General features: G+C 46.3%; 1 protein-coding gene across 1 annotated transcript; it reads right to left on the bottom strand.

Annotated features, from left to right (window-relative positions):
* Positions 1 to 5,305: 5,305 nt before the first annotated feature.
* On the bottom strand, positions 5,306 to 105,590 carry LEPR (leptin receptor). Its single transcript, XM_088442373.1, has 19 exons — positions 105,519 to 105,590; positions 81,714 to 81,774; positions 73,887 to 74,174; positions 73,147 to 73,270; positions 65,008 to 65,183; positions 58,116 to 58,261; positions 56,920 to 57,064; positions 53,942 to 54,235; positions 42,261 to 42,378; positions 35,551 to 35,747; positions 32,970 to 33,118; positions 24,157 to 24,310; positions 23,989 to 24,071; positions 22,894 to 23,110; positions 18,002 to 18,181; positions 14,307 to 14,402; positions 11,096 to 11,198; positions 7,512 to 7,587; positions 5,306 to 7,228 (listed from the first exon to the last, which is right to left on the bottom strand). The coding sequence occupies exons 2-19, from the start codon at positions 81,751 to 81,753 to the stop codon at positions 6,428 to 6,430; spliced, it is 3,387 nt and encodes a 1,128-aa protein (XP_088298499.1). The 5' UTR covers positions 81,754 to 81,774; positions 105,519 to 105,590; the 3' UTR covers positions 5,306 to 6,427.
* Positions 105,591 to 115,931: the final 10,341 nt, after the last annotated feature.

The raw sequence follows: 115,931 nt of genomic DNA, 5'->3' as shown, positions 1-115,931 counted from the left end.
TTGGTTGTTCTGGCACGATAATTATCCTTTTCTCTTCCTCGTTCTGCAGGCTGCTGAGACGGTATTAGCAGCAATTAACTTGTCAGCTGTTGGCTTCTTAAAGAGGAAAATTAAAGAGTAAATAATTTTTCATTTGTTAGGTGCAGAGTTGCACACAACTTACTTACCAAAATGGCTAATAAATTCGGAGTGTGAAAAAGGGTCCCAAGGCAGTCTTCCATTTGTGTAATAGAGGTCTACTCATCGTCTAATAGTAGTAAAGCATTTTATATATGTATTTAAAGCATGGGGCTAGATTCAGACCCTCTCGCTAGATGAGTACGCTCGTTCCCATCTTATGCAAATTCGGCTAAGTGACGGCATGGCAGGCGATCGCATGGCAAGGCATAAGCACGCCCACAATGTCCTGGCGTGCGATCGCTTTGTGTATGTAGACACCCACCAGCCTGTTTTAAGATGTCCCACTTGCGCACGTCATCTTCAGGAAATGTATGCAACCATCGGTACATCGGGTACCATCGGAAGCGAAGGCAGCGCTTGAGGTTGACTATACCCTACCTCAAGCACTGCGAGCACTTCAGTGTAAAATACAACCAGGTGACATGTACTATGACGCTGCCTCTTAATTATGCACGCCTCTGAAACGGCGTTAAGGCGCTCAGGCACACCTGCGTTCGCACCTCCACTCCCCCGTTTCTAGTGGCCTGCCCCTGTTACCACCCACAAACGGCCTCTCCTGTCACTCACTCTGCTGTGCTGCCTATGCGCAGTGAGCGAACGCTTCTTAATCTTTCGCACTAGTTTGCGCACGCGCACTTCGATGCACACGCATGAGCAGAATGAGAAAATTGGCCAGCTATGAGCGACTACTTCTTAGTGACCGGGTCTGAATCAGGTCCAATCAGGGACCCCCAACAGCAGAAGCGAAATATTGAGAAACGTTGCAGTTATTCTGTTGTTTCTAAGGGTCAAACCGTTTCCAGGTGATCTCTCACTCTCTACCGATGACTTGTGGTCAAATAGGGAGAAGTAGAATCTAGAGAAACGGCATCTTTACCTTGACTATTCTGATATTTCACATTAATGAGAGCACTATAGATACAAACTGGTATTTTTTCTAATGATGCCATAGAGGCAATATATATGTATTATTTTTATTCTTTATTTCGCCATTATCTTTGATGTTTCGATATATCTCTAATTGTGTCATGTGATATTTTTTTGATATTTTAGCTACATTTAGTGTGCATCTGGCCTTAGATGCATTAACAATCAGGACTTTATAACCTTTTATTTTATTTTCATTTTGAATAAACTCTCTCCTTTGTTATGTCTTTATACCTTTTGGTTATTCATATTTTTTCATATACTCTTTATGTGAGACATACCATATTTTGAATCGTGTTATTATACACAGCTGCCGGTAATAATATATTATATTTTATTGAACAGTTTTTCCAATAAAAGTTATGTATTAATTTATTCATATTTTCTAAAAACAAGAGTGCTCACCAAATAGAGTTTTTCCTTTTTTCTTGTTTTGTCAATGATTTTAAACAGAAAATAGACAGGTCCAAGCAGCGCCCCCTGCCTTGCGGTGCCCTGTGCCATGGCACATGTAGCACCACCCTAGTTACGACCCTGCCCCAGATTACCCTAATTTAGGCATACATTCCAAGCTCTCAAGCCGCTATCAAGTGGGTATGTCATAGGCCACATTATACTGTAGTCTGAACCAATTCAATTTATATTCAATTAAAATATAATTTGAGGTGGACAAACCCTTTAATATGCCACTTAGGGTTGCCAGCAACTGAACTCTAAACACGGATTATCGCCCATACGCGTGCATCTATGTGACTATGCATCTGTGTGACTGTACCTATAGGCTTGGTCAAATAGCCGTTACCGTTATCAGTGCACACTTGCCTGGTGAAAGAGATCAGTGGGAAACCCAGATGGATAAGCACTGCTCAACACGGAGCGCAATTTCAGCTACACGTCCTTCACATGCCCTAACTAAACTTAGCCTACATGCGAACATCCCTAAGTGCCCGGTTATGCGTATTCAGCCGCAAGGGGAGTTGCAACTGAGATGCGTCTGACTCTGAATCTCCCCAAAGATGATACGCTCACATACAGAGCATGATCACTGGCAAAACAATCGCAATATCCGTACTTGCATGCACCGTAAGCTGGCGAGCAGGGTCCTCTTGCCTCTCTGTCTGTCTCTTATTAGAAGTTCTTGTTTTATGACTATTTTGTTCCCCATCGTAAAGCGCAATATGCTGGCGTTGTATAGGTAACTCTTAATAAATAGGTAATAACGCTGAATTGGCCCCTTAATTGTTATCTGTAGGCTACATACGTGGGTGAAGTGTATCAGCAGATTTCAATGAAAGAAGCAGAGAGGTCAGAGATCAGAGTTGGGACCTGGGGGCCTGATTCAGACCCGCTCGCAAGCGCCATGCGGTCGCAAGCATGTCGATGGCCAGGCAGTGCGCACGTGCGAGCTACACGTGCGCGAGCCCCGGAGCGAGCGAGAAATCACTCGCTCCGGCGCTCGCATCCAAAAGGGGCAGCTGTCGATGTCGACAGCTCGCCCCGTTTGGTAGGCGGGCCGGGGGGGGGGGGTGGCTGGCCAAACGGAGGCCTGCCGTTTGGGGGCATCCCCATTGACATCACGAGTGTCATAGAACCGGAAGCTCACTGGGGCTTGCGACGGATGAGACCCTACCACAAGGGTCTCGTCGCAAGCCCGATGGTCGCGACCATCATCTGGCCACTCGCTAAAGTTGTGGGTGGTCACCCACAGCTGAGCGAGCGGCCAGGAGGCCGAACAAAAAAAAACATGTGGCTGCCCTGATTCAGAGCGAGCCCTCGCTTTTTGCGAGCGCCTCTGAATCAGGGCCTGGGTACGCAGTCTGGAAGGTGTGGTCAGCGTTACCTGTTTTGAATTTGTAGCATTGGGAACTATAAAAATAACTGTAATAAAACAGCACCATGTTAAGAGGGCCCCAGTATGCACAACCCATGCATTTGTTCACACTCCCTTTACCGCCAAAAATCTTTAAAAAAAACCAAAAGTTTTACTGTGTATTCTACACACATTTTTAGTAGTTCTAGTTTGTGTAAGAACTAGTATAGTATAAAAGCCTGTTTCTGGTGCCGATTTGTCTGCCACCCTTGATGAGGTCACATCAGCATTGTCTATGTTGGGACAAAACGTGTTTAGTACTTTGGGCCTGATTCAGCAGTGTGGGCACGGCCGGCACTCCCGTTTTCTAGGAGTGGTAAGGCCAGGATCTGCGTCGACGCAGAGTCCTGGGCTCGTAAGCCGGCCAGCCTGACTAAGCTGTGGCTTACTCAGCTGGCCAGAGGCAACCGATGGTCGTGATGGTGATCCCAGCCTGCGACTTTCGTCGCAGTGCTAGGATCACAAATGCAGCCGGGGGTGTCATACACCTCCTGCTGCATTTGCATTATTGCAAGGATGTAATTGCAAAGCTGCCTGCGTGCATACATCATAAAGCCTGCGTGCAACTTTGCTATTGCGTTCCTTGCTGAATCAGGCCCTGTGTTTATCCAATTACCTGCAGTACTGGTGGAACCTTGACTTTGGATGAATTCTACCAGATTAACTCCTTTATTTTATTTTTTTTGTATTTGCACCACTTTGTTTTAATATTAAACTGTGATAGAACGTGTTACACTATGGTTGCTCCATTTTATTTTTACTAATCTACGAACAGATTCATAGGATAATCAGTTCTGAAGCTGGATCATTTGGGCGATTCTGGTCTGGAAGGATTTCCCAAGTTACATTAGATAGGCCTGAAAACATATGCTTGCAGTACTTTACTAATATAATTTATAATATTAAAATTGGTAATAATAAATAGTACTTACTATAGCACTAGATACACTATTTTCTCATATATCTATATATCTATATATACATGCAACTGTTGTCCCCACCTATATTTATTCTACAAGGTATAGGTATAGACACAAAACAATAACTCTACAAGATATAGGTATAGACACAAAATAATAATGCTACAAAATATAAGTATAGAGAAAAAAAATTATAAATCTACAAGATATAGGTATAGACAAAAAAAATATAAAACTACAAGATATAGATATAAACACAAAATAATTAATCTACAAGAAATAGGTAAAGACAAAATAATAAATCTAATAAATCTACAAGATATAGGTAAAGACACAAAATAAATCTACAAGATATAGATAAAGAAACAAAATAATGATTATAAAAGATATAAGTAAAGACATGAAATAATAAATCTACAAGATATAAGTATAAACACAACTTAATCTAATAAATCTATAAGATATAGGTAAAGACAGAAAAGAATACATCTACAAGATGTAGGTATAGACACAACAATAAATCTAATAACTACAAAATATAGGTAAAGACACAAAATAATAAATCTAACAAATATACAAGATATAGGTAAAGTCACAAAATAATAAATCTACAAGATATAGGTATAGACACAAAATAATAAATCAACTAAATATACAAGATATAGGTAAATACACAAAATAATAAATCAACAGGACATAGGTAAATACACAAAATAATAAATCTAATAAATATACATGATACAAAGACACAATATAATACATTTAATAAATCTACAAGATATAGGTAAAAACACAAAATAATAAATATAAAATATATAAGACATGAAATATTAAATCTACAAGATATAGGTAAAGACACAAAATAATAAATATAAAATATATAAGACATGAAATATAAATCTACAAGATATAGGTATAGACAAAATAATAAATCTAATAAATCTACAAGATACAGGTATAGACACAAAATAATAAATTTACTAAATATACAAAATATAGGTAAATACAAAAAATAATAAATCTAATAAATATACATGATATAGTTAAGGCACAATATAATACATCTAATAAATCTACAACATATAGGTAAATACACAAAATAATAACTATATAATATATAAGACATGAAATAATCTACAAAATATAGGTAAAGACACAAATTAATATAAAATATATAAGACATGAAATAATAAATATACAAGAAATACAGTAGGTATAGACACAACATAATCTAATAAATGGTATAGACAGAAAATAATAAATCTACAAGATATAGGTATAGACACAAAATAATAAATCCACTAAATATCCAAGATATAGGAATAGACACAAAATAATGAATATACTAAATATAGGTAAAGACAGAAAATAATAAATCTACAATATATAGGTAAAGACACAAAATAATAAATATAAAATATATAGGTATAGACACAACACAATCTTATAAATATACAAGATATAGGTATAGACACAAAATAATAAAACCAGCATAACAACACACTGAATGATTTTCATAAATGTATTTATCATAACTTTGCAATTGTCATGTCACAAAAATATAATATTTATCTAAATGGTATGAATGGCACATGTTCAAAAATAGTTTCACACTTTGGGCCTGATTCAGCAGGGAATGCATGGGTGCAGACGCACGCACCCGGCTGCTGCGAGAATATGCTAATGAATGCATACGCATGACAAGACAGCGGAAAGATTGGTAACATGGAGAACCATCGGACCCATACGCACTATAGTGGTTGACCTGACCCTCCAGCACACATAGCGATACTTCCTGTGTGCAACTAGACCTCAGGCTGCGCCCACCGCCATAAGGGCTTAATTATGCACGCCCCTGAAACGCCGTCCAAACGCACAGGCATGCTTGCGTTTGCTCGACCACTCCCCCGTCACCACCCACAAATGGCACTTCCTGTCAATCACTTGTCCCTGGGACTGCGAACTCCCTGCATATGCATACTCCATCGCACTGGCCGGTACGCACACGCACACTACGATGCATACGCATGCACAGAGTAAAACCATCGTCTGAATGCGTGCGTCTGCATTCGTGAGTTCCTTGCTGAATCAGTCCCTTTATACAATACTATATTTTCTACTCATATCAGTCCGTGCTCTGCCACAGTATAATCACAGCTGTAGAGTTGCGGATGTACTTGTTATATCAGCTTACATGGTATATCTTCATGGCTATATCTGAATCATACCGACTGGCCAGTTGCTGTCGTTGTTGTGGAGATCTGTATTTTAAGCAACTTCATATGTTTTTGTGAGTGCTTATCCCAGGACAGTATGATGCTCGGAAGGTGCAAATTATTCCATATTAACATGTATGTAAGTGTGCTTTTTATCACAATAAGAAACATACCAAGCAGCTAATCATGTCCCAACCCCTGGTTATGGTACTTATTCCATATTCCTTATTCATTTTACATTTTAGGTCCTTTCACATTCATCTTATGCTCATACATTGCATGATAAATATGGAAACTTCATCACAGGAAATGTATCAAGAGCAAATATCAAACATCTCTGCATCATTTGTAGATTGTATCTGGAACTGCGGCATATAAGAGAGTAAGGACTTTTTCGCCAAACATCGATGGACGTAATCAACATCTATGAATTCGGAAGACTTGTCATTTCTAAAGTCCACCTCTTGGTATGATATATTTTCCTGAAAGTGGTAGGTCACCAAGGGAGTTTCAGAGAAATAGCTGTCCTGCCCGCTATTTTGGATAGCATCCAGCCCCACGTAGTAGACATTCCTCTCCAAGATGTCCCCTTCAAAACTTTCCTCTTGGTCCGACGGTTCGGAAAAACCCTCGGAAGACACAACAGAGTTCGAAGACTTTTTGCCGGGTTCCTTTGTCTGTAATCCCGCCATTATAAGAAACGTCTGTTTTTCATCATCTAGATTCCCAATGACGATTGAACTATTTCTCAAGAAACATCCGTCACAGGAGCTGACACTCATTTTCCTCTTACTCATACACTGCTTGGTTGGCTGAGGGTTACTTATGATTGTTGCATATTTGACCATGGATGGGGAGGTGGTCCCTCTGTACATGGAACCCTCGGATTCAACTGCATAGGTGCAACTGCTGCTAAAATGGCTGGTAGCACAGGCCAAGACGTGATCGTTCGTCAGCCGGTCAACTATTGAGATGTTGTCTACGTCTTCCTTCTCCTTCTCCCAGCCTTTGCCAGTATTCAGATTTTCAAAGGTGTCTTCAGGTTCTAAGATTAATGGAAAATTGTGCGCCAGGTGTTCACGATGCTTCTTAAAAAGGTTTTCTAATGTATCTGGCTGGACAAAAAAAGCAATTACTTACTCCTATGTAAGCCCAGTAATGCTAGGAAACTGATAGCTGGTCTTATACCTAGTGTGATAACTAGATTAGAGAAATGTTGCACAGAATGCCGATGATGGATGATTTATCTTATGTTTAATGCCATAATCTGATTTTGGTAAGCATTTAGACTATGAGATGTGACTGCGGATGTGATAAATTGTGGCCTGTCCGCTGTCTGTCATTAGAATCGTACCCAAACACACACAGATTGGACTTCATTTACCTGAACACACTAACCTTTTCAAAGTTGACTCCCTGGGCCCAAGAACAGTATTTGGGGTTTGGCACGTCTTTCCAGAACATTTTTTTCATTCTGTAACACACGCAACAGACCGTGTTGAAAATAATAATGGACAAATATATAATTTCTGTAATAAATAATTTTTTATATAAAATACACAATAATGAACTGTTGACTTAGGGCCTGATTCAGACCCACTCGCGAGCGGCTGTACGCTCGCAAGTGGGTCGATGGTCTGCACTGAGCATGCGCACGACGGAGGGAGCTCCGTCGTGCGCATGCGCCAGACACGAAGGACTTTCCTTCGCTCGTTGTGTCCGATCAAAGGGGGCGTGCTGTCAATGTTGATTGACAGCACGCCCCCTTTGGTGGGCGTGCCGGGGGCGTGCCTCCCTGACGGGGGCGTTCCCACGGGAACGCCTCCCGTCAGAAGCCGGCCCACTGACATCACTAGTGATGTCAGTGGGAGTGATTTTGGCTCTGATAGAGCCAAAATCACTCCGGAGCTTGCGGTTGAAAACCTCAACCGCAGGCTCCGGCTCGCAATTTCGATGGTCGCGATGGTCACGACCATCGCGGCCATCAAAATGCACGCTCGTATAGCCTGTGGGTGGTGACCCACAGCTATACGAGCGTCCAGGAGGACGCTCCATGAAAAAGGAGCCCGGCCCTCATGCAGAGCGTGCGCTCTGCTCAGAGCGTACGGCTCTGAATGAGGGCCTTAATTTGTTTTTTATCCCCCCCCATATATTCTTGTACAAGCCCTGCTACTTGCATACTTGCAGCCAACAGGAGGATCCCTTGGTCATTTAATAGCCAGCCTGAGCCTAGTGGGACTGCCAAACCGGTTACCATATTACATAGATCAAGAAACGTTTTTATTTCACTGCTTCTGGCATATGAAACACAAATTGTGCCACCGTAATTGTTAGATCTACTGGTACTGGCAGGGTTGTAAAAGAGAATTTTTTCAGTTCTTTCTTGGTATTTTGCTGCCCCCCATGGTCTGCTGTCTGATACTGCTGTCTCCCTTGGTCCTATTATATTACAGCTGCAAATAAACTCTAATGGCGCGTATCCACTAATAGACATAGAAACGAGTACACGATTACGACATTGTGATCGTGCCATCGTTTCACAGTCCGTGATGTGCCTACACTGAACGTTCAGTCGTTCAGTGTAGGCTCATCGATCATCCCCGAACATGGGCAACCTGACGGCGTCGTCAGGTTGACCAGCATGTTCGGGCAATGATAGATGTCAAAAACGGCCAGCGGGCGATCACATTGCTGGTCGTTTTCGACATTTACATGGCCGATCTGCGAGCGATTAACAAATGATTGAATAATAACTATGTCGTTATCGTGCAATCGGCCTGTTTAATCGCTAAGTGGATACGTACCTTAATTCCCGCAGATGCTCCTTTGAAATAATTATTACCCAATTAAGTATAATGGGCCCCATTTACAAACGAAGGGAAATACCAGCGGGAATTTTCGTTTAGGATCACTGTGATACAAACGAAAATTCCACTGGTATTTAGTAATACTTACCCCTCCGGCGAGGTCCAGCAGAATCCTCGCCCTCGACAAGGTCCTCGGCTGGGCTGCTGGCAGCCTAACGCTGCCAGCGACGGGCTCCAGGGTCATGCGCATGCGCGACGGTCCGTCTGCGCATGTTCATGACAGGGAGACCTGGCAGTGCTTGGAAGGCTTCGTTGAAGCTGGAAAGGCACCGCCGGGTCTCCATTGCCGGCAATGGGGCCCGCATCGCTCTCGCCATCTTTTAGATGGCGAGAGCGACGCTGTACAAACAGCGGTAATCTAAGATTACCGCTGTTTACTAAATACAGCAAGATGGTATAACCCCTTTAGCGAGTGCTAAAGGGGTTATATTTCGTTTGTAAATGGGGCCCAATATTTCCTATTAAAAGCAAATTTCACTTTATGGGCCCCATTTACAAACGAAATATAACCCCTTTAGCGCTCGCTAAAGGGGTTATACCATCTTGCTGTATTTAGTAAACAGCGGTAATCTTAGATTACCGCTGTTTGTACAGCATCGATCTCGCCATCTAAAAGATGGAGAGAGCGATGCGGGCCCCACTGCCGGCAATGGAGACCCGGCGGTGCCTTTCCAGCTTCGACGAAGCCTTCCAGGCACTGCCGGGTCTCCCTGTCATGAACATGCGCAGACGGACCGTCGCGCATACGCATGACCCTGGATCCCTGTCACTGGCAGCGTTAGGTTGCCAGCAGCCCAGCAGAGGACCTCCCTGAGGATTTCGACTTCGCGGGACCTCGCCAGAGGGGTAAGTATTACTAAATACCAGTGGAATTCGTTTGTATCACAGTGATACTAAATGAAAATTCCCGCTGGTATTTCCCTTAGTTTGTAAATGGGGCCCTAAATTTCTTTTCGTTAAACTTTACAGCTTATTAAGCTATCCAAGCAGACAATTAAGCTAATTCTCAGTTGGGAGCAAAGCAAAAAAAAACAAAAAACATTTTGCAATGCAGGGGGAGGGGGGGGGATAAATTTATTATGCAGGGTGAATACTGGCTGCTTTTGCATGCAGGGCCTGATTCAGACCCGCTCGCGAGCGCTGAGCGTTCCAAGCAGGTCGATGTTAGCCAAGTGCGCATGCGCACGACAGAGGCGGCTCCGTCGTGCGCATGCGCGAGACCTGAATAACGACGGCCAAGCCGTCGCTATGTGTCTCGCACCAAAGGGGGCGTGCTGTCGATGGTGATTGACAGCACGTCCCCTTTGGTGGGCGTGCCGGGTGCGTGGCTGCCCAGACAGAGGCGTTCCCATGGGAACGCCTACCGTCTGGGGCCGGCCCCACTGACATCACTAGTGATGTCAGTGGGAGTGCTTTTGGCTCTGATAGAGCCAAAAGCACTCCAGGGCTTGCAGCAATGAGACCCTACCGCAAGGGTCTCATCGCAAGCCTGATGGTCGCGATGGTCTTAACCATTGCGACCATCATTTTGGCCGCTCGCTATAGCTGTGGGTGGTAACCCACAGCTAAGCGAGCGGCCAGGAGGCCGCTCTAAAATGTAATCAGAACGGCCCTGATTCAGAGCGAGCGCTCTGTCAGAGCGTCCGGCTCTGAATCAGGGCCGTAGTCCACAAATGTTGGCTTTGTTTTTCCACTGCTGTTTACATTTGAGTTTGCACACATGCTTCCCAAATCTAAATCCCTCTGCCCATATTATATCTGCCCCACTTTGTAAGGGCGGTCATTTTTTTTTCAGGTGTGGCCTAATGTCAGTAGGCGTGGCCACGTCTCCTTTAAAAAATAAATAAAAAAGGTAACGGATGTCAAACAGTAAACAGCTATTTAATTACGGCAGCAGAATAATAATTTATATTTCCCGGTTCCGTTGGCATTAGGTAGGACAATTCTGTGATGATCCCATGTGTGATAAGCAGTCTATGGGGATACGCAAGTATGTGGAAATGGGTTCGGCTATTGACCAACTAAATACCTGTGGTCATTGATGGGTTAAGACGATACAGTTCACCATATGAGATTATTACATTTCATTTTATTTTAAATTTAAAAAAAAATTACCTTTGATGGGATATTGCGAGCGTTATTGCCAGCAGAAACGATGTTGCAGTAATCACAGGTAATATAACATAAAAACCTGCATTATTCCGCATTTCCCCTGTAACTAAAGCAAACGGAAAATGAGCAAATGGCCCATCCAGGAAATCTAAACAGTGATGTAACATTTATTATCGCACTGGGGGAGATGTACCGAGCCTTGGAGAGAGATGAAGTGGACAAGGTGCCCCAACCAATCAGCTTCTGTCACTTCAAGCACTGTGCTAGATAAATGACATTTAGATGCTGATTGGTTGCCTTTGGCAACTTCTGCACTTTATCTCTCTCCAAGACTTGGTACACTTCCCCCTGGATTTCTTTGCTAAAGGCGGGTACATACTAGACGATATCTCGCACCATCTGGTGGATCGGGCTGACGTGTTGTCCACATCGATAAGTGTGTAACCACTAGGAGCGACCATGCTCGCTACCGCTGGGGTCATTCATCGCATCGACAGATCGAGCCTACATGCTGCTCGATCTGTCAGTTTGATGAACGATGCCATGCATTTGGATGCGGTTGGTGAACGTCATATTGTGCGGTCGTTCACCAGATTGTGCGATGTCTGTACTCTACTAGTGTCAAAGAGTAATTGTGTTAAATTGTTTAATAGGCTTTATTTTTGTGCTACGCATTTGCGACTTTACATGTATACAAGTGACTGTCTATTTTATTTTGCGATACATGGCTGTTAATGCGAATGTTTCCCTGATTTTTTGGCAACGAGAAATGTGCACTGGGGGCCTCATACTGATACTGAATGGCACGAAACGCAGACGCAATCCTGTCCGTCTTTTGCGATCAGAAATCCTATGCGGATATCCGCCCCCGGTCTAGCAGGTGCGGGAAGAAGCCGTCGTCACTACCAACAGCATTTACATCTACCCCTTGGTGCAGAAGATCCGACTGCAATCGGCGTGACCTCTGTATAGGCTCATCTCAGAATAGGTCACAACACACTTCCCCTACATGTGTACGCCCCGCTGCCACCAAGTTGCTACCAAAAACACCTATCAAAACCATCAGTGAAAAGCATATGGAGGCTGCAATGCATGCTCAGTTTGCTATAAATCGCAAGATGGAGGCTCTGACCATCTCCTAGTATCCCGTCCGAAGAGCTCGGGAAAAGCCCGATTCTGGTGTCGAAGAGGCAACATAAGGCTCAATATCATACTCTCCAATCAATTTCTAGATACCAAGGCAACTCCATTTCATTCACTTTGGATTACCGCACTAGCTCAGGTCTTTCTACCGGCTCTACTGGGTTCCAGTGCCGCTGGCAATTTTATTTGTCATGTTTGTATCCAAATTGGCTATTCCCAATCCAGTTGTTCCATCATCCATAGTTCTGACGTCTGTTGACGAAAGTAGGATCCCTAAAGGCACAATTCGGCTCTAGACTCCTTCCGTACGGCTGAGGCTTGGAAGCTTAAGGACATCATCTGTCTCATCATTCCTAAAGTCTCTAGTCAGCTTATACTACTGTAGGCTCACCCTTGTTGCAGCTGCAATCTCCCCACCTGGACTGGTGCATCCCATAAATCCTTTTGTGAGGGACTTATTGTTATGGACAATGTCCCCCTCCTCTCTCCCCGGTGGCCGGCAGCCGACTGACGCAGTTGGCCAGCCACCAGAGCATTAGTAGACTCCGGGCACTAATGTGTGCCCGGAGTCTACTGTGCATGCGCAGAGCGACGGAAAAATGGCCGCGGTGGCCATTTTCCGGCGTTCTGAGCAGCGCTGACACTGACACAGGGCGACGGACAGGTGAGTTTAAAATAATATATGGGTGCAGGGTGTAGGGTACGGGGCCCCCCTGGACCCCAGGGCCCGTGTGTCCCGCACACACTGCTCCCATTATAGATACGCCACTGGTCCTTGTTTTGTAGGTGTGCCGAGCCCAGGGTGTGCTTCCTGGACACAGCTGATTAGAGAGCCTGATGAAGAACCGCACCCGGTGCTGGTGGTCTCGGAGTTGAGCGATTATGTGATACTTTGCATGCGTGTAAATCACTAAAAACTCGTACGGTGCATGCGGGTGACGCTGCGATTGAGACGCACAGTATTAGAAATGTATTGGAAATGTGCCGGTCGTTCCTGGGCGGTGGTTGGGAGGTGGATGATCAGATGCACTAAGTTATGGGAGTGTCGCGGGCGTGTCATAGAACTGGTTGCGATCTTAGGGCCTGATTCAGTGAGGATCGCAGTTGCTAATACGCAGGCAATCGGCCGATTGAGTACTCCACTGCGATCGGAACTACGGAGACCCATCGTAGAGTGATTGACAGGAAGTGCCGTTTGTGGGTGGTGACAGGGGGGTCGGTGAAACGCAGGCGTTCCAGCGCGTTTCAATGCCATTGCAGGGGCGTGCATAAATTAGCCACTGCGATTCCCTACGCAGCCTGAGCCTCATAGCGTGTGCTGAAGTTAGCAATTTCTGAGTAAGGTCAGACCTTGTGCAAGTGTGCGTGAGGCTGCGATGGTGCTCTATTATACCGATGGTTTTGCAGTCTTGCTAAACATTACGGATGTATGTAAGGTAAAGTGGGCATCCCTATGTAGTGCTGCGGGGGCATAGCGATCGCAATGGATTAGCATATCATCGCAGTTGAACTGCGTGCGTAATCGCAGCTGCGATTGTAATAGCGATCCACAGTGAATCAGGTCCTTAGACGCTTGATCGCTCACATGGGAGGCCATACTATGACGGAGAATCTGCGCCTAGCATTGGGGCTGGGCAAGTTTCAATGGTGCGTTGACTGTGTCTAAAGAGGCGCCAAGCGGTAAGACAGCGTCTAAAGACGCTGACAATGGGCGGCTCAGCCCTTGCACTTGCAGACGCACGGCTATATAACAGGGAGGGGCTTGTAGTGGTATTTGCATAGAGTCGCAGAAGCTATGTCGGCAAAAGACGCAGCGTCCGATTCAGGATCAGGCCTAGGGTGTCTCTGGGAGAGTAATCAAATACAGTCATACGTGATAATTCTCCTTTAGTTTTCTAAGAGCTCAGTGACTGGATAACGGTGAGGGCTCATGCCTGTTACCGCCATCTATCAGGTGTCCCCAGGATAAAATGTACATACAGTGACACGACACCAAGTAAACTTTTACTTATGGAAAATAAAATTGCAACAGAATTTACTTCTCAGATGAGAGTAGATTTCCGTTTGTTACCTTTAGAAAATTCATAAGTGATCTGTGGGCAGCTGACGCCTTCCGGAAACACCGCGGTCAGACTGAACTGGTATTTCTCAATGGCAAAAAACTGGTCTGTAAAACAAAGATGGAGGCTTATAAATATTAGAATATGGTTTCCTGCAGTATCGCTCATAGGGATCTCTGATTATTCTCTACACAAGGACAAATTAATAAAACCACTTCTGCTGTTTTGTGCGCCTGGTACAATTCTTCGGGGTAAATTTACTAAGATGGGAGTTCTATTAAGAAGTGATGTTGCACTTAGCAACCAATCAGATTCCAGGTATTATCTTCTGGAACGTGCTAGATAAATGAGAAGTAGAATATGACTGGTTGCTATGGGCAACATCACTTCTTAATAGAACTCCCATCTTAGTAAATTTACCCCTAAGTGTCTATTTATGTAGCCGTGAAGAACCTATTTTCCAGCAAATAAGGCTCCTTGACTGCATTATGCCATTAATCAAAGGGAAAAACCCAGAGAAATCCGAGACTTCTCCCGTGGTAACCAGGTTACTGGCGCTCATCGCCATCCCCATTGACGTCTAATGGGATGCCAGAACCAGGCAAAGCTTTTTGGAAATGGGGGATCTCTGCGGCGTTGATGGTTCCGTGCTTGGTTAAATAACTATGTGCATGTACAGATGGCTGACATGTATGTACAGATGAGACGACTACACGCATGCGCGTTTCACATTAACCCTAACCCTAACAGAAGAGGAGAGAGATACTTCTGCATGTAGCCAGACAGCTAGGAATTGGGGAGCAGCCCTGTTACCCCGATATGTATCACTGCGAGAAGCAACAGCACTAAATGAATGGCACTGCCGGATGTGGCCATACTGATAGATAGATCCCTTGTTAACTGTTCATGTATTTTAATCAGTATATTTTGTAATAGTCTCAATATTTAATTTACTGCGTGTTTATGCCCAACTACAAATGATACCAGAAATTCACTCTTCCCAGACTATAAGGGCAATTTACTTTGGGGTCTATGGGGCAAATCCAGAACACACCCAGCAAGGCAGGTGATCGCACGGCAAGTCATAAGCATGCCCGCTATGTCTTGGCGTGCGATCGCTTTGTGTATGCAGACGCCCACCAGCCTGTTATAAGACGCCCACTTGCACACGTCATCTCTAGGAAGTGTGTAAAACCATCGGTACATCGGGTACCATCGGATGCGATCGCAGCGCTTGTGGTTGACTCTACCCTGCCGCAAGCACTGCGATCACTTCAGTGTGAAATACAACCAGGTGACGTGTACTATGATGCTGCCTGTTAATTATGCACACCTTTTAAACGGCGTTAAGACGCTCAGGTACGCCTGCGTTCGCACCTCCGTTATTAATGGCCAGCCCCTGTTACCACCTACAAACGGCTTCTCCTGTCACTCACTCTACTTGCTGTCTATGCGCAGCGAGCAAACGCTTCCCGATCTCTTGCAATTGGTTCGCGCACACGCACTGCAATGCACACGCATGCGCAGATTGCAAAAATTGGCCAGCAACGAGCGAACGCATCATAGCGAGCGGGTCTGAATCAGCTCCTATGTACTAAGCCTTGGGTAGAGATCAAGTGGACGGATAAAGTATCAACCAATCAGCTCCTAACCGTCACATAACAGGCTGTGTTTGAAAAATGTCAGGAGCTGATTGGTTGGTACTTTATCTCCATCCACTTTATCTCTCTCCAAGGTCTATGTACTACGCCTTGGAGAGAGATAAAGTAGACAAGGGATAAAGGGCCTGATTCAGACCCGCTCGCAAGCGGGTTGATGGTGGCCCAGTGCGCACGCGCGGCATGAGCCCCAGAGCGAGCGCAAAAAGCACTCGCTCCGTGGCTCACTACAAAAGGGGCGGCTGTCGATGTTGATCGACAGCTCGCCCCATTTTGTAGACGTGCCGGGGGGGTGGCTTCACAAACGGAGGCGGTCCCATGCGAACAGCTGCCGTTTGTGGGCGGCCCCACTGACATCACCATTGATGTCAGTGGGAGAGCTTCCGGCTCTATTAGAGCCAGAAGCTCTCTGGGGCTTGCAGCCACGAGACCCTATCACAAGGGTCTTGTCGCAAGCCCGATGGTCGCGATGGTCTTGACCATCGCGACCATCATCCTGGCCGCTCGCCAGGAAGCCGCTCCAAAAAAAACAAAAACGCCCTGATTCAGCGCGAGCGCTCTTTCAGAGCGTCCGTCTCTGAATCAGGCCCAAAGTACCAACCAATCAGCTCCTGACATTTTTCAAACACACCCTATAAAGTGACATTTAGGAGCTGATTGGTTGGTACTTTATATCCGTCCACTTTCTCTCTCTCCAAGGCTTAATACATAGCTTCCCTGTTATCCTTTATTGCTGCTGCAAAGTAACAGCAATTGGCCACGAGGGTGCGGAGTGTTACACCGGCTAATGGATACATTTGGAAGCTTGAAGAGTTCCTTTCAGAAAATAAACATTTATGCAGGTAAAAAAATTAAGGGCTTCATTCAGAGGCGGCCGTACGGTCTACGACCGCACAGCCGCCTTGATGTTTGTCCAGTGCGCACGCGCACGAGGGAGCCGGCTCCTTCGTGCGCATGCGTGAGACCCGCTACGACCGACAGCGCCGGTCGTAGCGGGTCTCTTTCCAAAGGGGGCGAGCTGTCGATGTTGATTGACAGCTCGCCCCGTTTGGAGGGCGGGCCGGGGTGGCAGCCCAAACGGAGGCGTTCCCATGGGAACGCCTGCCGTTTGGGGGAGGCCCCATTGACATCACTAGTGATGTCAGTGGAGAGCTTCCGGCTCTGACAGAGCCAGAAGCTCTCTGTGGCTTACGACGAGTGAGACCCTACCCTAGGGTCTCGTCGTAAGCCCCGATGGTCGCGATGGTCTATGACCATCGCGACCATCACCCTAGCGGTCGTTAGAGCTGTGGGTGTAAAACCCACAGCCTAACGACTGAAACAGGCAGCCGGTCAGGATGCAAGTGGCCGCCCAGTTTCTGAGTGACCGTTTGCATCCTTCGACCGCCTCTAATGAGGGCCTAAATCCCCGCCCTGATCTGTTCAAACCACGCCCCACTCTACATACATTATATTTGCCAAACACACCCACTTTCTGGCCAACCGTGATCACTTTCTGGTAAAACTCCTCCTCTTCTGTGTCCCACCACTTTCTGAGTCGTTAAATACAGTAGGACAGTTAGTTGCGGGACAGGTGTGCAAACATGAAATAGAAGAAAACAGGGGTGGAGACTGCACTTTTAGGAGGTGTTTTTGGTTTGAAGGCTGGTGGCACTGGGGATCGAGTGTCAGTGTCATCCGCATACGCTTTCTATGGAAGACTGTATTTACACCTGCACAAAGGAGGTCGATGATGACCATTAGTCATCCCAATGTCCCCTTACTCTAATTACTTTTTTTATATGTTGTCCCTGTGAGGAGGATTTTACCAGAGAAGTATAAAAAGTTGTAGCTAATTAAGGGGACACAACCCACAAACATCCAATTGCGCCTCTCGCTTCAATATTTTTTAACCTCTATAATGTTAAATAACCCATTTATATCTCTATCAATGTATATTGTTATATATATATATATATATACAATGAATCTAGAAATGTTCATCATTATGTTGCATTGGCAAAATAACATTTGAACTGTGACAACGATGGTGGACTGTTCATACGCACCTTCAATGTAATATTTGCTGGCGTTAGGGGAAATAAATGCCCAGATCACTTGTTCTTTTTCGCGAAGGTTCCTCCACTCCAGAACGAGCTCCAGAGGATCATACGCAGCAGAAAACAAGTTCCATACTACCACTGCACTGCTGTTTAGTAGGTACACATCCAGCGACTCAACTGCCTTCACTTGGAGGGGGAATAACACATCTGATTACAGGCTGGACATTTGGGCAATAAATCACATATAACAGCGTTAATTCCCACACCTATGCCTGTCATCTCATTGGCGGCTGTATCGTTTAGCGCATTCATTCACTTACAAATATAGCGCACATTGGCAGGAATAGGGGAGCGACTATGCAAATTAGATAAAGCCTATAATATTAGGTATAATTCTTTGCCCACATTAAGCCAAATAATCATTGCATTTAGGTGCAACTTTTTCGCGAAACCAGAGCAACCAATCAGCCATTTGCTTTCACTCTCTAAGATACCGTAAACAAATATAAGATACTTTCTGGTTGGCTGCTGTGGGTTAATGCAAATTTATCATCTACAGCAATTGCCAGATTAGTAAACCCCCAAAAGACAGCAAATATATATATATATATATATATATATATATATATAATTATATATATTCGTATATACAGGGCTATTTTTCTGGGAAAATAGGTTCTGGAACTGTGGGAGGAGCCATTAGGGGTAGAGCTATAGAAAAACAATTATATATACATTATATATACTTATATATCTATTATTTATACATATATGTAGTATTTAGGAAAGAAGGAACTCAAAAGAGCCTTTATAATAAAATGTATCTTATGAAACATAAACTTTGGCCCAGGACAGCTAATGAGAGGTTCAAGAACTCTGGGTTTGATTCAGACCCGCTAGCTAGGAAGCGTTCGCATGCAGACAGCCGATGTTTGCATCCTGCGTGCGCGAACCAGAGCAAGCGATCAGGAAGCGTTCGCTCACCGCGCATAGACTGCCCGGCTGAATGAGTGACAGGAGAAGCCGTTTGTGGGTGGTGACAGGGGCTGTCCGCTAGAAATGGGGGAGTGGAGGTGCGAACGCAGGCGTGCCCGAGCGTCTTAACGCCGTTTCAGAGATGTGCATAATTAAGAGGCAGCGTCATAGTACACGTCATCTGGCCGAATTTTGCTCGCAGTGCGTGTGGTAGGGTATGGTCAACCACAAGTGCTGCGTATTTATCTGATGGTGCTCGATGTTACCGATGGTTGCAAACACTTCCTGGAGATGACGTGCTTTAGTGGGCGTCTTAAGACAGGCTGGTGGGCGTCTGCATACACAAAGCGATCGCACGGCAAGACATAGTGGGCGTGCTAATGTCTTGCCGTTAGTTCGCCTGCCTTGCCAAATTTGCATACGCATCTAGCAAGCGGGTCGGAATCAGGCCCTGAGTTCCAAGTTTTGATTTGCTTATTCAGGAAATAAAGTAATGAACATTTCAGCTTTTTTTTGTACAACTACTGAACCTAACATTATATAACTTTACACAAAATAAGTCTCATTCTATAAATCATACTATAATGACTTATTTATATGCCAAAAGAAATTTAGCAACTGAATTAAAAAAATAAAATAAAAATAAAATATATCTGTGGATGTTTACTCCCCACATGAATACAATAACAGTCCGTGCTGCCAAATACGTAAAGTTAGCAGCTGGGACCCCCCCCACCTCCCCTCCCCCTGCGCGCTGAGTGATGAATTATTCTCCTGTGGGGAAATCTACAATACGGCTGCCTGTAGGGACTATTACAGGCCGGAAAACAGCTGTACGGCTACATAGAGTCTATGCACAGTGCAAGACTGAAGGACGTATTGCCCATGCCAGAAGACCCACACTCTCTGCCATCTGCGTCCCTGGGGCAAATGACCCTGCAGGCCCCTTGTCAGCTCTCCTATGTAATTGGAACCAGTGCTTATAATATATTATTGTAATACATAAGAATAAGATTTGTTGTGCAGAAAACATCCAGTGTTGGATGATAAATATTACCCAGGCCTGTATGGAAGGTTCAGAGGCTGGGAAGACAAGACAGACAGACGAAGAGACAGCACTGAGGTCCTAGCTATGATGTGTGTACTAGACCTACCAACAGTCCCGTTTATGGCAGAACCAACAGTCCCGTTTATGGCAGGACAGCCACAATTGTTAAAAGGGCAATGTTATGTTCTGGGTTGTTTGTGGACCCGGGGTGGTAGCAGGAGCAATCACAGAAGTAGATTTGTAAATAAAACTAGGATTTTTAATAAGTGCTTGAGTAGACATATAATGTGGCAGTAAATAAAAGTCCAGGAAAATATAAATGTGCACAAGAGTTCTGTGGTGGGAGCAAAAGGGTTAATGTCCAAGTAGAAACAATTAGAGCTGTCCAGGTGTGCAGGTAGTGAAACTGAAAATAATCAAGCCAGGTATGCAGGTAGTGAGCTGAAGCGCAGGATGTCAGCAGGCTCAGGCACTCAGGTATGGGCAAGGGTGGTGGAGGTAACGGGGTAGTCCAGTGGGAACTAGGAGCTGACAGGCAGACTGGCAGACAGCAAATTCACAGGAACAGGAAAGCACAGAGAACTCCCTCTCAGCTAGGCTGAGATACACGTTGCACTGGCAAAGAAGGAAGGCACTGACCCTTCCTAAATACCCCATGCTGTGCTGTTACTGGCCGGAGGGAACATGTGACTCACCAGGATTGGCCAGCCGCATCACATGGCCAGAAGGCAAGATGGCGGTGCCCATGCCAAACGGAATGGAGACGCCGCCAGGCCTCACCAGCGCAGAGTGACAACAGGGCCGCACAACAACGCACGCAGCCAAAGCCCCCCGCCAGACACCAGCTCCGCCACCAGACAGCCCGCGCCACAACGACCTCACAGGTAACACCGCCTAGCGCCATGCTGAAATACCCTGGCCGTGACAGGCAAGGCCTGTTGTTGTAGGGCATGGATTCAGCAATAAGGGGGACATAGTTAAATATATCAGCAGGGGTGCCAAGAGGACGGGGGGTACAGATTACTCGGGCCCAACGGGGGCCTGGATCAGATGATGAGTTTTTTCTGAAGGGGGCATGTCCACACCTACCAGATTTAGCCACACCCCCCATACCCGAGCAGACCTGCAGCATATCAGAGCGGTGACCCTACGGACCTGGGACAATTTGTTACAATTCTTCCTTGTCATATGCTAGAGGGTATATATACACTAAATAGGAATGTCACTATAAAGGTTTAGGGAAGAATGCCACCAAGAATTGTAAACTCAGGTTTGGGGTGAAATCCAATATTTGAAAGATTAATGCTCAACATTACTTAACAGGGGGTCTGGTGATCCCCCTGACTTCCCCAATATATGCCACAGTCCTGCAAGGCTATCCTTGCTCCTGCCGGTAGAGTGTTGTTGGTGGACAGTCCAGGACTTTGGAAGACTCTACTCGATCCTACCCAAGGCAGCTCATCAGAAGTCCCCAAATGTAAGGGGAAGCACCAGATCAGGGCCGGATTAAGGTTTGTGGAGGCCCCAAGGCAACTAACTTGTGTGGGAACAGTACCAATAAAATTGTGAAGATGATATGCTGGCGATGGTATTAGAAAGTGTCATGTGTCAAACACACTGTAGTGCCCCCAGTCCCCATTATACCACATAAAAACCCCAGTTCACATTCAGGGGTGCTGAGAGGGGTTGGGAACATGTACTAATTACCCGAGCTTGTTGGAGACTGCTGGTACTGAGCAGCAGGAGCATTCTCCTCTGCCTGGTGGGGGGGTATGACCACGCCCCCCTCGATTAGGCCATGCCCTGAAAAGTACCGTGGCCCCGGACTAGCTCTCTACGGGTCTGTTCACATTATGCCCCTTGTTCATCTGTTGTTAATGTGGCACTGCATCAGATTAAGAGGCACACCGGTACGCATCTAATAATGTCCTGCAATAGTATTTAACTTATGCTATTCCGCAGAAACCCAAAGTTTCAGTTATGATTGGAGCTATCCTTTATGGAGTAACTCCTGCAAACACTGTATGAGGGCATCAAAGTTGTAATTTTAAGATTTTTTTTTGGCTTTTTTTCACTTAGGACTTGATTCAGACGCGCTCACTAGTATGCATTCGCTCGTAGCCGGACGATTTTCGCATTGTGCGCAAATGCGTACGCATCGCAGTGCACATGCGCGAACCAGTGCGAGAGATCGGAAAGCGTTCGCTTGCTGCGCATAGACAGCCCAGCAAAGTGAGTGACAGGAGAAGCCGTTTGTGGGTGGTGACAGGGGCTGGCCATTAATAACGGGGGAGTGGAGGTGCGAACGCAGGCGTGCCTGAGCGTCTCCTCAACGCCGTTTCAGAGGCGTGCATAATTTAGAGGCAGGGTCATAGATAGTACATGTCACCTGGCTGGTTTTTACACTGAAGTGCTCGCAGTGTTTGTGGTAGGGTATGGTCAGCCACAAGTGCTGCGATCACATTTGATGTTACCCGATGTACCGATGGTTGCATACACTTCCTGGAGATGACGTGCGCAAGTGGGCATCTTAAGACAGGCTGGTGGGTATCTGCATGCACAAAGCGATCGCATGCCAAGACATAGTGGGCGAGCTAATGCCTTGGCGTGCGATCGCCTGCCTTCCCAAATTTGCATACGCATCGAGCGAGCGGGTCTGAATCAGGTCCTTAGTGTTTTGTAGCCCTGCAGCATCCACACGTTACTCTAGGCGTCTCCATAAGCAGCGTGCGCTGGATGCAATATACGAAAATGGAGTTTTAAAGTGATTTGAGAATTCTATACTTGTAACCATCATATTTTCACACAATGTCAATTGTTTTGCTCTCCTAATTTCACAATGGCCACAAATGCCGCAGTCCATCCCACGTATTACCTGCGCTCATTTTCTCGGACAGCGTTAAGTTGCGGTTCACTTTGGAATGGCCGAGAGAGTTGAGGGCCCGGACGGTCACCGTAACCGAGCTGTGCTGCAAAGTGAAGGTGTAATTTGTGGTGGTCCCAATGTACTGAGACCAGATGAGCGTCTTAGACACTTCAAGCAGAACTTCGTATCCTCTGACGCTGCACAGTAACTGTTCCCTCTGCAGCGGCTGGAAACATAACAACATAACTATATTTTACAGGTATTATACAAGTGACAAGTGTCGTATTTATTTGCATTGCTTGCTGTATTTATTTGTGCTTTTTGCCTATATATAGTCTTCACTGGGGTAAATTTACTAAAGTGAGAGTGTTTAGAAGTGGAGATGTTGCCCATAGCAACCAATCAGATTCTAGCTATTATCTTAGAAGGTCCTATTTAAATGTTAAGTAGAATCTGATTGGTTGCTATAGCCAACATCTCCACTTCTAAAAACTCTCACTTTAGTAAATTTACCCCACTGAGTTTAAGTAGTTAGCAGTACAGACGTGTCCAAATAAACCTAGCTACTTGTGCGCTAAACAGTCCTTCTAGTCGCGCCAAGCCGTGGCATGACTCAATAGCGCCGAGCTTCTTTCCATGCAACTTTTTCCCTTAAAATGCATCGTACACCTCATTCAAATAGCAACACGAATAGGATACACAAGCAGCTTCTGCTGATTAAAATGATATGCGGCATGCCTATATTCTGTGTGCTAGTGCGGGTGTATCTGCATGAGAAATGCTACGTTACAGTGAGACAGCCGCTGACGCTGTAACGTAGCATTTCGCATGTAGATGCAACCGCACACAGAATACAGGCATGCCGCATATCATTTTAATCAGCATAAGCTGCGTGTGCATCCTATTCGCATCGCTTTGGGAATAAGATGCATTATAAGGAAAAAAGACACTTGGTGCTACCGAGTTATACGGGATGTGTAATGTGACTTGTAGCTCACGGAGAATAGATGTATGTGGCACATCTGTATGTTGTCATATTTTATTTAAATACAGTACAATATATGCTTTAGTCATTATGCACAAAATCAAATATAAATGTATTACCTGCCAAACTAATGTAATATTGTCTCCTTTTTGTATAACATTTTTCTGGATAATTCTCCAAAAGTCTGGTCCTTTTAAAGGTGCTGAAAAATAATAAAAAAAATAAAAAATATGACTTGCGAATTTATTCACATTTCTTTCATATAAAACTGTATTAAGGGAACTAACCTCTGAAATCTTTAATCACTGTGTTGATGGGATTGCTCCAGTCACTCCAGTATACGGAGACGTTAATAGTTCTACAGCGGATCTGCACAGTGTAAGGTTCACAGCCATCGACTTCACGGATATAGGCGAATGTTTTCTTGTAAATATCTATAACCTGGAAAATACAAGTGTTTGAATGTGGCTTCCATGTATTACTTACAAAGACTATCGCTAAAGATCTGTAGCTCATCCACAGGTGGCGATCTGCATGCCCAGTCTGACCCAGGGCCGCAACTAGGGGGGGGCTAGAGGTGCACGTGCACCGGGTGCCGGAATGCAGGGGGTGAAAAAGGGCTGACTCCCGAAAGCTGCATCTTCTCCCGTGAACCCCCTGGCAATGAGCATGAAACCCCCTGGCAATGAGCATGAAACCCCCTGGCAATGAGCATGAAACCCCCTGGCAATGAGCATGAAACCCCCGACAACAAGCATGGAACCTCTGGTAATGACCTGAAACCCCCTGGCAACGAGCATGAAACCCCCGACAACAAGCATGGAACCTCTGGTAATGAGCATAAAACCCCTGACAACGAGCAGGCAATTTTAAAGTAATTAGAAGCCTTACTGTGGTGCATAAAATGGTGTTGAGAAAATATGTAAGTGACAAATTGGTAAAAGGCATTACAGTGGGTGGCATAATGTGCAATGGGCATTATGGTGTGTGGAATAATGTAAGTCATTATACCAGGGACGTCTGACTAGTGCACTGCCTTATGGAGGAGCAAGGACAAAATCTAGGTATGGGAAGGGAGGGGGGCGCAAAATTACTGCACCGGGTGACAGATATCCTAGTTTCGGCCCTGGTCTGGCCTATTGGGGTACCGAGGGATCACAGAAAAGGAACACTAGTGGGCACTTTACCTTGGTCCAGGAATCACTTCGGAAAAAGAAACAGCCCATGCCAGTGACTTCCGTGGGACAGTGTCCATGTGCCAAGGGAGCTCAGTGGGCACAATGTCACATACATTCGTATAGGCATATTTGCGGCACGTAAAATCCCACCCAGTTCTTTTGCACATATGACATGCTGTATACTTATAAACTTTTTATTCTTTAAGGTGCATACTCTCTGTGCAGATAATTTGCCCTCATCTTTATGTGTAGCCCACAACCCTCTGCACTAGTTCTGGGATGGTAGCATAATGAAAATGTTATAATGCATTGAGGAGACTGGACAGGACAGACCTTCTGAAACTATTATATAGATAATATACATAGACAGTATCCGGATGGAAGATCACCAGTCGATAGGTCGACACCAGATGGTGGACATGCAATAGGTCAACACCAGATGATTGACAGGCAATAGGTCGACCTATTGACACGTGTGTGTATCCCTCAGAAGTTTTACACTCCATCGGTTGATTTCGCCACCATCGGAAGTCACCTGCAGCAGGATTCATTGAGTAAGGATTCGCTCCTACAGCAATTTGCGCTTAGGGAGTTGGAAGAGATCGGAGGTCACATGTTAGTTTGGGCAAGGCACAGCCAGGGTGTGCAAATACTATTACTATAAGTGGCTGCTGCAATCTGTTTGCTTTATAGCAGTGATATTAGCATTCAGTCCACATCAGGAAGCAGATTCCCATTTGATCTTTACAAGTGTAAGTCATAGAACGTTTGCATTTATTTGAGCTTAGTCATTACTGTCATTATGTATTTACCTTTTACATGGGAAGCACAATTGTGTTTTTTATTACTACACTGACCAGACATAGACAGACTGTATTGGGTATGAATTGTGGCCCTGATTCAGAGCCCGACGCTCTGACAGAGCCACCAACAGCTATTGCGAGTGGCCAGGATGATGGTCGCGATGGTCTTGACCATCGCGACAATCGGGCTTGCGACGAGACCCTTGTGGTAGGGTCTCGTGGCCGCAAGCCCCAGAGAGCTTTCGGCTCAAACAGAGCCGAAAGCTCTCCCACTGACATCACTTGTGATGTCAGTGGGGCCGCCCCCAAACGGTAGGCGTTCCCATGTGAACGCCTCCGTCTGGGCAGCCACCCCCCCTGACCCACCCACCAAAGGGGGGGTGCTGTCACTCAACATCGACAGCACGCCCTCTTTGGTGCGAGACGTCTCCACCGTGCGCATGCGCTCTGGGCCACCATCAACCCGGTTGCGAGCACTCAGCGTTTGCGACTGGGTCTGAATCAGGCTCTGTGTTCTGTTACTTTAGCATTTACTACTAACACTGTCACCCACACCTCTTGGAGTAAACCAAGCGCAGATCCTACATCTGCCGAGGCGCGGACATCTTGTGAAACGGTCGCTCTGCAAGCTGGTGCCCTTGTATGCCTTGTCCTGACCAACCTGATGATGCAAATGGCATCATTATACCAATGCCCAACTATTCTTTTCATACCTATCCCCGGCAGAGCTGGATTAAGTTTGGTGGGACCCTGGGGCACCTGACTTGTGGGGGTTCCTACCAATAAAATTGTCAGTGGTGATGTTATTAAAACTGTTTTATGTGTAGATGCTGCCAGCACCACTAATGTGCCCCCAGTTCATATTATGCCACACAGATCAGATCCCCCAGTTAGTATTATGCCACAGTGCTCCCACAAGCTGGTGACGTAGCTATGTGTTGGAGGGCACCCATGTGTGGGGGACCCTGGGCAACCGCCCCGGCTGTCCTGTTAATCTGGCACTGCCCCCCACCATACTCCCCATAGCGTATAGCACATATATTGCGCTTTTTGGGACAATGTGCGCCTAATTTTGCAGGATGCTGGTGCACATGAAAAGTTCATTATCTTTAAGGTCCATCGTGATAGCATTTTAGCACCACAACATTGCTTATACAGTATTTTGTGCATTTACATGCTTCTCTTAAAATACTGCTCATTGAAGTATTCTTTACCTCCTAAAGTACTCATGATAGAGGGGGCACTGGGGGCATCCTACTTCAGGGCGGCCATCGGGGGGGGGACTGCTGGCACTGGAGTCCCGGGCCCGGACAGACAGAGGCTCCTTCTGCCAGGGGCAGATTCCCACTGGGCCGGGCCCCGCTTCCTGTCAGTCGCATGCCACAGCCCCTGGTTCCCCCTGTGCCAGGCCGATTCTCAGGCAGCCACATGTACGGGGTCCTGGGAGCCCTGTCACTTGCTCCCTCTCTTAAGTTCCGGCGAGCCACGGTTCAATAAAGTTTTTTTCCTTTAATGTGGTGTAGCGCGTGACGTCATTACGTCACGCCGCGCCACTTACAGGAGCAGAGCCGCTGAGTGAAGAACAGCCGGAAGATAGGATAAGGAAAGTAAATGATAGTGGTCTGGAGTTGGAGAGGCAGAAGGCCTAGAAAAACACGCTAGGGCACAGAGCCAGGAGGGGGCCTGAGAGTGATGCTGGGGCTATAGAGACAGAAGGGGGCTGGAGAGACACGCTGGGCAGGGGCAGAACTATGGGAGACAATGGAGGTGCCTGCCGCCGGGCTCCGGCTCTATAGGGGCACCTCTTCCATTGTCCACAACATATTCACCCCACTTAGGGCTGTAACTATGTACCTGGAGTGTACCGCCACGGCCGCCCAATACACGGCACCCCTTCCCGGCACCGGAGGAGTCACCATACACTAGTGGCGATCTCCATGTCGGACCATCAGCTGCTGCCCTCATCTATCTACAGCCTGACTGCACGCAAATTGCTACATTACAGTGTCAGTGGCTGTGACAGGGGAGGGCACCAAATTATAACTTGCCTCTGGGCGTCTGGGATGAAGTTATGCCACTGACGCTGGAGCTATGAAGACAGAAGACACTGGCAAAGCAGAAGGGGGCTGTAGAGAGACATGCTGGTTCTATAGAGACAGAAGGGGGCCTGAGAGACATGCTGGGGCTGTAGAAACAGAAGGGGGCTGGAGAGACAGAAGGGAACTGGACAGACACTGTGGAGCTGCGTTGGAGACAAAGAAAGTGGCTGGAGAGACAAAAGAGGGCTAGAGAGATGCTGGGGCTGGAAACACACAAGGGGACTGGAGAGACAGGCTGGTGCTGGAGGGGGGGACCTGCCGATTATGTCAGTCCTGGGCCCCACAATTTCTGATGGCAGCCCTGTCCTTACATGTGTCTCATTTGTATGTTTACATTTTACTATCACATTGGTACTTGCACACATATACACTATGTAGACAAAAGTGATTGGACATCCCCGCATTTCAGCTGGTTTGGCCTGGGTCCACTAGTTGTAATGCATGATCACTTTAACTCTGAGAAGTATAGAGATGTTCTCGATAACGCTTTGCTCCCTACACTGTGGCGGTTCTATGGTAACAGCAAATGTTTTTTTTATCAGGACGATAATGCCACCTGTCATGTTGCCAGGGCAACGCTGGACTGGTGTACAGAAAATTCGGTACCCCGGATGGACTGGCCAGCTCAGAGTTCAGATCTTAACCCCACTGAGAACCTCTGGGACAAATTGGAGTGACGGGTGCGTTCTAGAGCTTCTAGGCCGACTCGACTGTCTTCAGTGTCACAGTTGGTCACTGTACTTAAGGCAAATGGCAAAACATACTGCCTGCTGGTGTCCATGAATTTGTGGACATTTTGCCAAGAAGGGCGTCAGCAGTAATCACTGCACATGATGGACCTACAAAGTACTGTGAGTGTGTCTGGAGCCGATATTTATCGAAGACTTTGTGCTCAGTATGGAGAAAGTGTTTTGTAGCGAAGAAGTGTGTATGAATGGATAGAGAAGTTCAAAGAAGGTCGCACAAGTGTCCACGATGAAGGAAGAGCCGGACGCCCGTCCACGTCCACGACTGATAAGAACATTGAGCGTGCACGTGAACTGATTCTGTTGGATAGATGAGTGACAGTGGATTATGTTGGTCCCCTGAAAGAAGTCTTAAGAGGACGAAGATTCACGTCTGATGAAGAGGTGAAGACAGCGGTGCATTCGTGGCTCACAGCTCAGCCTAAAACATTTTTTAAAGAGGGAATACGAAAGTTTGTTGACAGATATACAAAGTCAGGGCTGCAACTATGGAGGGATAATGGGGCACGTTTCCCGAGCGCCGAGATGAGTTGTCATGTGACCGGTGATGTCAGCTCACCTCCAGCCGATAGTAGTGCTCTCTTCTCTCCCGCATTGCAACCGGGTCCAGGGTGGAAAGGCAAACCAGGTTGCCATAGCAACCACAGCCATCCCACTGTCATTCCCCTGCTCTGACACCTCCCCGGGGCAGGGTCTGCTGACTGCACACCCGGACGCAGAGGCCTCTGGGAAGTGTAGTTTCCAGCGGGAAGCTCTGAGTGACTGCTGGAGCCGTGTGTTTACTTCCTGTTATGAGGCTGCAGGCAGGTGCGGGACCCACATGAGCTGGGGAGTTGGAAAGTGCCTGGGCGCCTGCTTTGTGTATAATATACAGCTGGGACACTTATGTATAAAGCTGAAACCCACCTATACCGCTGAGCCCCCTCTATGTGTACAGCTGAGCCACTCCCCCCCATGTATACAGCTGACGCTGACCCACCCCTATATATTCAGATGATCCCCCACCCCCTATGTATACAACTCCAGGACCAGATTAAGGAGGTGGCACAGCGGGCAAGTACATGTAGTTATGGCAGGGGGGGGCACCGAATTGCTGCTTGCCCCTGGTGACAACAATCCTGGTTGCGGCCCTGACAAAGTATATTGAAAAGCAGGGAGATTATGGGGGGTATTCAATTAGGCTGTGAAAAGTCGGAAACGGCGATAAATTATCGCCGATGATGTCATTTTCACCTATTTGAATTATTCCCGTATTCAAATTCAAAGACTTTTTTAACATAGCGAAAATAATGCAGAATTGGGGTTTAGGGGTGCAGGCTTAAAAAAATTTGCCTGCACCCCTGGTACTATCATTTAAAAAAAATCTGTGTCATAAAAAGTTTTAAAAAAAATCGGGACACCACAAAAATTTAACTTTAAATTTGGGGGTGAAAAAAACAAAAATAGGGGAACAAAGTGCCAAACTAGATAAATTAATTCTGTATGCGGCAGGTGTTTTCTTCCTTGCGCAGAGTAGTGGCAGGTAAATTTTTGCAGAATGTTTAAAATTAACTTTAGGGACTTAAAAATATGCTTACCCCCATTTTCATGTACCCCAAATTTGAAAGATATTTTTTTACCAAAAAAAAGTGCTATTCTTCACCACTTCTTCATAGCCGCAAAAAAGCACCCGCCGCGGCTATTTAAAAACCCTAATTACAATCAGCAGAGGAAATCGGGGGTACCCACAGTGATCCCCCATGTCTGGACATCATTAGGGGGGTCCCAGGATGAATTCACGAAAAATCCCCTATTTTCCCCGATACTTACCTTTCCGCAGGCTCCCGTTTTTCGCCGGCTCCAAATTGAATACGGGGATAAAGCGGGCGCGCGCCCCATACTTTATCCCCGGAAAAAAAGTCCAGCACGGACTTTTCGCTCCCTAATTGAATACGGCCCTTTGTCAAAAAATAATGCATTTGTCTTTTCTGAAAGTTGATTAAAAGAAATTCTACAGCCAGAGGGCCTGATTCAGACCCGCTCGCGAGCACTATGCACTCGCAAGCGGGTCGATGGTGGCCCAGTGCGCATGTGCACGACGGAGCCGGCTCCGTCGTGCGCATGCGCGAGACCCGGATAGTGACGGGCAAACCGTCACTCCGGGTCTCGCACCAAAGGGGGCGTGCTGTCGATGTTGAGTGACATCATGCCCCCTTTGGTGGGCGGACCGGGGGTGCGGCTGCCCAGACGGAGGCGTTCCCATGGGAACGCCTACCGTCTGGGGCCGGCCCCACTGACATCACAAGTGATGTCAGTGGGAGTGCTTTTGGCTCTTTTAGAGCCGAAAGCACTCTAGGGCTTGCGGCAACGAGACGAGTCAAGGGTCTCGTCGCAAGCCCGATGGTCTTGACCATCGCGACCATCTTCCTGGCCGCTCGCTATAGCTGTAGGTGATCACCCACAGCTATGCGAGCGGCCAGGAGGCCACTCTGAAAAACAAGAGGGACGGCCCTGATTCAGAGCGTGCGCTTTGTCAGAGCGTCCAGCTCTGAATCAGGCCCAAAGTGCGGATAATTTTTCACTCACCCTTGTAGAAGCAAACCCAGCACCCGTGTCTGTTATCCTGCTCCACCAGGTAACTAACCCTCTAATAGAGTAACGACAATGTATAATGCTAGTGCACAGTCTGAAACCTGACCCCTAGAGAAGGAGGCGGGGCCCTCTTCTGGGGGTCAGGAAACCCAGCAGGTATTTCCCTGGCACCTCAGTGGGCCTGTCCAACCCTGCACAGATCCATTCTGTGTGCTTATAAACATGCACATTTGTGCAAGAATATCTGTCTAGCTTCCTCTGTGCTTTTGAGCTCTAGATTTATATCATCAGATACAGTTGTTTATTTCCGTTGCCCTAGGATATGACACAGAACTGCTCTGCCTTCTTAATTGGATACATTGTATGTGAGAGAGCATCTTTGTGTTGTTACCCACCACAACGCGAATAATCAACTCCACCTGATGATCACTATGTAGACAAAAGTGATTATACAACCTCGTGCAAGCGAAATGCATACCACTGCACACGGGTTCCAACTGGCCACTAATGTGGCGGTTTCGACAAGAACACTTTATAGAGAGGCCCATGCACTTGCATTACTACGGAAACAACAAATGTTTGTTATCAGGACGACAATGTCACCGGTCATGTTTCCAGGGCGACGCTGGGCTGGTATATAGAAAATTTGGTAACCCGGATGCACTGGCCAGCTCAGAGTCCAGATCTTAACACCATTGAGAACCTCTGGGGCGCACTGGAGTGACGGGTGCGTTCTAGGCCGACTCGTCCTCCTTCAGTGTCACAGTTGGTCACTGTACTTAGGGCCTGATTCAGCATGGATCGCTATTGCAATAGCCTACGCAGCCGGCCGATTGCTGCGTAATGCGCACGCATCGCAATGCTCGTTGGTGAGTTCGCATTGTGATTGCTCTGCGATCACTAGTGGTGACACAAAGCCATCGCAGAGTGAGCGACGTCAGGTCAGCGTTTAGGGGTGGTGACGAGGGTTGTGGTTGGAGAAATGCAGGCGTGCCTGTCCGTGTGAACGCTGCTACATGGGCGTGCATAAATTAGCCATTGCAACGGTATACGCAGCTTGAGTACTCACTGTGCGCGACGAGGTTAGCAAATCTCTGAGTAAGGTCAGACCTGCTGTAATTGGTGCGTGAGGGGCCGATGTTGCTTGATGTCCCCGATGTATACACAGGACGGCCATGTATTATGGATGTGAGATAACAGTTGTGGGGCTTTCTATGCTGGATGTGCGGCGGCATTGCGATTGCAGTCATTAGCATATTTCCGCAGCAGATCTGCGTGAGTAATCGCAACCGCAATAGCGATCCGTACTGAATCAGGTCCTTAAGGCGGAATGGCAAAACATACCGCCTGCTGTTCTCCAGGAACTTGTGGGCAGTTTGCCAAGAAGGGCGTCTGCAGTAATCACTGCACGTGGTGGCCCTACACAGTACTGACGTCACTAATATCTCGTTGGTCTATTTGCTGCCAGTGTCCAATCACTTTTGTCTAGATGGTGTATAACTTCTGAAAGCTGGAGCACTAAAGCAATGCATAGCATAAAATATGTAGGTAAACAAGTACAATAAATTAAACTAATATGAATGCGTCATAACCCTTTAGAGAAAAAAATAAAAATAGGTATTAAAATAAAAATTGGTGAAAAAAAAATAAAAATCAAATTTTTGTGTTTCAAAGTAAAAAAAAAAAAAAAAAAAAATCAGTACCTGCCATTCGGTTTCTTGGCCTTGCACCCGATAACGAAGTTGGTACATCAAATCGAAGTGGGCGAATTTCGGTTTTTCCCAGGTCACATGTAAATGTTCAGTTCCTGCTGTCATCTCGACTCTATCTATTAATGGAGTGTAGGGCTTCACTATGTACAAAGCAGGGAGAGGTCACGTTGTAGTTTGATTTCCTTATTAGGACTCTCCTTGCCATATACTGGCCAAACACAGTATACAGAAACAATTTTATACCCGATGAATAAAGTAATAACTGTAGTGTAACAGTGAGTTCTGCGGCTAATAAACAATAAATCACAAGTCCTAAAATTGCTTTTTAGGTGCTAATCAGTGACAGACACAGGGCACCCGTCTCCTAAATTAACCTGCTATATGCCAATGTCGACATGTTACCATGCCGCGTCATGCCCCACGGTGTGCCGACTGGGCTGCCCCCTCCCAGAGGGGTCATCCAGAAAGTTGTCAATTATGCCAAATCCTGTTTTTATTGAACTTTCACTGATCACCAGCAGGTGGCGCCAAATGGACATACGTACATACATATCTTTGAACACAGTGGACCAGGGGCCTGATTCAGAGCCGGACGCAAGTGGCTGCTCGTTCGCTCCGAGCGATGTTTGCCCAACTGCGCATGCATACGGATCGTAATACGCATGCGTGAACCAGTCAGTGCGGCCGAAAATTGTGTGCTCACAAAATAGCGAATGCCTGCTATTTTGAGTGACAGAAAGAGGCGTATGTGGGTGTTAACAGGGGAGGGTGCTTGAAAACGGGGAGTGGAGATCCGAACGCAGGCGTGCTTAAAGGTCAAAACGGGCGTTTTATGGGTGTGCATAATTAAAACAGCAGCGTCATTGACCACGTCACTGGGTTATTTTATAGCCAGAACTGCTCGCAAGATTGCGGTAGGAAAAACCAGCCACAAGAATAGCGAGCAGTTCATACGCTGTTCGATGTACTCGATTAATCTAATAAATAGCAGACATGACGTAGGATGCGAGCGGCCAGGGGGCGTAGTTATCCAAAAAACGACCACAAGTTTTGTTCGCTCGTTCAGACCTAGAGGCGTGAACAGACCGCAAAGAGCGAACGGTTCATTTGAATAGTCACCCCTATTTTCTGAACGAACGACTGCAAATAGCGTCCGGCTCTGAATCAGGCCCCAGATTCTATGTTACACGCTAGTGCCTAGTTCGAATGCGACCTCATCTACCGATTTTTGATGAACTGCGCATGCGCGGCGGGCTGAACTTTGCATCTTTGCAAACTTAAGCGCGATTCAGAGTATTTCCCATCTCAGCCGTTTCCCTGCAGCTCCTGAATGGGCATTTATGGGATTGGTGGAACTGCGGATATTGGTGATGACGGCTGCTCTCAGAAATGGTGGACTGTGGCGATGCGTAATACACTCCCACGCACAGATCTCTTGCGTGCGACCACAATATTGCTGCCCAGTTGCCGTCCTGAATCGTCCATTTCACACAAGGGGCGGGATTACCGCGGTATGTACCTAGAATATCGCAAAGGACTGCTCTCCCGGTAAGAGCTGTCCTTTGCAATGCCCTCGGATAGAGGGACGTCCGAGTTTAACACCCAGAAGTCCCTCTGGCGTCCTGCTGAAGGCCTCGGGCTGCGGGGGGTGATGGGCGGGATTTGATTGGCTCCTTCTCAGGGGGAGCTTCCCAAAAAGAAGCCCTTAGGCTGCTATTGGGTAAAGCCACCTGAAGATTGCCTTACTCGCCGGGATGCATTCTAGTGCTTTGTACACACGGGGTACGCAGTAAAACCCTTACCGCATTTTCCCCTTTAGTTCATCCCGCCCAAGAAGAGGTCCGGCCAACATTTGTCCGGCTCGCCCCTAGATACATAAATTTACTTCTGCGTATGCGCAATATGCTAAAACTCGCTATTTACGGCCACATACGGAGCTGTGTATGACTCGCCACAATCCCCCAACCCATCCCTGCAAAGCAACATTAGCTTCCTAATAAGCTCCACCCCTTTCTAGGTCTGATAACCCGGACTATTGGAAGGTAATGTATGATATGAACATGACAAGGTGACACGGATGGTGCTAGAGAAGAACAGGAGGGAGGAGGGCCCTGCCTGCAAGAGCTTACATGCTAAGGGGATGGGGTGAACAGAAGGATGAACCGGGAATGATACATGGTGGAAGGGTAGAGATGACAGGCAGGTTATGAGGAACGCTGGTAAGCTTTCGCATAAAGGTGCGTCATTAGGGTACGTCTAAAGCTGGGTAGACTGGCAGAGAATCTGACTAAGCGAGGGAGGGAGTGCCAGAGTAGGAGAGATCGCAAATTCACAAGTTTAGGCTGTGTATGAAGTGTGTGATGTGTAGATGCCATAGCTGTGACCCTGAGGGTAATGTGCCAACAGCAAGACTTGTCTCACTCATTGTTTTATACAGTGCAGACGACCATTTTGAGGGATGAGAATGCATACTATAAATTTACAAGGACATTGCTAAAGCACGAGACAAAATGGCTGCCTCATTTGTGGGCAGAAGACTAGCACCCTGTCGACTAATGAGGACTTTACTTACCGACATTGATAGGCCTAACGCACACAGGGGGGGTTTGCAATGTGCCCACCGGATGCTGTATTTCTACCCACATGTAGTAACTTGAAAATGATTTAATAGTATTAAAAATGCATTTGTAGAATCCATCCTCCAATACGCAGTTTTTCGATATGGAAGCGTTGTAATTTATATCCTTCTGAAAACAATAATTGATGTCCCTGCAAGACACAAAAACAACATAATATTATACCCAGAAGCTCAATTATCTACCTATATGTACATTCTATAATTGAAATTAAGCACAAGAAAAGGAAAATGTATCAACTGACCAACTTTAAAATAATAATACATTGTTAAATTGCATCCGCCACCTGCGCATGGAGGAGACGAGTACTTTGTGGAATGCGTCGAGGTTACCCCGAATATACCTGTAGACTAGTGTTTATATGATCCACTATCTCCATCCTAATCTGAGTTGCTCCGAACTCGGTCATATTTGTCTCTTCATGAAATTGGGCATTTTAGGGCAACAAATACGAGCGCACAGAACCACCCTGCTGTGTGGGCGTGTCTCAGGCATTTAACAAAAGCTATATGCGATTCTGAGGCTGAGTGCGTACGAGGAAGGGAAGCATATTTCTCACGCATTTCGTTCACCTAGCATAGAGCTGGTGTAAGTGCAGAAACTAATAATTAAATATTCATCTGGGTTTGGATCCTCGCATATTCATTGGTACTAAGGAGCAAATCTATCTGTTTATATTGGAAATTAACGGAAATGCCACCAATACTGAATACATTTATGATTTGCGTTTGAGGCTAAAAAACACCTACTGTATGTTAAAACTCGGCAAAGCAAAAGACAAGCTGGCATGATCCATGACTATAAAAGTCCTGTGCTATGCAGTGAGTTTCATTCTACACTTTCTTAGTTGTATGGGAGGAGAATGTACAATGGCTCTAGAGATGACCGTTGATGGCTTCAAACATTGATGGCTTGAAACAATCAACAGGGAACCATCAATAGGTTGCACCCATCGATAGCCATCCTTGCTGAGGGGAGTGGAAGCACATTTAGGGATCAGACAGGGTTTAGATGGCCACCAAGCCAATCAGGGAAGGGTTAGGGCTTAGTTACAATCAGGGGTGGAGCTTAGTTCTGTGCGCCCAGCATTTTTTTGAGGAAAAAAAAACATTGCGGCCTCTAAGCCATCGAAGGAGGAGAACCATTGGATATCACCTTTGACCGTCACAGGCAAATCATCGATGGTTGATGAGCATTCATGATACCTTCTATGCTCACAGAGGGCCCGATTCAGAGGTGGATGCAGTGGCGATGTCGGACGCAAGCGGCCTATGTTTTTTGTGAGCGCATGCATCCTAGTGGCACTGCGCATGCATCCCGATGGATTTTCCTCTAATGCGTGCTCCTGCCTCTGATTAGCACAGAGTCGCAGTTGCTAATGATACGCACAGTCTCAAATGTTTTGAAACTGTATTGGGCATTTATTGGGCGCACGGAGATAATACATCTCATGGACGTGTTATGGGCGTGTCACAGAACTGGTTGTCAGCTCAGGCGCATAATCGCTCACGTTGGAGGCCATACCCTGAGGGAGGTTCTGCGCCTAGCATGGGGCTGGTGCAAGTTTCGTTGGTTGTGTCTAAAGTCCCATAAAGCGGCATTACAGTGTCTAAAGTCCCAGAAAGCGGCATCCCAGTGTCTAAAGTCCCAGAAAGCGGCATTACAGTGTCTAAAGTCCCAAAAAGCGGCATTACAGTGTCTAAAGTCCCAGAAAGTGGCATTACAGTGTCTAAAGTCCCAGAAAGCGGCATTACAGTGTCTAAAGTTCCAGAAAGTGGCATTACAGTGTCTAAAGTCCCAGAAGGCGGCATTACAGTGTCTAAAGTTCCAGAAAGTGGCATTACAGTGTCTAAAATCGCAGAAAGCGGCATTACAGTGTCTAAAGTCCCAGAAAGCATCAATATAGTGTCTAAAGTCCCAGAAAGCGGCTTTACAGTGTCTAAAGGACCAGAAAGCGGCATTACAGTGTCTAAAGTTCCAGAAAGTGATATTACAGTGTCTAAAGTCCCAGAAGGCGTCATTACAGTGTCTAAAGTTCCAGAAAGTGGCATTACCGTGTCTAAAGTCCCAGAAAGCGGCATTACAGTGTCTAAAGTCACAGAAAGCAGCAATATAGTGTTGAAAGTCCCAGAAAGTGGCATCCCAGTGTCTAAAGTCCCAGAAAGCGGCATCCCAGTGTCTAAAGTCCCAGAAAGCGGCATTACAGTGTCTAAAGTCCCAAAAAGCGGCATTACAGTGTCTAAAGTCCCAGAAAGTGGCATTACAGTGTCTAAAGTCCCAGAAAGCGGCATTACAGTGTCTAAAGTTCCAGAAAGTGGCATTACAGTGTCTAAAGTCCCAGAAGGCGGCATTACAGTGTCTAAAGTTCCAGAAAGTGGCATTACAGTGTCTAAAATCGCAGAAAGCGGCATTACAGTGTCTAAAGTCCCAGAAAGCATCAATATAGTGTCTAAAGTCCCAGAAAGCGGCTTTACAGTGTCTAAAGGACCAGAAAGCGGCATTACAGTGTCTAAAGTTCCAGAAAGTGATATTACAGTGTCTAAAGTCCCAGAAGGCGTCATTACAGTGTCTAAAGTTCCAGAAAGTGGCATTACCGTGTCTAAAGTCCCAGAAAGCGGCATTACAGTGTCTAAAGTCACAGAAAGCAGCAATATAGTGTTGAAAGTCCCAGAAAGCGGCTTTACAGTGTCTAAAGGACCAGAAAGCGGCTTTACAGTGTCTAAAGACGCTCAAAGTTGGCCTCTTAGTCCTTGCACATACAGACGCATGGCTCTACACCAGGGAAGAGCTTGTTGTAGCGGCATTTGTATAATGTTGCAGACGTGCGACCAGCACAAGACATATACGCCGCTGTGCCCATCTAAGAATCAGGCCCTAAATCTGTCTATTCATTTTAAATTTGCCCGTCTGCAGTGCGAGATGGTTTTACCAAGGTGCAAATTTGCTCCTTTTTTTGCTTTACCCTGACTCAACGGAATACAAACGGGAGATCGGCCGTCAGCATGCTGGTGGTCAGCAGACAGACAGCAGCAGCCCGATGCTCAGAATCCCGACAGGGGCATTAAGTATCCTAACCTTCCCCCCCTTCAGCCCCCTAACCCTCTCTTACTGCATCCTATTCCTTACCCCCTCCCTGCAGCCTAACCCTCCCCTTAGTGCCTAAACCTAACCCTCCCCCCTTAGTGTCTAGCCCTAATCCCCCCCCCGGTGCCTAAATTTAGCCCCCCCTGCCCCCAGCCTAACTGCTATACTCACGTTCAGGATACCGGCTGTTGGGATTCCAGCATCGGCATCTCAAGTAATATTCGGATTCCGGCGCCGGTATTCTGGACATGGTTCGGTAACGCGGTTCCAGGATTTCAACTGCCGGCATCTTACCTGCATCCCGACTCCCTTGTTTATTTATTTATTACCAGTTATTTATATAGTGCACACATATTACACCGCGATTTGCAGATGATATTTAACCTACCAGTATGCTTTTGTGAGGAAACCCGAGCGCCAGGAGGAGACTCACGCAAAAACTGGGAAAACAAACAAACTCCACACAGAAAGGGCCATGACTGGAAACGTAACTCTGCGGTTTCCACTTAAACAAATACGGCAATAGGTGATTCATATTCTTAAAATATTCTTTGATACACTGTGAAATTTGTAATAAAAACAATCACAACACAGCAACAAACCCCCCTTCCCCACTAAAATAAGGCTAATTAATACCCTACCTAGCTCTCATTTACATCAATCACACAGGAGAGACAGCGAGAGAGTAACCCCGGATCGATGCACCAATTTGCAGCTTGATCCATTTTATAGCCACATTCATCTCATTCAGGCCAAAACGTGACGACCGCCGCTGTGCCAGGTCCTCTATAATATATGTGTTGACCTAATTCAGTTTTACAATCTTTCTTCTGTTAACTGGGGGCTTTGTGACAGTGGGTGGTTTAGTGCAAAAATTAGCATTTTCTACCACCACAAAATATGTTTTTCTCAACTAGAGATGTGCAGCATAAAATCTGGGGTTATCAGTAACCATGCCGACTGAGGTGCCATTTTGTACTTACGACTCCTTGTACTAAGGGGAGCAGGATGGGGATGGTGTAACCCAGGCACATATACTACTGTTCTCTCCTGGTGTAACCCAGGCACATATACTACTGTTCTCTCCTGGTGTAACCCAGGCACATATACTACTGTTCTCTCCTGGTGTAACCCAGGCACATATACTACTGTTCTCTCCTGGTGTAACCCAGGCACATATACTACTGTCCTCTCCTGGTGTAACCCAGGCACATATACTACTGTCCTCTCCTGGTGTAACCCAAACACATATACTACTGTCCTCTCCTGGTGTAACCCAGGCACATATACTACTGTTCTCTCCTGGTGTAACCCAGGCACATATACTACTGTCCTCTCCTGGTGTAACCCAGGCACATATACTACTGTCCTCTCCTGGTGTAACCCAGGCACATATACTACTGTCCTCTCCTGGTGTAACCCAAACACATATACTACTGTTCTCTCCTGGTGTAACCCAGGCACATATACTACTGTCCTCTCCTGGTGTAACCCAGGCACATATACTACTGTTCTCTCCTGGTGTAACCCAGGCACATATACTGCTATTCTCTCCTGGTGTAACCCAGGCACATATACTACTGCTCTCTCCTGGTGTAACCCAGGCACATATACTACTGTTCTCTCCTGGTGTAACCCAGGCACATATTCTACTGTTCTCTCCTGGTGTAACCCAGGCACATATACTACTGTTCTCTCCTGGTGTAACCCAGGCACATATACTACTGTTCTCTCCTGGTGTAACCCAGGCACATATACTACTGTTCTCTCCTGGTGTAACCCAGGCACATATACTACTGTTCTCTCCTGGTGTAACCCAGGCACATATACTACTGTTCTCTCCTGGTGTAACCCAGGCACATATACTACTGACCTCTCCTGGTGTAACCCAGGCACATATACTACTGCTCTCTCCTGGTGTAACCCAGGCACATATACTACTGTTCTCTCCCGGTGTAACCCACGTGTAACCCAGGCACATATACTACTGTTCTCTCCTGGTGTAACCCAGGCACATATTCTACTGTTCTCTCCTGGTGTAACCCAGGCACATATACTACTGTTCTCTCCTGGTGTAACCCAGACACATATACTACTGTTCTCTCCTGGTGTAACCCAGGCACATATACTACTGTCCTCTCCTGGTGTAACCCAGGCACATATACTACTGTTCTCTCCTGGTGTAACCCAGGCACATATACTACTGTCCTCTCCTGGTGTAACCCAGGCACATATACTACTGTTCTCTCCTGGTGTAACCCAGGCACATATACTACTGTTCTCTCCTGGTGTAACCCAGGCACATATACTACTGTTCTCTCCTGGTGTAACCCAGGCACATATACTACTGTTCTCTCCTGGTGTAACCCAGGCACATATACTACTGTTCTCTCCTGGTGTAACCCAGGCACATATACTACTGTTCTCTCCCGGTGTAACCCAGGCACATATACTACTGTTCTCTCCCGGTGTAACCCAGGCACATATACTACTGTTCTCTCCCGGTGTAACCCAGACACATATACTACTGTTCTCTCCTGGTGTAACCCAGGCACATATACTACTGTTCTCTCCTGGTGTAACCCAGGCACATATACTACTGTTCTCTCCCGGTGTAACCCACGTGTAACCCAGGCACATACACTACTGTTCTCTCCTGGTGTAACCCAGGCATATATACTACTGTTCTCTCCTGGTATAACCCAGGCACATATACTACTGTTCTCTCCTGGTGTAACCCAGGCACATATAGTACTGTTCTCTCCTGGTGTAACCCAGGCACATATACTACTGTTCTCTCCTGGTGTAACCCAGGCATATATACTACTGTTCTCTCCTGGTGTAACCCAGGCACATATACTACTGTTCTCTCCTGGTGTAACCCAGGCACATATACTACTGTTCTCTCCTGGTGTAACCCAGGCACATATACTACTGTCCTCTACTGGTGTAACCCAGGCACATATACTACTGTTCTCTCCTGGTGTAACCCAGGCACATATACTACTGTTCTCTCCTGTAGTACTAATAGGTGCGTATATTACCCTTGCAGAGCTGAGCAAGCGATTTAAATGCAAAATATGTTTAACTACTCAGTGAGCCCCATAATGCCATCAGGAAATAATTAGGAAAAACAGCACCAGTATATTGTATAGAAGAGACATGGGCTACAGTACAGTATGTAGGAAGCTTCTGTATACTTTATATCAGAATCTTAAGCATGTCGGAATACGCTGGCACTATATAAAGGCTAATAAAAAGTATTTTCATAAATAACTAACTGAAAATTTAAGTTAATACAGAATTTCACAGTATTTCACAGGTAAGCTCATCAGGAAGAACAGGGTGGCTATAAAGTTTGCATTATGGCGGCTGTAAAGTTTGCATTATGGTGGCTATAAAGTTTGCATTATGGCGGCTGTAAAGTTTGCATTATGGCGGCTGTAAAGTTTGCATTATGGCGGCTGTAAAGTTTGCATTATGGTGGCTGTAAAGTTTGCATTATGGCGGCTGTAAAGTTTGCATTTCTTGTAAATAAAATTAATACATGTAATGCACTCACTGGTAGTATCGAAGCGTTAAGGTGCTCTCTTTAAGCAATGTGACCTGTTTAGTGCTCCATCTGCAGATCATGACCGTCATATCTCCATTCGTTTCACACGTGCTGCTGATATTAACGTCTATCAAATAATCCGAGAAAAATGTATCAGTAAAACAGAAACAATACTTTGGTTCATTAAAATTAGAAGACACAACTAACAGCAATCTCTACTAATAGAGATTTACTAAAATCCACTCTTCCCATCCCTGCCCCTGCTCTCCTGTTCTGACCCCCCGCTCCGTCACCGCTCCATCCACCCCACTCCATCCCAGCACTGTTCCAAACCTCCCCCCCTCCCATCGCTCTGTCTGTCCTGTCAACCTTGCAGTGGGGACCATTGGGGCGTACCCAGGCTTCCCCTGTGCGTGCAGTGAGGAAGCGGGACAGACCTTACACAATTATTTTATAAAGTTTGGTTTAGCTAATTATACGTAGCATATAAAAGAGAAGCTTAGAGGGGTAAATAAATCTATGCATCAATGTAATAAGAGTAGGTTTCCGGGCTGCTTATGTACCATAAAAAGTGAAACGCGTTGGTGGCAGAAATGTGTGTGTTTTCCAATGATGGAGAAGAGAAGGTATAACATATTTGTGCTAGTAGTTAAAAGCTAACCAAAAATAGAAAAATACTTCAGTGCAAATTTTCAGGTCTTGTTTTCTTTTCATCATCGTTTCCTAGAGCGGAGAGTAAGGAGTGGAGAGTAAGGAGTGGAGACTAAGGAGTGGAGGGTAAGGAGCGGAGGGTAAGGAGTGGAGAGTAAGGAGTGGAGAGTAAGGAGTGGAGAGTAAGGCGTGCAGACTAAGGAGTGGAGGGTAAGGAGTGGAGGGTAAGGAGTGGAGGATAAGGAGTGGAGAGCAAGGAGTGGAGAGCAAGGAGTGGAGGGTAAGGAGTGGAGAGCAAGGAGTGGAGGGTAAGGAGTGGAGAGTAAGGAGTGGAGAGTAAGGCGTGGAGAGTAAGGAGTGGAGGGTAAGGAGTGTAGGGTAAGAAGTGAAGAGTAAGGAGTGGAGGGTAAGAAGTGGAGGGTAAGGAGTGGAGAGTAAGGAGTGGAGAGCAAGGAGTGGAGTGTAAGGAGTGGAGTGTAAGGAGTGGAGAGTAAGGAGTGGAGGGTAAGCAGTGGAGGGAAAGGAGTGGAGAGTAAGGCGTGGAGACTAAGGAGTGGAGGGTGAGGAGTGGAGGGTAAGGAGTGGAGGGTAAGGAGTGGAGAGTAAGGAGTGGAGAGTAAGGAGTGGAGAGCAAGGAGTGGAGGGTAAGGAGTGGAGGGTAAGGAGTGGAGAGTAAGGAGTGGAGAGTAAGGAGTGAAGAGTAATGAGTGGAGAGTAAGGAGTGGAGGGTAAGGAGTGGAGAGTAAGGAGTGGAGAGTAAGGAGTGAAGAGTAATGAGTGGAAGGTAAGGAGTGGAGGGTGAGGAGTGGAGAGTAAGAAGTGGAGGGTAAGGAGTGGAGAGTAAGGAGTGGAGAGCAAGGAGTGGAGAGTAAGGAGTGGAGAGCAAGGAGTGGAGGGTGAGGAGTGGAGGGTGAGGAGTGGAGGGTAAGGAGTGGAGAGTAAGAAGTGGAGGGTAAGTAGTGGAGGGTAAGGAGTGGAGAGTAAGGAGTGGAGAGCAAGGAGAGGAGAGTAAGGAGTGGAGGGTAAGGAGTGGAGAGTAAGGAGTGGAGAGTAAGGAGTGGAGGGTAAGGAGTGTAGGGTAAGAAGTGAAGAGTAAGGAGTGGAGGGTAAGAAGTGGAGGGTAAGGAGTGGAGAGTAAGGAGTGGAGAGCAAGGAGTGGAGTGTAAGGAGTGGAGAGTAAGGAGTGGAGGGTAAGCAGTGGAGGGTAAGGAGTGGAGAGTAAGGCGTGGAGACTAAGGAGTGGAGGGTGAGGAGTGGAGGGTAAGGAGTGGAGGGTAAGGAGTGGAGAGTAGAGAGTGGAGAGTAAGGAGTGGAGAGCAAGGAGTGGAGGGTAAGGAGTGGAGGGTAAGGAGTGGAGAGTAAGGAGTGGAGAGTGAGGAGTGAAGAGTAATGAGTGGAGAGTAAGGAGTGGAGGGTAAGGAGTGGAGAGTAAGGAGTGGAGAGTAAGGAGTGAAGAGTAATGAGTGGAAGGTAAGGAGTGGAGGGTGAGGAGTGGAGAGTAAGAAGTGGAGGGTAAGGAGTGGAGAGTAAGGAGTGGAGAGCAAGGAGTGGAGAGTAAGGAGTGGTAAATAAATCTATGCATCAATGTAATAAGAGTAGGTTTCCGGGCTGCTTATGTACCATAAAAAGTGAAACGCGTTGGTGGCAGAAATGTGTGTGTTTTCCAATGATGGAGAAGAGAAGGTATAACATATTTGTGCTAGTAGTTAAAAGCTAACCAAAAATAGAAAAATACTTCAGTGCAAATTTTCAGGTCTTGTTTTCTTTTCATCATCGTTTCCTAGAGCGGAGAGTAAGGAGTGGAGAGTAAGGAGGGGAGGGTAAGGAGTGGAGAGTAAGGAGTGGAGACTAAGGAGTGGAGGGTAAGGAGCAGAGGGTAAGGAGCGGAGGGTAAGGAGTGGAGAGTAAGGAGTGGAGAGTAAGGCGTGCAGACTAAGGAGTGGGGGGTAAGGAGTGGAGGGTAAGGAGTGGAGGATAAGGAGTGGAGGGTAAGGAGTGGAGGGTAAGGAGTGGAGAGCAAGGAGTGGAGAGCAAGGAGTGGAGGGTAAGGAGTGGAGAGCAAGGAGTGGAGGGTAAGGAGTGGAGAGTAAGGAGTGGAGAGTAAGGCGTGGAGAGTAAGGAGTGGAGGGTAAGGAGTGTAGGGTAAGAAGTGAAGAGTAAGGAGTGGAGGGTAAGAAGTGGAGGGTAAGGAGTGGAGAGTAAGGAGTGGAGAGCAAGGAGTGGAGTGTAAGGAGTGGAGTGTAAGGAGTGGAGAGTAAGGAGTGGAGGGTAAGCAGTGGAGGGTAAGGAGTGGAGAGTAAGCAGTGGAGGGTAAGGAGTGGAGAGTAAGGCGTGGAGGGTGAGGAGTGGAGGGTGAGGAGTGGAGGGTAAGGAGTGGAGGGTAAGGAGTGGAGAGTAAGGAGTGTAGAGTAAGGAGTGGAGAGCAAGGAGTGGAGGGTAAGGAGTGGAAGGTAAGGAGTGGAGAGTAAGGAGTGGAGAGTAAGGAGTGAAGGGTAATGAGTGGAGAGTAAGGAGTGGAGGGTAAGGAGTGGAGAGTAAGGAGTGGAGAGTAAGGAGTGAAGAGTAATGAGTGGAAGGTAAGGAGTGGAGGGTGAGGAGTGGAGAGTAAGAAGTGGAGGGTAAGGAGTGGAGAGTAAGGAGTGGAGAGCAAGGAGTGGAGAGTAAGGAGTGGAGAGCAAGGAGTGGAGGGTGAGGAGTGGAGGGTGAGGAGTGGAGGGTAAGGAGTGGAGAGTAAGGAGTGGAGAGTAATGAGTGGAGAGTAAGGAGTGGAGGGTAAGGAGTGGAGAGTAAGGAGTGGAGATTAAGGAGTGAAGAGTAATGAGTGGAGAGTAAGGAGTGGAGAGTAAGGAGTGGAGGGTAAGGAGTGGAGAGTAAGGAGTGAAGAGTAATGAGTGGAAGGTAAGGAGTGGAGGGTGAGGAGTGGAGAGTAAGAAGTGGAGGGTAAGGAGTGGAAAGTAAGGAGTGGAGAGCAAGGAGTGGAGAGTAAGGAGTGGAGAGCAAGGAGTGGAGGGTGAGGAGTGGAGGGTGAGGAGTGGAGGGTAAGTAGTGGAGAGTAAGAAGTGGAGGGTAAGTAGTGGAGGGTAAGGAGTGGAGAGTAAGGAGTGGAGAGCAAGGAGAGGAGAGTAAGGAGTGGAGGGTAAGGAGTGGAGAGTAAGGAGTGGAGAGTAAGGAGTGGAGGGTAAGGAGTGTAGGGTAAGAAGTGAAGAGTAAGGAGTGGAGGGTAAGAAGTGGAGGGTAAGGAGTGGAGAGTAAGGAGTGGAGAGCAAGGAGTGGAGTGTAAGGAGTGGAGAGTAAGGAGTGGAGGGTAAGCAGTGGAGGGTAAGGAGTGGAGAGTAAGGCGTGGAGACTAAGGAGTGGAGGGTGAGGAGTGGAGGGTAAGGAGTGGAGGGTAAGGAGTGGAGAGTAGAGAGTGGAGAGTAAGGAGTGGAGAGCAAGGAGTGGAGGGTAAGGAGTGGAGAGTAAGGAGTGGAGAGTAAGGAGTGAAGAGTAATGAGTGGAGAGTAAGGAGTGGAGGGTAAGGAGTGGAGAGTAAGGAGTGGAGAGTAAGGAGTGAAGAGTAATGAGTGGAAGGTAAGGAGTGGAGGGTGAGGAGTGGAGAGTAAGAAGTGGAGGGTAAGGAGTGGAGAGTAAGGAGTGGAGAGCAAGGAGTGGAGAGTAAGGAGTGGTAAATAAATCTATGCATCAATGTAATAAGAGTAGGTTTCCGGGCTGCTTATGTACCATAAAAAGTGAAACGCGTTGGTGGCAGAAATGTGTGTGTTTTCCAATGATGGAGAAGAGAAGGTATAACATATTTGTGCTAGTAGTTAAAAGCTAACCAAAAATAGAAAAATACTTCAGTGCAAATTTTCAGGTCTTGTTTTCTTTTCATCATCGTTTCCTAGAGCGGAGAGTAAGGAGTGGAGAGTAAGGAGGGGAGGGTAAGGAGTGGAGAGTAAGGAGTGGAGACTAAGGAGTGGAGGGTAAGGAGCAGAGGGTAAGGAGCGGAGGGTAAGGAGTGGAGAGTAAGGAGTGGAGAGTAAGGCGTGCAGACTAAGGAGTGGGGGGTAAGGAGTGGAGGGTAAGGAGTGGAGGATAAGGAGTGGAGGGTAAGGAGTGGAGGGTAAGGAGTGGAGAGCAAGGAGTGGAGAGCAAGGAGTGGAGGGTAAGGAGTGGAGAGCAAGGAGTGGAGGGTAAGGAGTGGAGAGTAAGGAGTGGAGAGTAAGGCGTGGAGAGTAAGGAGTGGAGGGTAAGGAGTGTAGGGTAAGAAGTGAAGAGTAAGGAGTGGAGGGTAAGAAGTGGAGGGTAAGGAGTGGAGAGTAAGGAGTGGAGAGCAAGGAGTGGAGTGTAAGGAGTGGAGTGTAAGGAGTGGAGAGTAAGGAGTGGAGGGTAAGCAGTGGAGGGTAAGGAGTGGAGAGTAAGCAGTGGAGGGTAAGGAGTGGAGAGTAAGGCGTGGAGGGTGAGGAGTGGAGGGTGAGGAGTGGAGGGTAAGGAGTGGAGGGTAAGGAGTGGAGAGTAAGGAGTGTAGAGTAAGGAGTGGAGAGCAAGGAGTGGAGGGTAAGGAGTGGAAGGTAAGGAGTGGAGAGTAAGGAGTGGAGAGTAAGGAGTGAAGGGTAATGAGTGGAGAGTAAGGAGTGGAGGGTAAGGAGTGGAGAGTAAGGAGTGGAGAGTAAGGAGTGAAGAGTAATGAGTGGAAGGTAAGGAGTGGAGGGTGAGGAGTGGAGAGTAAGAAGTGGAGGGTAAGGAGTGGAGAGTAAGGAGTGGAGAGCAAGGAGTGGAGAGTAAGGAGTGGAGAGCAAGGAGTGGAGGGTGAGGAGTGGAGGGTGAGGAGTGGAGGGTAAGGAGTGGAGAGTAAGGAGTGGAGAGTAATGAGTGGAGAGTAAGGAGTGGAGGGTAAGGAGTGGAGAGTAAGGAGTGGAGATTAAGGAGTGAAGAGTAATGAGTGGAGAGTAAGGAGTGGAGAGTAAGGAGTGGAGGGTAAGGAGTGGAGAGTAAGGAGTGGAGAGTAAGGAGTGAAGAGTAATGAGTGGAAGGTAAGGAGTGGAGGGTGAGGAGTGGAGAGTAAGAAGTGGAGGGTAAGGAGTGGAAAGTAAGGAGTGGAGAGCAAGGAGTGGAGAGTAAGGAGTGGAGAGCAAGGAGTGGAGGGTGAGGAGTGGAGGGTGAGGAGTGGAGGGTAAGTAGTGGAGAGTAAGAAGTGGAGGGTAAGTAGTGGAGGGTAAGGAGTGGAGAGTAAGGAGTGGAGAGCAAGGAGAGGAGAGTAAGGAGTGGAGGGTAAGGAGTGGAGAGTAAGGAGTGGAGAGTAAGGAGTGGAGGGTAAGGAGTGTAGGGTAAGAAGTGAAGAGTAAGGAGTGGAGGGTAAGAAGTGGAGGGTAAGGAGTGGAGAGTAAGGAGTGGAGAGCAAGGAGTGGAGTGTAAGGAGTGGAGAGTAAGGAGTGGAGGGTAAGCAGTGGAGGGTAAGGAGTGGAGAGTAAGGCGTGGAGACTAAGGAGTGGAGGGTGAGGAGTGGAGGGTAAGGAGTGGAGGGTAAGGAGTGGAGAGTAGAGAGTGGAGAGTAAGGAGTGGAGAGCAAGGAGTGGAGGGTAAGGAGTGGAGAGTAAGGAGTGGAGAGTAAGGAGTGAAGAGTAATGAGTGGAGAGTAAGGAGTGGAGGGTAAGGAGTGGAGAGTAAGGAGTGGAGAGTAAGGAGTGAAGAGTAATGAGTGGAAGGTAAGGAGTGGAGGGTGAGGAGTGGAGAGTAAGAAGTGGAGGGTAAGGAGTGGAGAGTAAGGAGTGGAGAGCAAGGAGTGGAGAGTAAGGAGTGGTAAATAAATCTATGCATCAATGTAATAAGAGTAGGTTTCCGGGCTGCTTATGTACCATAAAAAGTGAAACGCGTTGGTGGCAGAAATGTGTGTGTTTTCCAATGATGGAGAAGAGAAGGTATAACATATTTGTGCTAGTAGTTAAAAGCTAACCAAAAATAGAAAAATACTTCAGTGCAAATTTTCAGGTCTTGTTTTCTTTTCATCATCGTTTCCTAGAGCGGAAAGTAAGGAGTGGAGAGTAAGGAGGGGAGGGTAAGGAGTGGAGAGTAAGGAGTGGAGACTAAGGAGTGGAGGGTAAGGAGCAGAGGGTAAGGAGCGGAGGGTAAGGAGTGGAGAGTAAGGAGTGGAGAGTAAGGCGTGCAGACTAAGGAGTGGGGGGTAAGGAGTGGAGGGTAAGGAGTGGAGGATAAGGAGTGGAGGGTAAGGAGTGGAGGGTAAGGAGTGGAGAGCAAGGAGTGGAGGGTAAGGAGTGGAGAGCAAGGAGTGGAGGGTAAGGAGTGGAGAGTAAGGAGTGGAGAGTAAGGCGTGGAGAGTAAGGAGTGGAGGGTAAGGAGTGTAGGGTAAGAAGTGAAGAGTAAGGAGTGGAGGGTAAGAAGTGGAGGGTAAGGAGTGGAGAGTAAGGAGTGGAGAGCAAGGAGTGGAGTGTAAGGAGTGGAGTGTAAGGAGTGGAGAGTAAGGAGTGGAGGGTAAGGAGTGGAGAGTAAGCAGTGGAGGGTAAGGAGTGGAGAGTAAGGCGTGGAGGGTGAGGAGTGGAGGGTGAGGAGTGGAGGGTAAGGAGTGGAGGGTAAGGAGTGGAGAGTAAGGAGTGGAGAGTAAGGAGTGGAGAGCAAGGAGTGGAGGGTAAGGAGTGGAAGGTAAGGAGTGGAGAGTAAGGAGTGGAGAGTAAGGAGTGAAGGGTAATGAGTGGAGAGTAAGGAGTGGAGGGTAAGGAGTGGAGAGTAAGAAGTGGAGGGTAAGGAGTGGAGAGTAAGGAGTGGAGAGCAAGGAGTGGAGAGTAAGGAGTGGAGAGCAAGGAGTGGAGGGTGAGGAGTGGAGGATGAGGAGTGGAGGGTAAGGAGTGGAGAGTAAGGAGTGGAGAGTAATGAGTGGAGAGTAAGGAGTGGAGGGTAAGGAGTGGAGAGTAAGGAGTGGAGAGTAAGGAGTGAAGAGTAATGAGTGGAGAGAAAGGAGTGGAGAGTAAGGAGTGGAGGGTGAGGAGTGGAGGGTAAAGAGTGGAGACTAGGGAGTGGAGGGTAAGGAGCGGAGGGTAAGGAGCGGAGGGTAAGGAGCGGAGAGTAAGGAGTGGAGAGTAAGGAGTGGAGGGTAAGGAGTGGAGGGTAAGGAGTGAAGGATAAGGAGTGGAGGTTAAGGAGCAAGGAGTGGAGGGTAAGGAGTGGAGAGTAAGGAGTGGAGAGTAAGGAGTGGAGGGTAAGGAGTGTAGGGTAAGAAGTGAAGAGTAAGGAGTGGAGGGTAAGAAGTGGAGGGTAAGGAGTGGAGGGTAAGGAGTGGAGAGCAAGGAGTGGAGGGTAAGGAGTGGAGGGTAAGGAGTGGAGTGTAAGTAGTGGAGAGTAAGGAGTAGAGGGTAAGGAGTAGAGGGTAAGCAGTGGAGGGTAAGGAGTGGAGAGTAAGGAGTGGACTAAGGAGTGGAGAGTAAGGAGTGGAGGGTAAGGAGTGGAGAGTAAGGAATGGAGAGTAAAGAATGGAGAGTAAGGAGTGGAGAGCAAGGAGTGGAGAGCAAGGAGTGGAGGGTAAGGAGTGGAGAGTAAGGAGTGGAGAGTAAGGAGTGAAGAGTAATGAGTGGAAGGTAAGGAGTGGAGGGTGAGGAGTGGAGAGTAAGAAGTGGAGGGTAAGGAGTGGAGGGTAAGGAATGGAGAGTAAGGAGTGAAGAGCAAGGAGTGGAGAGTACGGAGTGGAGAGCAAGGAGTGGAGAGTAAGGAGTGGAGAGTAAGGAGTGGAGAGTAAGGAGTGGAGGGTGAGGAGTGGAGAGTAAGGAGTGGAGGGTAAGGAGTGGAGGGTAAGGAGTGGAGGGTAAGGAGTGGAGAGTAAGGAGTGGAGAGTAAGGAGTGGAGAGTAAGGAGTGGAGGGTAAGGAGTGGAGAGTAAGGAGTGGAGAGTAAGGAGTGGAGAGTAAGGAATGGAGAGTAAGGAGTGGAGAGCAAGGAGTGGAGGGTAAGGAGTGGAGAGTAAGGAGTGGAGAGTAATGAGTGGAGAGTAAGGAGTGGAGGGTAAGGAGTGGAGGGTAAGGAGTGGAGAGTAAGGAGTGGAGGGTAAGGAGTGGAGGGTAAGGAGTGGAGTGTAAGTAGTGGAGAGTAAGGAGTAGAGGGTAAGCAGTGGAGGGTAAGGAGTGGAGAGTAAGGAGTGGAGAGTAAGGAGTGGAGGGTGAGGAGTGGAGGGTAAGGAGTGGAGGGTAAGGAGTGGAGAGTAAGGAATGGAGAGTAAGGAATGGAGAGTAAGGAGTGGAGAGCAAGGAGTGGAGAGCAAGGAGTGGAGGGCAAGGAGTGGAGGGTAAGGAGTGGAGAGTAAAGAGTGAAGAGTAATGAGTGGAGAGTAAGGAGTGGAGAGTAAGGAGTGGAGAGTAATGAGTGGAAGGTAAGGAGTGGAGGGTGAGGAATGGAGAGTAAGAAGTGGAGGGTAAGGAGTGGAGGGTAAGGAATGGAGAGTAAGGAGTGAAGAGCAAGGAGTGGAGAGTAAGGAGTGGAGAGCAAGGAGTGGAGAGTAAGGAGTGGAGAGTAAGGAGTGGAGGGTGAGGAGTGGAGAGTAAGGAGTGGAGGGTAAGGAGTGGAGAGTAAGGAGTGGAGGGTGAGGAGTGGAGAGTAAGGAGTGGAGAGTAAGGAGTGGAGGGTAAGGAGTGGAGAGTAAGGAGTGGAGAGTAAGGAGTGGAGGGTAAGGAGTGGAGAGTAAGTAGTGGAGAGTAAGGAGTGGAGAGTAAGGAGTGGAGGGTGAGGAGTGGAGGGTGAGGAGTGGAGGGTAAGGAGTGGAGAGTAAGGAATGGAGAGTAAGGAGTGGAGAGCAAGGAGTGGAGGGTAAGGAGTGGAGGGTAAGAAGTGAAGAGTAAGGAGTGGAGGGTAAGAAGTGGAGGGTAAGGGGTGGAGAGTAAGGAGTGGAGAGCAAGGAGTGGAGGGTAAGGAGTGGAGTGTAAGTAGTGGAGAGTAAGGAGTGGAGGGTAAGGAGTGGAGGGTAAGGAGTGGAGAGTAAGGAGTGGAGAGTAAGGAGTGGAGGGTAAGGAGTGGAGAGTAAGGAATGGAGAGTAAGGAGTGGAGAGTAAGGAATGGAGCGTAAGGAGTGGAGAGCAAGGAGTGGAGGGTAAGGAGTGGAGGGTAAGGAGTGGAGAGTAAGGAGTGGAGAGTAAGGAGTGAAGAGTAATGAGTGGAGGGTAAGGAGTGGAGGGTAAGGAGTGGAGAGTAAGGAGTGGAGAGTAAGGAGTGAAGAGTAAGGAGTGGAAGGTAAGGAGTGGAGGGTGAGGAGTGGAGAGTAAGGAGTGGAGAGTAAGGAGTGAAGAGTAAGGAGTGAAGAGTAAGGAGTGGAAGGTAAGGAGTGGAGGGTGAGGAGTGGAGAGTAAGAAGTGGAGGGTAAGTAGTGGAGGGTAAGGAGTGGAGAGTAAGGAGTGGAGAGCAAGGAGTGGAGAGTAAGGAGTGGAGAGTAAGGAGTGGAGAGCAAGGAGTGGAGAGTAAGGAGTGGAGAGCAAGGAGTGGAGAGTAAGGAGTGGAGGGTGAGGAGTGGAGAGTAAGGAGTGGAGGGTGAGGAGTGGAGAGTAAGGAGTGGAGGGTAAGGAGTGGAGGGTAAGGAGTGGAGAGTGAGGAGTGGAGGGTGAGGAGTGGAGAATAAGGAGTGGAGGGTAAGGAGTGGAGGGTAAGGAGTGGAGGGTAAGTAGTGGAGGGTAAGGAGTGGAGAGTAAGGAGTGGAGAGCAAGGAGTGGAGAGTAAGGAGTGGAGAGCAAGGAGTGGAGAGTAAGGAGTGGAGAGTAAGGAGTGGAGGGTGAGCAGTGGAGAGTAAGGAGTGGAGGGTAAGGAGTGGAGGGTAAGGAGTGGAGAGTGAGGAGTGGAGGGTGAGGAGTGGAGAATAAGGAGTGGAGGGTAAGGAGTGGAGGGTAAGGAGTGGAGAGTAAGGAGTGGAGAGTAAGGAGTGGAGAGTAAGGAGTGGAGGGTAAGGAGTGGAGAGTAAGGAGTGGAGAGTAAGGAGTGGAGGGTAAGGAGTGGAGAGTAAGGAGTGGAGAGTAAGGAGTGAAGAGTAATGAGTGGAGAGTAAGGAGTGGGGGGTAAGGAGTGGAGGGTAAGGAGTGGAGAGTAAGGAGTGGAGAGTAAGGAGTGAAGAGTAAGGAGTGGAAGGTAAGGAGTGGAGGGTGAGGAGTGGAGAGTAAGGAGTGGAGAGTAAGGAGTGAAGAGTAAGGAGTGGAAGGTAAGGAGTGGAAGGTGAGGAGTGGAGAGTAAGAAGTGGAGGGTAAGTAGTGGAGGGTAAGGAGTGGAGAGTAAGGAGTGGAGAGCAAGGAGTGGAGAGTAAGGAGTGGAGAGTAAGGAGTGGAGAGCAAGGAGTGGAGAGTAAGGAGTGGAGAGTAAGGAGTGGAGGGTGAGGAGTGGAGAGTAAGGAGTGGAGGGTGAGGAGTGGAGAGTAAGGAGTGGAGGGTAAGGAGTGGAGGGTAAGGAGTGGAGAGTGAGGAGTGGAGGGTGAGGAGTGGAGAATAAGGAGTGGAGGGTAAGGAGTGGAGGGTAAGTAGTGGAGGGTAAGGAGTGGAGAGTAAGGAGTGGAGAGCAAGGAGTGGAGAGTAAGGAGTGGAGAGCAAGGAGTGGAGAGTAAGGAGTGGAGAGTAAGGAGTGGAGGGTGAGCAGTGGAGAGTAAGGAGTGGAGGGTAAGGAGTGGAGGGTAAGGAGTGGAGAGTGAGGAGTGGAGGGTGAGGAGTGGAGAATAAGGAGTGGAGGGTAAGGAGTGGAGGGTAAGGAGTGGAGAGTAAGGAGTGGAGGGTAAGGAGTGGAGAGTAAGGAGTGGAGGGTAAGGAGTGGAGGGTAAGGAGTGGAGAGTAAGGAGTGGAGGGTAAGGAGTGGAGAGTAAGGAGTGGAGAGTAAGAAGTGGAGAGTAAGGAGTGGAGAGTAAGGAGTGGAGGGTAAGGAGTGGACCGTTATTGGACCCTATACATGCACTCATTTAAAAACCAAGATGTTTTACATATCCTATGGGCATTGCAAATGACTTCCCCTACAAGGAACCATTGACATGTATAGTGAATATATAAAAAGTTGAAATAGCTGCTTACAGAACACACCAGAACCAGTAATGAAGAATCTTACCCATGACGTAAATTTCAGCATATCGGGGTTGGCATACGGTGCCCGGAACGCAGCAGTAGAGCGCGTCGTACTTGAATTTCCCCTTTGGTGTTGTTGTCATGAGATTTGTAAATGTGACTTTGCCAATGTAATCGCTGATTGCTGTGTACTGCTGTGAGGGGATTTCCTTTACTATATTGAGACCCCATATGATATCCTTTGACGGAACCTTCCTGTTATTGTTGCAGTACATACAGTATATGGAGATGCTGGATCCGCTCCAGGCCAGAACTTTCTGCGGAAAATAAAAACCACCTGCAGAGAGGACGCAGAATAATTGTGCGAATCAGGGCAGAAAAATTCACAGGATACAATTCAGGCAAAACAGTTCAAAATGTACATTGTCATTCATAGGGTACAGCCTTCTCTTCATTGTCTGCCTATTGCAAAATAGAACTAACAAGTGGCTGGTTTTGAACTACTAGTCCCAGTATGCCTGGCCAGCTTAACAAGCGGAGAGCCACAGGTTTTTATATTTCCTGTATTGACCGACTGGAGTGAATGTGGTCCGCCAAGGCTGTTTTTGGCGCTGACAACTTCCCTGTTTCTCCTATATGGCGCCCCGTTTTTAATAGTAGGTGGACTGAGAGCAAATAGTTGTGAGGTATGCTTAGTGCTGATAATAATTAGACACCACTATTATACAGTATAGCAGTCCTGCCAGTAGCCTCACTACATCCAATAACATTGGACCTCATTCAGACCCGCTCGCAAGCACTGAGGGGGTCATTCAGACCCGGTCGTTAGCGCCGATGCGCTCGGACCGGGTCGATGGCCCCCCACAGAGCATGCGCATGTTGGTGCCGGCGTGCGCATGCGTGAGACCCGCTACGACCGACAGCGCCAGTCGTAGCGGGTCTCGATCCAAAGGGGGCGAGCTGTCGATGTTGATTGACAGCTCGCCCCATTTGGAAGGCGGGCCGGGGGGGTGGCAGCCCAAATGGGGGCGGCCCCACTGACATCACTAGTGATGTCAGTGGAGAGCTTCCGGCTCAGACAGAGCCGAAAGCTCTCCAGGGCTTACGACAAGGGAGACCCTACCCTAGGGTCTCGTCGTAAGCCCCAATGGTCACGATGGTCTTGACCATCGCGACCATCACCTTAGGCGGTCGTAAGGCTGTGGGTGTTAACCCACAGCCTTACCACCGCAAAGGAGGACGTCTTGAAAATTCAAGACGTCCTCCCCTCATTCAGGCCGACCGCACGCTCTGTGCGACCGGCTCTGAATGAGGTCCTGAGCGCTCACTACAAAAGGGGCGGCTGTCGATGGTGATCGACGGCTCGCCCCGTTTTGTAGGCGTGGCGGGGGGGTGGTTTCACAAACAGAGGCGTTCCTTAAGGAACATCAGCAGTGATGTCAGTGGGGAGCTTCCTGCTCGATCAGAGCAGGAAGCTCCCTGGGGCTTGCGGTTACCAAGACCCAACCTTAGGGTCTCGTCGCAAGCCCCGATGGTCGTGATGGTCTTGACCATCGCGACCATCAACCTGGTCGGTCGCTAAAGCTGTGGGTGGTAACCCACAGCTTAGCTAGCGACCAGGAGGCTGCACTTCAAAAGAGAAGTGGCCGCCCTCATTCAGAGTGACCGCTCGCATTTTGCGAGTGCCTCTGAATGAGGGCCATAGTCTTTTTTTGGACTTGTCATACAGTGAAGACGAATTGGCATTTGGAGAACCAATACGCTGCATTTATTACCAAGTCTTCTTTGCAGAGACGACACAAAATAGGACAATTATAAAACAAAACAGTGAACATTAAGAATAAACATACCTTTTTTACACTGACATGAAAATCCCGTGTTTTTGCACGTGAACACCGGGATTGTGTTCAATGGAAAAGGCTCAACCTGGGTCCAGTACCCAGGGATCCTACCCAGGTAGCTTGTGGGGTTGGACACGGGTCGTTGCTGTGTTACCCTGCTGTGTAAACAGCGCAACTTGGGTCACAATGACCCGGGTGGTGCCGCATACTACCTGATTGGCCGGCTTACATCATCTCCAAGCTTCCATTGCAACGACGAAAGACCCGGGTCACTGCAGACCCAGGTCCGGTGTGAATGGCGCGGACTCGGGAATATTCTGGGTCAGAGCTGCAGTATGACAGGGGTCTGTTCCGGGTTAGAACCATGGGCCTGCTTCAGACCCGGTGCACGTGCGCGAACCAGTCCCTGCGATCGGGAAGTGTTCACTGCCAGTACACAGATGGTCCGCAAGCATGAGTGACAGGACGAGCCATTTGTGGGTGGTGACAGGGGGTGGTCGATGGTAACGGGGTTTGGTGGTGCAAACGCAGGCGTGTCTGTGCGTCTGAACGCCATTTCAGGGGCATACATAATTAAGACGCATCGTCAGCGTACACGTCACATGGCTGAATTACGCACAGCAGCACTCGCAGTGCTTGCGGTAGTGTATGGTCAACCACAAGTGCTGCGTATGGGTCCGATGACAGCCGATGTTACCGATTGTTTACTACACTTCCTGGAGATGACATCTGTTACTAGGGGAAAGTGGGCGTCCAGTGTCAGGCTGGTGGGCATCTAATTTCATACCGCGATCGCACGGCAAAACATAGTGGGCGTGCTGTCTTGCTAGCGATTGCCGGATTTGCATACTTTGACTGCCGACGGCTGCGTGCGAACGCCTGCTAGCTAACGGATCTGAATCAGGCCCCGTAGTCCAACAATCAGACCCTAAATGTGGCGCTGAAATTATCACTTTCAAATACAATCTTTAGTCAGTGAGTTTCTCAGCTGGTGTGTACAGTGGTAATTGTCTTATTTTCTATTATAATCAGAATAATAGAAGCAAAATTTCATAGAACACTTTGCCCGACTGCAGATTATAAAAACAACCCCAACATTTAATTATTATTAAATAAAATAAAAAAAAAAATACATAAACAATATATACAAAGTATGTAAGTAAATAGTCTTTCCACGAACCTTGTGAATTAAGGACTGTGGGATTACTCCAGTTACTCCAAACACTCGGTGTGGGGAACCTTCTGCAGCGCACCACAAATACCAGTGGGGAACATGACGCAGTGACATTGAGGATGACGTACGGTTCCTCCGCAAAGAGGTAAAACTGTTGAGAAATGTACAGTTAGATTCTAGCAACAACAGGGACTAGGGGCCCAATGTATAACAAAATCGCAGAAGTGCCACGTTTCTGTTCAGTTCTGACGTGTAATAATGTCTTTAATATATTTTTCCCAGCTATGTACTAATGGGGTATAGCAGGAACAGGGGTTGCGAGAACCGCTGTCCCTGCAAGTTACATCCCGGGTACATCGGAGGGCTGAACATGTACAACTAAGAGAAGTTACATAATATCAAGAATCAAATATATCAAAAGTTAAAACCATTATAAAATAAAGCGGAATTGTAGAGCATATGTTACTGTCTGTAGTACTGCGTTACAGTTTATGGGCCTGCTGGTGGACGCAGTGCGAATATTTCTTTATACTAATGCCACAGGTGACGGCCTTTCGACTGAGATGTGCACCGGCTGTGCCGCTAATCCTCCGCTTTGCGTATTAATTTAAGACGCACCATTGGAATCACCATTTGAGATAACAGCTACTCTGTGGCAGGTGCAATTTTTCTGCCTAAACTTGCCTGCCGGGGTCAATGCAACTGCACCTACGGACGCAATCAATGACCGCGACACACCCGCGTCTGGCTTGCCACCCCCGCTAGCTCCCTGAAACGCCAACTAAAATTGCATCTCTGCGCACAATTTCGATCTGAGTCTTTCAGCGTTAACCATCGGGACGCATGCGCAGTCATATGCAGACTGAAAGCCCTGGCCGTTCGCGTGCAGCATCGATATTATGTGCGACTTTCAAACAACCCCTATATGTCCTTTTACCCGGCACTGTACATTATGTGATATTTATAGTTCACTAGTAATAATTTATATTGCATAAAAATGTACATTTTAATGAGTTTCTAGTTCATCACAACTTAATACAACACATGCAATAACCTTTATCATTACCGGCGAGAGCTATAATAATGAGCGCGGTGATTAGTCATCGCATTTAGTAACATTCTCAATTACATTCACCAATAATATCTTAATTGAACAACATTGAAGCGTGAAATATTTTATTTTATATTTTTTTTAAATTTACCTGCGAGTTGTCCTCAGTTGTGTTCAAATAATATTTGACTTGATATTGAAGCCTGTGGGTTAGGGCTGCCGGCCTGGACCAGAGAATCTTTAATTTCCCTTCTTCCGTTATCTCTATTCGCAGATCGCTCGGAGAGTCGGGTTTTACTGCGGGCGACAAGAATGTGTTTGATGAAGCGATGCTGATCTGTGTGGTCTCTCGGGGGCACCTTACATCACATGTGTAATTACAATGTACTATATAGATAAACCAGAGGGTCATTGATCTGTCTTTGGGGGGGGGGGTTGTTATGGATACATTACGCTCATTAAATGAAATTCATTACGATTCCAGAGAAACGTCAGACCAAGAGGCTGAGCGATATAAAGACACCAGGTGATTAACACTAATGGGAATATTCATCAACGTCTCTGGTTGAGCTGATTGTGAACGGAATGTAATGAAGGCAACTGTGCAATTATAGGAAATTTCATTTAAACAGCATCGAGGGGGCAAAAAGTCACGGAATTACGTGTCATGTGGCTCGTGGTTTTGTCCCCAGTTTTCTTTGTGTAAATGCTAAATATTTTCTCCATAATAGGAACATACTAGAATATATATATTTTTAGCAGCGGTGTCTCTCCCTGCGGTGTCACCCGGTGCGAGGAGGGACGCTGTGTGCGTGCCGCCAAAAAGGGGGCGTGGACATGCGGGAAGGGCCGAGGCATCACGGCCCGAACCCTTGTGTCTATTACTTGGGGGGGGGAAGGGGGGGAGAACCCTGTTTGGAGGGTTCCTCAGTGTCAGGAGCCGAGTTCTGCACTCAATGCTACAGTACAGTAACCCGGCTCCTGTCAGTGAGGGGGAGTCTGCACCTTGGTGTCATCCCTCGGCGGGTGACATCACTGATTACTAGAAAACAACAGCATTCCAAAGCGTGGATATTCTCAAAGTAACCTGAAGGTGAAAGGGAGATGCGGATAACTCTTTGCATAATAGTGATTTGACTCTAATGGGTCCATTTACTAAGCAGTGTTAGGAGACAGAGTGAAAAGTGATAAAGAAGTGATAAGGTGCCAGCCAATCAGCTCCCAACTGTCATTTTTCAAACACAGGCTGTGAGTTGGCAGGTGGGAGCTGATTGGCTGGCACCTTATCACTTTTCACTCTGTCTCCTAACACTGCTTAGTAAATAGACCCCTAAGGGATCTATGTACTACTAATCCTGGGAGATAAAGATAAAGTGGATGGATATAAAGTACCAACCAATCAGCTCCTAACTGTCATTTTTTAAAACACAGCTTGTAATATTACAGTTAGGAGCTGATTGGTTGGTACTTTACCTTCGTCCACTTTATTTTTCTCCAAGGCTCTGTACAACCCCTGTGTTTGAAAAATGACAGTTAGGAGCTGATTGGTTGTTAACTTTACCTCCATCCACTTTATCTCTCTCCTAGGCTTGGTACATAGGCCCCCCTGCACGCTACTTGTGTGACAGCAAATGCACAATGGCTCTCCCGGCCACCCAGAAAGGTGGACAAGTCTCCCAGGGGCTGGGGTCTCCTGCCCTCGGCCTCCCACTTCCCCCAGTGAAGTGGGAGGCACAGGCGGCCAATGACACATTTTGTGTTAAATCGCATCATAGTGGCTCCATCCCCCACTCCAAATGCAATCTCTGCATTGCATAGCAGGGGCGGAGCTACAATGACATGATCGCGTTGCCACGCTCCCATACCCGCCCACCTCCACCGAGCCCCACCCATCGCTCCCCCCAAGACCTGACCACCTCTGCCGAATCCCACCCCCAGCAGTGCTGACAAGGCAGCCAAATGGTCGAAAAGTATGGTTCAACGATATATCAAAATATCACTATATTGTGTCCTGCAACTAACCTATATGTAATACCGGTTACACTATTATTTATGATCAGTTATTTATATAGCACACCCATGTTCTTAAGCGCTTTACAGAGAATATTTGGCCATTCACATCAGTCCCTGCCCCAGAGGAGCTTACAACTGGAAACCAACACAATATAGTCCACACAGTTAAGGCTGGTGTGGGAATCGAACCCAAGACCTCAATGCTGTGATGCTGCTATGCTAACCATTACACAATCCGTGTTGCCCCATGTTACACTATGAAATGATAAATGCCTCATTTCTGGCACATATGCGCATAAGAGAAATTTCTTTACCATTTCTGCTCAGAGAGGACCCAGGATTCTTCCTTATCTCTATAAGCCAGAAAAACTCACCGGAACTCATTATTCTCCCCGTCACCCCAATTAGCAGAGAGGCACAGATTCCCCTCTCCAACAATCCTACAGTATGAGATATATTAGTATGAGCTATTGCTGCAACATTCACAAAGAGACGTACTGCTTTTCCACGTGTTGCGTTACACAATCTATTGAACACACTAGTATCTTTGCAGCAATAAGCAGGTGCCCACTGTTTTGTTTCAGTCATTATTTTACATCAGATAATAAGCTCGCCCGTAGATATTGTTATTCATCTTTATTCTGTGAACAAGCCCGTCAAGCAGACCATGGCCTCCATAAACGCTGTGTGTTTCGGCCACGCTGACAGCATACTGATAGCAGAATCACTGATTCCTATGTCAGCACACGTCTCCTGCTCGTACTGTGATATTTGACATTTTGTAGCATGCAAGATTTACCAGAGTAATCTGTACTTGTGTTTAGGCACATCAATGATGGATCTAGGGAGCAAGGAATACGAGTGACCATGCGGGATATGAACTTTTATGATAAGGAAGACAAGCTGGTGAACCTCATTCCAGATAGTAGATCCCTTCTGACCACAGTGTCTTCAGCAGAGATACAAGGACAATGGAAGATTTTAGCAAAAGAGCTTCAGCATCGAATTACATAGTGGAATGGGGTGATGGCTTCCACAATTGGTTGGATCCGGCCAGGGCCATAGCTAGGGTGGTGCGGCTGGTGTCATCGCACAGGGCACCACAGGTCAGGGGGCGCTGTTTGGTCCTGTCAAATTTCTGTTTATTATCATTCTTGCTTATAGCTTCCTCTTATTTCATCCCCAGCATCTCCTGGCCTCTCCTATCTCTTCCCTGGCCCTTCCCCATGAAGCCATGGCCCTTTTTTGGGTGTATTATGGGCCTGATTCAGAGCCGGACGCTATTTGCGCTCGTTCGTTCTGAAAAAAGGGGTGGCTATTCAAATGAACCGTTCGCTCTTTGCGGTCTGTTCACGCCTCTAGGTCTGAACGAGCGAACAAAACTTGCGGTCTTTTTTTTGGAAACTACGCCCCCTGGACGCTCGCATCCTACATCATGTCCGCTATTTATTAGATTAATCGAGTACATCGACCAGCGTATGAACTGCTCGCTATTCTTGTGGTTGGTTTTTCCTACCGCAATCATGCGAGCAGTTCTGACTATAAAATAACCCAGTGACGTGGTCAATGACGCTGCTGTATTAATTATGCACACCCATAAAACGCCCGTTTTGACCTTTAAGCACGCCTGCGTTCGGATCTCCACTCCCCGTTTTCAAGCACCTTCCCCTGTTACCACCCACATACGCCTCCTCCTGTCACTCAAAATAGCAGGCATTCGCTATTTAGCGAACAAACAATTTTCGGCCGCACTGACTGGTTCGCGCATGCGTATTACGATCCGTACGCATGCGCAGTTGGGCAAACATCGCTCGGAACGAACGAGCGGCCGCTTACGAGCGGCTCTGAATCAGGCCCTATGTCCCTTTGAAAAATGAGGGGGCGCCAATGCTCTTTCTGGTACAGGGCACCAAAAAGTCTAGCTACGGCTCTGGATCCTGCCCCCGTTTGGGGATCACAACAACCTCTGTCCTGGTGGTGGCACAAATTTTATACTTTTTAAGATGGTGGTTTTTAGTTACAAAAAGTTGCACGTAACGAGCAATAGGGTTTTTTGAGAAGTTTCATAATAAAAGGCTGGGGGGGGTCCGTCAGTGATTTGATGGCCTCAGTGATCCCCCCGAGGAAATTTAGGGCCTGATTCAGAGCCGGACGCAATTAGCGCTCGCTCGTCCAGAAAATAGGGGTGGCTATTCAAATGAACCGTTCGCTGTTTGCGGTCTGTTCACGCCTCTAGGTCTGAACGAGCGTACAAAACTTGCGGTCGTTTTTTGGGAAACTACGCCCCCTGGCCGCTCGCATCCTACGTCATGTCCGCTATTTATTAGATTAATCGAGTACATCGACCAGCGTATGAACTGCTCGCTATTCTTGTGGTTGGTTTTTGCTACCACAATTTTGCGAGCAGTTCTGGCTATAAAATATCCCAGTGACGTGGTCAATGACGCTGCTGTTTTAAATATGCACACCCATAAAACGCCCGTTTTGACCTTTAAGCACGCCTGCGATCGGATCTCCACTCCCCGTTTTCAAGCACCTTCCCCTGTTACCACCCACATACGCCTCTTTCTGTCACTCAAATTAGCAGGCATTCGCTATTTTGCGAGCACATGAATTTCGGCCGCACTGACTGGTTCGCGCATGCGTATAACAATCCGTACGCATGCGCAGTTGGGCAAACATCGCTCAGAGCGAACGAGCTGCCGCTTACGAGTGGCTCTGAATCAGGCCCTTAGTTTGTTGATTTTGGAGCGTTGGGTGGTGTAGAGTTTAGGTGAAGACCTAAATTTCAGCAGTTAGTAAAGCTTGGGCTCCATATTTGAAGGAGTATAATCAGAGGTGGGAAGATTGTATAATTCTGATTACAAATTTCAAAAGCATTTCACTCTAAATTCAGGGCTGAAATACAATAGCAGCAATATCCCCGACTCCCTGAAGTATCTAGTAATCTCCCTGATTGCACCTTACTCCCATTATGTTGCTGTTATATACTTGGGGAAAAAAATTAAATCAGATATATATACATTCAAATTGTATAGTCAGTGCCATTTCCCTGCCTTGGTTATATAATAAGGCACCATGATCCCTATACTACATGCATTTTCATGTACGTTTTTTTGTGGCCACTTATATGGAACCCCTTGTAAAACACAATACATGAGCAAGCCCTGAAATGTATCAGTGTGTTTTCATCAACATGCACTGGCTTCACAAAGGGGGGTGCAGTCACCCCCCGAGGGGTGACACCAAAGTGCCGACTCCCCCTCAGTGACAGGAGCCAGGTGTTGCACTATAGCATTACACACAGCACTCAGCTCCTGACACAGAGTGGTCCTCGGGGGGAGAAGTCCGCACCCCCAGGACCAACCGCAGTGACTAAAACGGGGGGTTCGGACAGCGGGGCCACACCCCCTGCCAACAAGGCCACGCCCTGCCACCGATGGTCACGCCCCCTTTGCAGTGCGCATTACAACCCTCCCTGCACTAGGGTGTCCAAGCGGGGAGGGATGCCACTGTCAACATGTAGATCTTACTAACTGCGCTGGTGCCTGTTTACATTTGAATGCATGTAAGCAATTTTATGACACGCCCCTCAGGTGTAGCAGGACACGCCCACTTTACCGCTGCGCTTATAGATGCTGCTTTCACAATCTCCCTGAAAGGCTTTTTCAACAGTATGGTTATCTGTTATATCAGGGAGATATAGATCTTTTTGCAAAACAATAATAAGAAAAAAGTAAATAACATAAAAGCAAATGTGGAAGTAGATGGATCGGATGTGAGAGCTCAGACCAGGAGTGAAACAGATGCATTGACGCCCCCACTTCTCTGGTCCCCTGTAGTTCCACCACTGGCAACATGCAGTTAATTTACCCAAGGCTCCGTGGTACTATGTGTCCCAACCACTTACACCTCCCCGCACTGGAGCCATTTAAAATGACAAACAAGGTATGGTTATACTGCAGTATTAGGCCGTTGGGGTGATTAATCCAATGAATTTATCTGGGCAGCACAGACGGTGTAGTGGTTAGCATTACTACCTCACAGCACTGAGGTCGTGGTTTGATTCTCTCCATGGTCCTAACTGTGTGGAGTTTGTATGTTCTCCAAGTGCTTGCGTGGGTTTCCTCTGGGTACTCTGGTTTTCTCCCACACTCCAAAAATATACTGGTAGGCCATTGGGCTCCCAACAAAAATTAACCCTTGTGTGTGTGAGCATGTGATAAGGAATATAGGGTCTCATTCAGACCCAGTCGCAAGCACTGATGTGCTCGCAACCGGGTCGATAGTTAGCCCTGCGCGTGCACAAGCCCCGGAGCGAGAGAGAAACTCTCTCGCTCCGGAGCTCTCTACAAAAGGGGCGGCTGTCGATGTTGATCGACAGCTCGCCCCGTTTTGTAGGCGGGCCGGGGGGGGTTTCCAACGGAGGTCTACCGTTTTGTGGGCGGCCGCACTGACATCATCTTTCAGAGAAGGAAGCTCACTGGGGCTTGCGGATTCCGAGACCCAACCTTAGGGTCTCGTCGCAAGCCCCGATGGTGTTCACCATCGCGACCATCAACCTGGTCGGTCGTTAAGCTGTGGGTGGTGACCCACAGCTTACCTAACGACCAGGAGGCCGCACTTCAAAAATGAAGCGGCCGCCCTCATTCAGAACGAGCGCTAGCTTTTTGCGAGTGCCTCTGAATGAGGGCCATAGTTTGTAAGCTCCACTGGGGCAGGGACTGATGTGAATGGCCAAATATTCTCTGTGAAGCGCTGCGGAATATGTGTGCGCTATATACATAACTGGTAATAATAATAATAATAATCTGATTGCCCTGTATGGGGTAAATTAAGCTCTTTTTGGGGGGGCTATTTTACCTATTTACATCTTACTATAACATGTTTATTTATGTCAGGTCTGCAATTCTACAGAATATGAGACAACTATAACGTCACTCTACAAGCACTCCCAATAAATCAGAGCATTGCGCGCACACCCAGGATATTCGGAGTAGGCGATACATTAGTGGAGCTGTGACACTTACTGATTGCAGCAGCGCTGATAGACATCGCAGGGGACAGCAGTGCTGGGACAGGATCAGAAATTTCCATCCACAAGATGTAGGAATCATTGTAGGTGACGGATGGGATGAAACACTCACACTGCCTGTATCCCCGGCAGCTGCAATCCGTTGCTATCTTGTGATCGTACCTGTCGTTCCTAGATAAAGCACAGGAGAAGTCAGCGCAGGCTGTACGCACAGAGCCCCATCCGTCAGCCATGATGTGGGATTAGGGCGACATTTCACCTATAAATGGAATTTAATGGAACTTAATAGTACAAAGCCCAGATCGGCCCTATTAACAAAGGGGACAGCTCTATGAATCTCCCCCTGGCTGAGTGACCTCTGAAATAAAACACGGGATCACCTCTACAAATAACGCACGTTCAATAAGATGATTAGGAAGGTTGTGACTCCTAGGCGATGTGAGACTACAAGTCCCAGCATCACTGCCTAGACTTGGGAAGAGAAAGGGGGTCTCCACATGAGGAAACTAACCCCCCCCTCCCCAAGAATTAAGTGCTATATAAGTCTCAGGTAGGCTGTGGCTTGCCAGCTGTTGTTGAACTACAAGTCTCAGCATGCACAGTCAGCCACAGTCGACACCCTAATAATTCTACCTGAAATATTAAATATAGTTGATGTATTTTAGTGCATAGATATAGAGGTGCTATATATTCCGTGTCCTCCCATCAGTCAGTGCAAACATTTGCTCCACCAGCAGATGTGGTAATTTCTCACCTCACAAATCTATGTTTCCTCTTAAAACAGAGGGCCTGATTCAGTCTTGCTCGCCACGCTGCGTTCGCACGTAGAATGCAGATGTTTGCAATCTGCGCATGCGTGCAAGACGCAGTGCGCGAACTGGTCCATGCGATCGGGAAGCGTACACAGACGCTCCGCTAGAATGAGTGACAGGACGAGCTGTTTGTGGGTGGTGACAGTGGTTGGTCGATTGTAATGGGGGTGTGGTTGTGCGAACGCAGGCGTGTCTGTGCATCTTTTTAACCACCATGTACTAAATTACATTTTTGTTGATCTGCTGAGCTTCAGCTGCCTGTAGAGAAGAGGTGCAGCGGATAAGGGGCCTGATTCAGAGCCGGACGCTATTTGCGCTCGCTCGTTCAGAAAAAGGGTCCGGCTATTTAAATTGAGTGCTCGCTCTTTGCGGTCTGTTGACGCCTCTATGTCTGAGCGAGCGAACGAAACGCGCTCGCTATTTTGTAAAGACGCCCCCTGGCCGCTCGCATCATACGTCATCTCCGCTATTTATTAGATTAATCGAGTACATCGAAAGGCGTCTGAACTGCTCGCAGTGCTTGTGGTTGGATATTCCGACCGCAATCATGCGAACAGTTCAGGCTAAGAAACAACCAAGTGACGTGGTCGATGACGCTGCTTTGTTAATTATGCACACCCTTAAAACGCCCGTTTTGACCTTTTGGCACGCCTGCGTTCTGATCTCCACTCCCCGTTTTCAAGCACCTTCCCCTGTTACCACCCACAAACGCCTCATCCTGTCACTCAAATTAGCAGGCACTCTCTATTTTGCGAACACACTATTTCCGACCGCACTGACTGGTTGGCGCATGCGCATTACGACCCATACGCATGCGCAGATGTGCGGACATCGCTCGGAGCGAACGAGCGGCTCTGAATCAGGCCCAAGGTGCATTTTATCAGAGCTGCAGTGAAATGTCAGGCTGCATACACAGGCAAAGATTTTCTGTCCTACCATCCAACTAGTTGATTGGTTGGAATGAATATCTGGTAAGGTATGGGAGTAAGGGTGCCCACACACATAGCGAGTTTTTTCCCGATCTGGCCGATTCCGACACATTGGAACGACAGATTGGGTAAAAAATGCCCAAATCGTGAGTCCCCAGACATGATCATGATGCGATGCGCGCCCCAGCAGGTCGCACATCGCATCTTCAGATCTGCCGTGACAATCTAGACACAAACGTACTGTTAAAAGCTCTGGCTGCAGGAGAACGGATGAAGATTGGACAGCATATCGTATGCATATCGTATGCATATCGTGTTCAGTGCTGCCGGGGAGAGTTTCAAGACAAATTGGACACATTGTCGGATCGTGAGTACATCGGTTTGTGTGTGGGCACCCTAACTGATGATCAGCAATTTGCTCCTAAATGCCAGAAAACAGATGAAAATGGTCGGTCAGACAAGTTTGTTAAATGTTTGGTCTAAACAATTTGTTCAAACAACAGTTTTTGTCCATTTTCCGGCGTTTGGGAGCAAATTGCTGATTGCCATTTACTTTCATACATTACCAGATTTTCATTCCAACCAATCAACTACTGTAGTTGGATGGTGGGACAGAAAATCTTTACGTGTGTAGTGTACCCAGCCTTAAATTGCATACACACACAACGATTTTGTTACCAACGATTTTATGAAACACAAGCTGTGTTTGAAAAATGACAGGAGCTGATTGGTTGGTACTTTATCTCTATCCACTTTATCTCTCTCCAAGGTTTGATAAATCTCCCCTTAAATAGTGTGGGGGAGATGTACTAAGCTTGGCAAAGTGATAAATTGGAAAGTGATAAACTACCAGCCACTCAGCTCCTAACTGTCATCTTACAGACTGTTTGAAAAATGTCAGGAGCTGATTGGTTGGTAGTTTATCACTCTCCAATTTATCACTTTCCAGAGCTTAGTACATCTGTTATTGGGCCTGTCCAACTGAGAGCTGGAAAGGCTGCTCATGGGTGGTAAACATTTTGAAGAAACCGAAGACCTGGGCCCGTATGCAATTAGCCACGGAAAGTCGGAATCCACCAAAAAGTATCGCGGTTGAGGTAATTTCACCAGGTGGAGCCTTATCTCCATATTCAATTGCAAACACTTTTTGCGTCTGCGGAAAGTCAATGCAATGTTATAGGCGAAAAAGATTTGCCGCTGAATAGTTGGTGAAAAAAAGTGCAAAATCGTTATTTTGGGGTGCAAAGGTGGGGTAACCACTCAGAACCCTTAAGATAGCCCCCCAAAGGATAACTGCGTCAAAAAAAACTAAAAAAAAAATGAGGAAGAGCCCAAAAAAGTACTTTCATTTTGGGGGCGAAAAAGTACAAAGTGGGGGTACAAACTTAAAAACTAGCTATATAGACTTTTGGGGGGTCTGCAAGTATTACTGTGAGGCATAATGTGTTATAAGGGGAACTACTACTGTGTTCCATGATATATAAGGGCACTACTACTGTGTGGCATAATGTGTTATAAGGGGCATTACTACTGTGTGGCATAATGTTTATAAGGAGTACAACTGTATGGCATAATGTGAATGGGCTTTGTGTGGCGTAATGTGAATAAGGGGTACTACTGTGTGATGTAAGGTGAATAAAGGACACTTCTGTGCAGTGTAATGTGATGAAGGGGCACTACTGTGAGGTGTAATGTGATGAAGGGGCACTACTGTGTGGTGTAATGTGATGAAGGGGCACTACTGTGTGGTGTACTGTGACAAAGGGGCACTACTGTGTGGTGTAATGTGAGAAAGGGGCACTACTGTGTGGTGTAATGTGACAAAGGGGCACTACTGTGTGGTGTAATTTGACAAAGGGGCACTACTGTGCGGTGTAATGTGACGAAAGGGCGCTACTGGGAGGTGTAATATGACGAAGGGGCACTGCTATGCAGTGTAATGTGATGAAGGGGCACTACTCTGCGGTGTAATGTGACGAAGGGGCACTACTGTGCAGTGTAATGTAACGAAGGGGTACTACTGTGCGGTGTAATGTGACGAAGGGGTACTACTGTGTGGCATAATTTGAATTGAAGGTACTATTGTGTGGTCATGCCCCTTCAAAGCGAGACCACACCTGTTTTTTCGTCATGCACTAATTTGTTGATAGCGGGCACCAATGCTCTTTATGTACATAGGGCACCAAAATGTGTACTCATGGCCCTGCTTTGGAGCGCATCCTCTGTGTTCAGGTGCTGACACAAGGTCTGATGTGTGCTTCAAATGCCAGGGCCTATTTTTAGTCCCTGTCCGGCCCTGCTAACAGCTCATATTTTCCCGACCACCTGTGGATCTTTAGAATGTGTCAGTTAGGAATGTATGCACCACATAGCTTATAATGTGACAGTAATGACTACATCTGGGCACCAGCTAGGTGGTCTGAAAACCTGAACTGTTAGGTGTCCTGTGGTCCGGAGTTTGAGAACCAACAGGTAATGGGGTCCTGTTACTTATTACCCCGGACTCCCCTGCAAAAACACTACATATCAGCCCAGTTAAAAAGCGATTATCTTTTCATAGGGAAATGACCCTTCAGCGCTGCCCAGTAACTGCCGGGCTGAGTGCTTTCTCAAGAGCTGAGAAGGGCTCACGCTTTATAACTGATACACCAATCCAGCACGATTCCCCTCTGCTTCACACATGGTACAGTACATTGCAGTTCAATGTCGGGCTCATTTTCTTGGAAAAACACATTTGCGGCGGGGACCTTGGCATGCGAGACACGGATAGTTTACAGCCCAGCGCTTAAAACGGACAGCGCTCTGTTTTGAATCTTACTTAATCTCCCTGCAAAGGAAACACGCTGTTCCTTTTGGATTGCCTCTGATGTTCCGTGTCCATGTGGCCGACATATTGAAGCAATTGTGCTTACGGCTGAAAACCTTGTACGCACACTAAAACACAACACAAGCACTTAATATCAACAAGTAAGTCGGTTTCAGGCACGGACCACCGTCATGTATATCTGTGGTTGGAACAAAGATTTACAGACTCATTTTCTGATATTTTGTTTATGCTTAAAACAAAAACAATCTAAAATTCTTTGTCTTCTTCCCTAAACAACTTTCAATTTGACTCTCATTCCTCGGCGTTTGAATCGGATGTCATCCTATTAACTAGGATTATAACCCATTGACCTCCCACAGAATCAATCAAATCTATTGCACAAACAGTGAATAGATTGCAGTTTGATTAGGAGATTGATTTCTCAATTAACCCCCAGAGTTTATCTCTGATCCATCTAAATAAAATCTATAGCATTATGTAGAGTTGCTTTTAATTTCCAGGGGGTCTATATTTCAAGCCTAAAACCATGCGGTAACTGCTGTTTCCAGTGGCATACCCACAATGAGTGCAGGGATAGGCCCCTGGGCCCAGGGGGGGGGGCTTAGGGCCTGATTCAGACCCGTTCGCGAGCGCTCGCAAGCGGGTCGATGTTGCCCAAGTGCGCATGCGCACGACGGAGGCGGCTCAGTCTTGCGCATACGCGAGACCCGAATAACGACGGCCAAGCCGTCGTTAAGGGTCTCGCACCAAAGGGGGCGTGCTGTCGATGGTGATTGACAGCACGCTCCCTTTGGTGGGCGTGCTGGGGGCGTGGCTGCCCAGACGGAGGCGTTCCCATGGGAACGCCTACCGTCTGGGGCCGGCCCCACTGACATCGCTAGTGATGTCAGTGGGAGTGCTCTTGGCTCTGATAGAGCCAAAAGCACTCCAGGGCTTGCGGTAGCGAGACCCTACCGCAAGGGTCTCGTCGCAAGCCCGATGGTCGCGATGGTCTTGACCATCGCGACCATCATTTTGGCCGCTCGCTATAGCTGTGGGTGGTTACCCACAGCTATGCGAGCGGCCAGGAGGCCGCTCCAAAAAGTAGAAGGGATGGCCCTGGTTCAGAGCGTCTGGCTCTGAATCAGAGCCTTAGTCCGCACAACCTGACCCGTAGTTTAAACCTACCTCTCCGGAGTCCTGCATCGGAGCTGCACAAATCACAGGTAAATGGCGCTGCGGACATATTTTCCGGAGCTTTGCAAATGCGCAGTAGATAAATCACCGGAAACACAGCCGGTGCAACTTGTTCCCGGAGCCCTGCGCATGCGCAGTAAACTGTGGCACAGTACTCAAGTCTACTCACTGCGCCAGCTACGAGAGAGGAAGGGGCAGGCATGGAAAGTACATGGAGCTGACCCTGGCTGTTTCCATATAGTTTAAGCAACTTTGAGTACAGATGCTATTTAGCAAACACCTACAGCAGGGGCGTCTTAAGAGAGGAGGGGGCCCGTGTGCACTCCCTGTGCGGGGCCCCCTCCTCTCTCCCCAGTGGCCGGCAGCCGACTGACGAGCCACCGGACCACTAGTAGACTCCAGTCACTAGAGTGTACCCGGAGTCTACTGCACATGCGCAGAACACCGGAAAAATGGCCACCGCGGCCATTTTCCAGTGTTCTGAGCAGCGCTGACAACCACCGCGGGACCACGGACAGGTAAGTTTAAAATAATATGGGTGCAGTGTGTGCGGGGCCCCCTTGAACCCCCTGTGCCCCGCACGCACTGCACCTATTATAGATACGCCACTGACCTACAGTAGGAGATTATTTCATTTATTTTTATTTATATAGCACACACATATTCCGCAGCGCTTTACAGAGAATATTTGGCCATTCACATCAGTCCCTGCTCCAGTGGAGCTTACGATCTAAATTCCCTATTACATGCGCACACACATACACACTAGGGTTAATTTTTGTTGGTAGCCAATTAACCTACCAGTATATTTTTGGTGTGTGGGAGGAAACCGGAGCACCCAGAGGAAACCCACGCAAGCACAGGGAGAATATACAAACTCTGCAGAGTTAGAGCCGTGGTGGGAATCGAACCCACGACCTCAGTGCTGTGAGGGAGTAATGCTACCCATTACACCATCTGTGCTGTGATGTCAAAGATCTCATTTAACATTATGCAAACTAACGCTGTAAGCCGCAGTCCCCATTATACTTAATAGGGACTGCGGTCATGGACAGTTAATCAAGCTATGCAATGCTTAGCTTTTTCCAAGCTTGGTCCCAATAGATAACGTAATTTTCTGATGGCGCCAGCTGCTGTAGCTTACAGGCTACAATTTCGCTGCTGATGCATGTGCCCCTAACGCTGAGGTTTGATTGTGCGGGTTTTTTTCCCCCAATCTTTTTTCATGCATGCGCCATGAATAGGGTCCGGCTGGCGGCTGAGACAAAGGGCTGTTGCAGCACGGGCAGCCCCTCTACGGGAGGAAAGTAGGAACCGCCGCTGCTCCTGATCATTATTCAGAAAACTTCGGGCTGTGAGTGTAGATCGCCTCCATACATTAAGCTTGATTCTGAGTTGAGCACAATGACGATATTTGCGCAAGTGGTCTTCAACTGCACATGTGTATCCAAGTAGCATCTACACGGTGTGTATGCACAGACGCAGTTGCGAATGAGAAGACCGGTCACAGAAATGTATTGGCGTGACACAAAAGGGGTTGCAAATTCAGCCGCTTAATCGCTTGCCATGATGTCACAAAGAATCTGCAGCAAGGTGCAAGTTTGGGTGGTGTATCCAATGGTAGCATCTAAAGTCAGTCAGACGCAGCTTGTACACCAGGGGAAGGGGTTATTGTATAGAGCTAGTCGGCTCCTCCCGTGTCCCTGCCAGCTGCACAATTCATGTATGGCCAGCTTTAAGCGTAATTGGGAATTTTTGGAAAAAAATTAGTTAAAAAAACAGTTACTAAGACTGGGACAGGTAATTAGGGACAGCTAATTCAGACCAGCTCGCGAGCGCATTGTGCTCGCAAGCGGGTCGATGGTGGGCCAATGCGCACGCGCAGCGTGTACAAGCCCCGTAGCGAGTGAGAAATCACTCGCTCCGGGGCTCGCAACAAAACGGGGCGGCTGTCGATGTTGATCGACAGCTCGCCCCGTTTTGTAGGCGGGGAGGGGGGTGGCTGTACAAACGGAGGCGTTCCCAAAGGAACACCTGCCGTTTGTGGGCGGCCCTACTGACATCACTCGTGATGTCAGTAGTGGACTTCCGGCTCTATTAGAGCAGAAAGTCCACTTGGCATTGCGAGTGCTGAGACAAAAGGGTCTCCTCGCAATGCCGATGGTCGCGATAATCGCGACCATCACCAGGCCGCTCGCACTGTGCGAGTGGCCTGGAGGCCGGAATTTAAAAAAAAGGGACGCCCTGATTCAGAGCGAGCGCACGCAAATAGTGTGCACCTCTGAATCAGGCTCAGAGCCGCGATGTTGAGTGAGAGGAAGAGAATGAGTTTTTATATATGTGTATGAGGACAAACGTGTACATCATCACAGAGCACAGGACACACTCACCGCGCGTAATACAGTTTCGGTACAAACTCTACAATCATGGACGTCTCCTGTGCTTCGTATTGTATCCGGCAGGTAATCCGGCTGCTTTTCTGCCCGATCCAGCACTGCAAACTCCACGTGTAATCTGAGGAAGAATCCACATTGCAGGAATTATTTATACATGATAATAACAGGAGAGAATGTGCAGTAACCCATAGTAACCCCTATCCCCAGATTGAGCTGCATGTACAGACGACTGGGGATATCGTCAACGACCTGCGGGAGCGCGCATCGTTCGTCATTAAGCTCATACACACTGGACGATTTGAACGATATATATCGCTGAACGATATCATTATCGTTCATCAAACTCGCCCAGTAGGTATGGTCCTTTAGGAATAATTTTATGGTATTTGAGGACAAAAAAACAAAATAAGAACCTAAAAAACTGAATTATTTATAATTGATTCAATATTTTTTTTTCTAATTATGTTTCTAGTGTACACTGATCAACTCCAATTTAAGGATTTATAAAGCATTTTAAAAACATTAACTTATAAAAAACAAACTTATTAACCCCTTCGATTTTCCCTAAACTATACATCAATCAAATCAAATTTCTTTTTGCATAATTGTGGATAAAGATTCTTGCAGTCTGACACTGCTAATGGTAATCCTATTACTCAAGGCATAGTAAATCTTTGTACATTCCCTGTCTATGCTGTTACTTATTTAGGAAAAACACAACAATACCCACTTACCTACTAGATGAACACCTGAAGGTAGAGCTGCTAAAAGGGTCTTCTTTAATTCCAAATATTGTTCGTGAGTTGTGTAGCCGCTATCGGTCCTATTCCAGAGGCACAGGGAACCATGTCCTGGATTTTTCTGGTCTTCTACATTGGTACACTGAAAATGCGAGGCCTTCTGTAAAATCCCTTCCAACAGAGAGGTGTTTGAAGACTTATTGGTCAACAGGTGAGACAGGAAGACACCTGATGAGGGAATCCTGTAGGTTTCAGGTGTTACTATTGTTATTGTGAGACATTCTGGGGGGAAAAAATAAAAAATTTCAGTAAAAATAATTTACAATGTGAACAACATACTTAATGGGAGTGACCACAGGGCCTGATTCAGAGCCGGACGCTCTGACCAGAGCGCTCGCTCTGAATCAGGGCCCTCCTACCTAAACTTGGAGCGGCCTCTTGGATGCTCGCATAGCTGTGGGTTACCACCCACAGCTTGTGCGAGCGTCCATGATGATGGTTGCTATGGTCAAGACCATCGTGACCATCGGGCTTGCGACGAGACCCTGCGGTAGGGTCTCGGTGACTGCAAGCCCTGGAGTGATTTTGGCTCTATCAGAGCCAAAATCACTCCCACTGACATCACTAGTGATGTCAGTGGGGCCGGACCCAGACGGTAGGCGTTCCCATGGGAACGCCTCAGTCTGCCAGCCACGCCCCCGGCACGCCCACCAAAGGGGGCGTGCTGTCACTCACCATCGACAACACGCCCCCTTTGGTGCGAGACCCCGAGCGACGGCTTCTTCGTCGCTCACCGGGTCTCGCGCATGCGCATGACGGAGCTCCCTCCGTCGTGCGCATGTGCATTTGGGTACCATCGACCCGCTTGCGAGCGTCCTGCGCTCGCGAGTGGGTCTGAATGAGACCCTCAATGTTTCATATTCATCTGAACTTCAATTCCCCCATCCCACGGATTGGCGATCCAAACTGGACATTGTTGATCAGCAATCCGTCAGGGTATCAGGGAAAGTATATAGGTTAAAAATCCCCAATTTGCCGAAACAGATCATTTTATGTTTGGGATCAGCAAATCAGGGAATCCCAATGCTCACACCCAGGCATCTAGGGATCTTAACGTGTTCTTCTTGTAGATCTGCCGATTGCAAGACCTTCATAGTTTGGGCGAAGTTTATAATAATCTCCCTGCTGTTTGCAATTTGGGGATAATCTTTCTGCCAAGCCAGAACACCGCTGTGCCAAACCCATCATCCTGGGGTTTTATCAAGTCTGTATAAAGGTACCTAGGGCCTGATTCAGAGCCGCTCGTAAGCGGCCGCTCGTTCGTTCTGACCGATGTTCGCACAGCTGCGCATGCGTACGGATTTTAATACGCATGCGCGAACCAGTCAGTGCGGCCGAAAATCGTTTGTTCGCTATATAGCGAATGCCTGCTATTTTGAGTAACAGAAGGAGGCGTATGTGGGTGGTAACAGGGGAAGGTGTTTGAAAACGGGGGTGTGGAATTAGATCGCAGGCGTGCTTAAAGGTCAAAACGGGCGTTTTAAGGGAGTGCATAATTAATACAGCAGCGTCATTGACCACGTCACTTGTTTTTTTTTTACCCCGAACTGATCGCAAAATAGCGGTTGAAAAAACCAGCCACAAGAATAGCGAGCAGTTCATACGCTGTTCGATGTGCTCGATTAATCTAATAAATAGCGGACATGACGTAGGATGCGAGCGGCAAGGGGGCGTATTTTTCAAAATTACAACCGCAAGTTTTGCTCGCTCGTTCAGACTTAGAGGCGTGAACAGACCGTAATTAGCGAACGGTTCATTTGAATAGCCACCCCTTGTTTTAGAACGAACGACCGCAAATAGCGAGAGGCTCTGAATCAGGCCCCTAGTCCTATAAATGATATGGGAGAGTAATGAAAGGAGTGACATTAGGGGATCAGAGGAGAGATGACGATATAGATAGGGAGGTCTGTACAAAATGTCTCATTTGCAGATACAAATAAAAGTACTTATTGGAAACACTATATTTATCATGTTGTTCTGTTAAAGGCCCTCATTCAGAGCCGCTCGTTAGCGGCAGTACGCTCGTTCCGAGCGATGTTTGCACATCTGCGCATGCGTACGGTTTTTAGTACGCATGCGCGAACCAGTCAGTGTGGCCAAAAATCGTTTGTACGCTATATAGCGAGGGCCTGCTATTTTGAGTGACAGAATGAGGCGTATGTGGGTGGTAACAGGGGAAGGTGCTTGAAAATGGGGAGTAGAGATCCGAACGCAGGCGTGCTTAAAGGTCAAAACGGGCGTATTATGGGTGTGCATAATTAATACAGCAGCGTCATTGACCACGTCACTGGGTTATTTAATAGCCAGAACTGCTCGCAAATTTGTGGTAGCAAACACCAACCACAAGAATAGCGAGCAGTTCATACGCTGGTCGATGTACTCGATTAATCTAATAAATAGCGGACATGACGTATGGTGCGAGCGGCCAGGGGGCGTTTTTAACAAATAAACGAGCGTATGTTTTGCACGCTCGTTCAGACTTAGAGGTGTGAACAGACTGCAATTTGCGAACGGATCATTTGAATAGCCACCCCTTGTTTTTGAACGAACGACCGCAAATAGCGAACAGCTCTGAATGAGGGCCAAAGACAACTATCTGCCCCCAGGCTCAAAAACATCCGCCATAATATGACTACCTTTGGCTTTCAACCGTAGATACGTGTGATTTTCCAAATTCGGGGGAAACAAAGAGTTGTCCCATAATGAGTTTTATCTAGAATGCTGCGGATTCCTACCAAATTTTCTGTTCATAGCCGGTCATGACCTAAATGTATCTCTGAATCAAATGTTTTCAAGTATTGATCCTGGAATTGCTTGTTGTGGGGCATGCAATAGTGCTCCCGGAGAGTAGGGAATGAAACGCTTCACAATCCAACTCATAATCAGTGTTTAAACTATGAGGAGCCAGTCGGCAATATACCGAAGAGTGCACAGCTTGTGAAAAATCGCGCCACATCAGGAAATCCCAGGCCACCGCCCTTCCATTCAGCTGTTAGCTTAGCCCAAAACAATCCTCAGCTTTTTGTTACGCCAAACAACTTTAGTAAACAAACGAGTGAGACGAGTTATATCTGACCTGGAAAGCTGTAACGGTAACATCTGTATGGCGTAAGAAAATCTAGGGAATACAATAGATTTAGTCAATGCCACCCTAGCAAGCAAGGATAGTGGGAGTAGCATCCATGTTTCCAGCATGGGAGATATAGATTGAATCAGAGGAGAAAAATGAACTTCGGACAGCCGAGAAAGCTGAGCTGGGATGAGACCACCCTGAAACACTGCAGAGAGGGATTTGAAAAAAAATAATATTAGCATCACCAGACAGCCAAAGCAGTTCTGATTTTGCCACGGTCGCCTTGTACCCCGAAAATTGTCCATTACCCATGACGCAAGGGATTGAATATGTCGGAGACGACAGAAACAGCAACATGTTGTCTGCGAACAGGGCCACCTGCAGATCCCCCCCCCGAAATACCTTTATAATCGGGTGATTGGCGGAGAGCAATTGCCAAGGGTTCCAAGGCTATGGCAAATAATAAGGGGTAGAGGTGGAGGTACTGCCGGGTACCACGCTTAATCAAGAATGGCTTAGAAGTATGACCATCACAGGCAATTTGGGTGGAGGTCATGCGGCTCTTCCATTGCTCTTATGCGGCTCCCCTGACTGACACTGACTGTCACCTCTGATAGGCGCGCAGCTGTTCAAGGAGGCTCGTCCTTTGTTGCAGCAGTCTGCTCTGGTCTGGGGCATGTATGGTGATGTCATGCCGCAAACAGGAGGCAGAGCTCAAGTTGTGTCTGAACCTGTAGACTACCTACGTGACGCAGAGAGTCGCAACAGGGTAAGAGCTGTGGGGGGGGTTTATTTGTTTTTTTTATTTTATTTGTGATGAGGGAAGGTGGAGTGGCCTGTGGAGTGGAGTGTGGGGGTAGGCGGCTGAATTGAAGTGGGGGGGCAAAGTGTCCCGCAGGCGGTCGGGAGGTTGGGCACCTCCACCGCCGCAACTGTGCGGTTGTGTAGGCCCCGGAGACGAGGAATGGATGCGCGCGGCATCCATTCAGTGCAGGAAGAGGGCAGGGGGCAGCCCAGCTACTGATGTAGTGCTGGGCTCGCCCCAAGGCTGACATTAAGTGGATGCTTGCCATACGGGTACGCCCACAAATAACATAATTTAGGGGGAGTGGCCTATGGTAATTAGGATACTCCCATTTTCAGTCGCGTGCAGGTTAATGGGCGCCTAAGTCCCCTGGAGCCAGCCCTGGTGCTCCTAGCATTCCGTAAAGTAAATTGACTTAAAAAAAGTGACGTAAAAAAAGCAAAAACAAAACCAAACTAGGGGCCTGACTGTTGAGTGGCACGCATTCCACACGCAACGCTAATGTTCATATCGTTGAGCGATTTTTTATTTTTTTTTGCAACTGTGCACGCGCGAAAGCTTTTGAAAACCCCTACGGCGCATAAGTTACACAAAGTGTACGTGAAAATCACAGCCGCAAGGTATAAGAGGCCGTGGCCAGATGGAGACACTGCGCCTGCCATCGTGCTGGTGCACATTTTGACGGTGCGACCAATGATGGCGTACACGGACGCACCGATCAGTCTTAGGAAAAGACGTTGATAGGCCACGTGCATAAATGCGCAGATGGGCGACCGCCAGTAGAGGCTGCTGCATGCTTTTTGCGTGCAACCTGGAATCAGACCGCATACAGTATATCTATATGGCAGTACTTTATGTATCGGGAATGTGTTATTAGCTGTATTGCTGCAATCTTTTGTAATATTTTGAGTGAAACGTTATCATTGACTGAAAACACATTTTTATATTGCAGCAATAATATGAGAAGAACATTCACAGAACATGCAAAACACGGTGCTCAGTCTTATAGGAATCTCATCTCATCCATATCATTTCCAGACCATTTTCCTCTTTGAGTTAATTAATCCTACTGTATAATTCAGGCCTCGAATCCAGGTTTCTGTTATGCGTAACAGAACAAGACTCTTAGGACCTGGTTGTTAGAAACCTTCTCCCTCCTTATGTGTCTGATAGGAGAACAGCTGCAGTATGCTCTGTGCAGAACGTGTGTACATCGGAGTGAGGGGGTGAGGTTAACTCCTATATAGCCGGTCATGCATGAACTGGGAACACAAACACCAAGGGGTATATTTACTAAAGTGAGATGTTGCCCATAGCAACCAATCAGATTCTACTTAACATTTAACTAGCACCTTATAAAAGATAATAGCTAGAATCTGATTGGTTGCTATGGGCAACGTCTCCACTTCTCAAACCCCCCACTTTAATAAATATACCCCAAAGTGTTTATCCTTTGGAATGCATTGGTCAACAACGTATAGGATTATATAATGTTCTATCATCTTTTTGCTGCACAATTTTATATTACTATACTATACAATTCCATATTATTTATTTCACATTTTATTTACTTTGTCATAAACCATATAGTTATCAGGTTTTTGGTATCAGGTCAGATGGTCGATATTCAGATATATTGATATGTAAATAAGGTCAAAATGGTTAAAATGTCGACTAATGTTGGCATTAAACATGTCGACACCAAAATGTCGACATGTTTTTAGGGCTAGGCTGAGGATTAGGTTAAAAACCGCAAAAAGCCATATGTCGACATTCTAGTGTCAACATGTTAAATGTCGACATTATGAAGATTTCAACATTCTAACCATGTCGACTTTTTTGAATGTCAATGTATTGGTTGTTGGCTTAAAGTTCATGTCGCCATTCTGACTGTCGACATTCAGAACCTGTTGACATTCTGGTGTCGACTTTTCATACCACAACCCAGGTTTTCAGGGGAAAAAAATGTATGTGGACAAATAATTCAAACCCTGGAAATTAGGAACAATTGCTAACTTTTTACCAATGAACTTTTTCCGCCCAGACCAACTGCGTTTTATATAGAAATGATTTTCATGTCATTGTGCAGCATTGGGTGGGGCCTGATTATGTAAATGGCATCGACTTGGCCCCACAATAACACTGGGATCCGGGAGTGCTACCTGCTCTTTCTAGGGTCTGGAAATTTGGAAGTCTCTCAGATATTCCAGTAGGGTTGTCCATCAAAGGGACCCCCACAGACAGTCGATGGCAGGTGACCATCATTTGAAAACAATCGATGGTCGAACTATTGACGCTTTGATGACCCTTAGGCACAAAGGAAAGGCGACCCAAAAGAGAAGAAACGAAAAACCATCAGGCCCCTGCCATTGATGGTAAATCCATCGACCGATGGATTGATGATTGCCAAACATTGACCATCGAAGGACCACCCTACCTTCTAGCCCCCTGCTGCATGATTGATGAATGGGATACCCGCACCTGCTCTTTGGGCTTTCCCGCCAAGATGTACTTGAGCGGACATCCCAAAAATAGGTATGTTTAAATAAATGTCTCTCTCACAATCAGGACTCAATTTAAACAGTACCCGGCACGAGGTACTATCAATTCACGAGAATACATACCTCCAAAGTATCCTCGTTTAGGTGGGTATCCCCAATTTGAAGAACTGAAGGCCAGGACGTCTGTCACAATTGCTAGGACTAACACTTAGGGGACATGGTGAAACCCAATATGTCCCAGCTCCTCCCCTCATCCACGTGAAGACCAACACTGAGCGGGTTTGCGCTAGGACAATGCTTCGAGGTGCTTCATGATGCACTAATGGGGAGCAACTAGTATACCAGAAAATGCAGGCTGCTCATTAAACTTAACAAGGAATGAACAGGGAGCCGGTGAGTTCCCTGAGGCACAGCGCAGGCTGACATTCTCTGATCTGAGCCAATATTCATGATAATGCAGCTTATCAGCTCATTAGGGCCCAGGGGCCAAGTCTCAGTAATGTCGCTGGTTGTAAAGGAACTGACAGGCGGCACGTACGTAGGTACTGCTGCTATCGGCCCTCCTATTTTGTTCTGGTCATTTTATTATTGAGAGCTGTGGACTACAGCAGAGTTTATTTAGACTTTATTAATAATACCCATATGTGGTTTATACATATTGGGCCTGATTCAGACCCGGACGCTATACTGCGCTCGCTCGCATTGATCGATTTTTCGCAATCTGCGCATGAGTCGCAATGCGTGTGTGCGAACCAGTCATTGCAATGGGAAAGTGCTCGCCCATAGCCCGCAGTCGGGCCGCTATTTTGAGTGACAGATAGTGCCGTTTGTGGGTGGTAACAGGGGAAGGTGCTTGTAAACAGGGGAGTGGATGTGCGAACGCAGACGTGCCCGACCGTCAGAACAGCGTTTAATGGGTGTGCATAATTAGCAAAGTAGCGTCATTACAAACGTGACTGGGTTGTATTTTAGCCAGAACTGCTCGCAATGTTGTGGTGGGAAAAGGCTACCACAAGCGCTGCGAGCAGCTCCGATGGCTCTCGATGTTCCCGATTAATCCTACAACTGCCGGAGATGACGTGTGTTGCGAGTGGCAAAGGGGCGTCTTTATACAGGTGCGAGCGCATAGTGCGGCCGCTCGCTATTACTTAGTGGGCGGCTTTCCGCGACGCAGTGCGAGCACATGATTTAAATAGCCGGCAACTTTTAGCCAGCGAGCGGCCGCAAATAGCGTCCGGGTCTGAATCAGGCCCATTGTATGTATTCTAAGCATACATGAACTGTGACTGTATTAGGCAAACCTGTAAACCTGTATTTCCCTTTTACTTCTGAGGGGCAATATACTATTATATAATGCAAAATCCAGAATGTGCAGATCTTACCCCAGTAAAGGAGAACAGTCAGGATCCATTTCCGTCCCATGTCTACTTGTCAGAGCGGAATCTGGAAATAAATAGACGCAAATCTTTAACATAGATCACCATCAGCATTCCTACAGCGTGACGGGTTTTATTGATTAATCTATCCGCTGTCACAGGCATCCAGATAAACACCTGGTGCGACAGACCTCTGTGCCCCCCCGACGGCCGCTGGCCCCCATCTATTTACCATATTAATTAAGGAGAGTTATGGGTCCTGTGACACAATGGCCCCAGAGCCCTCATGCTGCGGAGGGTGGGAACTGTGTGCACGCACTGGGAAAGACTTGTGTATAATAGGATAATGGGGTATTTATATGTCATTTCAGATATACCATAGAAGAATTATAATACTCCAGCTAACGGTCCCAAGTTACTAGGCACGAAAGGGGGTTGGGGCATCAACAAAAAATATTATTCACATTTATATATAACGCCAGCATAGTACATAGCACTTTGCAATTAGGGACAGAGTAATAAGACAAGACTGATTATTGACAAACGGTCGTAGGGGTAAGAATGAATAAATCTCTGCAGATCGGGGGCTATGTCCAAATTTGCAATTCTGTTTATTTTCAGCTATATAATAGGAACCTCTATTAGCTTGATCACACAGGTTCTGCTAGCAAAATACAATGCTGGAAATTACATTTTATATGGACCTTGATACTAAATCAGGTCATCAAGTGCCTGAGGATTTGCTTTCAGGTCACAAAGGAATATTGAAAATACTGTATCACATAGTACATAATAACTGAATTTTAATGTTATTCTGGCCCATGTCCTTTATAGATGGCCTGCTTCAGAGTTGTACGCAAACTCCGATGGTGGCCGATCGGCGCCTGCACAGGATTCGTACTGCCGATCAGTGTTTGCGACAACGCTCGCAGTACCCACTAAGCTGCAGCGTGATTGAAATGCTGCAGCCGATTGGGGGGCGCTAAAGGGGCAGTGACGCCCAGCGTCCCAGAAACAAGGCTGGTGTCGGCTGTTTTTTTAGGCGTGCTGACTGAGGCGAGTGTCTGCATCTTCAGCCGCAGCTTGGCTGGCCCCGACTGCGTGAAATTTCACGGCCAACCTGAATAACCTGTGGGTTACACAGATGGGCGATGTTTAAGCAAGTGATCCGATGGCCGCGTCTTGGGATGCAGCAGCAGATCACAGAAGCTGGCAAAAGGCGTCTGTTTATACAAGTGACATTGGCATACTATCGCACAGCCGCTGCGTAATAAGATGCCGCTGTCTGTGTGATGGCGTACAAATCAGGCACAGACACATTCTATCAGAAATCCTCCCTGTTGTTCGGCAGACATGGCAGATGAATCGACGGAAGTAGAATAATGATATCACCCCTGGTAGCTAATTGTCTGATATACATGATTAGCTCAAATCTGGATTTGGAAAAGTTCATCATTTATTTATCTGTAGCCTTATGTTTCATGTCATGATGTAAGTGCAATCGCCTGTTGTAGTTGCTACGGATAGACTATATATATATATATATATATATATATATATATATATATATATATAGTGGCATGAAGTACACACTAATTTGAAATTTTTACTGGTTTATTATGAATAAGAAAAGCAAATTATTTATTTATTGAGAAACGTACAAAGAAAATTTCCATTTGTCTTAGTCCCCATTGTAAACAGAGGGGCTGATTCTTAAGGCCCCCATACACGGTGCGATTTGTCATCGTATCTGAAGTCGCATACGATTTCCTTTGAAAATTCTTCCCTTCAGATACGGGACGATTTGTATTTAAAATGCAATGATTCCACATAAGACCGTACGATTTGATCAATACATGTGTCACATCGTACACCATTGGTTGAGATCTCTCTGCAAATCCATCTGATCTGCGATCCAACTAGACGATGGCGGGGACACGCATTGGGGTCGCAGAACACACAAAATACACTTATCTCTTCACACGATTGGCCTGTCCAACCTGTCGTAACTGGTCATATCGTGTAAGAAATTGTCCCGTGTATGGGCACCTTTAGTCTCACGCTGCTACGTCCGCAGTAGCATCTGTTGCTGTAGCTGCATCTGCGGCGTTATGCTAATAGCAGTATCAGCCCTTCTTCTGTACAGCCGTGCGTCTGACTGTGCGAGGGCTGAGACGCCCACTTTCAGCACCTTCAGATGATGAATTACCGCCTTAGACGCCACCATTTGTCGCGCCATCGATACCTGCACCAGCCAGGTGCACCGACAGCCATGCTGGGCCCGGGTGAGGGGGGGGTGGGGGTGCTGTGAGTCCCTCAGCGCGGCGCACAGCCAGTCGGGGGGCGCGACCCCCACAAGCATAAGAGACTGCTGCGGCTACTGTGCTGTAAGAGGGAGGGGACGGCGCTGGGCACCACCAGCAAGCCCGGGCCCTGGTAATTAGTACCCGTCCCCCCCCCTCTCAGTGCCCCTGGCACCAGCCTATGGTAGGTGCAGACTCTCCGTCAGTGTATGGCTTCCTATGTGAGCGATTATACATGAACGTACGCAGCCACTTCAGCGACACTCCCATAGGACACCCGTAAGGCGGTACACCTCTGCTTACTGTATGCTCATCGGTCTAAAATTGCTACTCCGACTCTGTACAATCACAATCGGGATGATGCGTGAGCAGTGTGACTTTGACCCGTGCGCAATAGAAAAAAAATGTCTCAACTGTGTTAGACAAGGATATAGCGCGCAGCTCTGACTCCCAGAGTGCCCTTGGAGCGCACAGCCAACAATTTGATATCACTGCCCCATCCTAAAAAAGCAGCATATAACGCACTCATCAATAAATGATTCATTCACACTAGTGCTGGTTTGGAACTACACTATATTTAAAATACACTTGTCTAAATGAGCTTGTTCACACCACAGTACAGAAGCCCAGTGCCATGCTAGTTGAGCGCTTGCTCTGAATGAGGGCGGCAACTTTTCTTTTGAAAGGTGGCCTCCTGGCCACTCGCTAAGCTGTGGGTTACCATCGCGACCATCGGGGCTTGCGACGTGACCCTTGAGGTAGGGTCTCGTCTATCGCAAGCACTAGGCAGCTTCCTGCTCTAACAGAGCAGGAAGCTCCCTACTGACATCACTGGTGATGTCAGTAGGGCCGCCTACAAATGGCAGGCATTCCTTCAGGAACGACTCAGTTTGTCTGGCCACCCCCTCACCACGCCTACAAAACGGGGCGAGCTGTTGATCAACATCGACAGCCGCCCCTTTTGCAGCGAGCCCCTGAGTGAGAGAATTTCTCTCTCGCTCCGGGGGTTGCGCACACGCCGTGTGCAAGCGGCGCGTGTGCAGTGCCCCATCCTTGGACCCGCTTGCGAGCGCATAGGCGCTTGGGAGCGGGTCTGAATGAGGCCCCTATTCCATTCCTACAACCGAACAGTCCTGCGTAATGCATCAGAGATACTAGAGAAAAGAGCCACATTTCTCCTCAACCCCCAGAACCAATAGGCGCTTTAGATAACTAGGGACTTCAGACCCTCCGGGGTCTATTTACTAAGCAGTGTTAGGAGACAAAGTGATAAGGTGCCAGCCAATCAGCTCCCAACTGTTATTTTTCAAACACAGGCTGAGATGACAGTTGGGAGTTGATTGGCTGACACCTTATCACTTTCTTATCATTTTTCACTCTGTCTCCTAACACTGCTTAGTAAATAGACCCCTCTGTCTCCTAACACTGCTTAATAAATAGACCAGGCTTGCCTACCCTCCCGATTTGGCCGGGAGCCTCCCGGATATCGGTTTCCGCTCACCGGCCCTTCGGAAAGACAGGCAAGCCTCCCGGCAGCCGCCAACCCTCCCTACCCCCTGCAGTGTTAATATCAAAACCCCCGCATCAGGGGGCCCGGCGACGGCATTCGCACTGAATCACGTCATTGTGGCCCCGACCCCCGCTTTACAACGCCGTTTATTCCAGCATTGTGAAGAGGGGCGGGACCGTGATGATGCGATCTTGTGACCACGCCCCCACCCCACCCACGCCCCCACAATGGCATTATTGTGCGGCCACGCCCCCCGTTGTAAGCTGACATTCAGTTCCCTCCAAAAACGAGGCAGCTGAATGTCGGCTAGTATGAAATAGACCCCTCCATCACTTAAGCTAAGAGAGGCCCATTGAGACCTCTCTCTCAGAGTTCAGTCAAAAGCTTCCCTTGGAATCACCCCTCACCCCACCGCCCTCCTGAAAGACGACCAGACCGCCATTTCTGTGCCATGGAAACGTTTATATTTATCTGTGCTACACGCAGTAATTCCCTGGAAGGACAGAAATCTATTTCCCATTCTCTGGATCAATTTTCTGAAGCCATAAAGCCGTAACTCCCAAGTTGGTGATATCATATCCCCTCAGGTACGGCGTTATTATAAAGCTCTTTGAGCTGGAAGAATAATTCAATGTTCGGAGCTCAATCTAATTGGTGCTGTGTAAAAAAATTAATGCCTGGTCTTGTAAACAGTTACAAATATAATCGCTGTCATTTTTGTCATTATTTCCCTTTCAAGCAAGAATAGAGACATAATGTTCTCTCTCAGCATTGCTAAGAAATTCCCCATAAGTTCTTGTTTTTTTAATGTCTTCTTTTTGTGCCTATATTTGAACAATCTCCACCAATCAGCTGTATGCAACCTGTGACTCGCTGGCTGTGGCGGAACTAATGACTGAAATTAATTACCAAATTATTAAATATTAAATTATAAAATATATATATATTAATATAGAATTATTAACTATTAAATTAAGTTTGTTTAATTTGTAAACAATATGACTATAGCTGGTCACACACAAGCAGTTATATCTCTGGTTATAACCAATTGCCTCAATATGAGCGCGATGTCCCAGAAGAATACAAGCCAGGTCATTACTGGGAAGGTTGGTAAATGCGACTGGTAATATATACGTTATTGGTCCCTTTATGGGGTTATCTTATGTCCACAATAACAAGCCACTAGCTGGCCTTCCCTGTGTGGGCTCACATTGGAGGGTACTCGTGTTTAGTGGTGAACGAGTGAATATGAATAAATAAATTTAGGTCACCAAAAGCTCTTCATATACAGAACTGTGGGTCTCATTCAGAGCCGCTCGTAAGCGGCCGCTTGTTCGTTCCGAGCGATGTTCACACATCTGCGCATGCATACAGATTGTGATACGCATGCGCGAAACAGTCAGTGCGGCCGAAAATCGTGTGCTCGCAATATAGCGAATGCCTGCTAATTTGAGTGACAGAATGAGGCATTTGTGGGTGGTAACAGTGGAAGGTGCTTGAAAACGGGGAGTGGAAATCAGAACGCAGGCGTGCCAAAACGGGCGTTTTAAGGGTGTGCATAATTAATACAGCAGCGTCATACGACGTTCGATGTACTCGATTAATCTAATAAATAGCGGAGATGACGTATGATGCGAGCGGCCAGGGGGCGTTTTGTACAAAAAACCATCCGCATGTTTTGTTCGCTCGTTCAGACATGGAGGCGTCAACAGACCGCAAAGAGCGAACGGTTCATTTAAATAGCCACCCCCTTTTTCTGAACGAGCGAGCGCACATAGCGTCGGGCTCTGAATCAGGCCCTGTGCTGGTAACAAAAAGTGGTGACACTGACTGAAGGAAAGGCGGTTCACCACTCGCCTAGGAGTTGGGTCTTCACCCTAACGGGTATCCCTTCAACATGTCGACAATGACAGAATGTCATCATGACATGTCGACATTGTGAATGTCAACAGAAGATTTTTTACTAATTTTAGGGTTAGGGTTAGGCTGCGGTTAGAGTTAGGCTGAAGTTTAGGTTATTTACCACGTCAGTAGAAAACCACATGGTCAAAATGCCGACTGCCAGCATTCACAATTTGACATGTCCGGCTACCATCCATGTCAACATCTGAATGTTGCCATTTTGTACCACTCCTCCCTAAAGGCCATGGCAAATAAGTGCATTGAAGGAGCTCTCGCGTGGAAATGGCGCAGTGTTCCCCCCGCTCAATACACCGTGTAAGGGGCCCAATTATCATTAAATATTTGCGGCATATTCCCCGTAAACACTCGTTTTCGGGAGATACACGCAAATATTAATTATCCCCTAAATGTACTATGGAGGGATCATAGCCGATATAACCGGTATCTCCTGTTCCGACAGCAGCCGCAAACCCCCATAGGTTTCTAGGAACCCTCCCCGGCAATGGCTGCTACACACGCGTGGTCAGTAGACTGCGAATGCGCAGGAGTTCGCAGACACTGTACACATGGCCGCAAGCTGCAAATGCTGGGCAGTCATTAGACATAAGGCAACGGCACAGGCAGGTTTGAATTGGAATCGGGCATATGTGCTCCCGAACTGCGTGCACAGAAAATAATGCGCATATCGGCCCGTATGCAGTGTGTAAGCGTCTTGCAGTGCTCCCGCCCCCAATGTGCACACTACTATCAGGAGGGCGGGCTTGCACCTTTCTCTACAAGGGGTAGATTCACTATGTAGACAAAAGTGATTGGACACTGACAACAAGTAGATTAATGAGATGTTATTGATATCAGTACTTTGTAGATCCACCATGTGCAGTGATTACTGCAGACGCCCTTCTTGGCAAACGGTCCACAAGTTCCTGGGCAGCAGCAGGCGGTACGTTTTGCCATTCCGTCCTAAGTACAGTGACCAACTGTGACATTGAGGGAGGACGAGTCGGCCTAGAACACACCCATCGCTCCAATTCCAAGGTTCTCCATTTGGTTAAGATCTGGACTCTGAGCTGGCCGGTCCATCCGGGTTACAGAATTTCCTGTGTACCAGTCCAGCGTCGCCCTGGAAACAGGACAGGTGGCATTGTCGTCCTGAAGTGTTCTTGTCGAAACTGCCAAATTAGTGGTCAGTTGGAACTCATGCGCAATGGTATGCATTCCGCGTGCACGGAGGTGTCCAATCACTTTTTTATATTAGAAATCTGGCTGCGCAATCCTGTAATTCAAACCCATAAACTAAGTACTATTTAATCAAACTCATATTAATTGCCACAATCTCATAAAAATAAACTAAAATCACATATGCTATAAAAAAAAACTATTCATAAAATGCATATAAAGCACAATATGTGACTCTTAAATTGTTTAGCACCTACAGTGGTAACTTTGTTGATATAAATTAGCAATACTTTGCAACAATGTTGCTCTGTGTTAGCTGGTTTAAATACAGTAGCTAAATCCTATGCAGAAAAGTTATATGTTTGTTAGATAGACAAAGTTCCGATGACCAGGTATATGCTCAAGTGTTAAATGATATTACTGCCTTTGGTGGCTGGTTTATGGTTGTGAGGCAGATTATAGCAGTAGTAGTTGTCCTTAGTAACTGGAGGGTTGAAGCACTGATATTTGTCTTAGTAACTGGGTCAGTGATGTTATATAATCACAGGCTTGTACATTGGTCTGTGTTGAATCGCCATGCAAGCTAAAGGCTCTCTCCAGTGTGCGCCCTGTGCCTGCTCCGGAACTTCGGTGCTGTATACGGAGCTTCGGTGCTGTCGCTGGATAGATTAGCCGGGTGTAATGGCAGTCCGTGAATAGCGGTCTTATAGGGATGTACACTGCCGTTTCTATTGCCAGTCCTCGGCCGTTAAATAAAAGCAAATTGCAATTATTATTATTATTATTATAATAAAATAATAGGTTGATTTACAGTGACTTACAGTACAATACAATACAGGACATGGATAATATACATTGCTACATTCGCGACCATAACACCCAGATCTCAGTATCAGCAATGCTGTCCTGCTGTTGGATAAACACTCACGGCATAAGAATGTGCAGTCTGTCCGCTTGTAAACTCAACCACGTGTGGCCACTGGCGATTATAATCACCGAGCACCTTGGAAAAGATGATTTGCGTCATTTCAGATTTCGTCAGGAGGGGAGCAGATATGTATTATTTGCTCCCCAGGAGATGCCAGGAGAACACAAACAGCAGGACACTTTGGGGGCCGGGATCGGGTTTCTGTCATTAGGACCCGCCTCCCTCATGGCAAACTGCGGCGAATTTTCGCGTCATTTAGCCCTGCTCCCTCCATACAGAGCCGCAACAATTATTCTGCGATTCCCTGCAGTCATCTGCCCAACCTGCCCACTTCACTTGGAAGTGGACAGAATGAGGGAGGTACGGATACTCTTCCGGTGGGTGCGGGGAACTCTCCGAAAATTCAGGAGCCTCCCACAACTTGCTGGAGAGTAGGTAAGTATGCTTTTAGATACATTTGGAGATAACATAACAACAGGGGTGTTTCAAGAGAGGAAGGGGCCCTTGTGCAGTCTCCGTTCCGGGCCCCCTCCTCTCAGTCCAGCGGCCGGCAACGCGCTGAGCGAGGAGCCGCACTGATAGACTCTGGGCACTAGAGTGTGCCTAGAGTGTACAAAGCATGTGCAGGTCACTGGGAAAATGGCAGCGGCGGCCATTTTCCCTGAGTTTTCCATACTGTGCATGCGCAAAACACCGGAAAAATGGCCGCGGCGGACCTATTCCAGGCATTTTTTACAGCTTTGACACCGGCACCGACGTGGGATTCCGGAGTGGTAAGTATGATATGGGTGCAGGGTATGGGTGCAGCTTCGCACACCCTGCACTCATTATAAATCCGCCCCTGCATAACAATTTGTCACAATGACATACTGATCACCAGACCAGTAAATATTTCTAAAACTGTAAAAAAACATTCTTGCAACAGATGACAACTTGCCGCACCCGAATTAATTTAAACGAGCTTTTATACGCAGCATGTGTTTTTAAGTGTGTTTCCAATTGGTCGATCTGGTATTAATACATGGGGGCATATTTACTAAGCAGTGTATTTACAAAAGCCTCCAATTTTATTTATTTTTTTTTACATATTTTGCCTGCCATATTTAAAAGGGCAATAACAGTATATGCAACATCAGGCTTGTTTTGCATGAAGTATTATTGCCCTTTAAAATCTGGCAGGCAAGATCTGTTAAAATCGAGTGATTTGTAAATCCGGTGCTTGGTAAATACAATATGTCCCATAGCCTCCAACGTGACCTACCACATCCAGTACAAAATGTCCTGCTCCCACTCGCTTCCTTCTGCTAACGACAACCTGTGCCGGCTTTAGGGTAAAGTCATTATTTCAGGCCAGTGAGATATACTGTAATTTCTGCATGCTTATCAGGGTATCTCAGGTGTAAACATGTAACTGTCTAAATGACAAGGTGTTCATTATAAATCCGGGCTGCGGCTGTTACACTGCGCTAGGCTGCAGGAGAAGCAATTAGGTGCTTGTTAGAGGGTAAAACTGTCACCTAAAAGCTTTGTAATATTGAACCAGAACAAATAACAGTTGTTTCCATATCGCTGTACAACACAGTTGTTTTGAAATGTATTCTGGCCTTAAGGCTTTGCTTTATGTATGCTTGTACATATGAATGAGACTACAAGGAAACATAAACTAAAATATTACGCATTGTAGAAAGTAATACGGGCACATGGTTGTTTGTTAAGGTGGGACCAACAAGGGATTGCAGCCCCACGTTGCGCAGGCTGGTGCTGGTTTCCCTGTTATAGCGTCGCCAGCCCAGACTCACAGCTTAGGGTGGATTGCTCGTACACTTGCTGAAGGGACTGATGGCTGAAATGGCTGGGCAAATTCAAATGCCCGCCCGGTTGTGATGTCAGGGAACACACATCGAGCGGAAAGTCTGTATTGCTTCCCTGGTCGGCCGCTGTGTCGGCGGATTCGCCTGTTGACGGTTTTGTCGGCACAGTCTTCACCCAGCATTAGGTAGCAGGAAAATGGATCTACTTCATTGCGGGAGGTGTACTAGGTTTTAAGGTTAGGGTTTAGCTTCAGCCACGTGCTGTATTGACTCCATAACGAAATAGGATTTTTTGATCCTCATCAGGAAATACACATAGAAAAACAAGAATATGAAAGAGATCTTAATGGAAAGGAAATATTCCTTGGAGCATTGCGGTTATGGACGTCTCGGGGTGTGTACTAGTCCACCGAGATCAATTGAACTGCTTATATAATATGCAAAGCAAATGACTGAAGCCGGTTTAGCCTTAGTGTACCATGAATGCTGACTGTGCCGTGTATACGCAGGCTATTTAGAAGAGAAATGCAACACACATTTATATAGCTACATATATTGGGCCTATACATCAACAATCAGAAAAAAAAGCAATTCAACGATTCTCCAATCCACCAATGTGCGGCCACACATTACAGACAGTTTTCAGCGATTCGCAGATCATTTTCAGCAAATGCTGGATCTGCCAATGGGGAAAGATTGTGGGGATGGTCGGTGAAATTCCACCTGTTGGACAACCTAATTTACCAATTCTGATCACTTTTTGGTCCGAATTGGCAATCGGTGAACCCCACACATTGCAGTTATTTTTACACAATCGTCTGCAAAGCGGGGAATTGCCCCAATTGATTGCTGGCGTATAGGCCCCGTTAACTAGATGCCAGATCACCAGACAAGTGAACATGTCCTAAATACACTTTTAATACATGCCTATTGGAGAGCAACAATGCAGTACAGCTAAATAATGTGTTTATTATAACCAGAATGAGGATTTAGGTGACTAGCTCATTGATATCTAGAAAACAAACCTTTAAATATACACTACCGTTCAAAAGTTTGGGGTCACTTAGAAATGTCCTTATTTTTTTAAAGAAAAGCACTGTTTTTTTCAATGAAGATAACATTAAATTAATCAGAAATACACGCTGTACATTGTTAATGTGGTAAATGACTATACTCGCTGCAAACGTCTGGTTTTTAAAGGAATATCCACATAGGTGTATAGAGTCCCATTTCCAGCAACCATCACTCCAGTGTTCTAATGGTACATTGTGTTTGCTAAGCGCATTAGAAGACTCATGGATGATTAGAAAACCCTTGGAAACCCTTGTGCATTATGTTAGCACAGCTGAAAACGGGTTTGCTCGTTAGAGAAGCTATAAAACTGGCCTTCCTTTGAGCTAGTTGAGTATCTGGAGCATCACATTTGTGGGTTTGATTATACTCTCCAAATGGCCAGAAAAAGAGAACTTTCATGTGAAACTCGACAGTCTATTCTTGTTCTTAGAAATGAAGGCTATTCCATGTGAGAAGTTGCCAAGAAACTGAACATTTCCTACAACGGTGTGTACTACTCCCTTCAGACAACAGCACAAACAGGCTCTAAGCAGAGTAGAAAGAGAAGTGGGAGGCCCCGGTGCACAACTGTGCAAGAAGACAAGTACATTAGTCTCTAGTTTGAGAAATAGATGCCTCACTAGTCCTCAACTGGCAGCTTCATTAAATGGTACCCGCAAAACGCCAGTGTCAATGTCTACAGTGAAGAGGCAACTCTGGGATGCTGGCCTTCTAGGCAGAGTGGCCAAGAAAAAGCCATATCTGAGACTGGCCAATAAAAGGAAAAGATTCATATGGGCAAAAGAACACAGACATTGGACAGAGGAAGATTGGACAGACTAATCGAAGTTTGAGGTGTTTGGATCACACAGAAGAACATTTGTGAGACGCAGAACAAGTGAAAAGATGCTGGAAGAGTGCCTGACACCATCTGTCGAGCATGGTGGAGGTAATGTGATGGTCTGGGGCTGCTTTGGTGCTGGTAAAGTGGGAGATTTGTACAAGGTAAAAGGGTTTTTGAATAAGGAAGACTATCACTCCATTTTGCAACGCCATGCCATATACCCTGTGGACAGCGCTTGATTGGAGCCAATTTCCTCCTCCAACAGGACAATGACCCAAAGCACACCTCCAAATTATGCAAGAACTATTTAGGGAAGAAGCAGGCAGCTGGTAATCTGTCTGTAATGGAGTGGCCAGCGCAGTCACTAGATCTCAACCCCATTGAGCTGTTGTGGGAGCAGCTTGACCGTATGGTACGCAAGAAGTGCCCATCAAGCCAATCCAACTTGTGGGAGGTGCTACAGGGAGCGTGGGGTGAAATTTCTTCAGATTACCTCAACAAATTAACAGCTAGAATCTAAAGGTCTGCAATGCTGTAATTGCTGCAAAAGGAGCATTCTTTGACGAAAGCAAAGTTTGAAGGACAAAATTATAATTTCAAATAAAAATCATTATTTCTAACCTTGCCAATGTCTTGACTATATGTTCTATTCATTTTGCAACTCATTTGATAAATAAGAGTCAGTTTTCATGTAAAACACGAAATTGTCTGGGTGACCCCAAACTTTTGAAAGGTAATGTATCATAAAATAGCTGCTGAGGTATACAAGATGTGGAATGTACCTCCTTGATATTTATACAGGTCCATCAGTATTAACTCACCCTACACATTTTGTTGATCTTGATGAATATAGTGATGAAATCTGTACAGACAAAATGCGTAGTGAAGTTGATACTCTATAGTCTTCTGAGTAGGGAGTTGTTTGCTAAGCACCTAGATTTAGCATTTATTATTTAGATTAGCAGTCACTATTGTTATTATATACTGTATATATATTGTGATATAGTCAGGGTAGGGGTCCCTCTCCTGGGGTAGATGGACACCTCCTTACACACTGCAGCCAGGAAACAGCACACCTGTCCAGGGTTTTCGTGCAAGCTGGTCGGAACCAGTTTTGTTGTGCAACATAAACAACAAAATAAACAAAACATAAAAATAAGTCCTAGCCCGTCTGGGCACTAACTAGACAGGTTATTCCCTCTCTACAAATGGCAGGGCCTACTGCCTTACCACAAACACAAACACAGCACTTTCAAATATCACAGTGTCTCTGAACAAACCAAAACCTTAACACAGCTATATGAACCACTTGCAGGTGCAACTACTAATCGGCCTGCTCCCAGACTGAAAGGCAAAACACCTGGAATGGCCTGTGGATGGAGCCCTCCCTTCTCTTCTCACATCCACACCCCCAGGACCCATTATCCGGCTTTTACCAAGAGCCGACACTTCTGGTCTTGTTTGGCATAACAGACTTTTCCTGGGGTTTTTAAAACACACATGATAAGAATCTGGGACACACATACATGCCATCCCAGACTTCTCCAGTGCTTCTACCACATTATATATATTATATATATATAATAGTCCACATGGTCCGGCTCTCCCTGTGGTGTGATAAAGACGCCCTGTGTGCCCGCACAAATGACAACATACAAATTCTGCGAGGTGCAGCACTCCGGTATTCAAATAAGTTCTCAAACAGGGAAGGGTATTATGGCAACGTTTCAGTGCCTATATATTTTGTGGCACTTTTTTTATTGAAAGTAAAAGACAGTAGATGAAAACCATATGACAGGGTAACATGTATGCTCACAAACACGTGGACTTCTGCTAAAAGAGTGCAAAGGGCCAAAAGTGAGAAAAACATTCACTATGGTTATTTATTTTTCACTAGTTTTGGTTTGCTCACAGCCACATTAACTTAGCGAAAAAGAAAAAAAGAATTGTCCAAATTCCTCTCCCAACCTGGGGTTTTCTTTGTGGTGATTTTGATACATTTTGGGCCATTTTTTGACATTTATTTTAACGGGTTGGGTATGAAATACCGGCGGCTGAACAGGTTCAAACCCCGACCCCGGAAGTCCAACAGCTAAAGATCCCGACAGAGACTGGTAAGTACCCTATCCCTCCCCTCTCCCCCCCCACTAACCCTAACTCTCCCTTGGTGGTGCCTAATCCTAACCTCCCTCTGGGGCTGCCTAACCCTAATCTCCCCCCCGGTGGTACCTAACCCTAACCCCCCCTTCCCGCACCCTAACCCTCCCAAGGGGGTACCTAACCCTAAGTCCCCCCAGGGGCTGCCTAACTCTAAGTCCCCCCAGGGGCTGCCTAACCCTAAGTCCCCACAGGGGGTGCCTAAACCTAACCCCCCTCACCGCAGCTTAACCCTAACCCTCCCAGTGGAGTGCCTAACCCTAAGTCCCGTAAGGGGGTGCCTAAACCTAACACCCCCTCCCGCAGCCTAACCCTCCTTGGGGGGTGCCAACCCTAAGTCCCCCCAGGGAGTGCCTAAACCTAACCCCTCTACCTCCGTGGCAAAGAGTTACCTGGCTCCATTGTCTTACGATCAGGATTCCGACGCCGGTATCCTGATACATAAGGGGATAGCGGCATCGGCATTTTGCCTGGCGGCGGGATACCAGCGTTGGTATATCGACGGCCGGCATCTGGTCCACCAAGATATGCACTACATCCCTATTTTAACAGCTCATTCATTTCAATGGCCACGGTAATGGGGTGGTGGGCTACATGAAACTCTACTGAAATGAGTGGACCATTGTTAAGTGATTTTTACCCTCTCTATTGTCTCTTTTTCGTATCTATTGATGTGGGAGCCAAAGAAGGGGGTCCCTGCAAGGTAATCAGATGTGTTTTTTGCAGCCCTTTCCCACATAGAGGCACCAGTCCTGCACTGGCCACCCCGGGACCATCGTGCTGGACCCTTGCTCATTTTAGTGGAGATCATCCTGTATGCAGTCTGCTGCAGATGTTATTTAAGTATCGGAATATTTATTTTATTTATTAGCAGAGCTTTTCTCACTTATTTCAGGACGCATTAATTTAGTAAGGATTACCAGCATGTGTGTTACATATGAAATGCTTTGATTCAATAGCCACTGATTTATTTATACCTGTGGGTTTATTTCAGAGATGTGCGGGTCCGGTTCCCAGAGAGCCGACATAAAACGAATTTAGGGGTTCCTAGTCGAACCGAATACCAGTTCAGAATCACTTTGGGTACCGAGTCGGATCTTCCCGCGGTTAGGAGCTCGGATTTTAAAAAAAGAAATTGGTTTTTGGAGTGTATGTAAATAGGTCAAAATTATATCATTTTAGTTTTTTTTTTTTTTTTTCAAATACAGATCCAAAACCAAAACACGACGATGAATCCTGATCCAAAAACAAAACACGGGGATTGGCGAACATCTCTAGTTTTTTTGGAAGTTTTTCTACGTTTATGGGCCATACTCAATTAGGCGCGAAAGGCCGTTTTCCGCTTAAAGGTATCGCCGATCACAGCTTTTCGCGTGGTCAGAACTTATCTCCGTATTCAATTCCAAACGGTTTTTGCCTATGCGGAAATTCAATACAATGGAACAGGCGAAAAAGATTTGCCTCTGAATAGGAGAAAAGAAGGGCAAAATTTTTATTTTGGGGTGCAAAGGTTGGGAAACCACTCAGAACCCTTGGGACAGCCCCCAAAGGACAACTGTGTCCAAAAATCCCGGGAAAAAACTTAACACCCCCAAAAAAGTACTTTAATTTTGGGGTGCAAAAGCTCAAAGTGGGGGGACAAGCATAAAAACTAGCGAAATAGCCTTCTTGGGGGTCTGCAAGGACGGGCCAAGTGTTTTTATGATTGCAGGTGCAACAGGTGCGTTTTTCCAATTTTTAAAACCTCACTTAAGAGACTTTAAAATATGCTAGCACCCATTTTCAAGTACCCCAAATTTAACAGGACTACTTATTTTCATCCCAAAATACTGCTTTATGCCATTCTTCCCCACTTGTGCAAAGACGCTAATAAGAAGCAATTAAAACAACTTACGTACCCCAAACACTTTTATTAGGGCTATTAATACACATCTACATTGATCCCCAATGTTAGTGCATCTTTTTGGGGGGTTCAGGCTGATTTACCCACTTCTGACAGCACTTTCCGCCTGTTCAGAATTCGCCGCTTGCCGTTTTCGCCTGGTTTGTATTTGAATATGGCGAAAAGCGGGGACGCGCGATGTCTCAAAAAGTCGGGCAGGCTAAACTTTTCCACAGGTGAGAAACTAATTGTATATGGCCCTATGTTTCATAGATTATCCCTGATGTTTTATTCAGCAGAAATTGTAATGTTAGTGATCTTGTAATGTCTAGCAATTATTTTGTCAACATTTTTTGGAAGCTTAAAAAAGCTTCTGGTTTCTATGGTGATTTCGCTTTAAGGCATGTACTGTACACTGCCAAACAATAACCATCCAGATCAATATTGATGGAAATAAACACAAATTAACTTTGTGTGCTCTTTAGTTGTAGTTTTGCACTAATGAGCCCTTTACACTTCATTTTGTTTTTGGGTCATGTTAGGATTATGTATGTGACTTCAGATAGAGTATGATCTAATGCTGACATCATCTCATGCATATTTTGAAATCCCTGGGAATGTTGCAGCTTGATGAACTGCATTCGGGATAAACACATAGAGGTAAGGTAGAGGGCTGCTGTGTATGGATCACAGGTAGCCTGTAATCTGATCTCTGCTGGGTTCCAAGAATCCTCGAATTCTACGCAAATCGCTGTATGAATACTCATTACACCAGCAGGTGCTGCTCTATAAAATGTCTCTCAAAGAATCGACACGTGGGATGATGGTTGCCTGTGAGCCAAACCTGAGAAAACCTCTACATAATGTGGACTATATATCTACTGTAGCTTGTCTAGGTCAATTCCCCCGTTCTGTCAACATCGGGGTCTGGGGATCGGAGAAATCCAATGTGTTGGACAATCTTGACTCACCAATTCCGAACTGAAAATGTTTGGAATCGGGGAGTCGGGGTTTTTTAACATGCTGAGTTTCCCCAAATCTCCGATGAATCGTCAATCATCGATGCCCGCTGAGCTGCGTTTTTCATCGTCGATTGGTGAATCGGATCGGTAGAACAGAGAATCGAGCCGTAGATATTTGCCCATAACACCCCGGTGTTTCTGAATCAGAGGGGTTCTATATGTGGTGTAGAATTACTATATCCTACAACATCTTGTAAAGTTATCTATAACATCTAAATAATAATAATACTAAAATCAGGGATGGCAGTCAATAGATCGACAATGAAAAGGTCGACAGTGTGTAGGTAGACACCAAATGGTTGACAGGCAATAGGTCGACAAGTACAAACAGTCGACATGGTCAAAAGGTTGACACTGGAATGGTTCACACGTGTTTATTGTTTGATTAGGGTTAGGCACTTACCAGAGGATTAGGGTTAGACTCTAGAAGGGACGGTTAGGGTTAGGCACTTATCCCGATGGTTAGGGCTAGGTACTAGGAGGGACAGTTAGGGTTAGGCACTTATCCCAATGGTTAGGGCTAGGTACTAGGAGGGACGATTAGGGTTAAGCACCATCCCGATGGTTAGGGCTTGGTACTAGGAGGGACGGTTAGGGTTAGGCACCATCCCGATGGTTAGGGCTAGGCACTAGGAGGGACGGTTTGGGTTAGGCACCATCCCGATGGTTAGGGCTAGGCACTAGGAGGGACGGTTTGGGTTAGGCACCATCCCGATGGTTAGGGCTAGGCACTAGGAGGGACGGTTAGGGTTAGGCACCATCCCGATGGTTAGGGCTAGGTACTAGGAGGGACGATTAGGGTTAAGCACCATCCCGATGGTTAGGGCTAGGCACTAGGAGGGACGGTTTGGGTTAGGCACCAAGGGGAGTGTTAGAGTTAGGGTGAAGGTTAAGGGTAGAAAACAAAATCAAATGTGTCGACCATTCCAATGTCCATCTTTTCATCATGTAGACATTTTGTACATGTCGATCTTAATCCATGTAGACCTTTTGTGTGTCGTCTTTTTGTACCTGGTGACTTTTTGTACCTATCAATCTATTGCCTATCTACTACTATTTGGTGTATAATCTTTTAATCCACACCCATTTATAATAATGATTTTTGCCCCTGGTTTTGTTATATTGATCAGTTGCTCAGTGCTATTGATACCAATTGCTTTTTTGTAAATACTGTTATCGTGCATGACATAAGTCATCAGGAGCGTATCTCTAATGGGTGCAGTGTGTGCGGTACACACGGGCACCTGGGTTCAGGGGGGCCCCACACCGCACACCCTGCACCCATATAGTTTTATACTTACCTGTCCGTAGTCTCCAGAGTGTTCTAGGGGTGACATCACTGCTCTTCAGCTATAAGAGTATACTTTACAGGAGTGACATCACTTCTCTTCAGCTATAAGAGTATACTTTACAGGAGTGACATCACTTCTCTTCAGCTATAAGAGTATACTTTACAGGAGTGACATCACTTCTCTTCAGCTATAAGAGTATATTTTACAGGAGTGACATCACTGCTCTTCAGCTATAACAGTTTATTTTACAGGAGTGACATCATTGCTCTTTAGCTATGAGTATATTTTACAGGAGTGACATCACTTCTCTTCAGCTATAAGAGTATACTTTACAGGAGCGACATCACTTCTCGTCAGCTATAGCAGTATATTTTACAGGAGTGACATCACTGCTCTTCAGCTATAAAGGTATATATACAGAAGTGACATCACTGCTCTTCAGCTATAAGAATATATTTTACAGGCGTTACATCACTGCTCTTCAGCTATAACAGTATACTTTACAAGAGTGACATCATTGCTCTTTAGCAATGATGTCACTCCTGTATATTTTACAGGAGTGACATCACTGCTTTTCAGCTATAAGGTATATATTACAGAAGTGACATCACTTTTCTTCAGCTATAAGAGTATTCTTTACAGGAGTGACATCACTTCTCTTCAGCTATAGCAGTATATTTTACAAGAGTGACATCACTGCTCTTCAGCTATAAGAGTATACTTTACAGGAGTGACATCACTTCTCTTCAGGTATAAGAGTATTCTTTACAGGAGTGACATCACTTCTCTTCAGCTATAAGAGTATACTTTACAGGAGTGACATCACTTCTCTTCAGCTATAAGAGTATACTTTACAGGAGTGGCATCACTTCTCTTCAGGTATAAGAGTATACTTTACAGGAGTGGCATCACTTTTCTTCAGGTATAAGAGTATACTTTACAGGAGTGACATCACTTCTCTTCAGCTATAGCAGTATATTTTACAAGAGTGACATCACTGCTCTTCAGCTATAACAGTATACTTTACAGGAGTGACATCACTTCTCTTCAGCTATAAGAGTATACTTTACAGGAGTGACATCACTTCTCTTCAGCTATAAGAGTATACTTTACAGGAGTGACATCACTTCTCCTCAGCTATAAGAGTATATTTTACAGGAGTGACATCACTGCTCTTCAGCTATAACAGTATATTTTACAGGAGTGACATCATTGCTCTTTAGCTATGAGTATATTTTACAGGAGTGACATCACTGCTCTTCAGCTATAAGAGTATACTTTACAGGAGTGACATCACTTCTCGTCAGCTATAGCAGTATATTTTACAAGAGTGACATCACTGCTCTTCAGCTATAAGAGTATACTTTACAGGAGTGACATCATTGCTCTTTAGCTATGAGTATATTTTACAGGAGTGACATCACTGCTCTTCAGCTATAAGAGTATACTTTACAGGAGCGACATCACTTCTCGTCAGCTATAGCAATATACTTTACAGGAGTGACATCACTTCTCTTCAGCTATAAGAGTATATTTTACAGGAGTGACATCACTGCTCTTCAGCTATAACAGTATATTTTACAGGAGTGACATCATTGCTCTTTAGCTATGAGTATATTTTACAGGAGTGACATCACTTCTCTTCAGCTATAAGAGTATACTTTACAGGAGCGACATCACTTCTCGTCAGCTATAGCAGTATATTTTACAGGAGTGACATCACTGCTCTTCAGCTATAAAGGTATATATACAGAAGTGACATCACTGCTCTTCAGCTATAAGAATATATTTTACAGGCGTTACATCACTGCTCTTCAGCTATAACAGTATACTTTACAAGAGTGACATCATTGCTCTTTAGCAATGATGTCACTCCTGTATATTTTACAGGAGTGACATCACTGCTTTTCAGCTATAAGGTATATATTACAGAAGTGACATCACTTTTCTTCAGCTATAAGAGTATTCTTTACAGGAGTGACATCACTTCTCTTCAGCTATAGCAGTATATTTTACAAGAGTGACATCACTGCTCTTCAGCTATAAGAGTATACTTTACAGGAGTGACATCACTTCTCTTCAGGTATAAGAGTATTCTTTACAGGAGTGACATCACTTCTCTTCAGCTATAAGAGTATACTTTACAGGGGTGAAATCACTTCTCTTCAGCTATAAGAGTATACTTTACAGGAGTGGCATCACTTCTCTTCAGCTATAAGAGTATATTTTACAGGAGTGACATCACTGCTCTTCAGGTATAAGAGTATACTTTACAGGAGTGGCATCACTTCTCTTCAGGTATAAGAGTATACTTTACAGGAGTGACATCACTTTTCTTCAGGTATAAGAGTATACTTTACAGGAGTGACATCACTTCTCTTCAGCTATAGCAGTATATTTTACAAGAGTGACATCACTGCTCTTCAGCTATAACAGTATACTTTACAAGAGTGACATCATTGCTCTTTAGCAATGATGTCACTCCTGTATATTTTACAGGAGTGACATCACTGCTTTTCAGCTATAAGGTATATATTACAGAAGTGACATCACTTTTCTTCAGCTATAAGAGTATTCTTTACAGGAGTGACATCACTTCTCTTCAGCTATAGCAGTATATTTTACAAGAGTGACATCACTGCTCTTCAGCTATAAGAGTATACTTTACAGGAGTGACATCACTTCTCTTCAGGTATAAGAGTATTCTTTACAGGAGTGACATCACTTCTCTTCAGCTATAAGAGTATACTTTACAGGGGTGAAATCACTTCTCTTCAGCTATAAGAGTATACTTTACAGGAGTGGCATCACTTCTCTTCAGCTATAAGAGTATACTTTACAGGAGTGACATCACTGCTCTTCAGGTATAAGAGTATACTTTACAGGAGTGGCACCACTTCTCTTCAGGTATAAGAGTATACTTTACAGGAGTGACATCACTTTTCTTCAGGTATAAGAGTATACTTTACAGGAGTGACATCACTTCTCTTCAGCTATAGCAGTATATTTTACAAGAGTGACATCACTGCTCTTCAGCTATAAGAGTATACTTTACAGGAGTGGCATCACTTCTCTTCAGGTATAAGAGTATACTTTACAGGAGTGACATCACTTTTCTTCAGGTATAAGAGTATACTTTACAGGAGTGACATCACTGCTCTTTAGCTATCAGGTATATATTACAGAAGTGACATCACTTCTCTTCAGCTATAAGAGTATACTTTACAGGAGTGGCATCACTTCTCTTCAGGTATAAGAGTATACTTTACAGGAGTGACATCACTGCTCTTCAGCTATAAGGTATATATTACAGAAGTGACATCACTTTTCTTCAGCTATAAGGATAAATACTATAGGAGTGACAACACTTCATCACAGTTATAAGAGTATATTTTATAGGAGTGGTATCACTGCTTTTCAGCTATAAGAATATATACCGTAGGAGTGATATCAGTTCTAAAGGTGCGTACACACTAAACAACTTTTGAAACGATATTGCTGATGACGACACATCGTTACGACAATTTTGTTTAATCGTCTAGTGCAGGGGTTCCCAACCGCGGTCCTCAAGGCACACTAACAGTCCAGGTTTTAGAGATATACATGCTTGAGCACAGATGGTTAAATCAAAATAACTGAGGTACTAATTAAGACACTTGTGCTCAAGTATGGCTACCCTTAAAACCTGGACTGTTAGTGTGCCTTGAGGACCGTGGTTGGGAACTCCTGGTCTAGTGTGTACGAACTATATCGCTAACTATGTACGCTCCCGCGGGTCGTTAACGATATCCCCAGTTGATTGCAATTGTACTCTGGGGATATCGTTAGAGATGCCATGCTGCCGAATGCATCGATTGATGTTGCCGGCATTGGCAAGTGTGTATGCACCCCAGCCAGGTCCCAACGCTGATTACATCACTGGGTACACACATCGTCTAGTGTGTACCCAGCTTAAGATGTTTTACAGGAGTGACATCACTGCTCTTTAGATATAAGGACATATACTGTACTACAGGAGTGACATCACATCTCTCCAGCTATAAGAGTAAATTTTATAGGAGTGATATCACTGCTCTTCGCTATAAGGATATATATTACAGGAGTGACATCACTGTTATGAGGATATTTTACTGGAGTGACATCACCGATCTCCAGCTATAAGAGTATATTTTTCATGAGTGAAATCACTATTCTCTAGCTATAATTCTATACTGTATTTTACTCAAGTGATATCACTGCTCCCCAGCTGTAAGTATATATTTTACAAGGGTGACATCAATACTCTTTAAATATAAGGATCTATTTTACAGGAGTGACATCACCGCTCTCCAGCAATAAAGGCATATTTGACAAGGATGACATCACTAGTACCCAGTTACAAAGCAATATTTTACAGAAGAGACATCACTGCTCTCCATCTTTAAAGGCATATTTCATAGGACTGACGTCACTAGTACATTGCTATAAGCGGATATTTTACAGAGGTGACATCACTGGTCTCCAAATATAAGGATATACTGTATAGTACAGGAGTGATATCACTACTCTTCAAATACTTTATAAGCATATATAGTAAATTAAAGAGTGACATCTATACCTTCCAACTATAAAGGTATATTTTACAGGAGTGACATCACTGCTCTTCAAATATAAGGATATACTGTGTGTTACTCTCCAAACATAACCATATACTGTATTTTACAGGTGTGAATATTTTACAAGGATGACATCACTACTCTCCAAATAAAAAAATAAACATTTATATTTAACAGGCGTGACTTCACTGCTCTCCAGCTATAATACCATTTTGTCATTTACAGTGTGACATCACCACTTTCCAAATCTAAGTTTATATTTTACAGGCGTGACCTCACTGCTCTCCAGATATAAGCCCATTTTGTCATTTACAGTGTGACATCACCACTTTCCAAATCTAAGTTTATATTTTACAGGCGTGACCTCACTGCTCTCCAGCTATAAGCCCATTTTGTCATTTACAGTGTGACATCACCACTTTCCAAATCTAAGTTTATATTTTACAGGCGTGACTTCACTGCTCTCCAGCTATAAGCCCATTTTGTCATTTACAGCGTGACATCACACTTTACAGCTGTAAGAGTATATTTTACAGGAGTGACATCACTGCTCTCTAACTGTCAGGTTATATTTTTCCAGAGTGACATCACTACGTCTCAGCTATAAGGTAATACTGCATTTGACAGGAGAAACGTCACTGTTCTCCAAATATAAGCAACGACATCAATACTTAGAAAAAAATAAAGATCATTTGAATGATAACGTCACACAAGTTAGTTAAGTATCTGCCAAATATGCCAACCACTGAGAAATATTTTTAACGACAAAATGTCATTTATTACAGGTTAGGACTATTATACTGACACATTGTTTATTCAGTACAAAAGTGTGATCAAACATTCTATCAACCTTATGTGGTAAATCCTATGACCTGCAAATGTACACAGTTCTGATATACACTGTAAGGAACCGATTGCACAAGAAGAGCCTTCTCTCTAGGAGTATTATCAGAACTCATTACCGAATTACAACATATAACCAACAATTAAATCTGGAAAACTAGTGAGGATAAGAGTATTTACCAACTGATAATAAGAGGTTAACAACCCTCCAGGGTCCAAACATGATAATAGTGCAAATAGGATTTCTCTGTCTTGACTGACAGTGGAATAATTTGAGATAATTTTTAATTATCAGTATATATTGCTGACAGTTGACAAGAGTGACATATATATATAATCACATACAATTATGCACAACTCTCATGCAGCTTCATCTAATCATTCCTGCTGTAGTCTTGTACAAAGTCATCATATAAGATTTGTGCTACAGCAGGATGCTAAAATAGAATTGCAATGCAAAGAATTGCTGGAAATTGGGGAGAATGGATCTTACCAGCCCGGCAGCCGTCCTGGATCAGTGTGTGCTGGAGTTTGGAGGCTCCAGCTTAGTGTGTGCAGCTGCTCATCCTGATGTGTGCATGTCACACCCCCCTTCCCCAGCAGAACCAGCCCAGCAGCTCCCACACACACACAGGGGAGGGTATGAGGGGCTGCAGATCTGAATCACGGCTCATTCAGGGGTGAAGTGAGCAAGTACACCAGAGAGGTGCATCTATCATTCCACCAGGGAGCCACATGGGACATATAAAGTATACATCTGAATAGGATAATGACAGTCCCCTGCCAGGTGCCAATCACACAGCCTGCAGGGCATTTACCACTATACTGTATAGTAGATATAGGTCTTAAACTATATATAAAGGAGCTGTGCATATAACGGGATGTAGTTTATATCCCGGCTCAGCTGTGAATAACATTCTCATATATAGATCTTACCTTGATATACATTTTACACAAACTATTTAAATGTGCTGCACATAGGAGTACAAGCTATTATTCTCTGTTATCCATTTACTACAGAGGCGAACTGGTATAGCGCACCATCTGTAACTGGTATATTGCATTATCTGTAACTGGTATACCGCGCCATCTGTAACTGGTATACTGCACCATCTGTAACTGGTATACCGCACTATCTGTAACTGGTATACCGCACAATCTGTAACTGGTATACCGCACCATCTGTAACTGGTATACCGCATTAAATGTAACTGGTATACTGCACAATCTGTAACTGGTATACCACACAATCTGTAACTGGTATACCGCACCATCTGTAACTGGTATACCGCATTATCTGTAACTGGTATACCGCACCATCTGTAACTGGTATACCGCACCATCTGTAACTGGTATACCGCACCATCTGTAACTGGTATACCGCACCATCTGTGACAGGTATGCCACACCATCAGGAACTAGTATACCGCACCATCTGTGACAGGTATGCCACACCATCAGGAACTAGTATACCGCACCATCAGGAACTGGTATACCGCACCATCGGGAACTGGTATACCGCACCATCGGGAACTGGTATACCGCACCATCGGGAACTGGTATACTGCACCATCAGGAATTGGTATACCACACCAACAGGAACTGGTATGCCTCGCCATCTGGAACTGGTATACCGCACCATCGGGAACTGGTATCGCACCATCTGGAACTGGTATACTGCACCATCTGTAACTGGTATACCGCATTATCTGTAACTGGTATCGCACCATCTGGAACTGGTTTACTGCATTATCTGTAACTGGTATACACACCATCTGTAACTGGTATACCACACCATCTGTAACTGGTATACCGCATTATCTGTAACTGGTATCGCACCATCTGGAACTGGTATACTGCATTATCTGTAACTGGTGTACCGCACCATCTGTAACTGGTATACCACACCATCTGGAACTGGTATGCCTCACCATCTGTAACTGGTATACCGCACCATCTGTAACTGGTATACCACACCATCTGGAACTGGTATGCCTCACCATCTGTAACTGGTATACCGCATTATCTGTAACTGGTATTGCACCATCTGGAACTGGTATACTGCACCATCTGGAACTGGTATACTGCATTATCTGTAACTGGTATGCCGCACCATCTGTAACTTGTATACCACACCATCTGTAACTGGTATACCGCATTATCTGTAACTGGTATCGCACCATCTGGAACTGGTATACTGCATTATCTGTAACTGGTATACCGCACCATCTGTAACTGGTATACCACACCATCTGGAACTGGTATGCCTCACCATCTGTAACTGGTATACCGCACCATCTGTAACTGGTATACCGCACCATCTGGAACTGGTATGTCTCACCATCTGTAACTGGTATACTGCATTATCTGTAACTGGTATCGCACCATCTGGAACTGGTATACTGCACCATCTGGAACTGGTATACTGCATTATCTGTAACTGGTATGCCGCACCATCTGTAACTGGTATACTGCACCATCTGTAACTGGTATACCGTACCATCTATAACTGGTATGCCTCACCATCTGTAACTGGTATACCACACAATCTGTAACTGGTATACCGCACTATCTGTAACTGGTATACCGCACCATCTGTAACTGGTATACCGCACCATCTATAACTGGTATACAGCACCATCTGTAACTGGTATACCGCATTATCTGTAACTTTTATACTGCATTATCTGTAACTGGTATGCCTCACCATCTGTAACAGGTATGCCACACCATCAGGAACTGGTATACCGCACCATCGGGAACTGGTATACCGCACCATCGGGAACTGGTATACCGCACCATCTGTGACAGGTATGCCACACCATCAGGAACTAGTATACCGCACCATCAGGAACTGGTATACCGCACCATCGGGAACTGGTATACCGCACCATCGGGAACTGGTATACCGCACCATCGGGAACTGGTATACTGCACCATCAGGAATTGGTATACCACACCAACAGGAACTGGTATGCCTCGCCATCTGGAACTGGTATACCGCACCATCGGGAACTGGTATCGCACCATCTGGAACTGGTATACTGCACCATCTGTAACTGGTATACCGCATTATCTGTAACTGGTATCGCACCATCTGGAACTGGTATACTGCATTATCTGTAACTGGTATACACACCATCTGTAACTGGTATACCGCATTATCTGTAACTGGTATCGCACCATCTGGAACTGGTATACTGCATTATCTGTAACTGGTATACCGCACCATCTGTAACTGGTATACCACACCATCTGGAACTGGTATGCCTCACCATCTGTAACTGGTATACCGCATTATCTGTAACTGGTATCGCACCATCTGGAACTGGTATACTGCACCATCTGGAACTGGTATACTGCATTATCTGGAACTGGTATGCCGCACCATCTGTAACTGGTATACTGCACCATCTGTAACTGGTATACCGCACCATCTGTAACTGGTATGCCTCACCATCTGTAACTGGTAGACTGCATTATGTGTAACTGGTATACTGCACCATCTGTAACTGGTATACCGCACCATCTGTAACTGGTATACTGCATTATGTGTAACTGGTATACCGCACCATCGGGAACTGGTATGTCGCATCATCTGTAACTGGTATAACACATCATCTGTAACTGGTATGCCTCACCATCTGTAACTGGTATACCTCACCATCTGTAACTGGTATGCCTCACCATCTGTAACTGGTATACCGCACCATCTGTAACTGGTATACCACACCATCTGTAACTGGTATGCCTCACCATCTGTAACTGGTATACCGCACCATCTGTAACTGGTATACCACACCATCTGTAACTGGTATACCACACCATCTGGAACTGGTATACTGCATCATCTGGAACTGGTATACCACACCATCTGGAACTGGTATGCCTCACCATCTGTAACTGGTATACCGCACCATCTGTAACTGGTATACCGCACCATCTGTAACTGGTATACCACACCATCTGTAACTGGTATGCCTCACCATCTGTAACTGGTATACTGCATTATTTGTAACTGGTATACCGCACCATCTGTCACTGCTATACCACACCATCTGTAACTGGTATACCACACCATCTGTAACTGGTATACCGCACCATCTGTAACTGGTATACTGCATTATCTGTAACTGGTATACCGCACCATCTGTCACTGGTATACCACACCATCTGGAACTGGTATACCACACCATCTGTAACTGGTATACCGCACCATCTGTAACTGGTATACTGCATTATTTGTAACTGGTATACCGCACCATCTGTAACTGGTATACAGCATTATTTGTAACTGGTATGCCGCACCATCTGTAACTGGTATACCACATTATCTGTAACTGGTATGCCTCACCATCTGTAACTGGTATACTGCATTATTTGTAACTGGTATGCCGCACCATCTGTAACTGGTATACCACATTATCTGTAACTGGTATGCCTCACCATCTGTAACTGGTATACTGCATTATCTGTAACTGGTATACCACACCATCTGTAACTGGTATACCACATTAATTGTAACTGGTATGCCTCACCATCGGGAACTGGTATACAACATCATCTGTAACTGGTATGCCTCACCATCGGGAACTGGTATACCACATTATCTGTAACTGGTATGCCTCGCCATCTGGAACTGGTATACTGCACCATTGGGAACTGGTATACCACATAATCTGTAACTAGTATGCCGCACCATCGAGAACTGGTATACCACATCATCTGTAACTGGCATGCCACACCATCGGGAACTGGTATGCCGCACCATCTGTAACTGGTATACCACATCATCTGTAACTGGCATGCCACACCATCGGGAACTGGTATGCCGCAGCATCTGTAACTGGTATACCACATCATCTGTAACTGGTATGCCGCACCATCGGGAACTGGTATACTGCATTATCTGTAACTGGTATACCACACCATCTGTATGGTATACTGCATCATCTGAAACTAGTATACCGCACCATCGGGAACTGGTATACCACACCAACAGGAACTGGTGTACCACATCATCTGTAACTGGTATACCACATCAACTGTAACTGGTATGCCGCACCATCGGGAACTGGTATGCCACACCATCTGGAACTGGTATACTGCACCATTGGGAACTGGTATGCCGCACCATCTGTAACTGGTATACCACATCATCTGTAACTGGCATGCCACACCATTGGGAACTGGTATGCCGCAGCATCTGTAACTGGTATACCACATCATCTGTAACTGGTATGCCGCACCATCGGGAACTGGTATACTGCATTATCTGTAACTGGTATACCACACCATCTGTATGGTATACTGCATCATCTGAAACTAGTATACCGCATTATCTGTAACTGGTATGCTGCACCATCTGTAACTGGTAAACCGCACCATCTGTAACTGGTATACTGCATTATCTGTAACTGGTATACCACACCATCTGTAACTGGTATACCACATTATCTGTAACTGGTATGCCTCGCCATCTGGAACTGGTATACTGCACCATTGGGAACTGGTATACCACATAATCTGTAACTAGTATGCCGCACCATCGAGAACTGGTATACCACATCATCTGTAACTGGCATGCCACACCATCGGGAACTGGTATGCCGCACCATCTGTAACTGGTATACCACATCATCTGTAACTGGCATGCCACACCATCGGGAACTGGTATGCCGCAGCATCTGTAACTGGTATACCACATCATCTGTAACTGGTATGCCGCACCATCGGGAACTGGTATACTGCATTATCTGTAACTGGTATACCACACCATCTGTATGGTATACTGCATCATCTGAAACTAGTATACCGCACCATCGGGAACTGGTATACCACACCAACAGGAACTGGTGTACCACATCATCTGTAACTGGTATACCACATCAACTGTAACTGGTATGCCGCACCATCGGGAACTGGTATGCCACACCATCTGTACCTGGTAATTCACATCATCATGTAACTGGTATGCCTCGCCATCTGGAACTGGTACATCGCACCATTGGGAACTGGTATACCACATCATATGTAACTGGTATGCCACACCATCTGTAACTGGCATACCACATATTCTGTAACTGGTATGCCGCACCATCGGGAACTGGTATACCACATCATCTGTAACTGGTATACTGCATTATCTGTAACTGGTATACCGCACCATCTGTAACTGGTATACTGCATTATCTGTAACTGGTATAACGCACCATCTGTAACTGGTATACCGCATTATCTGTAACTGGTATACCGCATTATCTGTAACTGGTATACCGCACCATCTGTAACTGGTATACCGCATTATCTGTAACTGGTATACCGTATTATCTGTAACTGGTATACCGCACCATATGTAACTGGTATACCGCACCATCTGTAACTGGTATACCGCACCATCTGTAACTGGTATACCGCATTATCTGTAACTGGTATACCGCACCATCTGTAACTGGTATACTGCACATCTGTAACTGGTATACCACACCATCTGTAACTGGTATACCACACCATCTGTAACTGGTATACTGCATTATCTGTAACTGGTATACCACACCATCTGTAACTGGTATGCCTCACCATCTGTAACTGGTATACCGCACCATCTGTAAATGGTATAATGCATTATCTGTAATTGTTTTACCACACCATCTGTAACTGGTATACTGCATCATCTGGAACTGGTATACCACACCATCTGGAACTGGTATGCCTCACCATCTGTAACTGGTATACCGCACCATCTGTAACTGGTATACCACACCATCTGTAACTGGTATGCCTCACCATCTGTAACTGGTATACTGCATTATCTGTAACTGGTATACCGCAACATCTGTCACTGGTATACCACACCATCTGTAACTGGTATACCACACCATCTGTAACTGGTATGCCTCACCATCTGTAACTGGTATACCGCACCATCTGTAACTGGTATAATGCATTATCTGTAATTGTTTTACCACACCATCTGTAACTGGTATACTGCATCATCTGGAACTGGAATACCACACCATCTGTAACTGGTATACCGCACCATCTGTAACTGGTATACTGCATTATTTGTAACTGGTATGCCGCACCATCTGTAACTGGTATACCACATTATCTGTAACTGGTATGCCTCACCATCTGTAACTGGTATACTGCATTATCTGTAACTGGTATACCGCACCATCTGTAACTGGTATACTGCATTATCTGTAACTGGTATAACGCACCATCTGTAACTGGTATACTGCATTATCTGTAACTGGTATACCACACCATCTGTAACTGGAATACCACATTAATTGTAACTGGTATGCCTCACCATCGGGAACTGGTATACAACATCATCTGTAACTGGTATGCCTCACCATCGGGAACTGGTATACCACATTATCTGTAACTGGTATGCCTCGCCATCTGGAACTGGTATACTGCACCATTGGGAACTGGTATACCACATAATCTGTAACTAGTATGCCGCACCATCGAGAACTGGTATACCACATCATCTGTAACTGGCATGCCACACCATCGGGAACTGGTATGCCGCACCATCTGTAACTGGTATACCACATCATCTATAACTAGCATGCCACACCATCGGGAACTGGTATGCCGAACCATCTGTAACTGGTATCCACATCATCTGTAACTGGTATGCCGCACCATCGGGAACTGGTATACTGCATTATCTGTAACTGGTATACCACACCATCTGTAACTGGTATACTGCATCATCTGGAACTAGTATACCGCACCATCGGGAACTGGTATACCACACCAACAGGAACTGGTGTACCACATCATCTGTAACTGGTATACCACATCAACTGTAACTGGTATGCCGCACCATCGGGAACTGGTATGCCACACCATCTGTACCTGGTAATTCACATCATCATGTAACTGGTATGCCTCGCCATCTGGAACTGGTATATCGCACCATTGGGAACTGGTATACCACATCTTCTGTAACTGGTATGCCACACCATCTGTAACTGGCATACCACATAATCTGTAACTGGTATGCCGCACCATCGGGAACTGGTATACCACATCATCTGTAACTGGTATGCCTCACCATCTGTAACTGGTATACTGCATTATCTGTAACTAGTATACCGCACCATCTGTAACTGGTATACCGCATTATCTGTAACTGGTATACCGCACCATCTGTAACTGGTATACCGCATTATCTGTAACTGGTATACCGCACCATCTGTAACTGGTATACCGCATTATCTGTAACTGGTATACCGCATTATCTGTAACTGGTATACCGCACCATATGTAACTGGTATACCACACCATCTGTAACTGGTATACCGCACCATCTGTAACTGGTATACCGCATTATCTGTAACTGGTATACCGCACCATCTGTAACTGGTATACCGCACCATCTGTAACTGGTATACCGCACCATCTGTAACTGGTACACCGCATTATCTGTAACTGGTGTGCCGCACCATCTGTAACTGGTATACCGCATTATCTGTAACTGATATACCGCATTATCTGTAACTGGTATACCGCACCATCTGTAACTGGTAAACCGCAATATCTGTAACTGGTATACCGCATCATCTGTAACTGGTATACCGCACCATCTGTAACTGGTATACCGAAATTATCTGTAACTGGTATACCGCACCATCTGTAACTGGTATACCGCACCATCTGTAACTGGTATACCGCATTATCTGTAACTGGTATACCGCACCATCTGTAACTGGTATGCCTCACCATCTGTAACTGGTATGCCCCACCATCTGTAACTGGTATACTGCACATCTGTAACTGGTATACCACACCATCTGTAACTGGTATACCACACCATCTGTAACTGGTATACTGCATTATCTGTAACTGGTATACCACACCATCTGTAACTGGTATACTGCATTATCTGTAACTGGTAAACCGCACCATCTGTAACTGGTATACTGCATTATTTGTAACTGGTATCCTGCACCATCTGTAACGGGTATACCACATTATCTGTAACTGGTATGCCTCACCATCTGTAACTGGTATACTGCATTATTTGTAACTGGTATGCCGCACCATCTGTAACTGGTATACCACATTATCTGTAACTGGTATGCCTCACCATCTGTAACTGGTATACTGCATTATCTGTAACTGGTATACCGCACCATCTGTTACTGGTATACTGCATTATCTGTAACTGGTATAACGCACCATCTGTAACTGGTATACTGCATTATCTGTAACTGGTATGCTGCACCATCTGTAACTGGTAAACCGCACCATCTGTAACTGGTATACTGCATTATCTGTAACTGGTATACCACACCATCTGTAACTGGTATACCACATTATTTGTAACTGGTATGCCTCACCATCGGGAACTGGTATACAACATCATCTGTAACTGGTATGCCTCACCATCGGGAACTGGTATACCACATTATCTGTAACTGGTATGCCTCGCCATCTGGAACTGGTATACTGCACCATTGGGAACTGGTATACCACATAATCTGTAACTGGTATGCCGCACCATTGAGAACTGGTATACCACATCATCTGTAACTGGCATGCCACACCATCGGGAACTGGTATGCCGCACCATCTGTAACTAGTATACCACATCATCTGTAACTGGCATGCCACACCATCGGGAACAGGTATGCCGCACCATCTGTAACTGGTATACCACATCATCTGTAACTGGTATGCCGCACCATCAGGAACTGGTATACTGCATTATCTGTAACTGGTATACCACACCATCTGTAACTGGTATACTGCATCATCTGGAACTAGTATACCGCACCATCGGGAACTGGTATACCACACCAACAGGAACTGGTGTACCACATCATCTGTAACTGGTATACCACATCAACTGTAACTGGTATGCTGCACCATCTGTAACTGGTATGCCGCACCATCGGGAACTGGTATGCCACACCATCTGTACCTGGTAATTCACATCATCATGTAACTGGTATGCCTCGCCATCTGGAACTGGTATATCGCACCATTGGGAACTGGTATACCACATCATCTGTAACTGGTATGCTACACCATCTGTAACTGGCATACCACATGATCTGTAACTGGTATGCCGCACCATCGGGAACTGGTATACCACATCATCTGTAACTGGTATACCAAACCATCTGGAACTGGTATACTGCACCATCGGGAACTGGTATACCACACCAACAGGAACTGGTATATCGCACCATCAGGAACTGGTATACCACATCATCTGTAACTGGTATGCTACACCAACGGGAACTGGTATGCCACACCATCTGGAACTGGTGTACCACATCATCTGTAAGTTGTATACCACATCAACTGTAACTGGTATGCCGCACCATCTGTAACTGGTATACTGCACCATCTGTTACTGGTATGCCGCACCATCGGGAACTGGTATGCCACACCATCTGTACCTGGTAATTCACATCATCATGTAACTGGTATGCATCGCCATCTGGAACTGGTATATCGCACCATTGGGAACTGGTATACCACATCATCTGTAACTGGTATGCCACACCATCTGTAACTGGCATACCACATAATCTGTAACTGGTATGCCGCACCATCGGGATCTGGTATACCACGTCATCTGTAACTGGTATACCACACCATCTGGAACTGGTATACTGCACCATCGGGAACTGGTATACCACACCAACAGAAACTGGTATATCGCACCATCAGGAACTGGTATACCACATCATCTGTAACTGGTATGCTACACCATCGGGAACTGGTATGCCACACCATCTGGAACTGGTGTACCACATCATCTGTAACTGGTTTACCACATCAACTGTAACTGGTATGCCGCACCATCTGTAACTGGTATACTGCACCATCTGTAACTGGTATGCCGCCCCATCTGTACCTGGTATACCACATC

Source organism: Taudactylus pleione, unplaced genomic scaffold (assembly GCF_031769625.1).
Source record: "Taudactylus pleione unplaced genomic scaffold, aTauple2 ptg000310l, whole genome shotgun sequence".
NCBI lineage: Eukaryota > Metazoa > Chordata > Amphibia > Anura > Myobatrachidae > Taudactylus > Taudactylus pleione.
The sequence above is the reverse complement of the archived record's forward strand: the minus strand, read 5'-3'. Positions and strand labels throughout refer to the sequence as shown.

Bases quoted from the DNA above. Each gene is read 5' to 3' on its own strand.
- LEPR (XM_088442373.1), bottom strand. From the start codon at position 81,753: ATGGGACGGAAATGGATCCTGACTGTTCTCCTTTACTGGG. The intron at 42,379-53,941 runs GTAAGATTCTTC...ATTATTTGATAG, and splicing joins TGCTGAAATTTACGTCATGG to ACGTTAATATCAGCAGCACG. The intron at 14,403-18,001 runs GTGCGTATGAAC...TTTGTTTTACAG, and splicing joins CAGCAAATATTACATTGAAG to ACCAGTTTTTTGCCATTGAG.